At 42.6% G+C, this 121,896-nt stretch overlaps 1 protein-coding gene and 1 pseudogene across 5 annotated transcripts; one reads left to right on the top strand and one right to left on the bottom strand.

The window, feature by feature from the left end:
- The first annotated feature begins 10,954 nt into the window (after nucleotides 1-10,954).
- On the top strand, nucleotides 10,955-89,718 carry GNB5 (G protein subunit beta 5). Of its 5 annotated transcripts, none has more exons than XM_023539499.2 (11): nucleotides 10,955-11,157; nucleotides 47,041-47,177; nucleotides 51,213-51,254; nucleotides 54,410-54,486; nucleotides 56,642-56,774; nucleotides 57,953-58,096; nucleotides 60,337-60,428; nucleotides 64,311-64,359; nucleotides 82,075-82,171; nucleotides 85,765-85,931; nucleotides 86,075-87,334. In XM_023539499.2, exons 1-11 carry the CDS (start codon nucleotides 11,046-11,048, stop codon nucleotides 86,087-86,089), a joined length of 1,065 nt encoding a protein of 354 aa, XP_023395267.1. In that variant the 5' UTR covers nucleotides 10,955-11,045; the 3' UTR covers nucleotides 86,090-87,334. The 5 variants fall into 5 exon arrangements, with proteins under 5 accessions (XP_023395267.1, XP_010598385.1, XP_010598386.1 ...); XM_010600084.3 differs by lacking the exon at nucleotides 86,075-87,334 and adding an exon at nucleotides 87,341-89,718 and having other exon boundaries at nucleotides 10,956-11,157; XM_010600083.3 differs by having other exon boundaries at nucleotides 85,765-87,334.
- A 5,924-nt stretch (nucleotides 89,719-95,642) lies between these two features.
- On the bottom strand, nucleotides 95,643-97,180 carry LOC100674381 (transforming acidic coiled-coil-containing protein 3-like; annotated as a pseudogene).
- Between the last annotated feature and the right edge of the window lie 24,716 nt (nucleotides 97,181-121,896).

Genomic DNA, 121,896 nt, shown 5'->3' with positions numbered 1-121,896 from the left:
TGTCAAATCTACTCCCGAGATGGTCTCTAAATTCAGGTGGGATATACTCAATGTCACATTTTGGCTCTACTTCTATAACACTTGTTAAAAATGGAGCCTTTTTACCTTTTTCTTGTCAAACTGCTCTTTGAAGCATTTGCTCTAGTTGTGAAAAACTCTTTCATCATAAAAAGGATTATTGACAATAAATACAATAGAATGTATTAAATTTAGCTGATGATACAAATACTAAATAAAAAGCATCAGGATATGAAAATATAAATAGTATCACCCCAATGTTCTTTAAAATCTATTCTTTTGTACACCAAAGTGTGAAAAGGAGTCTCACTGGGTGGTGAGATTATAGATGCCTTCTATTCCTTCTCCACTTGGTCTTTTGGATCTTCTTACCTTCCATTTCTGAGCTCCTACTCTGGTCCAGAGCTCATTTCCTCTTTCCCAGAATATATTTCTTAACCTAGTTGATTTTCCTGCTGTCCATTCTCTCTCTGACCTACTTCTGGAAGCACAAATGCTGGAATAATCCACTTGAATGACGTTACTCCCTTGCTTAAAAACCCATGGCTCACCGACCTAATGGTATTACTCCGAGTGCTCAGCCTGACCTTGTTACTGGCTGCCTTTGCAGGGTGTGTGGGGGAAGGAAGCCAACGTTTACAGAGCTCTCTCTGGTGGCAGGCAGGCCATTTCACGGTCTTTAACTCTGACAAAGCAGAGCAGCTTGACTGAGTTAGCACCATGGTAAGGTATGGAGATCCACTAATGAATATTCAGGCCCCACCACTGGCCTTGAACTCCTTTAATCACTCTAGGTTTCCTCACTTGTCACATGGATGTCCTGCCTTCCCCATAGGGTTTATGAGAAGACAGGGCCCAGTGCTCTGTGGCGGTCAGTAGCTGACTACCTTCCAGTCCCACTCCTAGGGACTGCCCTCTGTGTGAACATTGGAACACATCTCTCTACTTCTTTGTTACGTAGAGTTCAGCCAAACTCTCTCTAGCCCCGTGGGGACTTCTACATGGCCAACATTCTCCCTCAGAAGTATCCCCATTGCCACCTTCCCCACAAACACATCCCTCTCAAATTCAGCTCTGTTGAAAGACCAGCATCCCAAAATATCTTTTAGACTCAGGGAGTCATTTCTTTGACTCAAAGTGGCTCAGTCTTTGGTGCACCTATTAAATTGACATGCAGAATTGACATGGCTAAGATGGCTGTTTAACCTCCTTGTCCTCTATCTCCAAAAATGGTACCACGACCCCCTCAGTTTCCCAAACCAGAAACCTGGGAGACATCTCCCTCTCTTTGTTGTCACACATCACCAAGTCCAACTCCTTCTTCCTGAGCATGGCCTGAATCAACCCACTGCATTGCTTTAATTCAGGCCTCCCTCGTGTCTTACCTAAGTGTTGCCATAGGCTCCTTTCTACATATCCAGACTTATTCCCACCCCATCCTTCCTTCCTGCTGCTGCTGCTGCCACTCATCAGAGCAACAGAGCATCCACTGAGCGCTTACTATACACCTGACCATGTGCTAAGTGCTTTATGTATTGCCTTATAAATTCCCCCCAGTGACCCCATGAGGGTGGATTTTAAGATCCTCATTTGATAGGTCATGAGACAAAGGCTCAGAGAGGTCAGGTACTTGCCTAAGTAGAGGGGCTGGGACCTGGTCAACCAGAGCTTGCACCCTTATCTACCAGGTATTTTTGCTATGAGAATGCTCTTCCTAATATGACAATCTGACCATGTCACTCCTCCCAACCCTTCAGTGCCACACAAGGCAATAGGCTAACACGTGCAGTGCTTAGAACAGTGTCTGGCACATAATAAACTCAACCTAAGGGTTAGTGGCAGTGGTGTTATTATTCCATGCCTGTCTTTCTAGTCACATCTACCCCTTCCTCAGAAGCACTTCAGGTTCTAGCCATGCTTGGTAAAAGAAAAAAAAATTGCCATTGAATTGACTCCAACTCGTGGCAACCCCATGTGTGTCATAGTAGAACTGTGCTCCATAGGGTTTTTAATGGCTGATTTTTTTCAGAAGTAGATCACCAGGCCTTTCTTCCAAGGTGCTTCTTGGTGGGTGAACCTGCCACCTTTCAGTTAGCTGCTGAGCGCATTACCTATTGGCATCACCAAGGGATTCCAGCCAGCTGGTGGGGCCCCCAAATGTTGCAGCACCCCCCCATCCCCATCCCTCTACAGAGGATGCATACTTTTCCCCTCACCCCACTTCCCTTCACCACTTACCTGCTGAAGTCCCCCTCAGGGCTCTGCTCCAGGTCATCTCCTCCCATAAGCCCTCTCTTGACCTGCTGGCCCAGTCAGGATTGGCCTCTCCCCAGGGCTGCCCTGCCTCAGTGTCCTGGCCCCATCCATCCACTTATGGGTGAACCTGTTGCACTGGGCCTGATCAGGGACCCTGGGTCTTTGGCTGTTGCATGCTTAATGAGAGGGTGCAGGCGTTGCAGGGTACCAGCAACACACTGTGCTTCATGGCTTTGGTGGGTCAGGATCCACCAACTGGTGACGCTTGTCTGCACTCCAAAAGTTTACACACTGGGAGGAGAATGTTTTTTAAATGTTTTAAATTGTCACTGAACAATTTGTGTCGAAATTGTTGAATGGGAACCTAAATTGCTGTGTAAACCTTCACTGAAAACACAATATTATTAAATAAGCAAACAAACAAGTGTTTTAAATTACAGTACCCATTACACTACAGTTGCCATTGTGGGAGCCCAGGACTGACCCTGGACTTCAGCAGGCTGAGTTAAAAAAATAAAATTTTTTTTTTTTTTAATTTAGAGGTGATAAATTCAGAAAACCTCTTGTCTGGTATTTCCTCACTGATTAAGTAAATGAGTTGGTGTTGACCCAGCATGTTGTAATAAACAGATGGTAACAAATGAACTGCCTATACTATGTGTCCCACACGTGGAGGTCTGAGCGTGATCACAATGAAAGAAAATGAGGTTTTAGAAAGCAGTTCCTGTTGGCTGTTCATGCCCCAGCTATTTTTCCTTTTCAGCTTCATCTTGGGTAGAAGATGTGTGACCAGACCTTTCTAGTTAACGTATTTGGCTCCTGTGACAAGTGTTTAAAACAAAGGGCTCTGAGGCCAGTTTTCAAGAAATCTCAACAACTCAGCTACTGTTCAATATGTGCAGAAATAGTAAGTGCCACTTTTTAAAAATTTAAGTAGTTACCTATCTTAAAATGATGTCTAATGTGAGGGTTTTAGGACAAAGGAGTTGCCAAGAATCAGCTGACACAACATAAACTTTGTCAGCACCCCAAAGCTTTGTGAGGCAGTACAGCCCTAGGGTTCAGTGTAGACTCTGGTGTCTGACTGCCTGAGTTCAAATCCAAATTGTGTTTCTTGAAGGTGGTGTGCTTTCACTTCTCTCAAGTCTGTAAAATAGGGAAAATGAGAGCATCTATCTCACAGGTGCTTGTGAGAAATGAGTAAATTTGATAAAGTGTTTAAAACAGTACCCAGCACAGGAAGTGCTCGATGAATGTTTTAGCTATCATTATTTCTCAGGGTTAATTTTTTTTAAACTTCTGTCTTCTATCAATCTGTCTGGCAAGCAACCAAGCTAAAGAGGACTATTTGGTAAATAAACAGGCTGGGAGCACCTTTCCAAGGGCCCTGCCACTGCAGTACCCAGGAACAGCTGTATGGTTGAAGACTGAACCAGATGGGACCGCAGTAGTGAGCAAAATTAAGCTGAAGAAAAAGTGCTCTTTGGGCTGGAGAAAAAAGTAGAACAAAATTCTAACTCACAAAAAAAAAAAAAAAAAAAGACTGGTCTGACAGAGACTGGAGAAGCCCCAAGAGTATGGCCCCCAGACATCATTTCAGCTCAGTAATGAAGTCACTCCTGAGGTTCACCTTTCAGCCAAAGATTAGACAGGCCCATAAAACAAAATGAGACTAAATGGGCACATCAGTTCAGAGGCAAGGACAAGGAGGCAGGAGGGAACAGGAAACCTGGTAATAGAGAACCCAAGGTCAAGAAGGGGAGAGTGTTGACATATCATGGGGTTGGTAACCAATGTTATAAAACAACATGTGTACTAATTGTTTAAAAGAAGTTTGTTTTTTCGGTAAACCTTCATCTAAAGAACAATAAAAAAATTACTTATTAAAAAAGTGTTCTTGTAACTACTTTAAGTGAAGGGAAAGACAGGACACAGTATAGGGGAGGTCAGTACAATTGGACTAAACCAAAAGCGAAGTTTCCTGAATAAACTGAATGCTTTGAAGGCCAGCGTAGCAGGGGCAGGGGCCTGGGGACCATGGTTTCAGGGGACATCTAAGTCAATTGGCATAATAAAATCTATGAACAAAACATTCTGCATCCCACTTTGAAGAGTGGCATCTGGGGTCTTAAACACTATCAAGTGGCCATCTAAGATGCATCAATTGGTCTCAACCCACCTGGATCAAAGGAGAATGAAGAACAACGAAGACACAAGGTGATTGCAAGCCCAAGAGACAGAAAGGGCCACATGAACCAGAGACTACATCATCCTGAGACCAGAAGAACTAGACAGTGCCCGGCTACAACAATGACAGCCCTGACAGGGAACACGACAGAGAACCCCTGAGGGAGCAGGAGAGCAGTGGGATGCAGACCTCAAATTCTCATAAGACCAGGCTGAATGGTCTGACTGAGACTAGAAGGACCCTGGTGGTCATGGCCCCCAGATCTTCTGTTGCCACAGGACAGGAACCATTCCTGAAGCGAACTCTTCAGACATGGATTGGACTGGACAATGGGTTGGAGAGGGATGCTGGTGAGGAGTGAGCTATTTAGATCAGGTGGACACTTGAGACTATGTTGGCATCTCCTGCCTGGAGGGGAGACAAGAGGGTGGAGAGGGTTAGAAGCTGACGAAAAGGACACGAAAAGAGAGAGTGGAGGGAGAGAGCAGGCTGTCTCATTAGGGGGAGAGTAATTGGGAGTGTGCAGCAAGGTGTATATGGGTTTTTGGGTGAGAGACTGACTTGATTCGTAAACTTTCACTTAAAGCAAAATAAAAATTATTTTTAAAAACAAGTGTTCTTGTAAGAGAATATTTAGTGGCATGAAAAGATATTCATGACATTAAGTAAAAAGTCACATTACTAAATGTATGTATAGTATGATTCTATTTTTAGTTTTGCATATGTACACATATGCAAATATTGATGTATGTGTGGCGCACTGTCTCTCTGGAAAAATATACCCAAAATGTTAATAATAATTATTTCTGGGAAGGATGATACTTTCCCTTTCTGTATTTTCCAACTTTTATACAGTATATATATATTTCATATTAAAAAATCTATATAAGATAACTTTAAGATTTACTCAAAGGAATCATACTATCAGTGTGTATGAATTCAATTATAATAGTTTCCAGAAGCTCTCCACTATACATTACTGAAAAAGAATTTTGTAGAAGTCTTTTAAATACAGCAGCTTTGAGGCAAGGATTTGGTGAAAAGGGGGAGCTTTAAAAATAAGAAACAGGAAGCACCCTAAGGAGAAGGTTTGCATTGCTTCCTGGTGGAGACTGACTTATTGGTGTCACACCCAGGAGACAGCACCCCCCCACCAAAAAGCAGGGCTTTCTGAGGATAGATAAATAGTCCCTGTCATCACACAGAGTTCAAAATTCAAAGACAGAAGGAACTAAAGCAGACAACACAGAGAGAGCTGCCAGGTGTGTGCTATAGAACAAGGAGAGAGAGCAAGTTGGCAGGGAGCCTACATCCTATATACATACATACATTCATTTGTTCCTTCATTCAACAAACATTAACTGAGCACCTATAGTATGCCTGTCACTGTTTAGGAGCTTGGAGACACAGAGTGTCTTAGTACTCTAGTGCTGCTGTAACAGAAATATCACAAGTAGGTGGCTTTAACAAACAGAAATTTATCCTCTCACAGTCTAGTAGGTGAGCTGTCCAAATTCAGGGCATCAGCTCCAGGGGAAGGCTTTCTTTGTCAGCTCTGGAGGAAGATCCTTCTCATCAATCTTCCCCTGGACTAGTAGCTTCTCCACGCAGGAACCCCGGGTCCAAAGGACGCGCTCTGCTCCCAGTGCTGCTTCTTGGTGGTATGAGGTCCCCCTGTCTCTCTGCTCACTTCTCTCTTTTACATATTAAAAGAGATGGCCTCAAGACACAATCCAATCTTGTAGATTGAGTCCTGCATCATTAATGTAACTGCCGCCAGTTCCACCTCATTAACCTCGCAGAGGTAGGATTTACAACACATAGGAAAATCACATCAGATGACAAAATGGTGGACAATCACACAATACTGGGAATCATAGCCTAGCCAAATTGATACACATATTTTTTGGGGACACGATTCAATCCATGACACAGAGGTATACAGGGCAGATAGGTTTCTGCTCTTGTACTGTTGTATTCAAGAAGGCAGAATCAGAAAACAATAAAGCACATGAATGAGTAGGGCCATTTGACACAGGGATACCTGTATTCAAAGAATTAAAGAAGAAGGGTGGGGCAGATTGCTGCTTTAGACTTGGCGTTGGAGAAGACTACTCTGAAGAGGAACCTGAATTGGGCCCTGGATGATAGGAAGAGGCCAGTCACGTCAAGGTCCAGGGCACAGCATCCCAGGTGGAAGAAATGACAAGTGCAAAGGCACTAGCATGGGAGCAGCCCGCTTGGCCTGGCTGAGGAACTCCAAAGAGGCCATTCTGGCTGAATGAAGTAGAGGAAATAGACCCAGACATGCTCCAGGCAAAAGCATCCTTAAAACCAGTTGCCATTGAGTTGAGCCTGACTCATGGCGATCCCATGTGTGTCAGAGTAGAACTATGTGCCATCAGATTTTCAATGCCGATTTTTTGGAAGTAGATCGCCAGACTTTTCTTCCAAGGCACCCCTGGGTGGACAAGAATGTCTCACCTTTCGGTTAGTAGCCAAGAGTGTTAACCATTTGCACCACCCAGGGATCCCCATGAGCATCCTTACCAGGCTCTAAATAAGAAGGGATCTGTAGTTAAAAATGCAAATCACACTTGCATTGTTCACTCACAGGAAAAATAGCTGTATCTGTTTAACTATGAAGTAAATCTGGTTATAACTATCAAAAGAAAAAGTGCTCCTTGGGACTAGCAGGGACTAGCGACTGAACACAAATCCTGGCATTTTTCAAACTACACAAAATCAAGTGCTCACCAGAGGTAGCTATGAGTTGGCAGCAAAAATGCCCACAGCATCTCAGAAGCCCTAGGATTGAGTCCTATCTCAGATGATTCACAAAGCTGCGCTCAGCAGTGTGGCTGAGCAGAGCCCCCACCTGGTGAAGAGTGGTAAAGCACTCTTTCCTGAAAATCCCGCATTACCAACACATTTTTAAAAATTGATTAAAGAGAGGAAAAATAAAGTTTATATTTTATCCAGCTGAAGATAAAAAGTCAGTATTTATCCTCCAGGTGCCATTGCAACCCAGCATGGCCATTACATTAAAAAAAAAAAATTCCCATAAAGCCAGTGGTGAATAAACAGCCTGGGGTGGCATAAAACGTATGGGCGCACCATAGTAATCCTGATGTCACTTCAGGCTTAGTGTTACAGGCTGCTACCAGCAGCACATTTTGTTCTGAACTTGGCTCTACAAATTATAAAACTGAGGAAATTTCAGTTCATAAACCAAGCCTGCTTTCTAGTGGCCCTACCCTTCTCGAGCAGTGCTATCTACTCATCTAGCTGTTCTGTTTTTAAACAACTCCCTGTTTGTGGAATCCTAGATGTGGGATTCTCTGTAGCATTGTAGATTCCCCCAGGTGACAGGTCCTGCCTGAAGATGCTGTCCCAGGGAACCGTCAAAGGCTGTCTCCACCACAAGCACTTGTTGTAGTTAGTTGCCATTGAGTCAATTACAACTCATGATGACCCCTCATGTGCAGAGCAGAACTGCTCCATTGGGTTTTCAAGGCTGTGACCTTTCAGAAGCACTTGGGGGTTTCCAAATATTCAGACAGCAGCCTTGGCTGAGGAGCGATGTAAATGACCTGGAGCTGGGCATTTGGGTTGTGTACATGTAGCCCTCAGTGGATTATTTTAATGAACAGGGGTGATCCTGTGCAGCGTAATGGGTTGCTTTTTATGTGGCCTTTTTTGCCATGGTCCTGTAACGCCCACCCAGGTGACTGGGAGGGACTGTGTGATAGGGTAATTGTGGCCCATCAAGGGGATTGGTCAGTTTTGCCATCCCACTGGGCTTGAAATGAGCCACCCCAGAGGCAGGAAAGAGAAGAGCCCACCACCACCAAGGAAGGACAGACCAGCAGGAAAAGACCAGCAAAAGACAGGGGAATGGGCTTCCCTGCCCACGGAGCAAGAAAGCTGAGCGCTTTTGGGCAGGGAGAAGCCTACGCCTGACCCACGAATTTGGGACTTGCCAGCCTCCACAACTGCATAAGCCATTTCATGAGTTCTGTGAGAAGTTACATTGAATTAGGGAACCCAGAGACGGGAGAGGGAGCAGTTGATGTCAGAGATTATGGAGTGGTACAGCAGCTTGGAAAAGTTGGCATTTGGGACATCTTTAACCTCTGCTTCATGTGAGCCAGATATGTGTGATCTTTATAAAAGAAATTATTTGTTTACCCTTTAACTCGACCGCTGACCACTGCTGAAATGTGGCACACCTCAACTCTTTCGATGTCCAGCTTCCTCACTTATTGAAAAGAGGTAATACCAAAGTATAGGAAGGCACTTTGCAAACTTTGCCCTGCCATTAAAAAGTTATGTGGCCTTGTCATCTCTAGACAGGAGACCCTCCAGACTGGAGGAGGTTTGGGGTTTATTTTATACAGAGAGCCCTCAGAGGAGGGCACACATCAGTGTGAAGCATCACCCACCCCATGTCTTCACAGATGGGCAGACCCTGAGCCAAGCATACACAGCCAGGCTACTATGGTCCAGGAGATGCCAGCCCCGAGGATGTGATGAGAGGGTGTTGCCTTGACTTAGCCTCCTGAGACGTCCTTGTGAGGAGTGTCCCCATGACTTAATGCCTCATTAAATAACTTCCTGTGAATTCTTGGGTGTGTCAGGCAGCCTTAATAATGACAGCATGAATGCTTGGCATAGTCACTCTTCATAAGGACCTTTGAGGAAGATGTTATAAAGAACCTGGGACTCAGAGAACTTAAGTAAATTGCCCAAGGCCCCATAGCAGAGCCAGGATTTTCCCCTGGGCAGTCTGATCTAGAATCTGTGTCTTAATTTTTTTGCTCCATGAACTCTGAAACAGATGTACTGTACTACTTTTTATTTTATTTTTATACGTACATAAATGTGTCTGTTTATATAAAAGATATATTTTATCTTATTTTATTTGTATAGTATATACATATTTATATATACATATTTTATATATCCTGTTTTATATATTCATTTGATAAACTAACATTAATTGAGCACTTACCATATGCCAGTTAAAACAAATGCTGAGAATACATTACGAATAAACCTGTATATGCAGGGAAGGGAGAAGAGAGCTGACAGTTAATAAGCACCTGCTCTGTATGGAGCGTTTCACTCAGACTGTCTTACATAATTCTCCTAACAGCCCCATGAGGTAGATACTAGGCCCATTTTCCAGATAAGGAAAATGAGGAGCTCAAAATCTAATCTCCAAACCATATGTGGATTAAAAAAAAAAAAAATTAATTCTAACTTTTCTCAAATGGAGAGTGCCCAGGACAGCAAGTTCCCCAGAGATGGGGGACAGAGAAGGAGGGACGGCACTAAAATTCCATTTGCCCATGTTCATTCTAGAATCTGTAACCTTGATCTGCCTTCGCATTCCATACAGTGACACACACTCAGGCAAGGTCAGAAAGAAGATGTGGACTCTTGAAGTCTGTAGGGTGTTGCCAAAGGAGGCCAGACTGCCTGGGTCCAAACCCTGCCTCTGCCTCTTTCTGGCAGTGTGACCCTGGACAAGTCGCTTAACCTCAGTTTCCTCATCGTAAAATAGGGGTGCTAATAGTACACATTCAGGGTGATTGCTGTGAGGACTGAATGGGCTACTAGTGTAAAATACTTAGAACAGTACCTGGCACTAAAGGGGACAGGGGAGGGAGGATGCTTGAGTACACTATAATGTCCCTAGATGTGCACCCTTGAGAGAACTGTAGCCACCCTTCATCCTAAGGGGTGGAAGCTGCCTCAGAAACGACACGTCCAAGATCACTGGATGTGGATGTAGAAGCCTCGAATCTGGGCCCCTGGGTCTCCTTCATGGCCTCCACCCCTTGCCGCCTCCCATTACTGCCCAAAACCAGGAACCTGATTCCTGGGGAGGAAAGGAAAAGCAAAGCCAAAGGCGGGTCTCCTGATGCCTAGGGTTCCCAGGGCTGCTCAGAAACTAGAAAATAGTTTCATTTTTGTATATTTAAGTCAACAGCAGAGCTGGCCGGGCGACTACCAGGGTGAGGCCGAGTATCAGCTGCCTCCGCGGGGTCTCCTTGCCCCCTCCTCTCCAATCTGCTCTCTGCAGGCAGAAGCCACTAGGCCCTGCATCTAGTCCCAATGAGGGGTTTGGGGACGGAAGGCGCCTGGGTCACTGGGACTTCACCAGGCTCCATAGAAGCGGGTCAGTTCTGTGGGCCTTCACTAAGTGCGTGTCCTCGGGCACGTTATGTGTCATTGAGGAGCCTCAGTTTCCTCATCTGTAAAATGGGCAAGACACTCCCCGCTTCCCCAGGGTGATGGGCGCAGTTGCGCTCACACGGGCATCACGCGGGGCACTGCACCTGGGCGGGTACCGGGGGCAGGGGGGTACGGGTGTGGAGGGGCACTCCCGCCCGCAGGCGCGGCGGAGGGTGGGTGCGGGGGAACAGCCTCTAGCAGAGGCCGCGTCATCACCGGGAGGGCGGGGCGGCGGGACCACGCTCTGGGGAGGCGGCGGCTGGAGCTGCTGCCCCGGCTTGCGCCGCCCGCTCACCGCGTCCGTGCTCTTTGCTTTCCTCCCCGCCGCACTCTCGCGAAGATGGCCACCGACGGACTGCACGAGAACGAGACGCTGGCGGCGCTGAAGAGCGAGGCCGAGAGCCTCAAGGGCAAACTGGAGGAGGAGCGGGCCAAGCTGCACGACGTGGAGTGTGAGTGCGGGCCGGTCCGGAGGCCTCTGGGCGCGGGGAGGGGTCGCCGCCGGCGCAGCAGCCAGGCCAAGTAAACAAGACAGACCCCCGGCGTGGGGGCGACCTGGGCCTGGTGCAGGAGCAAAGTCCGCACCACTGCCGGGGAGAGGGGACCCTGGGTGCCTAGCTGCGGGCAGGTGAAGAGTGTAGCGGCCGCCAGAACCCCGGGCGCGCGGATCCTGACCCTAGCCTGGGCAGCCTTCGGAGGCTGCAGGCACTTTGCAGGGCCCCAACCCGCCAGCTAGCGAAGGACGGCCCGCCTCTGGGCGGGGCGCCTGGTTGCGGAAGGTCCTGGCCTCTGTCCTCACGACAGAGGGTCCTGGGGCCAGTTACCGTCATCACCTGCCCAGAAGATGCTAACTGATGGCAGTCCTGTCCTTGTGAGCCAGAAGGGGTGGGGTGGCTCTCAATGGTGCCAAGAGCAGCGAGCCCGAGTGGGGCGAGGCCTACGGTAAACTCCTGTTTTGCTTTTTAATCATCATCTGTCTCTCTCCATCATTGTTGTGCCTTTCTCAGTTTTGCTTTTACAAGGAAACGGGCTCTGATTTAAAAGCTTATTTTTCCACGTACTTCCCCTCCTTGTGCTGGGGTGGGGGGACGAGTGGGGGAAGGGAAACAGAGGAGCTTATCAAATCCAACCATTTAGGTCATTTCAGGCTATTTAAGAAGCTCTGGAGAGATGCAGTGTGATTGGTGTAAAAGGGCAATAGCAATCCTAAACAGCTTCCGTTCCTGACTAGCACCGTAGTTCAGAACCTGCTCTGTCATTTTTGAGTGGGCAATTAAATAGCCAGTTTAAATGACTGTTGGGTGGGTCAGCTGCCCGTTACCCTGTCAGGTGTTTCCTCCTCAACAAAGCTTGGGCTGAGGGCCAGGCTTGGGGAAGTGGTCTTACCCGCTCACTCTTTAGCTCTGAGGGTGACTGCTCCCCTTTGCCCAGCAAGGCCTCCCCACTGTGCTGTTACACACATATACATTGTGCTTCTATCATCCCTGTTTGGTAGACCAAACCCCTTATTAAGTCGATTTTGTCTCTGAGCAACCCTGTTTGTGTGATTGCAGAACTGTGTTCCTTGAGGTTTTCAGTGGCTGATTTTTCAGAAGTAGATTGCCAGGCCTTTCTTTTGAGGGGTCTCTGGGTAGACTCAAACCTCCAACCTTTTGGTTAGCAGCCAAGTGCATTAACCATTTGCACCACCAAGGGACTCCTATTTGGTATCACCCTTTAAATTCCATTTGGAAAAGCAAAATGGGGTTCATGCTAGGCTTTTTAGCACTTGACTCCTTTTTTGAAAATTATTTGATGGAAGCAGGTGACCTGAATCTAGAGTGTGCTGTGCTTTCAGAGGGGCCTCCTTTACATTTAGAAATGTGTCCAGCTATAATAACAGAAACCACAAATAAAGTAGTTAAGCAAATTGAGAATTATTTTCCTTATCTAACAAGAGCAGAGTAGCCAATTGCCATCTTTGGCTTAGCTGCCCAGTGTTGCCATCAGGGAGGGGCTCAGGCTGTTCTTCTCACCACCCTCCCAGCACTGGCATTTGCCTCCATGGTTATAATACAATGGCCCCAGCTGCAAACATCACTCCTGTATTCAAGGCTGGAAGAAGAGGGAATGTGGGCAGAGCCTCTGTTTGTTCCTTCTTATTAGGTAAGCAGAAGTTTTCCCAGAATCCCCTGCAGATTTCTGCTTGCACTTCACTGGCCAAGACTAGGTTACATGGTGAGTGCTAGAGTGTGGGAAAGGGAGAGCTGAGCGGGGTGCATTGCCATTCCCAAACAAGTTAGGTTTCTGATACCAGGGCAGAAGTGAGGGATGGACATTGGAGGGCATGGGTCAGGGTTGGTCCCCTCCCCTTTGCAAATTCCTGCACTGCACAGATGATAATGAGGGATGCAGCATTCATGCCTCAGGCTGGTCATCTTATTTCCCTGCAGATGAGGAAACTGAGGCACAGAGAGATTAGAGGACTTGCTAAAGAACCCCTGCTTGGCAGTGGTGGGGCCAGGATTCCAGCCCAAGCAGTTAGAGCTCTAGCCCAGGCTCCCTTCAGCTTTTTTGCCAAACCCCTTTGTGCTTTATGCAGAAGAGAATTCTCTAGAAATTCACTCAGCAGTTCAGGTTGCATGGGTGGCAGTGTTCCCGCAGGGGTATTTTTCCACCTGGTCTGTGGATTTGTAAATTGCCATAAGGCAGAGAGATGGTCACAATGCAGCTTTTCAGCAGAGAATCTCTGGGATGGGGGGGAGGGTGGTCAATTCAGAAAAGGAAACCTGCTGCCCTTCCCAAGGTGTAGTGTCCTCAGAAGCTAGGGCCAAACTTTGGACCCACAGTGGACATATGTGTGTATAAGTAAGGATTTTTGAGTTGAAAAGACCAGAAGTCATATGAATTTCTACTGAAATATCAATAGAGCCTAAACCAAAATCCAGGTCTCCTGATTTCAGAATCCAGAGTCACCCACATGACATGCCATCCCTCTGTCCCTTGACTTCTCTAGAGGTGTCCAGTTGGTATTTGTAGCAAGGACAATAACTGATTACAATTGTGGGACTCTGGAAAGATTTCATGGAAAAGATGACATCTTAGCCAAACTTCTAAATGTGGATTGGGTTTGATAGGCGAAGATAAGAGGGAAAAATCAATCCATGCAGGTAAAACAGCTTAGAAGTCTGGAAGGTGGGGGCAGGGTGTATCTAGGTCAAGGTGGCTGGAGGTAGGGAAATTAAGTGTGAAATAGAAGTGGCCTCGGGTATGGGGATTCTTGATAAATGGGTCTCACCCTCAGATAGTGTTAAAGTACCTTTGTTCCTTGCTCATTCATGCTGGAAGTTCAAACTACAGGTGGAGGAGTGGGAGGCTTGTCTTGGTTCCATATTAACCTTTAACTTAACTATTCTTGCCTCACCCCACCCCAGACTCCCCCAGCTCACAAATGAGACACTTATAGGTGGGAAATTTAGAGGAGGAGGTGCTGATGATCTTGTAGTTTTAAAAACAAAATGCAGCAGCACCTGCTGTGTCAAACAATTGTGCTCTCATTTTTCCCTTTGTGAAGGAAGATCATAATATTCCCATACAGTGGGTGAAGAAACAGGCTTGAAGAAGTCAAATAATTTGCCCCTGGGTCATGCTCCTAGTTAGTGGTTGGGCCTGGACTTAGTTTGGCAATAATGCTGCGTTCTTTGCTGGGCTCTCATTTGAGCAATTGACCAAGCTCCTGGGGATAGTGTAGGAAGGGTCTGGTGAATGTGGAAAGGATCAGAACTGAATCTGGTTCATTCCCCAAAGCAGTTGTTGTTGTTGTGTGCCATCAGTGTTGTTAGGTGCCTTAGAGTCAGTTCCATCCCATAATGATGGAACAACAGAACAAAACACTTCCAGGCCCTGCACCATCCTTACAAAAGTTGCTATACTTAAACCCATTGTTGCAGCCATTGTGTGGATCCATCTCTTTGAGGGTCTTCCTCTTTTTCACTGACCCTCCACTTTACCAAGCATGATGGCCTTCTCCAGTGACTGTTCCTTCCAGAAAATATGTCCAAAGTACACGAGATGAAGTCTTGCCATCCTCGTTTCTAAGCAGCATTCTGGTTGTACTTCTTCCAAGACAGATTAAATCCTTCTTCTGGCAGTTGATGGTATATTCAATATTCTTCTCTCACACCATACTTCAAAGGTGTCAGTTCTTCAGTCTTCCTTATTCATTGCCCAGCTTTCACATGCATATGAGGTCACTGAAAACACCATAGCATGGGTCAGGCTGACCTTAGCCCTTAAAGTGGTATCTTTGATTTTTAACACTTTTATAGAAGTCTTTTGCAGCAGGTTTGCCCAATGAAATATATTATTTGATTTCTGTCCTTTTTTTTCTTTTTCCATGACTTGATTTCTTGACAGCTGCTTCCGTAGGCATTGATAGTGGACCCAAGTAAATGAAATCCTTTACAACTTCAGTCGTTTCTCTGCTTATTATGATGTTATTTATTGGTCCAGTTGTGAGGATTTTTGTTTTCTTTATGTTGGGGGGTAATCCATACTGAAGGCCACGGTCCTTGATCTTCATCAGTAAGTGCTTCAAGTCCTCTTCACTTTCAGCAAGCAAGGCTGTGTTATCCACATAACACAGGTTGTTAATGAGTCTTCCTTCACTTCTGATACCCTGTTCTTCTTTATATAGTCCACCTTCTCGGATTATTTGCTCAGCAAACAGATTGAATAAGTATGGTGAAAGGATACAACCCTGACACATACCCTTCTTGACTTTAAACCACGCAGTATACCCTTGTTCTGTTCGAACATCTGCCTCTTGGTCTATGTACAGATTCCTCATGAGCACAGTTGAGTGTTCTGGAATTCTCATTCGTCACATTGTTATCCATAATTTGTTATGATCCACACAGTCACATGCCTTTGCATAGTCAATAAAACTCAGGTAAACATATTTCTGGCATTCTCTTCTTTCAGCAAATATTCATGTCGTATCAACAGTGACATCCCTCTTTCCACATCCTCTTCAATCTGGCTTGCATTTCTGGCGGTTTCCTCTTGATGTACTGCTGCAACCTCTTCAGCAAAATTTTACTTGCATGTGATGTTAATGACATTGTTCGATAATTTCCACATTCTGTTGGATCACTTTTCTTTTTTTTTTTTATTGTGCTTTAAGTGAAAGTTTACAATTCAAGTCAGTTTCTCATACAAAAACTTATACACGTTGTTATGTGACCCTAGCTGCTTTCCTACAATGTGACAGCACACTCCCTCTCTCTACCCTGTATTTCCTGTGTCCATTGAACCAGCTCCTGTCCCCCTCTGCCTTTTCATCTCACCTCCAGACAGGAGCTGCCCACATAGTTTTATGTGTTTACTTGAGCTAAGAAGCACATTCCTCACCAGTATCATTTTATGTCTTACAGTCCAGTCTAATCTTGGTCTGAAGAGTTGGCTTCAGGAATGGTTTTAGTTTTCGGCTAACAGATAGTATGGGGGCTGTGACCTCTGGGATCCCTCCAGTCTCAGTCAGACCATTAAGTCTGGTCTTTTTACTAGAATTTGAGGTCTTCATCCCACTTTTCTCCTGCTCCATCAGGGATTCTCTGTTGTGTTCCCTGTCAGCGCAGACATTGGTGGTACCTGGGCACCATCGAGTTCTTTTAGTCTCAGGCTGATAGAGCCTCTGGTTTCTGCAGCCCTTTCTGTCTCTTGGGCTCATATTTTCTTGTGTCTTTGGTGTTCTTCACTCTCCTTTGCTCCGGGTAGGTTGAGACAAATTGATGGATCTTAGATGGCCACTTGCTAGCTTTTAAGACCACAGATGCCATTCATCAAAGTGGGATGCAGAACGTTTTTCTTAGTATACCTTGTTGTGCCAATTGACCTATATGTCCCCTGAAACCATGGCCCCCAGACCCCCACCCCAGCTACTCTGTCCCTCGAAGTGTTTGGTTGTATCAGAAAACTTCTCAGCTTTTGATTTAGTCCAGTTGTGCTGTCTTCCCCTGTGTTGTGTGTTGTCCTTCCCTTCACCTAAAATAATTCTTCTCTACTACCTAACCAGTGAATACCCCTCTCCTACTCTCCCTCCCCACCCTCTTAACCATCAAAGAATGTTTTCTTCTGTGTTTAAACCTTTTCTTGAGTTCTTATAATAGTGGTCTTATACTATGTTTGCCCTTTTCTAACTGACTAATTTCACTCAGCATAACGCCTTCCAGATTCATCCATGTTACGAGATGTTTCACGGATTCATCGTTATTTATCGTGGCATAGTATTCTATTGTGTGAATATACCAAAATTTGTTTATCCATTCATCCCATTGTTGGACACCTTGGTTGTTTCCATCTTTTTGTGATTGTAAACAGTGCTGCAATGAACATGGCTATGCATATATCTATTTGTGTGAGGGCTCTTATTTCTCTAGGATATATTCCAAGGAGTGGGATTGCTGGATTGTATGGTACTTCCATTTCTAGCTTTTTAAGGAAGCGTCAAATCAGTTTCCAAAGTGGTTGTACCATTTGACATTCCCATCAGCAGTGTATAAGTGTTCCAGTCTCTGCACAACCTCTCCAACGTTTATTATTTTGTGTGTTTCAGATTAATGCCAGCCTTGTTGGGGTGAGATGATATGTCATTGTAGTTTTGATTTGCATTTCTCTAATGGCTGATAATTATGAGCATTTCCTCATGTATCTGTTAGCCAGCTGAATGTCTTCTTTGGTGAAATGCCTGTTAGTATCCTTTGCCCATTTTTTAGTTGGGTTATTTGTCTTTTTGTTGTTGAGGTTTTGCAGTATCTTGTAGATTTTAGAGATTAGACTGCGATCAGATTTGTCGTAGCCAAAATTTTTTTCCCAGTCTGTGGATTGTCTTTTTACTTTTCTGATGAAGTCTTTTGATGAACATAGGTGTTTGATTTTTAGGAGCTCCCAGTTATCTAGTTTCTTTTCTGGTGTTTGTATATTGTTAGTAATGTTTTGTATTCTGCTTATGCCATGTATTAGGACTCCTAGCATTGTCCCTATTTTTTCTTCCATGATCTTTATCATTTTAGATTTTATAGTTAGGTCTTCGATCCATTTTGAATTAGCTTTTGTGCATGGTGTGAGGTATGGTGTGATGGATATCCAGTTATGACAGCACCATTTGTTAAGGAGACTGTCTTTTCCCCATTTAAGGGACTTTGAGGCATTGTCAAGTATCAGCTGCTCACAGGCGGATAAATTTACGTCTGCGTTCTCAATTCTGTTCCATTGGTCTATGTATCTGTTGTTGTACCAGTACCAGGCTGTTTTGACTATCATGGTGGTATAATAGCTTCTAAAATCAGGTAGTATGAGGCCTCCCACTTTCTTCTTCTTCTTCAGTAATGCTTTACTTATCTAGGGCCTCTTCCCTTTCCAAATGAAGTTGGTGATTTGTTCCTCCATCAAATCGACTCAACGGCACTGGGTTTTTGGTTTTTTTTGTTCTTGTTAAAAAATGTCGTTGAAATTTGGATCGGGATTGCATTGTATCTGTAGATTGCTTTCGGTAGAATAGACATTTTCACTACGTTGAGTCTTCCTATCCATGAGCAAGGTATGTTTTTCCACTTATGTAGATATCCTTTGGTTTCTTGCAGTAGTGTCTTTTAGTTTCCTTTGTATAGGTCTTTTATGTCTGTAGTTAGATTTATTCCTAAGTATTTTATCTTCTTGAGGGCTATTGTAAATGGTATTGATTTGGTGATTTCCTCTTCAACATTCCCTTTGTTGGTGTAGAGGAATCCAACTAATTTTTATATGTTTACTGTATATCCTGATACTTTGCTGATATTTTCTATTTGTTCCCGTAGCTTTTTTGTGGATTCTTTGGGGTTTTCTGTGTTTAAGATCATATCTTCTGCAAACAGAGATGCTTTTACTTCACCCTTAGCAGTTTGGAAGCCCTTTATTTCTTTTTCTAGCCTGATTTCTCTGGCTGGGACCTCCAGCACAATGTTAAATAAGAGTGATGATAAAGGGCATCTTTGTCTGGTTCCCGTTCTCAAGGGGAATGTTTTCAGACTGTCTCTATTTAGGATAATTTTGGCTGTTGGCTTTGTATAAATGCCCTGTATTATGTTGAGGAATTTCCCTTCTATTCCTATTTTGCTGAGAGTTTTTATCATGAATGGGTGTTGTCAAATGCCTTTTCTGCATCAATTGATAAGATCATGTGGTTCTTGTGTTTTGTTTTATTTATTTATTTTTGCTTTCATCTTTTTATTGACATTATAGCCAGAGCTAGAGAAAGGGTTTACTGGATTCTATCAAATTAAATAAATACAATAATTTAATTGTTAAAGGAAAAAGTCAACTCAGGACAGAAACTTCTAGAGACAACGGACTCTTGGCACACAATCTGCTTGTATAAGAGAAAACAGCACGAGAGGAAAACTGAACAGTCCAGGTTGGATGGTTGAGATTAGGGAGTCTGTAGAAAGAAAAGCAGATGTTCTGATTGCTCTTCTGAAGTAAGAACTCTAAAGAGGAGGACACTGAAATGAAGCAGTTGAACTGGGTAAACAACCTTAGGCAAAGGAAATATGTATTTGGCAACGTCGTGATTTTAGTTACCAATCTGAGACTGGCTACCCTAGAAATTTAGAAGTTGCAGAAACTTCTAAAGATGAAAGACAAGTTGGGTGCCTAGGTAGGTAAAGGTAGGAATGCTGCTGTACTGTGGGATTTCTGCACCAGCACCAACCACTAGCCCTTGACAGGAGAAATGGGAGAGTGTAAGGAAGGGCCTTCCTTAGCATGAAAAGGGAAAGGGATTCATAGGCAGAGGATGAAAAGAATGGAGCTACATGGAGAAGAAACCTAATAGCATGAATAAGAATAAGAAGGAAACATGAAGAATAAACACTTATTTTTCAGCCTTGCTCCGGTTCTGTGTGTCTGAAGAGGCAAAATAACTGGCTAGGGACTTCCAAGCCATTATGGTAGAGTGACATGATACTTCGACTGTAGAGTGGCTAGTGAACCACGATGATCACAATAGTGTCATCAGTGTCACTGAGGATTTTGTTTCTGCCTCAGTATAACACACTTCCATGTACTTTATCAGGGCAGGGAGACAGCAACAGTGACAATTACAACAATAGTTTCAGGAAAGAACCTGAGTAGTAATCTACTGACATTCTCTGTGTGAGAACCACATAATGTGAAAAAGGAGTCCCCCCTAAAGACAAGGGATGCAGGCAAATTCGAGTCCATAAAAACAATAACCAAAAAGATAAAAGATTTAAAAAAAAAATTGAGGACAGTGAGGCTGGCACATTCTCTCCTTTTGCTAAACTACGGCGTGAGGCATTTAGGCTAAATGTGGTTTAAATGGTGTTGGATAAGCTTTATAAAACATGAAGGTGGCAAAGTTGCAGCTTAAGTCTCTTTTACGGTTTTAATTTGCTTAAGAGCTCAAATGCTTGTGCTTGCGGTAACTTCCTAAAAGAAGTAGTGTTCCCTTTTATTACCTTAATAAAGCATTCACCCTTCGATCCAAATGATTTTAGCGTGCTATCTAACAGCTGAAGCAGTGGCACAAAACTAAGATGGTATTTACTGCAGCAAGGTCCCTGTACATCAAAATCTGAGTTTTACATAAGAATCTTATTTATAAAAAATACACTACCAAGTACAGTGAGAGTGGAGCATGGAGCAGTGGTGCTCCTCCCAGGGCCATGTGGAAGTGGCTTTTGCTACAGCACTTGGTTAATGGCACAAGTAAAAAGCTGAATAAGGCAAACAAATTTTCTGTAAACTTCTTAGGGTGTGGGGGGTGGGGGTGGAGGAATCTTCCTCTGATGGGACAGATGCTGATTTGGGATGGGCAAGATCAGAAGGTATGACACTTGGCTGCACCTGACACATCACAACACAGGATAAGACAGCGCCTGCTGGCTGAGACCAGATCACTTATTTCTGGAGAGAAGTTATCACTGTAGCCTTCTGCCTTTACTGTTCCAATGTGCATCATCTAGCTAATAACCCCTATAGAGAAAATCACCTCCAAAATCGTCCTTAATGAAAAGGTACAAAATAAGCTGAGTCATTAGAAACATTTCCTTAGCTTAAAGCTCCTTAAGAGCCCTACACTGATTACTAAGCAACTTTGTTAGGGGTGTGCAGCTTGACACAAATGCTTTAACTAGACTATGTATTCCCACCCACTTGGTACCTAGTAGTAATACACTGTAATGACGCTTGGAAAACAAACATCTTACACTGTAATGACGCTTGGAAAACAAACAGATCTTGAAGAATTTTGGCCTCTTCTCATGTCCTCACTTGGAACTTTCCAGCTTTTGTGACATATTTGACTCCTTTAACTGGCTTATATTTTTCCCCATACATATCCAAGCGGTTTACTTTTAAGCCTGAAATAGCAAGCTGCTGGATCTTGAACTGTATCTTGAGGCTTGGATTCTCTTCTGGCTTGAATACTCCAGACTGTAAATTCACTAGTCTTTTAAGACTTGGGAGCTTTCGTGGAGTAATTTTCCCCACATCCCATGTTAGTATCTTGGTGCCTGGATCAAATGTATAGCAGCCTTGTGTTGGTGTCAGATTCATGTTCAGTACAACTTTCGGCATGTGAACTGTCACTGTGATTCCTTCAATAGTTTTTCCCATATTCTGCTTCATCTCCTGTTTTTCTTTTGCCAGTTTGGCCAGTGGTTTAGCGATGTTGTTGATGTTTTCAGAGAAACAGGTTTTGGTCTTAACTCCTTAAATAGTTTTTCTGTTCCCTATTTCATTTAATTCTGCTCTAATATTTATTATCTCCTTTCTTCTGGTGCCTAAGGGCTTCTTTTGCTGCTCTCTTTCTGTTTGTTTGAGTTGTAGGGATAATTCTTTGATTTTGGCCCTTTCTTCATTTTTGATATGTCCATTTATTGCTATAAATTGACCTCTGAGAACTCCTTTTGCTATTTCCCCCAAGTTCTGGTAGGAAGTGTTTTCATTCTCATTTGATCCTATGAATTTCTTTATTCTGTCCTTAATTTCTCCTATAACCCAGTAGTTTCCATGTGTTTGATTTTTTTTCCTTGATTTTTCTGTTATTGATTTCTACTTTTATGGCTTTATGGTCAGAAAAGATGCTTTGTAATATGTCCATGCTTTGGATTCTGTTAAGGCTTGCTTTATGACCTAATATGTGGTCTATCCTGGAGAATGTTTGATGTGCGTTGGAAAAGAAAGTATACTTGGCTGCTGTTGGGTCGAGTGTTCTGTATATGTCTATGAGGTCAAGTCGGTTAATTGTGACATTTAGATCTTCCATGTCTTTATTGAGTTTCTTTCTGGACGTTCTGGCCTTCACCAAAAGTGGTATGTTGAAGACTTCTACTATTATTGTGGAGCTGTCTGTCTCTCTTTTAAATGCTGTTAGAGTTTATGTATTTTGGAGCCATGTTGTGGGGTATGTAAATGTTTATTATGGTTATAGCCTCCTGGTATAAAAAAAAAAATTATACTGACCCTTTAATGCTTATGTAGTGTCCTACCTTATCTTTTGTGGTGGATTTTACTTTAAAGCCTATTTTGTCAGAGATTAATATTGCCCCTCCTGCCCTTTTTTCATTGTTGTTTGCTTGATGTATTTTTTTTCCCATTCTTTGAGTTTTAGTTTGTGTCATTAAGTCTAAGGTGTGTCTCTTGTAGGCAGCATATAGACAGACCTATTTTTTATCCATTCTGCTACTCTCTGTCTCTTTATTGGTGCATTTAGTCCATTTACATTCAGTGTAGTTATTGATATGTATGAGTTTAGTGCTGTCATTTTGATGTCTTTTTCTATGTGTTGTTGACAGGTTCTTTTTTCCACTTAATTTTCTGTGCTGAATAGTTTTTCTTTATATGTTGTCTTTACCTCTTTTTCATTGTTGTTGCTTTTGTATTTGCTGAATCTTTATGTTTTTCTTGTTTTTTATTTTGACGTGTAGGATTGTTAGTTTCTTTTGTGGTTACCTTAATATTTACCCCTATTTTTCTAAGTTTAAACCAAAATTTATATCTTTATATTGCCTTGACTGCCTCTCCGTATGAAAGATCTGTGACTACATTTTTTAGTCCCTCTTTTTTTATTTAATATTATCATCTTTTACATAATGATGTTTCTGTTTCCCTGTTTTGAGCGTTTTAGCTTTATTTTTGTGATTTCCTCATCTGGTTGCTCTGTCCTGAGTTCTAGTCTTGGCTTGTTATCTGATGTTATTGATTTTCTAACCAGAGGACTCCCTTTAGTATTTCTTGTAATTTCGGTTTGGTTTTTGCAAATTTCCTAAACTTCTGTTTATCTGGAAATGTCCTAATTTCACCTTCATATTTGAGAGACAGTTTTGCTAGATATATAATTCTTGGTGGGCAATTTTTTTCCGTCAAATCTTTAGATAATGTCATCCCATTGCCTTCCTGCCTGCATGGTTTCTGCTGAGTAATCCAAGCTTAGTCTTACTGACTCCCCTTTGTAGGTGCCTTTTCATTTGTCCCTAGCTGCTCTTAACATTCTTTTTACCTGGTTTTGTCAAGTTTGGTTATAATATGTCCTGGTGATTTTCTTTTGGGATCTACCTTGTATGGGGTTTGATGAGCATCTTGGATAGATATCTTCTCATCTTTCACGATATCAGGGAAGTTTCCTGCCAACAGATCTTCAACATTTTCTCTGTGTTTTCTGTTACTCCTCCCCCGCCACCCCATTCTCATACTCCAATCACTCGTAGGTTATTTCTCTTGATAGAGTCCCACATAATTGTTAGGGTTTCTTCATTTTTTTTAATTCTTTTATCTGATTCTTCTCCAAATATCTTGGTGTCAAGTGCTTTGTCTTCAGTCTCACTAATTCTGACTTCCATTACCTCAATTCTACTCCTATGACTTTCTATTGAGTTGTCTAATTCTGAAATTTTATTGTTAATCTTCTGAATTTCTGATTGCTGTCTCTCTTTATGGGTTCTTGTGGCCTATTAAATTTGTCATGATGCTCTTGTCTAATCTCCTTAGTTTCCACTAATGCTATGTCTGTTTCATTCCTTGACTTGTTCTGCATTTTGCCTGATCACCTTCCTGATCTCTTGAAGAGTTATATATATTAATCTTTTGTATTCTACCTCTTGTAGTTCCAGGAAGTTCTCTTTATCCAGAAGATTTCTTGATTCTTCATTTTGGGGGCTTCCTGAGGCCATCATAATCTGCCTCTTTTTGTGATTTGAGATTGAATCTTGTCTCCAAGCCATCAATAAGTTATTGTATTTTTTAATTTTATGTTTGCTTGCTGTGTCCTAGCTTCTTGTTTTGTATTGATATGCCCAAATAGGCTGCTCAAGTGGTGCCTTTGAAGCTCTAACATCCTGTCATCAGGTGGTCAGAGCTGTCACTAGGTATATGAGACCAGGAGTCCATTTACTTTTCTTGTATGGATTCAGCTCAGATGTCCACATAGGCGGTCACCAAGTGTGTGGTGCAGGCTCTCACCTACAGTCTTAGAGAAGCAGGGTGATTGGTGTAGGCACAGGTATCTGGCTGCATTTGGGGGTCACGCACTGAGCAAGGCAGGGGACTGACAACTGCCCGAGTGTCTGTGAGGAAAGTGTGTCCATGTTCCCTAGGGTGACTGTATGGGTGGGTTTTGCAGCCGGATTATGGACACCCAGTGCTGTTGGCTGTAATGCCTGGGAGGCACCACTGATCCTTGAACCCCTGTTAAGGGTAACCAGGTGGCGTGGGCAAAGCCACCAGTCCTTAGACCCCTGAGGTGGATAGGTAAGAACCCTGCTTAATAGGCAGAGCGGTGTCAAACGTCACAAACCTGCCTCTCCACCATATAGCTGAAACAGTTGAAGTTAGCCTTCAGGTATATACCCTGTTGTACCGTGCTAATGAGGGCCTATGCTGTTGAAATGGGCCCACACAGGTCCGTGCAGGGGTGAAAGGGATTCAAAGTCCATGGACTGCTTATGCCTGTGCTTAGGCAAAGGAGCTGTTTCTGCCCTGATTTACCAGCTTAGGGGAGCTGGCAGATTATTTTCTCCCTGTTTTTTAATTTGTTCCTTCTCCAAGGCTGGGCTGATGGCTCAGGGCATGCGACAGGTCCTATTACCAACCCAGGGAAAGCAGCTATCACTGAAGCCAGCCCAAGATCCAGTGCAGAGTGGGGAGGGTTCAGTTAAATGGAAGAGAGTTTTTTTCCAAATGGTGTTTTGTGGTCTGCCCAGTAGATTAGACGCAAGTACTTACCTTTTGCCGATTGAGGGCCGCAACTTGCTGATCCTGGAGGTATGAGTGGAATCTCCACCATTCAGTCTCTCCCAATGTAAAAACGAGTCCCGAACACCACTGCTTGTTTCACTGCTTTCGTGCCAGTGGATACAGCCTGAGGGGTGCCGGTTCCTGTCTGGTCAGGTCTGGCAACTCCTCGCTGATTCTGAACAATCTCTCCCTCCTGCTGCCATTCAACTCAATTCCTCAACTTTGCCTTTGATGTCCAGGGCTCCTAGATTGTCATATATAATCGATTCACTTGTTTTTTTGGGTCTTTGTTATAAGAGGGACCACCAGAAGCATCTTGACTACTCTGCCATGTTGGCCCCACCTCCAGATCACCTTTGGAATCAGTACAAATGTGGATCTCTTTTAGTCAGTTGGCGTGGTAGCTGTCTTCCAAATTTCTTGGCATAGGCAAGTGAGCGCCTCCAGAGCTGCATCCATTTGTTGAAACATCTCAGTTGGTATTCCGTGAATTCTTGGAGCCTTGTTTTGCAACTACGCCTGGTGTCATAGTAGTTAAGAGCTACGGCTGCTAACCAAAAGGTCAGCAGTTTGAATCCACCAGGCGCTCCTTGGAAACTCTGCGGGGCAGTTCTACTCTGTCCTATAGAGTTGCTGTGAGTGAGAATCAACTCAATGGCAGTGGCTGGTTTTGGTTGGCTGTTTTTCACCAATGCCTTCAGTGCAGCTTGGACCTCATCCTTTAGTACAATTGGTTCTTGATCATATGCTACGTCCTGAAATAGCTGAACACTGACCAATTCTTTTTGGTACAGTGACTCTATGTATTCCTTCCATCTTCTTTTAATGCTTCCTGTATCATTTAGTATTTTCCTTGTAGAATCCTCTGGTATTGTGACTTGAGGCTTGAAATTTTTCTTCAATTCTTTCAACTTGAGAAATGCCAAGTGTGTTCTTTCCTTTTGGTTTTCTAACTCCAAGTGTTTGCACATTTCATTATAATACTGTACTTTGTCTTCTCAAGCCACCCTTTGAAATTTTCTATTCAGCTCTTTTACTTCATCATTTCTCTCTTTCACTGTAGCTACTGTACATTCAAGAGCAAGTTTTAGAGTCTCTTCCGACATCCATTTTGGTCTTTTCTTTCTTTCCTGTCTTTTTAATGACCTCTTGCCTTCTTCATGTATGATGTTCTTGATGTCATTCTACAACTCATGTGGTCTTTGGTCATTAGTGTTCAAGGTGTCAAATCTGTTCTTAAGATGGTCTCTAAATTCAGGTGGGATATACTCAAGGTCATACTCTGGCTTTTGTGGAATTGTTCTAATTTTCATCAACTTCAGCTTAAACTTGCATGTGAGAAATTGATTGTCTGTTCTACCATCAGCCCCTGGCCTTGTTCTAATTGATGATACTGAGCTTTTCCTTTGTCTCTTTCCACAGATGTAGTCAATTTGATTCCTGTGTATTTCATCTGGCAAGGTCCATGTGTATAGTCATCATTTATGTTGTTGAAGAAAGGTGTTTGCAATGAAGAAGTCATTGGTCTTGCAAAATTCTTTTGTGCAATCTCCAGCATCATTCTATCAGCAAGGCCATATTTTCCAACTACTAATCCTTCTTGTTCCAACTTTCGCATTCCAATCATAGTGACCCTATAGGACAGATTAGAACTGCCCCATAGGATTTTCTGGGCTATATTCTTTACAGGAAGGAGCCCTGGTTGTACAGTGGTTAAGCACTCAGCTGTTAACTGAAAGGTTGGCAGTTGGAACCCACCATCTGCTCCTCGGGGGAATGATGTAGCAGTCTGGTTCTGTAAAGATTACAGCCTTGGAAACCCTATTTGGCAGTTCTGCTCTGTTCTATAGGGTGAGTGTGAATTGGAATTGACTTGACTGTAATGGGTTTTTTCAGGTAATCTTTACAGAAGCAGATCACCAGGTCTTTTCTCCTGAGGTACCACTAACGGGTTTGAACCATGACCTTTCAGTTAACAGCCTAGTGCTTAACCACTGTGCCACAGGGCTCCTTCCCCAAAGCAGTCTCTGTCTTGTACTTTTCTGTATCTCCCATATCAACCAGCATATGGTGACCTCTTAGTTGATAGAACACACACGGGCTTTATTTTTGGCCCAGTTGGGATTACAAGCCCCAGTCTACTCCATGATGTCACAAGCAGATTTTCCCATCGTGGAGTCCCAGGACAGTTTTCTGGGAACTGAGAATGAGAGCCCATGCATGTGAGATTTATAGTGCCCAATTAGGGTACATGGCCAGACACCATGGTTTATTCCCCAGAGCAACATGTATTAGATGCAGATACATTTTTGCATGTTGGCCTTACAGCTCTTTCTTTACTTGGGGAGACCACTTCAGGCTACAAGCTAGGGATGACCAACCCACCTGGTTTGCCTGGGACCTTTCTTGGTTTTAAAATGGAAAGTCCTGAGTCCTGGGAAAGCCTTCACTCCTGGACAAACCAGGATAATTGATCTCCCCGCTATTACCTCTGACTTGCCCAAATTCTTGCCTTAAATAAGTTAACACAACAAGATTGCAGCACATAAACTTTGAGCAAAGAGTGAATTTTTCCTGACTCCGAACCCTTGGCCCTTCAACGCCCATCCCTTTGACCCTCAGACCAAGTCTAGTCTGTGGGCCCTCATCCCCAAGTTGGCTCTTGACCAACAGTAAATACAGGGAGTGGCTTATGTGGGTTGCCTAATGGGAAGCCAGCCTAGGTCAAACTCCACAGACCCAAGGCCTTTTCTGCCCTTGAGTTGATTCTGACTTATAATGACCCTGTAGGATGGACTCAAATTACCCCTCAGGGTTTCCATTGAAGCAGACTGCTACATCTTTCTCCTGTGAAGTGGCCATTGGGTTTAAACCACGGACCTTTGAATTAGCAGCCAAGCACTTAACCACTGTGCCACTGAGGCTTCTCTTTTTTCCCAGCGGCCCTATTTTCCCCATACTCTTCCCAAATTTCCTACCACTCCCCAGATATTTTTCTCTATCACTTCCACTTATCTTCTACCGTAGATGCATGCTCCCTAGCCTGACCCTAAGGCATTTTAGAATCATGAGATTACAGATTGTATTTGTTTCTTTTGTTATTGTACAAATTACCATAACTTTAGTGTCTTAAAGCATCACAAAGTTATTCTCTTACATGTCTGGAGATCAGATGTCTAAAATGGGTTGGCGGGGCCACGTTCCTTCTGGAGGCTTAAAGGGAGAATCCATTTCCTTGACTTTTACAGATTCTAGAGGTACCTGCATTCCTTGGCTTGAGACCCCTCATCACACTGACTTCTGCTTCCGTAATTACGCCTCCTCTAACTTGTGATTACATTGAATAGTTCAGGATGCTCTCCCCATCTCAAAATCCGTAATTTACTTCAGCAGAGTCCCTTTTGCTGGGAAGGACTACATATTCACAGGTTTTGGGGATTAGGACATGTTCATCTTTTGTTGTTGTCAGTTGCTGTTGGTTTGGTTGTGACTCATAGTCGCCTGTGCGTAACAGAAGAAAATGTCTGCCTAGTCCTGTGCCATCTTCATGATCATTGGTATGTTTGAGTCCATTGTTGTGACTATTGTGTCAACCCATCTCATTGAGGGTTTCCTTCATTTTCGCTGACTGTCTACTACTTTACGACCTTTGGGGGGGCCATTATTCATCTGTCATGGATTGAACCATGTCCGCCCAAAAATATGTGTCAACTTGGTTAGGCCATGATTCCCAGTATTGTGTGGTTGTCCTCCATTTTGTGATTGTAATTTTATGTTGAGAGGATTAGGGTGGGATTATAACACCATCCTTACTCAGGCCACCCCCCTGATCCAAGATAAAGGGAGTTTCTCTGGGGTGTGGCCTGCGCCACTTTTTATCCCTCAAGAGATAGAAGGAAAGGGAAGCAAGCTGAGAATTGAGGACCTCATACCACCAAGAAAGCAGCACCAGGAGTAGAGCGTGTCCTTTGGACCCAGGGTCCCTGCGCCTGAAAGGCTCCTCGACCAAGGGAAGATTGAGGACAAGGACCTTCCTCCAGAGCCAACAGAGAGAGAAAGCCTTTCCCTGGAGCCGATGCCCTGAATTTGGACTCGTACCCTACTAGACTGAGAGAATAAATTTCTCTTTGTAAAAGCCATCCACTTGTGATATTTCTGTTATAGTGGTACTAGATAACTAAGACATCATCCTAACACAAAGCTCTTAGAACTGGAGAGGTCACCTGCTTTAGCCTCAGTCTTCAAGCATACAAGGTTTTCTCCTCCACCCACCCCACCCCCTTTTTTTCATGGATGATGAGGTAGCAGAGACTGGGGGGAGTGTCAAGGGGTTTCCCTAAGGTTATGCAGCTACTATAGGGTAGGATAAGGAGGCCTGGCAGTGCAGTGGTTAAGCACTTGACTGCTAACCAAAAGGTCAGCGGTTTGAACCCACTAGTTCCTCCTCGGGAGAAAGATGTGGCAGTCTGCTCCCATAAAAATTACAGACTTGGAAAAATCAAGTTTGGAGGTGGGCCAAGATAGTGGAGTAGTCAGATGCTTCCAGTGATCCCTCTTACAACAAAGACTCGAAACAATGAGTGAAACGATTATATATATGTCAAGCTAGGAGCCCTGAACATTGAAGGCAAAGTTAGGAAATCAAACTGAGTGGCAGGGGGAGCGAGAGGCAGTTCAGAAGCAGTGAGGAATTGCCAGACCTGAATCAGCAGGAACCAGCACCCCTCAGGTATGATCTCCTGGAGCAACCACGGCAGTGCTGGTGGTAGCATTCAGGAAGTAGTTTCTTCAAGGACAAACAGCGAGCCACACAGTCCACTCACACCTCCAGAACCAGAGAACAGCACTCTCAGCAAAAGCAAAGTAATTGTGTTTTTTTCACTAGGCCCCCAGCCCTCAAGCTGGCTTCAGTGGCTCTTGATTTCCCTGGGCCTAAGATAGGTCTTGCTGTGCATTCTGAGCCATTTTCCTGACCTTGGAGAAGGAATAAATTAATATTGGGGGAAAAGATACTCTACCAGCTCCACTAAGCTGGGGAGCTCAGGAAAGAAGTGGCTCCTGTCCAGGCACAAAAAGTCTGTGGACTTTGAATACCTTTCATCCCTGCATGGACCTTTGTGGGCCCATTTCAGGAGATTAGGCCCTTGTTCCTGCAACAGTGTATGTGCTTGAGATCTAATTTCAACTGTTTCAGCTGTGTGGTGGAGAGGTGGGTTTTTGATGTTTGAAACTGCTTTGCCTATTAAACAGGGTCCTCACCAACCCACAGGAGGGGCCTGAGGACTGGAGGCTCCACCCACATCACCTAACCACCCACAACAGGGGACCAAGGATAAGGGGTGCCTCACAGTCCTTACAACCAAAAGCATTGGGTGCCCATGCTCTGGCTGCAGAACCCACCCACCTGTGCACGGTAGGGAACAGGTATGCGATTTCCTCACAGACATTCGTGGAATGGTTCTCAGCCCCCTGCCTTGTTTCGAGCGTGGTCCCCTGCTGCAACCAGATACCTGTGCCTACACCAATCACCCATGCCCCTCTAAGACTGTAGGACAGAGCCTGTACCCACACACTTGATGACCAATTACCTGGACACCTGAGCTGAGTCCATATAAGAAAAGTGAATGGACTTCTAGGCTCATATACCTGGTAACAGCTCTAGCGATCTGGCGACAAGATGTTAGAGCTTCCAAGATGCAAATAATCAAGTTAGCTCACATGGCCAGCCTATTTGGGCATATCAAATTAAAACAAAGCAAAAAACTAGGATAGAGTAAGCAAACAAAATAAATTAATACAATAACTTATAGATGGCTCAGAGACAACAGTCAATATCAAATCCCATAAAGAAGCAGGCCACGATCCCTTCAACAAGCTCTCAAGACAAAGAATCAAGGAGTCTTCCGGATGAAGATGTCTTCCTGGAATTACCAGCTGTAGAATACAAAAGATTAATATTCACAACTCTTGAAGAGATCAGGAAGGAGATCAGGCAAAACGCAGAACATGCCAAGCAACACACAGATAAAGCAGCTGAAGAAATTAAAAAGCTTATTCAAGAACATAATGAAAAATTTAATAGGCTGCAAGAATCCACAGAGACAGCAATCTCAAATTCAGAGGATTAACAGTAAAATTACAGAATTAGACAACTCAACAGAAAGTCAGAGGAGCAGAATTGAGGGAATGGAAGGCAGAATTAGTGACATTGAAGATAAAACACTTGGCACCAATATATTCAAAGAAAAATCAGAAGAATTTAAAAAGTGAAGAAACCCTAACAATCACGTGAGACTCTGTCAAGAGAAATAACCTACGAGTGATTGGAGTACCAGAACAGTGAGGGATATCAGAAAATACAGAGAGAATTGTTGAAGATTTGTTGGTAGAAAACTTCCCTGATATCGTGAAAGATGAGAAGATATCTATCCAAGATGCTCATTGAACTCCACATGAGGTAGACTTTAAAAGAAAATCACCAAAACATATTATAATTAAACTTGCCAAAACCAAAGATAAAGAGAGAATTTTAAGAGCAGCTAGGGTTAAACAAAAAGTCACCTACAAAGGAGAGTCAATAAGAATAAGCTCAGACTACTCAACAGAAACCAGGCAGGCAAGAAGGCAATGGGGTGACTTATATAAGGCATTGAAGGAAAAAAAATTGCCAGCCAAGAATCATATATTCAGCAAAACTGTCTCTCAAATATACAGGTAAAATTAGAACATTTCCAGATAAACCGAGGCTTAAGGCATTTGTAAAAACCAAACCAAAACTACAAGAAATACTAAAAGAGTTCTCTGGCTAGAAAATCAATACTATCAAATATCAACCCAAGACTACAACACAGGACAGAGCAACCAGATATCAACCCAGATAGGGAAATCACAAAAACAAATCAAGGGAAAAAAAGCTCTCAAAAAAAGGAAAATAGCAATGCCGTTACATAAAAGATGACAACATTAAGACAACAAAGAAGGACTAAAAAATGTAGTCAGATCTCTCATATGAAGAGGAAGTCATGGTGATATACAGAAATAAGAGTTAGGTTCAAACTTAGAAAAATACGGGTAAGTATTAAGGTAACCACAAAGCAGACTAACAATCCTACACAAAATAAAATACACGGAAAATATAAAGACTCAGCAAAAACAAAATCAACAATGAATAAGAGGAAAAGACAATATAAAAAGATAAACTACTCAGCACAAAAAATTAAGTGGGAAAATGAAACTGTCAAAAACACAAAAAAAAGACATCAAAATGACAGCACTAAACTCATACCTATCCATAGTTACACTGAATGTAAATAGACTAAATGTACCAATAAAGAGACAGAGAGTGGCAGAATGGATAAAAATACACGAACTGTCTATATGCTGCCTACAAGAGAGACACCTTAGACTTAAAGATAGAAACAAACTAAAACTCAAAGAATGGAAAAAAATATACCAAGCAACAATAATAATAAAAAAAAAACGGAATGGCAATAATTTCTGAAAAAATAGACTTTAAAGTAAAATCCAGCACAAAGGATATGGAAGGACACTATATAATGATTAAAAGGACAATATACCAGGAGGATATAATCATATTAAATATTTACACACCTAATGACAAATCTTCAAGATACATAAAATGAACTAATGGCATTGAAAAGTGAGATAGACAGCTCTACAATAATAGTAGGATATTTCAACACATTACTTTCCGTGAATGACAGAACATCCAGAAAGAAGCTCGATAAAGACATAGAAGATCTAAAAGCCACAGTCAGCCAACTTGACCTCATAGACATATACACAATACTCCACCCAACAGCATCTAAATAAACTTTCTTTTCCAATGCACATGGAACATTCTCTAGAATAGACCACATATTAGGTCATAAAGCAAGCTTAACTGAATCCAAAACATTGAAATATTACAAAGCATCTTCTCTGACTATAAAGCCATAGAAGTAGAAATCAATAACAGGAAAAGCAGGGAAAAGGAATCAAACACTTGGAAACTGAACAACACCCTGGTCAAAAATGACTGGGTTATAGAAGAAATTAAGGATGGAATAAGGAAATTCATAGAATCCAATGAGAATGAACACACTTCCTGTCAGACCCTTTGTGACACAGCTAAAAAGGTGCTCAAAGTTCAATTTATAGCAATAAATGCACACATCTAAAAAGAAGAAAGGGCTAAAATCAAAGAATTATCCCTACAACTTGAACAAATAGAAAGAGAGTAACAAAAGAAGCCCTCAGGCACCAGAAGAAAGCAAATAATAAAAATTAGAGCAGATTTAAATGACATAGAGAACACAAGAACAACTGAAAGAGTTAACAAGACCAAAAACTGGTTCTTTGAAAAAATTAACAAAAGTGATAAAACATTGGCCAAACTGACAAAAGAAAAACAGGAGAGGAAGCAAATAACACAAATAGGAAACGAGATGGGTGATATCACAGCAGACCCAACTGAAATTAAAAGAATCATACCAGATTTCTATGAAAAATTGTACTCCAACAAATTTGAAAACCTAGATGACACTACCTAGCTAAACTAACACAAACAGGTAGAACAATAAAGTAAACCCATAACAAAAGAAGAGATTGAAAAAGTAATTTAAAAACTCCCAACAAAAAAAAAAAGCCCTGGCCCTGACGGCTTCACTGCAGAGTTCTACCAAACTGTCAGAGAAGAGTTAACACCACTACTGCTAAAGGTATTTCAGAGCATAGAAAAGGATGGAATACTACCTAACTCATTCTATGAAGCCAGCATATCCCTGATACAAAAACCAGGGAAAGACACCACAAAAAAAGAAAATACAGACTTATATCCGTCATGAACTTAGATTCAAAAATCCTCAACAAAATTCTAGCCAATAGAATTCAACAGTATGTAAAAAAAATAATTCACCATGACCAAATGTCATTCATACCAAGTATGCAGGGATGGTTCAACATTAGAAAAACAATTAATGTAATCCACCACATAAATAAAACAAAAGACAAGAGTCACATGATTTTATCAATTGATGCAGAAAAGGCATTTGACAAAGTCCAACACCAATTCGTGATAAAAGCTCAGCAAAATAGGAATAGAAGGAAAGTTCCTCAACATAATAAAGGACATTTATACAAAGCCAACAGCCAGCATCATCCTAAATGGAGAGAGTCTGAAAGCATTCCCCTTGAGAACGGGAACCAGAGAAGGATGCCCTTTTTCACCACTCTTATTCAACTTTGTGCTGGAGGACCTAGCCAGAGCAGTTAGGCTAGATAAAGAACTAAAGGGCATCCAAATTGGCAAAGGAAAGGTAAAAGTATCTCTATTTGCAGATGATATAATCTTATATACAAAAAACCCTAAAGAATTCTCAAGAAAACTACTGAAACTAATAGAAGAGTTCAGGAGAGGGTCAGGATACAAGATAAGCATACAAAAATCAGTTGGATTCCTTTACATCAACAAAGAGAATGTTGAAGAGGAAATCACAAACTCAATACCATTTACAGTAGCCCCCAAGAAGATAAAATACTTAGGAGTATATCTTAGCGGAGATGTAAAACACCTGTACAAAGAAAACTACAGGACACTACTGCAAGAAACCAAAAGAGAACTACGTAAGTGGAAAAACATGCCTTGCTCATGGATAGGAAGACTCAGTATTGTAAAAAACGTCTGTTCTACTGAAAGCGGCCTATAGATACAATGCAATTCTGATTCAAATTCCAACATTTTTTAATGAGAGGGAGAAACAAATCACCAACTTCATGTGAAAGGGAAAGAGGTCCCAGATAAGTAAAGCACTACTGAAGAAGAACAAAGTGGGAAGCCTCACACTACCTGATTTTAGAACGTATTATACCACCACAGTAGTCAAAACAGCCTGGTATTAGTGCAACAACAGATACATAGACCAATGGAACAGAATTGAGAATCCAGACATAAATTCATCCACATATGAGCAGCTGATATTTGACGAAGTTCCCAAGTCAGTTAAATGGGGAAAAGACAGTCTCTTTAACAAATAGTGCTGGCATAACTGGATATCCATCTGCAAAAAAAAATAAAAGAAGACCCATACTTCACACCATGTACCAAAGCTAACTCAAAATGGATCAAAGACCTAAACATAAAATCTAAAATGATAAAGATCATGGAAGAAAAAATAGGGACAATGCTAGGAGCCCTAATACATGGCATGAACAGTATACAAAACATTACTAACAATGCACAAACACCAGAAGAGAAACTAGATAACTGGGAGCTCCTAAAAATTAAACACCTATGCTCATCCAAAGACTTAACCAAATGAGTAAAAAGATTACCTATAGACTGGGAAAAATTTTTTAGCTATGACATTTCTGATCAGCGTCTGATCTCTAAAATCTATATGATACTGCAAAAACTCAACAACAAAAAGATAAATAACCCAATTAAAAAATGGGCAAAGGATATGAACAGGCACTACACCAAAGAAGACATTCAGGCAGCTAACAGATACATAAGGAAATGTTTACGATCATTAGCCATTAGAGAAATGCAAATCAAAACTACATTGAGATACCATGTCACTCCAAAAAGACTGGCATTAATTCAAAGCACACAAAATAATAAATGTTGGAGAGGTTGTGGAGAGACTAGAATACTTTATATACTGCTGGTGGGAATGTCAAATGGCACAACCACTTTGGAAATCAATTTGGTGCTTCCTAAAAAAGCTGGAAATAGATCTCCCATACAATCCAGCAATCGCACTCCTTGGAATATATCCTGGAGAAATAAGAGCCTTTACACAAAGAGATATATGCACACCCCTGTTCATTGCAGTACTGTTTACAATAGCAAAAAGATGGAAGCAACCAAGGAGCCTGTTGATGGATGAATGGATAAATTATGGTATATTCACACAGTACAGTACAACGCATTGATGAAGAACCATGATGAATCTGTGGAACATTTCATAACACGGAGGCATCTGGAAGGCATTATGCTGAGTGAAATTAGTCAGTTGCAAAAGGACAAATATTCTATGAGACCACTATTACCAAACTCAAGAAATAATTTAAACACAGAAGAAAATATTCTTTGATGATTATGAGGGTGGGGAGGGAGGGAGGGAGGAAGAGGGGTAGTCACTAGTTAGATAGTAGGCAAGAGCTATTTTAGGTGAAGGGAAAAACAACACACAATACAGGAGAGGTCAGCACAACTGGACTAAACTAAAAGCTAAGAAGTTTCCTAAATAAACGGAACACTTTAAAGGCCAGAGTAGCTGGGGCGGGGGTCTGGGGACCATGGTTTCAGGGTACGTCTAGGTCAATGGGCATAAGAAAATCTATTAATTAACATGCTTCATCCCACTTTGGTGAGTGGTATCTGTGGTCTTAAATGCTAGCAAGCGGCCATCTAAGATGCATCAATTGGTCTCAACCCACCTGGAGCAAAGGAGAATGAAGAACACCAAAGAAACAAGGTAATTATGAGCCCACAAGACAGAAAGGGCCACATAAATCAGAGACTACTACAGCCTGAGACCAGAATAACAAGATGGTATCTGGCTACAACCGATGACTGTCCTGACGGTGAACACAACAGAGAATCCCTAATGCAGCAGGAGAGCAGTGGAATGCAGACCTCAAATTCTCCTAAAAAGACTAGACTTAATGGTCTGACTGAGACTAGAAGGACCTCAGAGGTCATGGTCCCTAGACCTTCTGTTAATCCAAGACTGGAACCATTCCCAAAGCCCTTCAGACAGGGATTGGACTGGACTATAAGATGGAAAATGATACTGGAAAATAATACAAGTGGGCTTCTTGGCTCAAGTAGACACATGACAGTATGTGGGTACCTCCTGTCTAGACGGGAGATACGAAGGCAGAGGGGGACAGAAGCTGGCTGAATGGACATACGGAATACAGGGTGGAGAGAAGGAGTGTGCTGTTTCACTAGGGGGAGAGCAACTAGGAGTACATAGCAAGATGTATATAAATTTTTGTATGAGAGACTGACTTGATTTGTAAAGTTTCACTTAAAGCACAATTTTAAAAAAATTACAGCCTTGGAAACCCTATGGGGCAGTTCTACTCTGTCCTACAGGGTCACTATGGATCAGAAACAGCTTGACAACAGTGGGTTTTAAAGGTAGAATAGGAGTAGAACCAGTTCAGGCTCCTAGGACAGCTCTCCTTCTCACCTTGCCAGTCCTCCTCTCAGAAAGTTGATATTTACATAAAGAAAAAAACTAAATCCATGTGTGCGTGTATGAAAAGGTGTCAATATTTACTAAGTAAAAAAAACAAAGTGCTAAACATATATATAAGATGATCTCATTAGCTTTAAAAAGAGATGTTCATGTATGTATTCAGTTTCTGGAAAGATAACACAGGAAACTTGTGATCTCTAGAGAGCAGTACGGGGCAGTAGAGAGGGAAGCAGAGGTACTTTTCATGTTATACCATCTATGCATCTGTTGTTGTGTGCCATCAAGTCAATTTCAACTCATAATGACCCTATAGGACAGAATAGAATTGCCCCATAGGGTTTGCAAGGCTGTCATCTCTATGGGAGCAGAGTACCACATATTTTCTCCTGCAGAGTAGCTGGTGGGTTTGAACCGCTAACCTTTTATTTAGCAGCTGAGTGCTCAACAGTTGTGCTACCAGGGCTATTTGTTGCTTTAATAATACAATAAAAAATGAGAACTGGAATTGGAGTCAAGATCAAGGAAAAAAAGGAGAGGAGGGTAACAGCCAACCTCTGAAGAGTTCTTAACCTGAAATTAAACTGAAGGATTATCTGGAAGACAGGCTGAAAGCACAGTCAGAAGAACACTGTGTTTGTTTCAGCTGACATATATGACAGCTTCCTGGGGCTGTGTGGGAGCTTCAGCCAGATTCCCATCTCCTTTGAGGCAGATTCTGATGCTTTCTAGGAACAAAGCAACTCAGAGCAAGTATATATAACTTCTCTAGGTACAAATCCAGACTACATTAGGGCAAATCACAGGATTTATCATCAACATTTTGTCACCAATTGTGATTTTCCTATGTGTCGTAAATCCTACCTCTATGATGTTAACGAGGACGGATAGGCAGCAGTTATGTTGATGAGGCAGGACTCAAATCTACAAGATTGGATTGTGCCTTGAGCCAATCTCTTGAGATATGAAAGAGAGAAGTGAGCAGAGAGACGTTGGGGGACCTCATACCACCAAGAAAGCAGTGCCGGGAGCAGAGCCCATCCTTTGGACCCGGGGTTCTTGCACGGAGAAGCTCCTAGTCTAGGGGAAGATTGATGACAAGGACTGTCCTCCAGAACCAAGAGAGAGAGAAAGCCTACCCATGGAGCTGATGCCCTGAATTTGGACTCCTACCCTACTAGACTGTGAGAGAATAAATTTCTCTTTGTTAAAGCCATCAACTTGTATTTCTGTTATAACAGCAGTGGATAATGAAGACAGAATTTGGTACCGAGAGTGGGGTCCTGCTTTAACCAATACCTAAAATGTGGAAGCAGTTTTGAAACTGTGAATGGGTAGAGGACTCAGGAGGAAGTGAGGAGTATAGTTCACACAGGAGAAGGTGCAGATGGTGAGAAACAGCAGCAGAGGACTGGCAGCAGCAAAACCAGGAGACTCACATAACACGGTGCTGAAGCCGGCCCATGGAGCAAGAGAGCTGAGTGTCTTCCAGCCAAAGTTTACTGATGGAGTGGGGTGCCTCCACGCACTTGTCGGTGGGCCTACAGAGCTTTGGAACAGTTGCCCCAGCAGGACAGATGTGGGTGTGAGGCACGAGGGCCAAGAGGCCAAGGAACCAGGAAGCAGAAGCTGAAGAGACAAGGAGTACAGGAAGCCAAGCTGCCCCAGTCTAAAAAGGTATGGCCTTGACCTCTGGGATTTCAAGGGGTGGAGCCATGGCCTCTCATGTTTCTAAGGGTGGAGTCACCACTCAGCTGGCCTAGGAGAATGGTATGCCTAACGTCAAAGGAGCAGAGTTGCTGTCCCAGTGAGCCTGGAAGGCAGAACTGAAGCCCAGGGCTGAGGGGCTTCCACTCAGAATCCGGAGACCGTGGCCAATACCTAGGGTCTGGAGGGCAGGGCCATTGTGTAAATGGTCTCAGAGAACAGAAGATTATTTTCAAGCCTTGAGGGCTAATGTAATGTGTTCTGCTGACTTGCTTGGTACCTGTTATCCCTTCTTTCCCTCCAGTTTCTTTCATTTGTAATGGAAATGTCTAGTTTGTGCCGGTTCCACCATTGTAATTTGGAAGCAGATAACTTGTATTCTAGATTTAACAGATGAAGAGGAATTTTTGCATTTTGGACTTGGAGTTGATTTAAGACTTTCGCTATGATATGATGGGGTGCATCACAGCAACACGCAAGAAAAGATTGAAGTTGTCAAGGATTTCATTTTACCTAGATCCGCAATCAACAGCCATGGAAGCAGCAGTCAAGAAATCAAAAGACGTGCTGCATTGATTGGGTAAATCTGCTGCAAAGGACCTCTTTAAAGTGTTGAAAAGCAAAGATGTCACCTTGAAGATAAGGTGTGCCTGACCCAAGCCATGGTATTTTCAATCGCGTCATATGCATGTGAAAGCTGGACAATGAATAAGGAAGACCGAAGAATTGACGCCTTTGAATTGTGGTGTTGGCAAAGAATATTGAATATACCATGGACTGCCAAAAGAACGCACAAATCTGTCTTGGAAGAAGGGCAACCAGAATGCTCCTTAGAAGCAAGGATGGCAAGACTGCATCTAACATACTTTGAACTTGTTGTCAGGAGGGTTCAGTCCCTGGAGAAGGACATCATGCTTGGCAAAATACAGGGTCAGTGGAAAAGAGGAAGACCCTCAATGAGGTGGATTGACACAGTGGCTGCAACAATGAGCTCAAGCATAACAACAATTGAAAGGATGGTGCACAACCGGGCAGTGTTTTGTTCTGTTGTGCATAAGGTTGCTATGATTCAGAGCTGACTCGACAGCACCTAACAACAACAATGATGGGGTGAGTATGTTTTACATGTGGCAAGGATGTGAATTTTTGGAGGCCAAAGGGTAGAGTGTCATGGATTGAATTGTGTCCCCCAAAAATATGTGTATCAATTTGGCTAGGCCATGATTCCCAGTATTGTGTGATTGTCCACCATTTTGTCATCAGATGTGATTTTCCTATGTGTTGTAAATCCTACCTCTATGATGCTAATGAGGTGGGATAGGCAGCAGTTGTGTTAATGAGGCAGGACTCAATCTACAAGATTGGATTGTCTTGAGCCAATCTCTTTTGAGATATGAAAGAGAGAAGTGAGCAGAGAGACAGGGAGACCTCATACCACCAAGAAAGCAGTGCTGGGAGCAGAGCCCATCCTTTGGACCTGGGGTTCCTGCATGGTGAAGCTCCTAGTGTAGGGAAAGATTGATGACAAGGACCTTTCTCCAGAGGTGACAGAAAGAAAGCCTTCTCCTGGAGCTGACACCCTGAATTTGGACTCCCTACCTACTAAAACCCACTGCCGTCGAGTCGATTCCGACTCATAGTGACCCTACAGGACAGAGTAGAACTGCACCATAGAGTTTCCAAGGAGCGCCTGGTGGATTTGAACTGCCAACCTCTTGGTTAGCAGCTGTAGCACTTAACCACTATGCCACCAGGGTTTCTCCCTGCCTGTGAAAAAATAAATTTCTCTTTATTTAAACCATCATCTTGTGGTATTTCTGTTATACCAGCTCAAGATAACCAAGACAGATTTTTAATTACAATTACAAAAGGTAAAATGGTAACCCTAAAGTGGAAAAACCTGGCTGATGCCACTTTAATCAGACCATCAAAGTTGATATCACCAATAATGTGATGTGCGCACAGCAGATGCCTCCTCATGTGATGAGCTGACAATGACTCAGCATCATTTCTCTCAAAATCCTGCCAAAAGTACGTTATCTGAATCTAAACTTCAGGAGTTGTTGTTGAGTGCCTTTGAGTCAACTCCAAATGATAGCAACCCCATGACACAGAATAGAACTGCCTCATAGAGTATTCTTTCTTTCTTTCTTTCTTTTTAATTTTATTGCACTTTAAGTGAAAGTTTGGAGCCGCGGTGGTACAGTGGTTAAGCATTTGGCTGCTAATCAAAAGGTCAGCAGCTCAAATTTACCAGCTGCTTCTTGGAAAACCTATGGGGCAGTTCTACTGTGTCCTATAGGGTCATTATGAGTCAGAATCTACTCAGTGGCAATGGGTTTTTTTGGTTTTAGGTGAAAGTTCACAGCACAAGTTAATTTCTCATTCAAAGATTGATACACAAATTATTTTGTGACACTGATTGCACTCCCTGCAATGTGTCAGCACTCTCCCCCTTTTCCTTTCTACCCTGTGTTCTCAGTGTCTGTTCATCTAGTTTTCCTGTCCCTTCCCTTCCTTGTCTTTGCTTTTAGGCAGGTATTGCCCATTTGGTTTTGTATACTTGATTGAATTAAGAAGCATGTTTCTCACATGTGTTATTGTTTGTTTTATATGCCTGTCTAATCTTTGGCTGAAAGGTGGACTTTGGGAGTGGCTTCAGTTCTGAGTTAGCAGGGTGTCTGGGGGCCATACTCTCAGGGTTCTTCTAGTCTCTGTCAGACCAGTAGATCTGTTTTGTGTGCGTGTTTGTGCACGCACGCATGCATGTGTGAATTTGAATTTTGTTCTACGTTTTTCTCCTTCTCTGGGACCCTCTATTGTGCTTCCTGTCAGCGATCAGCAATGGTAGCTGGGCACCATCTAGTTCAGGGCTCAAGGTGGTGGAGGCTGTGGTTCATGTTGTCCATTAGGCCTTTGGACTAGTATTTTCCTGTGTCTTTGATTTTCTTTATTCTCCTTTGGTCCAAGTGTGCTGGGAGCAATAGATGTATCTTAGATAGGTTGCTCACAAGCTTTTAAGACCCTAGACACTACTCACCAAAATAGGTAGGATGTGGAACATTTTCTTTATGAACTGTGTTATGCCAGTTGACCTAGATGTCCCTTGAGACTACTCTCTAGTTAGTGATCTCCCCTTCCTACCTCCTCTTTCGTAACCATCAAAGATTGTTTTTTTGTGTGTGAAACCTTTTCTTCATTTTTGTAATAGTGGTCTCATACAATATTTGTCCTTTTGTGATTGACTTATTTCACTCAGAATAATGCCCTCCAGGTTCATCCATGTTGTGAGATGTTCTATGGATTCATTATCATTTGATAGTATCCCATCATGTATATGTACCATAATTTGCTTATTCATTCATCTGTTTATGGGTATTTAGGTTGTTTCCATCTCTTTGCTATTGTGAATAATGCTGCACTGAACATGAGTGTGCATTATGTCTGTTCGTGTGATGGCTCTTATTTCTCTAGGACATGTTCCTAGGCATAGGATTACTGGATCATATGATACTTCCATTGCTAGCTTTTTAAAGAGGCACCATAATGTTTTCCACAGGAGTTGTACCATTTTACACATCCATCAGCAGTGTATAAGAGTTTCAATCTCCCTGCAAACTCTCCAAGATTTGTTGTCTTTTTTTTTTTAATTAGTGCCAGTAATGTTGGAGTGAGATGGTGTCTCACTGTAGTTTTGATATGCATTTCTCTAATGGTGTTGGCGAAGAATGTTGAATATACCATGGTCTGCCAAAAGAATGAACAAATCTATCTTGGAGGAAGTACAGCTAAAACGCTCCTTAGAAGCAAGGATGGCAATACTTTGTCTCACATACTTCGGACATGTTATCAGGAGGTACCAGTCCCGGGAGAAGGCCATCATGCTTGGTAAAGTAGAGGGTCAGCAAAAAGGGGAAGACACTCAACAAGATGGATTGACACAGTGGCTGCCAACAATAGGCTGAAGCATAACAACAATCGTAAGGATGGCACAGGACCAGGCAGTGTTTCGTTCTGTTGTGCATAGGGTCTCTATGAGTTGGAACCAACTCGATGGCACCTAACAACAACAATGGCTAATGATCGTGAGCATTTCCTCATGTGTCTTTTAGCTTCCTGAATGTCTTCTTTGATGAAGTGTCTGTTCATATCCTTTGCCCATTTTTTAATTGGATTATTTGTCTTTTTGTTGTTAGGGTGTTGCCATATCTTAACTGACTTTAGAAATTAGACCTTTGTCAGATATGTCATAGCCAAAAACTTTTCCCCAGTCTCTAGGTTCTCTTTTTACTCTTTTGGTGAAGTCTCTTGTGAGCATAAGTGCTTAATTTTTAGGAGCTCCTCGTTAACTAGCTTATCTTCTGGTGTTTGTGCGTTGTTACTTATGGTTCGTAGTCTATTTCTACCATCTATTAGGGCCCCTAGCATTATCCCTATTTTTCTTCCATGATCTTTATCATTTTTGGTTTTATTTTTATGTCTTTCATGCATTTTGAGTTTCTGTGTATGCTGTAAGGTATGTGTCCTGTGTCATTTTTTTACAGATGAACATCCAGTTTTGCCAACACCATTTGTTAAAAAGACTGTCATTTCCCCATTTAACCGACTTTGGTCCTTTGTCAAATATCTGTTGACCATAGGTGGATGGATTTACATCTGGGTTCTCAATTCTGTTCCGTTGGTCTATGTGTCTGTTGTATTAGTACCAGGCTATTTTGACTTCTCTGGCTGTATAGTAGGTTCTAACATAAGGTAGTGTGAGGCATCTTACTTTGTTCTTTTTTTCCGTAATGTTTTGCTTATCTGGGAACTCCTTCTTTTCCATATAAAGTTGATGATTAGTTTTTCCATCACATTAAAGAATGCTGCTGGTATTTGGATTAGGATTGCCTCGCATCTGTAGATCGCTTTGGGCCATAGGGTCTTCTTGACTGTAACTTTTATGGAAACAGATCACCAGGTCTTTCTCCTGCAGAGCCACTAGGTGGGGTTGAACCACCAGCCTTTCAGTTAGGAGGTAAGCACTTAACCATTTGTGCCACCAGGGCTCCTTATCCTTGAGGAGACATCAGACAAACCCAGATTTCATCAGACAAACTCAAGTTGGGGAACAAAATAGCTGGTGACTAAAGAAACATGAAGCTCTTGTGGCATGGTGGTTAAGAGCTCAGCTGCTAACCTACCAGCCACTACAAGGGAGAAATATATGGCAGTCTGCTTCCATAAAGATTACAGTCTTGGTGCCATCTTAAAAACTAGAAATAAAAATTCCATATTATTTAGCAATCCCACTCCTAGGAACATATGGTAGAGAGACAAGCCATCACACAAATAGACATATGCACACCCATGTTCATTGCAGCATTATTCGCAATAGCAAAAAGATGGAAACAACCTAATGGCCTATCAACAGATGAATGGTAAACAAATTCTATCAGTAGATGAATGGATAAACAAATTATGATATATATACACAATGGAATACCACAGTGATGAATCCATGAAACATCTCACACCATGGATGAAACTGGAGGGCATTATGCTGAGTGAAGTAAGTCAATCACAAAAGAACAAATATGTTACCACTATTTTTAAAACTCAGTAAAAGGTTTATATACAGAAAAAAAAATAATCTTTGATGGTTATGAGGGAGGGGAGTGGCTGAGAGGGGAAATCACTAAGCAGAGAGAGGACAAGTGTTAACTTTGGCGAATGGAAAGACAACACACAATACAGGGGACGTCAGCGCAGCTTGACCAAGGCAAAGTCATAGAAATTTCCTGGATACATCCAAATACCTTGAGGGACTGAGTTACTGGGGCTGAGGGCTGGGGACCATTTTCTCAGGGGACATCTAGGTCAGTTGGCATAACATAGTTCATAAAGAAAGTGTTCTACATCCTACCTACTTTGGTGAGTAGTTCCTGGCGTCTTAAAAGCTTATGATTGGCCATCTAAGATACATCTACTAGTCCCAGCACATTTGGGGCAAAGGAGAATGAAGAAAACCAAAGACACAGGAAATTATTAGTCCAAAGAACTAATGGACCACATGAACCACAGCCTCTACCACCCTGAGCCCAGAAGACCTAGATGGTGCCCAGCTACCACCGCTGATCGCTGACAGGAATCACAATAGAGGGTCCCAGACAGAAGGAGAGAAAAAACTGGAACAAAATTCAAATTCACAATAAAAAAAAAAAAGACCAGACTTACTGATCTGACAGAGTCTCTGGAGGAACCCCCGAGAGTATGTTCTCCAGATACCTTGCTAACTCCCAAAGTCCACCTTTCAGCCAAAGATTAGACAGGCGTATAAAACAAACAATAACACACGTGAGGAACGTGCTTCTTACTTAGTTCAGTGAAGTATACTGGACCAAATGGGCAACTCCTGCCCAAAAGCAAAGACAAGAAGACGGGAAGGGGCAGGAAAACAGAATGAATAGACACTGAGAACCAGGGAAAGGGGAGAGCGCTGACACACTGCGGGGATTGCAACCAATGTCACAAAACAATTTGTGTATACAATTTTTGAATGAAAAACTAATTTGGGCTGTAAACTTTCACCTAAAACACACACATATACAAAAAAAGGTTAAAGCCTTGGAAACCCTGTGGGGAAGTTCTACTGTGTCCTCTATGGTCGCTATGAGGTTTTAAAGAAACTTGACAACTGACTGCTGCACGTGATTTTGGATTTTTTTTTTTTTTTTTGCTATAAGCGATATTACTGGGACAGTTGACACTATCTCAGTAAAGTTCGTAGATGAAACAATAGTATTGTTTCAACATTAATTTCCTGATTTCGATCATTGTCCCGTGATTAATTAAGAGCGTTTCTTTGTTTTTTGAGAGTACACGCTAAAGTATTTAGGAGGAAGGAAAGAATGAAGAGAGGGAGGAAGGGAGGAAAAAAAGGGAAAGAAGGCAGGATTTCCTGAAAAGGAGCATTATATCATACACCTTGAACCACAGGGTTCCAGTTGATGGGAGGTGAGCCAGCTCCGAGAAGGATTGTGGGTCAGCGGCCTTGATCCTCATACGTCTGTCTACGAAGACAGCACACCCTTCCTCAGTCTGTTCCCCTTGCTGTAATGCCTTTTCCTTTCCTCTCCATCTGTCTGGAGAAAGGCTCACCTGAGAGGCTTATAGGACAGAGAAGTGGATGGGAGTTGAAAGCCTAGGCTTCTCCTGCTGGCTCATCCACTAACTAGAGAGCCCACAGGGGAGAATCCATGTGATCCCTCCAAACCTTAGCTTCCTCATATACACAGTAGGGAATTGAATGGGATGGTCTCTAAGGCCTTTCCAGCTACTTCCTGTAAACTCTTCTCTCTTAGACTTATCAGTGACAGCCTCTCTGTAAGCTCCTTCCTTAACCTCAGAAATGAGCTTGTGGTCCCTGCCACTGAGAGACTGATATTTGGAAACTCCTTCCTGGGCAGGACAGTTCCTCATAAAGTCACTTTTCCTTGTGACTAGAAAGTAGTAGGTGAAAGAGCTCAAGGCCCCAGTTAGTTATATGAAGTCGTATCAGTTTCCTCACCTGTTAATGAAGACAGTGATCTCGCACTCCTGCCTGCCCTGGCCACCTGACAGAGCTGTGGCCTTCAAACAGAAAAATTCTTTAGAGTGCTTTATAAATATGAAGTAGTATTGTTGGTAGGAGTTCCTCGGTGGTACAAACGGTTAACATGCTGAGCTGCTAACTGAAAGGTTAGGGGTTTAAGTCTACCCAGAGGCACCTTGGAAGAAAGGCATGGCAATCTGCTTCCAAAAAAAACCCAACCAGTGAAAACCCTAAGGAACACAGTTCTACTCTGACACACCTTGGATCATCACAAGTCTGAGTCAACTCAATGGCAACTGGTTGGTGTTTGTGTTAATCACTTACCAGGTATATATGGAAGAGCTTTGAAAATATGGGCCTTAAACACAGAGAGAAAATGACTGTGTTGTCTCTGCCCTGTGCGAATCTTCAAAGAAAGAGTGCTATGAGGACATAATAGTAAAGAACAGGAGCATCAGGCTGCGGCCACAGAAAGCATATGGAGTTGCCTCCGTATAAGTGTCTACGGTGCCAGCGGGTGGCTCAGCACCTGGGCCTGGCAGCAAGACTGATTGTCACCATTGTCCTTCCAGTGCACCAGGTGGCAGAGCGGGTGGAGGCCCTGGGGCAGTTTGTCATGAAGACCAGAAGGACCCTCAAAGGCCACGGGAACAAAGTCCTGTGCATGGACTGGTGCAAAGATAAGAGGAGGATGGTGAGCTCATCCCAGGTATGCCACACCTGTTGTGAAACGGGAAGCAGGTTTCTGATATTGTAGCTAAGGGGAAAGAGTCCTTTTTAAAAAGTCCTTTTCTGATCTTTATGTCCTTGCTTATTCTCTGAAGTGCATGATTTAAAGAATTCTCTTGAATACTGTAGAACTTCACTAAATTGGGTAGATTTGGAATTGGTAATAGTTGAAACATGGTAGACGGTGTGTGACTTCTTTGATGAACCTTCAAATTAATTTCTTCCTAAGCATATTTTCAAGACCTTATTTGTGAGTGAAACCATTTTGAAAATAGTAGTACTTTTGTCTCGTTTTGTTTTTCTCCCCCAAATTAAGGGCATAAGTGATTGAGATTCCATCAGTGGCTTTTAATTTAAGAATTTAACAATTTTATATCTTAAAGAACAACAAATTTAAAATACATTTTTTGTGAAGTATAATTTTTTTATTCATTTTATATAGTTTACATAATTTATTTTATATCTTACGTATTAGTTCCACCACTCCTCTGTCAGTTTGTTCAACTGTAGTAGCTTGTGTCTTGCTGTGATACTGGAAGCTATGCCACTGGTATTTCAAATACCAGCAGGGTCACTCAAGGTAGACAGGTTTCAGGAGTGCTTCCACACTAAGACAGACTAAGAAAAAGGACCTGGTGGTCTACTTCTGAAAAAATTGGCCAGTGAAAACCTTATGAATAACAGCAGAACACTGTCTGATATAGTGCTGGGAGATGAGCCACTCAGGTTGGAAGGCACTCAAAATATGACTGGGAAAGAGCTGCCTCCTCAAAAAGAGTCGACTTTAATGACATGGATGGAGTAAAGCTTTCAGGACCTTTGTTTGCTGTTGTGGCACGACTCAAAACGAGAAGAAACAGCTGCAAACATCCATTAATGACCAGAACATGGAATGTATGAAGTATTAATCTAGGAAAATTGGAAATCATCAAAAATGAAATGGAATTCATGAAGATTGAAGAATGGGAGTTCCAGAACACTTAATTGTGCTCGTGAGGAACCTGTACATAGACCAAGAGGTAGTTGTTTGAACAGAACAAGGGGATACTGCATGGTTTAAAGTCAGGAAAGGTGTGTGTCAAGGGTTGTATCCTTTCACCATATTCATTCAGTCTGTATGCTGAGCAAATAATCCGAGAAGCTGGACTATATGAAGAAGAACCTGACGTCAGCATTGGAGAAAGTCTCATTATGAACCTGCGATATGCAGATGACACAACCTTGCTTGCTGAAAGTGAAGAAGACTTGAAGCACTTACTGCTGAAGATCAGTATGGATTGCACCTCAACATAAAGAAAACAAAAATCCTCACAGCTGGTCCAATAAGCAACATCATGACAAACAGAGAAAAGATGGAAGTTGTCAACGATTTCATTTTACTTGGATCCCCAATCAGTGCCCGTGGAAGCAGCAGTCAGGAAATCAAACAACGCATTACCTTGAGCAGATCTGCTGCAAAAGACCTCTTTTAAGTGTTAAAAAGCAAAGATGTCACTTTGAGGACTAGGGTGCACCTGACCCAAGCCATGGTCTTTTCAGTCACCTCATATGCATGCAAAAGCTGGACAATGAATAAGGAAGACCGAAGAAGAATTGCATTTGGATTATGATGTTGGCAAAGAATATTGAGTATACAATGGACTGCCAGAAGAATAAACAAATCTGTCTTGGGAAAAGTATAGCCAGAATGCTCCTTAGAAGCCAGTATGACAAGACTTTATCTCACGTACTTTGGACATGTTATTAGAAGGGACCAGTCCCTGAAGAAGGACATCATGTTTGGTAAAGTAGAGGATCAGCGAAAAAGAGGAAGACCCTCAATAAGATGGACTGACACGATGGCTGCAACAGTGGGCTCAAACATAACCAAGTGTGAGAATGGCACAGAGCTGGGCAGTGTTTTGTTGTGTTGTACGTAGGGTCACTATGAGTCAGAACCGACTTGATGGCACCTAACAAAAAAATGTATTATCTATTGCTGTGTAACAAATTACCCCAAAACTTAGCTTAAATTAGCAAATGTTTACTACCTCACTATTTCTGTTGGTCAGGATTCCAGGAGTGGCTTAGCTGGGTGGTTCTAGCTCAAGGTCTCTCATGAAAGCGCAGTCAAGATGTTGGTCAGGGCTGCAGTCGCTGAAGGCTTAACTGGCACTGAAGGGTCCACTTACAAGATGGTGCACTCACATGGCTATTGGCCGTGGGCCTCAATTCCTTACAGGCCTCAATTCCTTGCCATGTGGGGCCTTTCCATAGGGTTGTTCATGACATGGTAGCTGACCTCCCCCAAGACAGATCGAGGAGAAGGTGGCAGAAGCACATGGTCTTTTATGACCTAAACCTTGGAAGTGACATTTCATCACTTCTGCCATGTTCTGTCACACAGACTAACCCAGACATAATGAGGGAGGGGACTATACAAGAGTATATCAGGAGGCAGGGATCACTGGGGACCCTCGTGGAGGCTGGCTACCACAGTTTAGTACTTTTTATGTTTATTTGTAACGTGTTGAACATAAAACTATAAACTGAAGTCACATGAGATATTCTATAATTCCTATTTTCATGGTCAGTTTCAGCTTCCCTCTACCCCTGCCTTCATCCAGCTTTTTTCAAGTAGGGATTTTTATATAACCCTTATAAAAATAAAAATTAAACTCTGGAAAAGAGAAGAAAGAAAAATATTAATAACCGTTACTATTATTTTAGAGGATTTCTTTCTAGTGTTTTTTTTTTTTTTTCAATTTGTCAGATGCACATTTTTACAAAGTAGTTAGCAAGGTGTGCATGTTACTCCCTAGCCCTTTTGATCTTTTTAATCTTACAAAGTATAAGCTATTCCTCAGGTACTACTCTTACTGGCCAAGGGGAGGGAAGAAGGCTTCAGTACTTACAGATACTCTCCATCCCCCAATCTCTGTTTCTCTCCTGTGGGATGCCAGAGACAGTAGGAAGACGTGGAGTGGCGGGGGCGGGGGGTGGGGAGGAGGTGGAAAACAGCAGGAAGGGTCTGGAACAGACTTTGAGTGACTCATCAGCGTTCTTCTTCCTAAAAAGCAACCTGACCAAGTGGGATTAGGGTTTAGAGGTGGAGGTACATTCCCTTCAGGTATATAGGTCTCTGATGTATACATCTGTGGTCATGGAAGGAACTACATTTAGTTGTATATGACTGATTTTAGCCTCTGGTTCCCTTTCCCATACCAAAAAAAAAAACCAAACCCATTGCCATTTAGTCGATTCATAGTGGCCTTATTGGACAGAGTAGAACTGCCCCAGAGGGTTTCCAAGGCTGTAAATCTTTATGGAATCCTAACCCTCAGTACTTGTCAATGTGCCCTTGTTTGGAAATAAGGTCTTTGAAGATGTTATCAGTTCAGTTAACATGAGGTCATTAGGGTGGGTCCTAATGCAATCCCACAGAGAGATGGGGAAAACAGCCTTGTGATGATGGAGTGATCCTGCGGCTGCAAGCCAAGGAATGCCTGGGGCTCTGGAGGCTGGGAGAGACAAGAAAGAATCTTCCCCTAGAGCCTTCAGGGGGAACACAGCCCTGCTAACACCCTGAATTTGGACTTCTGGCCCCCAGAACTGTGAGACAATAAATTTCTGCTGTTTTAAGCCCCCTAGTTGGTGGTATCTTATTATGGCAGCTCTGGGAAATAATACAGCCCTGCATAACTTTTTGACTTTTAGGATATTGTGGCAGTTTATCAATAATTTGTGCTTAGTTTATAATAGTGTGAAAGAAGTCCCTGAACATCGCTTTCTGTAGCTGTATCTATACAAGGAATGTATGGTTGGGAACTGAGCCTTTAGCTACACTAGAAAATTCAGTCCCCACTCAACTGCCCTTGTTTACAAGGATAGGTTAGAGGACCTTACCTATCCAGATACTTAATCTGGCTTTCTACTTCAGATTGCTCAGGTGAACACAGCTTTTATGAGTAATTCTTAGCAGTTATCTGTAGGAAATTATTGGCAGCTCCTAACTTTCTGCTTTTTTTCCTTCCAGGATGGGAAGGTGATCGTGTGGGATTCCTTCACTACTAACAAAGTAAGGCATTTTTCCTGACCACATCAGAGCATCTCAGAATCTCAGCCTAATTTAAAGGAGCCTGGGTGGCACAGGAAACCCTGGTGGCGTAGTGGTTAAGTGCTACGGCTGCTAACCAAAGGGTCGGCAGTTCAAATCTGCCAGGCGCTCCTTGGAAACTCCATGGGGCAGTTCTACCCTGTCCTGTAGGGTCGCTATGAGTCGGAATCGACTCGAGGGCACCAGGTTTGGTTTTTTGGTTTTGGGTGGCACAAGTGGTTTGCGATCGGCTGCGAACCTAAAGGTTGGTGGTTCGAACCCACCCAGGACTTCCACGGAAGAAAGTCATGACAAACTGCTTCCATAAAGATTATAGCCAAGACAACCCTATGGAGCAGTTCTACTGTGTAACACATGGGGTCGCTGTGAGTCAGAGGCCAACTCAACGGCAACTAATAACAACAACTAGTCTAGCTAGCCAGCCTCCTCTTGCTCCCCTTCCCAGTGGCCCTGTCAGTGGTCACCCTGCCTCTAGGGAACTGCTAATAATGGGAAAGCCCATCCTTGTGTGGACAGCTCAGCCAATTGTAACGTGTTCGTCTTTGGCGCTGAGATCTCTTGCCCTGAGAAGACCATGTAGAACCACCATCCCGTTGCTGTCAAGTTGATTCCAAGTCATAGTGACCCTGTAGGACAGAGTAGAACTGCCCCATAGGGTTTTCAAGGCTGTAATCTTTATGGAAGCAGACTGCCACATCTTTCTTCCATGGAGAACCATGATAAATGGTGCTAACAGTAACACAAGAATGAGCATGGCATGGAAAGGATGTAAGATTTACATGTGCAACCAGGTTTATTGTTTTTCCTTTGAGTGATGAGAAAGTGGTACCAAAATTCCCGGTTTCCTCTCCCCTATCTTTGGCCAGACTCCATAGCAGTGTAGAGGCGAGCAGATGGTGAGCGGGGAAGATGAGGGTGCAGTGGGATTGAACTGAACTGTCCTGCAATGAGGTGGGGTCTGATTCCCTTGCACACTGAGCCAGGGCATACATGGCTCCCAATTAGATCTAAATCTAGACCCTCAACTAAAGAGAAGAGCCAAAATCCATGTGTAGTTGTGCTTACATGCCTGCATCATATTGGCATTTGCGATAAAGAATGTTGTGTATTAAATATTTATTTAGAAAGTATTCCTTTGTCTATACGAAAAAGGAGACCTATATCTGACCCAATTCTGCATTACTGAAAGTGTTTAGTGAATGTTGTGGTAGGCAGCTGTTCCATGACATGACCAAGTGGAGACCCAGCACCATTTTGTAGAGTCGAGTCCCTGATGATCTGGGGAATAATAAAAGTAACAGCAATTTCTAAGGGTTTTCCTTTGTGTCATCTCCTTGGAAGCCTCTTCCTTTCCCAGCATTTTTCAGCATCCTCTGGAGCATGTGGGGTTCTGCACTTCCACTTAGCCCAGGCATTCACAGGGCACAGAGGGGTTCTGCCACTTCCACTTAAGCCCTGGCGTGCACAGGGCACAGAGGGATTCTGTACTTCCATTTAAGCCCTGGCGTGCGTGGAGCACAAAGGGGTTCTGCACTTCCACTTAGCCCTGGTGTGCACAGAGTACGGGCTGCCTGACTTGTGGAGAGCTGTGGGAGCTGGCACTTGTGGCTCCTAGCAGGAAATGTAGCCACTGTTTATAAGGAAAGGGAACCTGGTATGGCCATCTAGAGCTCATTCCCCGGAGGGAAGAAATGATTTCTTGATGTCTGAAAGGCTGTAAGACTGTGAATGACAACAGAATTTTGGTAGGTAGCACTGGGGGCTGTGTTTCCCCACAAAAACAGAAAGGATTGTAACAGGCAAGAAGATGAGCATCTGACTGGACTTTAGAACTTTTCTAGTCCAGTCCCCTAACTTCACAAGTGGAGGAGAGCTGGCCTACATGGGGTGAGACATCTTGTTGATATTGGAACCAGGAACAGGGCCCAGTCTCTAACCAAAAGATTGTCCACAGATTCACCAGTTTTTGAAACATAACTTTTGTTGTTTATTTATCTGCATGCAGGAGGGTATGGGGGACTTGACACCAGCCAGAAGCCAGGGACTGATAAACATCTCAGTTCTTAGTACTTCCATTTTATGAGTTCTCTTTTATCTATGAGCTTGGCTCAAAACCACCCTCCCCAGCCCATCCCATCCCATCTCATTCCTTCCAGAAATTGGTTTGGGATCCACAGGGGAGAAAGGCTCTTGTTTACAAGTAAATAAGCTTGTCATATACATGTAAAAAGTCACTCAAGAGTATATTATGACCAGCACAACTAGATGATGCCTGGCTACCAACATTGACTGCTCTGACAGGGATCACAATAGAGGGTCCCCGACAGAGCTGGAGAAAAATGTAGAACAAAATTGTAACTCACACAAAAAAAAGACCAGACTTACTAGCCTGACAGAGACTGGAGAAACCCTGAGAGTATGGTACCTAGGCACCTTTTTAGCTCAGTAATGAGGTCACTCCTGAGGTTCACCCTTCAGCCAAAGATAAGACAGGCCCATAAAACAAAATGAGACTAAATGGGCACACCAGCCCAGGGGCAAGACTTGAAGGCAGGAGGAAACAGGGAAGCTGGTAAAAGGGAGCCCAGGGTCCAGAAGGAAGAGTGTTGATGTCATGGGGTTGGTAACCAATGTCACAAAACAATATGTGTACTGTTTAATGAGACACTGGTGTATTCTGTAAACCTTCATCTAAAGTACAATAATTAAACAAAAAAAAAAGTATACTGTGAAAACAGGGGAATCAGTAAACAAGGTAAAATCTGTTTACTTTGGAGATTCAGACACACCTCTCAAAAGGAAAGGAGCCCTGGCATTCATGCAGAAGAAGAAAGGGAGTACAGCATTAAAGAGGAACTCCACACTAAGGAGAGTCTTTTGCCAATAGGGATTTTTAACTTTTAGAATACTTGACAAAGAGTTTAGTTGATGATGGGGAGGCTGGGCCCTCTCCTCAGTCTCAGGCTAGTGTTTTCTACCCTGCACCACCTTCTTCTGAACATGTCATAAAATTTGGTAGGAATTCCAGTGATTTTATTTTGGAAAAGTTAAATGTTAAGACTCTTGTGTAGAAGTGTCTCTCATTCACTCTAAGAACAGTGACTGTTGTGTTTCAGGAGCATGCGGTCACCATGCCCTGCACGTGGGTGATGGCATGTGCTTACGCCCCGTCAGGATGCGCCATTGCGTGTGGGTAAGTAGGGGCTGCAGCAGCCTTTCAGATTCACTGAAAACCAAACCCATTGCTGTTGAGTCAATTCAGACTCATAGCGACCCTGAAGGACAGAGTAGAATTGCCCCATAGGGTTTCCAAGGAGCACATGGTGGATTTGAACTTCTGACTTTTTGGTTAGCAGCTGCTGCATTTAACCACTATACCACCAGGGTTTCTGGAAAAAAATAAATAAATACAATATTATTTAAAAAAAAAAAAGGGAAGACATAGTTTCTGCCTCCAAGCAGGAAGAGATACAAAAATAATGATAATGACCACATATTGAGCACCTCCTATGTGTCAAGTGCCATTCTAAACTCTACATAATCTTCACAACAGCCCCTTGGGGTAGCTGCATGGGATTTGCTCCATTTCACAGTTGAGGAAACTGAGACTCAGAGAAACTTAAGACATGACTGAGATCACAAAGTTAGTTGGTTCCTGAAGCAGAGACTCAATGCCAGAAGCATCACACTGTGAAGGTTCTCCCTCTTACAACAATACAAATCACCCTATGTAATATGTATCAAACAGAGCTACAGGGAAGTTACTCTGCAGCTTCAGAATGGGGAGGACACATCTTGCCTTGAGAGTTCAAGGAATACTGTCTTCTGCTGCACGCTTGTTCATTGCCACAGCCTAAGTACAAATCATTATCATCCATACAATCCATAAACAAGCTTGCCAAAGCTAATTACTGAAAACAAAACCTAAGCCTACACCTATACTCCCAAGCAGTTGAGAAGGCAAAAAAGCTTACCCTCAAAAAACGAGAACGCCATTCTATGTCTTATTCACCACTAAGAGGAAGCTGGGCTCCTTGGAGTAAGAAAGAGGATAAAGTAAGCCTGGGCTTTTTGTTGTTGTTGCAAAAGCAAGGAGATGCCCAAGGACCATTGGGACCATATCAAAAGGAAACAGCTGGCTTGGAGAAGTTCCACTGTCCAAATCTGGAACGATTTGAGCATCAGATAGAATCGTTACAGTAACAGATGATAACACAATTGAGGGGAAAAAAAGAACCCAAGTGTTCAGTGATAACTGGGAGAAGGCAGGAATTCTTCCTTACAGAAAAGGACCAGCTAATTAAATGCAGAAGGGATTATTGAATTAGAAAATCACCATTTTATACCCCTGAAGTGATATTTGATCCAAACAAGGACAATCATGCTAAAATCATGATATGAAAGGTTCTTGGAGACCAGGATAGTCTCATGATCTCAAAGTATCAGACCACAGATTATTACTGATTACAAAGGGAGAAATGTACTTTTACGGTGGAGAGATCTGCCTGTCCCCATCACCAAATAATCAACATTAACATCACCAATAGTGGTACCCCTGCAGTGAAGTACACAATACTTTTGTGTACAAATCCTTTGCAGTATTATTGCCAGAAGTGTTAAACTTTAACCACTAACAACATGATGAACATAATTAATGTCACTAAACTGTACATGTGAAGATTGTTGAAATGGCAGATGTTTTGTTACATATGTATTTACCACAATTAAAAGAAAAAAGGAACAATGTGACAGATCCAGAGTGAGTGACGTCTGTAAGACAGCTGACCTAAGGTCTAACAAAAGTCACTGTCATGAACAATAAAATAGGTGGAAGGTCTGCTCTAGATTAAAAGAGCTTAAACAGACAGAACAACAGAATCCAACGCATGAGCCTTGATTGGGCTCTGGATCCTGGTGATAGTTGGGGAAGAATGAATATGGATGGCTCGTTAGAAGGTATTATGGAATTATTGTTCATTTCCTCAGCTATGATAATGAGATATATGAGAATATACTTATTTTTAGGAAATGTAAATTTGCACGTCGAAGCACTGAGGAGTAAAATGTCTTGTCTGCAACTTGCGTCCATGTGGTTCAGAGAGAGCTTGTGCAAACACGACAAAATGTTAAGTTAGTGATCTGTGTTCATTGTACTGTTAATTTTCTCAATTTTCCTGTAGGTTTGAAAATCTTCAAAATAAAAGCTGGGGAACATGTTGCAATATATGATACCACTCAAAGAAAAATATTTTGAAGAGTTTATGCAAAAGTACCCTGTAAATGAGAAAGTATACAACATATTTGACCGCCATATGTTAACATTTGACATTTCTTTCTTTCCGTGCTAGTGGTTTGGATAATAAGTGCTCTGTGTACCCACTGACTTTTGACAAAAATGAAAACATGGCCGCCAAAAAGAAGTCTGTTGCTATGCATACCAACTACCTATCTGCTTGCAGCTTCACCAACTCTGACATGCAGGTAGATAAGCAGCCACGGTTTGGGTCCATCTACTATTAGAGAACTAGTATTAGAGAACTAAAGAACAGCAGAGGACGCAAGCAGCTAGGTTATTTTTCCTTGCTTCCAGAAGCATTTTTCAGAGGAACAGGGAATTAGTGTGTTCGTTTCAGTTCATACTGCCAACCTTGTTAAACTGAGCTCAGGAGAGCAGAGATCAAAAGACACGATCTTCTGGAGACCTTAGTGCCTAGCAGAGTGCCTGGACATTGTCAGTACCAGCAAACGCTTGCTAAATCTGTGCATGCAAGATTGCCCAGGACCTATCAACTGCCCTGGGAGCCCCCGGGGCACAGTCTGCTATGGGGGAAAGCTGCGACAGGAGAATGTCTAACAAAGTGCTGCCTGGACCCTTACTAGTCCAGGTGTGGTCCAGAGACCAGCACGAGCATCACCTGGGAGCTGTGAGAAATAGAGATGCTCAGGCCTCACCCCAGAATCTTCTTTTAGCAAGAAGCCCTGGGTGACTTGAATGCACATTAAAGTCTGACAAGCCCTAGGCTGGACAACAGTGGGCTTGGCTGCATGTTGGAGCCAGTCATGAGCACTTCCTGTGAGCCAGGCAGCTACAGAGCCCTGTAGGTGCAGCAGTGAGGCCTCCAGGACTTCACAATCTGGAGGAAGACAAGCTCACAGAGAAACTCAAATGGTGTCAAAATGTACTTTTCCTTTTTCAGTAAGGGAGAAATGTTTCTGTGCTTTGAAACCAGACTTAGTGAGGTGTGGCTGTAATATATTTTCCCCGTCATGTATTCCCTGTAATGATAACAATGGAGCAGTGGTCGTTCAGTGGTAGAATTCATCTCTTCCATACATGAGACCCAGGTTCAATTCGCAGCCAATGCACCTTATGCACAGTTACTGCCCATCTGTCAGCAGAGGCTTGTGCATTGCTAGGATACCGAACAGGTTTCAGCAGAGCTTCCAGACTAAGATGAACTAGGAAGAAAGGCCTGGCAATCTACTTCTGAAAATCAGCCAGTGAAAACCTTATGGATCAAATGGTTCAATCCACAACTGATCATGGGGATGGTGCAGGATCAGGCAGTGTTTTGTTCCATTGTGCATGGCGTCGCAATGAGTCAGGGTGACGGCAAGTAATAAAAACATTGATTACAACACTCTTTCTGTCCTTTCAGATCCTGACAGCAAGTGGTGACGGGACATGTGCCTTGTGGGACGTGGAGAGTGGACAGCTACTGCAGAGCTTCCATGGGCACACAGCTGACGTCCTCTGCTTAGACCTCGCCCCTTCAGAAACTGGAAACACTTTTGTGTCTGGGGTAAAGGCCTAAGGAAAAGCCCTAAGGGTCCTGTGTCCACTAGGGAGACTTAGGCTGGCCGTTCTTGTCCGTGCATGGGACTAGATGGGACACTTCCCTAGAAGGGAGTGCAGTGCAGGAGCTGTCCTCAGCACCCCTCCGCTCCCCAACCTCCTGCTGCAGGGGCGCACTGGCTGGAGACCCTTGTGGGTGCTTGGTAGGAAGTTACAGCACGAGGCTGTGAGGGTCTCCCCTCCTCTGCCGCTGGAAGTCAGCAGTCCACACAGGAATCTGGAGTGCTCTCCTGCTGTTAACACTGCAACTCGGTACATGGTGGCCTCCTGGTAAAATGTCATTCCTCAAATGACTAACAGAGAACATCTGAAAGCCTTACAGAAACACCCAAAAGCACAGAGAGGGGCAGTTAGTTGCTGAGGTGAGGCAGGCTGCCATGCGATGAGCGTTCTGGGGCTTGTGGAACATACCCCTCCCAGCCTCTGGCCTCCACCCCAGGCACAGGAACAGTATTTGTAGCTCAGAGTCAGAAAGAGAAGTCTTGGTGGCCCAGAGGAGCACTAGACTAGGAATCAGGGCACACAGGGCCCAGTTTTGCCACCTGACTCTAAACTTCATCATCTGTAAATTGGGCATAATGCACAATAGTACTCCCCATCCAAAACCAACCCGCAACCCAAAGATATTATGAGCATTAGATGGGAGAGTTTACGTGTTATACCAGTGGTAAACCAGGTGCCATTGAGGCAATTCTGACTCATGACAACCCCATGTGTGTCAGAGTAGGACTATGCTCTGTAAGGTTTTCAGTGGCAGATTTTTCAGAAGTAGATCACCAGGCCTTTCTTCTGAGGTACCTCTGGGTGGACTCAAACCTCCAACCTTTTGGTTAGCGGCCAAGCACATTTAACTGTTTGCATCACCCGGGGGCTTTGAACAAATGGGAGGGGTGAATATTTCTGCGGGCAGCCAAGAAACAAAAAGGGAGGACTGAGCTGGCTGACCCTCCTCCAAGGTCTTGTCTTACCTCTGTCAGAAGACAGGACAAATTACCTACTGAAATGACTTTTGCAGCTGGAAAAAAATGTTAGGGTGCTTTATTCCAAGCTGCTCACATCTCAGCGCTGGCTGTCAAGCAAAGGGTGCACAGCCTCTAATTGGCAGGACCCTGACTTGATGGGCTTTGGCCCCATCTGTCTGTGTTCATTCCTGTACCTCTGTAAAACTTTGTCTTTAATCTATCTCAGCTACATTGTGTTTTAAAATTATCAATATCTTATAGATTATATTGTGTCTTTCAGAGCACTAAACTTTATACAATTTAGTGTCCTCTAAAGACCTGAAAACACCTCTGATTCCTTTGTCCACGTTCTCAGTAAGGGTACTTAGTGTGCTGACCTCTCAGTGAGTCTTTCTGAAATACCAATTACTCTACTTCTTCCACCTTTTGCTTTGAGTTGAAACCAACAATGTGGACACACCTTTAAGCCATTACTTCTTCTGTGTGACTACTGAAGTTCTAAATTATACCACCCAACCTTGATGGCAGGACTGACCTGCAGGAATCTATGAAAACATTCCTCAACTATGATGATATAGTGGGGAAACTTCATGCTTATGATTCTGCGGGTCCTGTTACCAGCCCAGAGAGAAAGGAAGGGCAGGTATTGTCTGTTCTTACTTTACAGGTATTGAGGCAGAGGCCTAGGGAGGGGACTTGCCTAAATCTCCCAGCTAATAGGGGGGTAGAGCCAAAGCTAGGCCCCTGGTTTACCCATTTCCAGCCTGACATGCTGCTGGTGCAGATGTCTGGGAACATTGGCTCTTCACCTTTGCTGAGGGCTGTCCCATACACCTCAGACAAACCTGGGACAATCAATCGATTAGTGTCACAAGCAGAGAGGTCCTAGCATATACCCACTGTTTGCCTGCCTTCCCCTCTGGGTTTAGGAAGGCAGCTATAGAAGAGGGGCAAAGGACAAGAAAAATGAAAGGAAGGGAAATGCCCAGGAAGAAGGTGAGAAGGGTGCTCTTGAGGGTTTGCATCCACTCAAAACTGTGCAAAGAAAGCATGTTAAAGGGGGAAACCAGGCACCTTCCTTTGCTCCCTCCCACCCCAAGACTGAGTTCTGTCTTCTATGAGCTGTCAGTTAAAGAAAGTGGCCTTGTTTCATAACTGGAAGTTGTGCCTTATCTATAGATGCTCCTTGTTGTAACCATAACTCTGGATAACTTTGTATTTACAGGGATGTGACAAGAAAGCCATGGTGTGGGACATGCGCTCTGGCCAGCGTGTGCAGGCCTTTGAAACACATGAGTCTGATATCAACAGTGTCCGGTCAGTAAGTAGAATCTTCAGGTTACTTCTCTGTTCTGTAGACTTTACCATGCTTTGGGTAATCCTTAGCCCAGGAACCACCCCCAGGCTCAGTTTACTTGCTTGAGAGAGGCCTCTCCAGCAAGGGAGGCTGATTTGTGCTGGAGCTGAGGAGTACTCCAATCTCCTGGAGAATTTTAATTTAATTGTACGAGGGGCAATTGATATTATCCTCTCTAAACCACATTGTTATCTCAATAAATGCTAGAAATGCCAACAAAATATAACACCTGCTCCTGGAATACTTGTTCTTAACATGATAAATAGTATATATTTAAATCAAAAATCAGTATTTCTCATTCATTTGTTCAGCAAATATTTATTGAGTACTTATATGTTAGTCACTATTCTAGGAATACATTTGTGAACGAGATGGACATGGTCTCTACTCTCCTAGAGGAGACAAACACAAGATGACAGACAAATAAACAAATGTGCAATTTATTGATGAGTGCTGTGAAAAAGGTAAAACAAAAAGATGTTATGGGGTGAGTTGTTTGTTGGGTAGAGTTGTCAAGGAAGGCCTCTCTGAGAAGATGACATTTAAGCTGAGGTCAGAATGATGAAGAGCTAGGCTTGCAAAGAGTTGGGGGAAGAGTACAGAGATCTAACAACAGTCTGGGTGGCCATTGGAGGTTTTTGAGTTGGCAGTGGGTGGTGGTAATATGATCTCTGTTTTGTTGCTGAAAGATCACTCTGGCTGCTGTATGGAGAATCGATTGTAGGAGAATGGAAGTGCAAAGGCTAGTTTGAAGGTTGTTGTGTAAGTTCTTGTTTCTGTTCAAGAAAGAATGGTGGCTAGAAATAAGTCATGGTGGAGACAGAACTGTCAAGAATTGTGAAGGGTCTGATACTGTACTATACTTGGAAGCTAAAAACTTAGATTAGCCACAGTTGCATGGATGCTAGTAGAAGACATGAGACTCCCGGGTCAGAGATGTAGGACAGTTTATTATAGTAATGGCAGTAGCCAGAGTATCCGCATTTTTTTTTTTGCTAGTTACCTGAGCCCCAATTCCACAGGGTAATGCGAAGAGGGCCAAACAACACCTGCAGACACAAGGGGTTATGATATAGGAAAAGAACCCTAAGCTTAGATAACCCAAGTCTTTTATAATGGGCAGGAAGCAGTGATCCATTTCTAAGACAGGTAAGACTGGAGGGAATGTAGGTAGGAGGTGGTTGTGGTGCAGGGATTTAGGAGCTCTGTTTCTGTTTGAGATGCGTATTATACATCCAAGTGGAGGTTTCAAGTAGGCAGCAGGACCTATGAACTGGATCCCAAAAGGGAATTCAGAACTTGACATGTCATTTGGAAGATGGCACTGTCTAGACAGTAAATAAAGTATAATTGCCCAAGAATCTTCATTATGCTTAGTGGAGAAACACTAGACTTGCTCCCCATACCATCAAGAGCAAAATAAGGATACTTACTTAGCTTAGTACTAGAAATGTTAGAATTTTTCTCCTCTTCCCTTAAATGCAGGGTAAGGAAAAAGAACTATCACTTTTTGCAAATGTACAGTAATTACCTAGAAAGTCAAAATCAGTCAATCCAGAAATTGCTACAGGTAGTAAATGAAGTTAGTAAGATGCAGGATAGAAGATAAATCCACAAAAATAAATTAAGTCCCTATTTATTAGTGAAATATAGCTTAAAAGTGCATATTCTCTCACCCGTGGTATTCTCTCTGTTCTGAACCCTCTTTCTTTAATATCTGTTAGACCATCAGGTCTCAACTTAGGCTTCCCTGTCTCCAGGAATCCCTCCCTGAGTCTCCAAGGCTGAGTTAGGTGCCCTTCTGAGTGAGAGACTAATCATCTTCTGTGGCCAGTTTAGTTGTCCATCTCTTCCTGTTAGACTGCATGCTCAGTAATTATTTGAGGAAGTCAGGGAAATAAAAATGTATGGTAGTAACAAACCTTTAATTTATGAACCCTTAATGGAAGAAATAAAAGAAGATATTAATAAACACAGAGAATATACCCTGTTCTGTTAGGAAAGACCAAATATTTTTTAAATGACCGCACTTTCTACATAGAGTGAATGCAGTACCAATTAATTTATTTTATAGAATGGTATAAATCGATGCTTAGATTTATCTGGAAGATTCTACAGAGGCTGACTCAGCGAGCCATGTTCAGATATCTTTTTATTTCCTCCTGGGGCAAACATTAGCCAAAATGTTCACCCAAGGCTAAGGTCATACTGGATATTGTTGCTGGTCTCGTTATATACTGGCTTAGTTAGGACGTGGATTTGTGTGTCAGAGGCCCAATTAACAGTGGCTTGAATGAGATAGAAGTGTATTCTCATATAAAATCTGAGCTGCTATGATGGCTCATTCTATCTTTTTGCTACCCTATTCCTAAGATGGTGTTTTCAACCCCACAATTCAACTGACCTACCACCATGTCTTCCTTCAGCCAGTGGGAAGAGGAGAGTTAAGCTCATCACTTCTGCTTATATCCCATTAACCTGAACTTGATTACGTGGCCAACCTAACTGCAGGAAAACTGGGAACGTTTTCATTCTTTCATGCGCCCAGCAAAAAAAAAAAATCAGTGTGTCTCAACAGGGCACTATTGATACTTTGGGTAGGACATTTCTTCAGTGTAAGAGACTGCCCTATGTAAGACATTTAGCATCTCTGGCTGCCTCAGGGATAGTGCTAAATGCCAATAATACCCCCTGGCCTTGGTGACAACCGGAAACATCTGCTTATATTTAACTGCAGTCATAGGAGAGAGGGAAGGGCGGATACTGGGAGCATCAAAAGTCTCTTCCAGATAAACCACGTACCCTGCACTTGGTCCCAGAATTTCCTGCCAGAGGAGGGAAATCATGGCCCATATGACCCTGAATGGAGAATAATATAGAAATCGTTTTTACTTGGCATTAGAAAATGGGAATATTCATAGTGCTTTTAGAAACTGTGTGCCCATACCATGATGGACTGATCCGGGCAGAGCTGAAATTTTCAGCATGTCCCATCCAGACCTCCTGTTCTCCACTCCCTTCTTTCAGACCACTGTTATTCACACAAAATCTTGCTTCCCTATCCCTTGCCAAGCTTTTTGTCTCCTACCTCCTGAGGTAGGAGACGTAATTCCACACACTGTTTTAAAGGCCTCCCCTCCCAACTTTGGTGGAGCGATGGAGTGTAGGTCATTTGTACAAGAAAGAGAAATGGTAGCAGGTGTGGAGGCCCCAGCTGGGCAGCAGAAGCTGAGTGGAAAGGTTGAAAGACCTTTGTTGTAATCCTGCCTTTGGTTTATAATCTAGTACTAATATTTCCCACTGATCATTGAGAAGAGAATGATTATGGCAATAGTAACCGTTGCTTATTGAATGCTTTTTATTTGACACCAGGCCTGATTCTTTGCATGTACTGTCTAATTAATCTTCACAACAGGAATGTGCGCTATTATCCTCAGTTTTGAAATGAGGAAACCGGAGCTGGGGAAGGTTAAGTCACTTGCCGAAGTATGACATGTAGTAAGTGGTAGATACAGAGTCCTGAATGTGGCTGTACACATCTATGTCCAGTGTCTGTTTTTATAGCCACGTCCTAACCCCTGAGCTCTGGTAGATCACACTTACCCTCACGGCCAGGCCACTGTCACTGCCCCCGGGTAAGAAAACTGGAGGCCAATGGGCCTGGCATGGGAGCCCCACTTTCTAGCCTCTGAAAGGAGTAGGCCTTATGTTCCTAAATGTGGAGATTCTGATTATGAGAGCCTGACATGGGCTAAGCCTTCCCAGATGGTTCTGATGGGCATCCAGCTTTGAGAATCACTGCTCTAAATAAAGTGTTTTCTACCCTGTCTTTATCTTTGCAGATACTATCCAAGTGGAGATGCCTTTGCTTCAGGATCAGATGACGCTACGGTATGCTTCTAAGTTATGGAGAGCTTTTCATTTCTAAAGAAAAATATGTAGTCTAACAATTTTATTTTTTAAAAATAACTTTTCTGATTACAAAAGTAGTATGTATTCAATGCAGAAAACTTCAGGAAAAAATTAAGTCACCTTAACACCCCTACCTAAGAAAAATCACAGTTGGTTGAATTCCTTTCTGTCTTTTTCTTTTTAAACAGAAATATTTCACAGTTTGCTTTTGATTGTGACTATTTTCCCATGCAGATAATATTTTCCTAGTCTGTGACTGTTAATGGTTGTCATGATGGTACTCCGTGTTATGGACATGCCACCATTTACTTAATAGTATTCAGTGTTTGAATCTGTTTAGATTTTTTTTCAAGGTTTCTTTTTTTTTTTTCTGTTAAAAACACTGCTATAAATTTTTTAGATAAATATTTTCGGTACTTCTCTTATTATTTCCTTAGAATTAATTCTTATACATGGATTTACCGAATCAAAAATAGGCCCAGTTTTAAGGCTTCTGATACTATCAAATTATATTGGCCTATTTTTCAAGGGAAAAAATATCTATTTTTATGCCCTCAAATATCAACTATATTATTAAATAGTGGGTTTCACTCTGACCTGCTGCTGTGGAAGGAATTACAGAGCCATGGATTGAGAGTTTGATAATAATGAAAATTGAAAACCGTATGTCAAAAAGCATATAACAAGGTGCAAGGGTATACATTTTGGAAAAGTCCTTGCCTCATATTTTTTTTTTTCATATATGACAGACCAAGTTGAAATTCTCTAGATGTGAATGGGGTTGTAAAATCAATAAAATGAACACCCTGGTAGAAAAGGGGATAAAACACACTGTTGACAAAACAATAAACCCAAAATGGCAAATAAAAATCTGAAAATGTTTTAATAGTCACCTGTAATCAAAGAAAAGCAAATTTAAGCAATCAGATGCCTTTTTGCGTCTTGCATTAGCAAAGAATGGTCTAGTGATGGAAGCGAAGCCTCAGACATGCCCAGGGTCATTGGTGCCAGTGGTAACACCCTTCTAAAAGGCAGTTTTGCAATAAGAATTGATTACGATTATGAATCAAGGGCTTTTACAACATCCTCATCTTTTGATCTGATCATGCTATTTCTTGGAAACAATTCAACTCTATTTTTTTTTATTCTAAGGAAACAATCAGAAATAAGTACAGGAGGCAGGGCCAACATGGCAGAGTAGTCAGATGCTTCTAGTTATCCCTCTTACCCCAAAGACCTGAAACATGAGGGAAATGATTATATAGATGACAAGCTAGGAGCCCTGAACATCAAAGGCAAAGTTAGGAAATGGGACTGAGTGACAGGGGGAGGGAGAAATGGTTCAGAAGCTGTGAGGAGTTGCCAGGCCACCCCTCAGGCACAATCCCCTGGAGCTACCACAGCAGGGCTGATGGTAGCATTTGGGTTGAGGTTTCCTCAGGGAGAGACAGTGGCCCACACAGCCTACTCACAACTCCAGAACCAGAAAAGAATGGCGCTCTCAGCAAAAGCTATGTACTTGCGTTTATTTTACTGCTCCCCAGCCCCCAAGCTGGCTTCAGTGGCTGTTGATTTCCCTGAGACTGAGATAGGTCCTACTGCATGTCCTGAGCCATTCTTCTGGCCTTGGAGAAGGAATAAATTAACAATTGGGGGAAAAGATAATCTGCCAGCTCCACTAAGCTGGGGAGGTCATGACAGAAGCGGCTCCTCTCCAGGCTCAAATGGTCCATGGTCTTTGAATAAATTTCACCCCTGCATGGACCTGTGTGGGCTCATTTCAGGAGATTAGGCCCTAGTTGGCAGACCGTGTATGTGCTTCAGATCTGACTTCAGCTGTTTCAGTTACGTGGTAGAGAGGTGGGTTTTTGTTGTTTTACACTGCTCTGCCTATTAAACAGGGCCCTCACCTACCCACATCAAGGGCCTGAGGACTGGTGGCTCCACCCATGTCACCAGCTACCTGCAACAGGGGTCCAAGGATAAGTGGTGCCTCCCAGTCCTTACAGCCAAAAGCATTGGGTCCCCACAGTCTGGCTGCAGAACCCACCCACCTGTGCACTCCAGGAACAGGGACGCACTTTTGTTACAAACAATCGGGGGATGGTTGTCAGCCACTGCCTTGCTCAGAGCATGACCCACCCTGCTGCAACCAGATACCTGTACCTACACCAATCACCCCTACCTCACTAAGACTGTAGGACAGAGCCTATACCACACACTTGATGCCCGACCCCCTGGACACCTGAGCTGAATCCATACAAGAAAAGTAAATGGACTGCTAGGCTCATATCTGGTAACAACTCTAGCCATCTGGTGACAGGATGTTAGAGCTTCAAAGGCGAAAATACTCATGGTAGCTCACTCAAGCAGCATAATTGGCCATATCAAACAAAACAAAGCAAGAAACATAAAATAAAATAATACAGTAGCTTATAGAAGGCTTGGAGACAACAGTCCATATCAAATCACATAAACAAGCAGACCATGATTGATTGCTTCAACAAGTTCTGAAAACAAGGAATCTTCCAGATGAAGATGTCTTCCAAAATTACCAGATGTAGAATACAAAAGATTAATATACAGAATGCTTCAACGAATCAGGAAGGAGATCAGGCAAAACACAGAAAAAGCCGAGAAACACACAGAAAAAGCAGTTGAAGACGTTAAAAAGGTTATTGAAGAAAATAATGAAAAATTTAATAGGCTGCAAGAATCCATAGATAGACAGCAATCAGAAATTCAGAGGATTAACAAAATTACAGAGTTAGACAACTCAATAGAAAGTCAGCAGAGCAGAAATGAGGGACTGGAAGGCAGAATTAGTGAGACTGAAGATACAACAGTAGGCACCAATATATTCAAAGAAAAATCAGATAAAAGAATTTTTAAAAATGAAGAAACCCTAAGAATTACATGGGACTCCATCAAGATAAATAATCTACGTATGATTGGAGTACTAGAACAGGGAGGGCTACAGAAAATACAGAGAGAACTGTGGAAGATTTGTTGGCAGAAAACTTCCCTGATATTGTGAAAGATGAGAAGATATCCATCCAAGATGCTCATCGAACCCCACATAAGGTAGATCTCGAAAGAAAGTCACCAAGACATAATCAAACTTAACAAAACCAAAGAAAAAGACAAAATTTTAAGAGTGGCTACAGATAAAAAAAAAAGTCACCTACAAAGGAGAGTCAATAAGGATAAGCTCAGACTACTCAGCAGACACCATGCAGGCAAGAAGGCAATGGGAGGACTTATATAAAGCATTGAAGGAAAAAATTGCTAGCAAAGAATCATATATCCATCAAAACTATCTCTCAAATAAGAAGGCAAAATTAGGACATTTCCAGATAAACAGAAGTTTAGGGAATTTGTAAAACCAAAAACTACAAGAAATACTAAAGGGAGTTCTCTGGTTAGAAAGTCAATACTATCAGATATCAACCCAAGACTAGAACACAAGACAGAGCAACCAGATGCCAACCCAGATAGGGAAATCACAAAAATAAATCAAGATAAAAAAATGCTCAAGACAGGGAAACAGCAATGTCATTATGTAAAAGATAACAACATTGAAACAATAAAGAGGGACTAAAAAATGTAGTCATGGATCTTTCATACGGAGAGGAAGTCAAAGTGATATAAAGAAATAAAAGTTAGGTTTAAACTTAGAAAAGTAAGGGTAAATATTAAGGTAACCCCAAAGGAGACTAACATTCTAAACATCAAAATAAATACAGGAAAAACATAAAGACTCAGCGAAAACAAAATCAACAATAACGAATAAGAGGAAAAGACAATATATAAACTACTCAGCACATAAAATTAAGTGGGAAAAAGAAAATAGAGAATGGCAGAATATAAAAACACAATCCATCTATATGCTGCCTACAAGAGACACGCTGCAGACTTAAAGACACAAACAAATTAAAACTCAAAGGATGGAAAAAAATATATCAAGCAAAAAACAATAAAAAAAGAACAGGAGTGGGAATATTAATTTCTGACAAAATAGACTTTAAAGTAAAATCCAACACAAAGGATAAGGAAGGACATTATATAATGATTAAAGGGACAATATACCAGGAAGATAAAACCATATTAAATATTTACACACCCAGTGACAGGGCTTCAAGATACATAAAACAAACTAACAGTACTGAAAAGTGAGATAGCCCCAAAATAATAGCAGGAGACTTCAACACATTACTTTTGGTGCAGGACAGAACATCCAGAAAGAAGCTCAATAAAGACCCAGAAGATCGAAATGCCACAGTCAATCAACTTGACCTCATAGACGTATACAGAACACTGCACCCAACAGCAGCCAAGTGTACTTTCTTTTCCAATGCACATGGAACATTCTCTAAAAAAGACCACATACTCGGTCATAAAGCAAGCCTTAACAGAATCCAAAACATTGAAATATTACAAAGCATCTTCTCTGACCATAAAGCCGTAAAAGTAGAAATCAATAACAGAAAAAGCAGGGAAAAGAAATCAAACACTTGGAAACTGAACAATACCCTGCTCAAAAACGACTGGGTTATAAAAGACATTACGAATGGAATAAAGAAATTCATAGTATCCAATGAGAATGAAAACACTTCCTACCAGAACCTTTGGGACACAGCTAAAGCAGTGCTCAGAGGTGAATTTATAGCAATAAATGTACATATCCAAAAAAAAGGAACAATATCAAAGAATAATCCCTACAACTTGAACAAATAGAGCAACAAAAGAAACCCTGAGGCACCAGAAGAAAGTAAATAAAAATTAGAGCAGAATTAAAGGAAATAGAGAACAGAAAAACAATTGAAAGACTTAAAAAGACCAAAAGCTGGTTCTTTGATAAAATTAACAAAATTGATAAACCCTTGGCCAAACTGACAAAAGAAAAACAGGAGAGGAAGCAAATAACCTGAATAAGAAATGAGATGGGCGCTATCATAACAGACCCAATTGAAAGAATCATATCAGATTACTATGAAAAATTGTACTCCAACAAATTTGAAAGCCTAGCAGAAATGGATGAATTATTAGAAACACACTACCTACCTAAACTAACACAAACAGAGGTAGAACACTAAATAAATCCATAACAAAAGAAGAGACTGAAAAGGTAATTAAAAACCTCCCAGCAACAACAAAATACAGCCCTGGTCCTGATGGCTTCACTGGGGAATTCTACCAAACTTTCAGAGAAGAGTTAACACCACTACTACTAAAGGTATTTCAGAACATAGAAAAGGATGGACTACTCCCAAACTCATTCTACGAAGCCAGCATATCCCTGATACCAAAACCAGAGAAAGACAACACAAAAAATGAAAATTACAGACCTATATCTCTCATGAACATAGATGCAAAAATCCTCAACAAAATTCTAGCCAATAGAATTCAACAACATATCAAAATTAGTTCACCATGACCAAGTGGGATTCATACCCGGTATACAGGGATGGTTCAGCATTAGAAAAATAATCAATGTAATCCATCATATAAATAAAAGACAAGAAACACATGATCTTATCAGTTGATGCAGAAAAGGCATTTAACAAAGTCTAACACCAATTCATGATAAAAACTCTCAGCAAAATAGGAATAGAAGGAAAATTCTTCAACATGATGAAGGGCATTTATACAAAGCCAACAGCCAATATCATCCTAAATGGAGAGAGACTGAAAGCATTCCCCTTGAGAACGGGAACCAGACAAGGATGCCCTTTATCACTGCTCTTATTCAACGTTGTGCTGGAGGCCCTAGCTAGAGCAATTAGGCTAGATAAAGAAATAAAGGGCATCCAGATTGGTAAGGAAGAAGTAAAAGTATCTCTATTTGCAGATAACATGATCTTATACATAAAAAACCCTAAAGAATCTTCAAAAAAACTACTGACACTAATAGAAGAGTTCAGCAGAGTATCAGGATATGAGATAAATGTACAAAAATTAGTTGGATTCCTTTACACCAACAAAGAGAACATCAAAGAGGAAATTACCAAATGAATACCATTTGCAGTAACCCTCAAGAAGATAAAATACTTAGGAATAAATCTTACTATAGATGTAAAAGACCTAACTACAAGACACTACTGCAGGAATCTAAAAGAGACCTACATAAGTGGAAACATACCTTGCTCGTGGATAGAAAGACTCAACATTTTAAAAACCCTGGTGGCATGGTGGTTAAGTGCTACGGCTGCTAACCAAAGTGTTGGCAGTTTGAATCCACCAGGTACTCCTTGAAAACTCCATGGGGCAGTTCTACTCTGTCCTGTAAGGTCGCTATGAGTCAGAATCAACTTGAAAGCACTGGGTTTGGTTTGGTTTTTTGGTATTCTACTGAAAGCGATCTATGGATACAATGGAATTCCAATCCAAATTCCAAAGACATGTTTTAATGAGATGGAGAAACATCACCAAATTCATATGGAAGGGAAAGAGGCCCTGGATAAGTAAAGCATTACTAAAAAAGAAGAACAGAGTAGGAGGCCTCACACTACCTGATTTTAGAACATATTATACCACCACAGTAGTCAAAACAGCCTGGTATTAGTGCAACAACAGATATATAGACCAATGGAACAGAATTGAGAATCCAGACATAAATTCATCCACATATGAGCAGCTGATATTTGACGAAGTTCCCAAGTCAGTTAAATGGGGAAAAGACAGTCTCTTTAACAAATGGTGCTGGCATAACTGGATATCCATCTGCAAAAAAATGAAACAAGACCCATACCTCGCACCATGTACAAAAACGAACTCAAAATGGATCAAAGACCTAAATATAAAATCTAAAATGATAAAGATCATGGAAGAAAAAATAGGGACAATGCTAGGAGCCCCAATACATGCCATAAACTGTATATAAAACATTACTAACAATGCACAAACACCAGAAGAGAAACTAGATAGATAACTGGGAGGTCCTAAAAATCAAACACCTATGCACATCCAAAGACTTCACCAGAAGAGTAAAAAGATTACCTACCGATTGGGAAGACGTTTTCAGCTATGATATTTCTGATCAGTGCCTGATCTCTAAAATCTACATGATACTGCAAAAACTCAACAACAAAAAGACAAACAACCCAATTAAAAAATTGACAAAGGATATGAACAGGCACTTCACCAAAGAAGACATTCAGTCAGCCAACAAATACATGAGGAAATGCTCACAATCATTAGCCATTAGAGAAAAGCAAATCAAAACTACAATGAGATACCATCTCTCTCCAACAAGGCTGGCATTAATCCAAAAAACACAAAATAGTAAATGTTGGACAGGTTGTGGAGAGACTGGAACACTTAGACACTGCTGGTGGGAATGTAAAATGGAGCAACCAGGTTGGAAATCATTTGGTGCTTCCTAAAAAAGCTAGAAATAGAACTACCATATGATCCAGCAATCCCACTCCTTGGAATATATCCTAGAGAAACAAGAGCCTTTACACGAACAGACATATGCACACCCATGTTCATTGCAGCACTGTTTACAATAGCAAAAAGATGGAAGCAACCAAGGTGCCCATCAATGGGTGAATGGATAAATAAATTATGGTATATTTATGCAATGGAATACTACACATTGATAAAGGACAATGATGAATCCGTGAAACATTTCATAATGTGGAGGCATCTGGAAGGCATTATGCTGAGTGATATTAGTCAGTTGCAAAAGGACAAATACTGTATGAGACCACTATTATAAGAACTCAAGAAGTAGTTTAGGGGCGGAGCCAAGATGGCAGAGTAGACAAGACACTTCCGTCGAGCCCTCTTTACGACAAAGACCCGAAAAAACAAGTGAAATGTGTATATTTGTGACGAGCTGGGAGCCCTGAGCATCAAAGGCAAGCTTAGACAATGAACTGAGGGGCAGGGGGTGGAAAAGGCCGTTCAGAAGCGGAGAGGAGTTACCGGACCTGAATCGCGGGGAGCCGTCAGGCACTATTCCCGGAGCGGTGGCGGCTGTAGCGGGCTGGTTCTAGCATTCGGCCACAGTTTCCTCAGGGAGAAGCACCAGCCACACAGCCTACTCACACCTCCGGAACCTGAGGAGAATGGCACTCTCTGCAAAAGCGAAGTACTTGGGTATATTTTACTGCGCCCCCCAACCCCCACCCCCAGGGCAGCTTCAGCCGCTGAATCTCTGGGCCTGAGATAGATCCTGGTGAGCACCTAGAGCCATCCTTCTGGCCTTGGGGAAGGAAATAATTTGCAATTGGGGGGAAAAGATAATTTGCTAGCTCCATTAACCGGGGGAGCTCAGGACAGAAGCAGCTCCTGTCCAGGCATACTGTCTGTGGACCTTGAGCACCTCTCCCTTCTGCATGGACCTGTGTGGGCATATTTTGGGAAAATAGGCCCTTGTTGGCAAACTCCAGTCATTTCAGCTGTGCAGTAGAGAGGTGGGTGTTTGACGTTTGACATTGCTTTGCCTGTTAAACAAGGTCCTCACCTACCCACATCAGAAACCTAAGGACTGGTAGCTCCACTCAGGTCATCCAGCCACCCGTGACGGGTCCAAAGATAACTGGTACCTCCCAGTCCTTACAACCAAAAACTTTGGATACCCATGATCCCTCTGCAGAACCCACCCACCAGCACACTCTAGGGAACAGGGACGCATTTTCCTCAGAGACACTCGGGGGTTGGTTCTCAGCCCGCTACCTTGTTCACAGCATGACCCCCTGCTGCAATCAGATACCAGTATATACGCCAATCACCCCTGCCCCTTTAAGACTGTAGGACAGAGCCTGTACCACACGCTTGATCAGCTACCTGGAAACCTGAGCTGAATTCATACAAGAAAACTGAATGGACTCCTAGACTGATACACCTGATAAGAGCTCTAGCCATCTGGGGACAGGACAGCAGAACTCGAAAGATGAAAATAATCAAGCTAGCTCACTCAAGCAACCCATAGGGGTATACTAAAACAAAACAAAGCAAGCAGCTACGACACAGTAAGCAAGCATAAACTAATACAATAACTTATAGATGACTTGGAGACAGCAGTCAATATCGAGTCACATAAAGAAACAGACCATGATCACCTCAACAGGCTCTCAAAACAAAGAATCCAGGGATCTTCTAGATGAAAGTGCATTCCTGGAATTACCAGATGCAGAATACAAAAGTTTAATATGCAGAACCCTTCAAGACATCAGGAAGGAAATGAGGCAATACACAGAACAAGCCAAGGAACACACAGATAAAGCAACTGAAGAAATTAGAAAGATTATTCACAAACATAATGAAAAGTTTCATAAGTTGGAACAATCCATAGATAGACAGCAATCAGAAATTCAGGAGATTAACAATAAAATACAGAATTAGATAACTCAATAGAAGGTCAGAGGAGCAGAATTGAGCAAGTAGAAGCTAGAATTTCTGAACTCGAAGATAAATCACTTGGCACTAATATATTTGAACAAAAATCAGATAAAATAATTTTTAAAAAAATGAAGAAACCTTAAGAATCATGTGGGACTCTTATCAAGAGACATAACCTACAAATGATTGGAGTACCAGGACGGGGGAGATAACAGAAAATACAGAGAAAATTGTTGAAGATTTGTTGGCAGAAAACTTCCCTGATATCATGAAAGATGGGAAGATATCTACCCAAGATGCTCATCCAACTCCACATAAGGTAGATCTTAAAAGAAAGTCACCAAGACACATTATAATCAAGCTTGCCAAAACCAAAGATAAAGAGGATTATAAGAGCAGTGAGGGATAAACAAAAAGTCACCTACAAAGGAGAGCCCATAAGAATAAGCTTGGGCTACTCAGCAGAAACCATGCAGGCAAGAAGGCGATGGAATGACATATTTTAAAAACTGAAGGAAAAAAATTGCCTGCCAAGAATCATATATCCATCAAAACTGTCTCTTAAATATGAAGGTGAAATTAAGACAGTTCCAGATAAATACAAGTTGAGGGAATTCATAAAAACCAAGCCAAAACTACAAGAAATACTGAAGGGAGTTCTTTGGTTAGAAAATCAATAATATCAGGTATCAACCCAAGACTAGAACACTGAGCAGAGCAACCAGAAGTCAACCCAGACAGGGAAATCCAAAAAACCAAAGCAAGATTATTAAAAAAAAAAAAAAAAGCCCCAAACAGGGTAACAGTGATATTATTATATAAAAGAAGACAACATTAAAATAATAAAGAGGGACCAAGAAATATAATCATACACCTTCCATATGGAGAGGAAGATATGGCGATACAAAGAAATAAAAGTTAGGTTTAAATTTAGAAAAATGGGTAAATAATAAGGTAACCATAAAGGAGACAAAGTATCCTACTCATGAAAATAAAATATGAGAAAAAAATAGAGACTCAGCAGAAACAAAATCAACAACAAATATGAGGAAAGGACAATATATAAAGAAAGTCTACTCAGCACATAAAATCAAGTGGGAAAAAGAAACTGTCAACCACACACAAAAGAAGACATCAAAATGATAGCACTAAATTCATACCTATCCATAATTACCCTGAATGTAAATGGACTAAATGCACCAATAAAGAGACAGAGAGTGGCAGAATGGATTAAAAAACAAGATCCGTCTATATGCTGCCTACAAAAGACACACCTTAGACTTGTGACACACAAACAAACTAAAATCAAAGGATGGAAAAAAATATATCAAGCAAACAACAATCAAAAAAGAGCAGGAGTGGCAATATTAATTTCTGACAAAATAGACTTTAAAGTGAAATCCATCATAAAGGATAAGGAAGGACACTATATAATGATTAAAGGGACCACACACCAAGAAGATATAACCATATTAAATATTTATGCACCCAATGACAGTGCTGCAAGATACATAAAACAACCTCTATCAGCATTGGAAAGTGAGATAGACAGCTCTACAATAAGAGTAGGAGACTTCAACACACCACTTTCAGTAAAGGACAGGACATCCAGAAAGAAGCTCAATAAAGACACGAAAGATCTGTAAATGTCACAGTCAACCAATTTGACCTTGTAGACATATACAGAACACTCCACCCAACAGCAGCCAAGTATACTTTTCTAGTGCACATGGAACATTCTCTAGAATAGACCACATATTAGGTCATAAAGCAAGCCTTAGCAGAATCCAAAACATTGAAATATTCCAAAGCACCTTCTCTGACCATAAGGCCATAAAAGTGAAAATCAATAACAGGAAAAGCAGGGAAAAGAAATCAAACACTTGGAAACTGAACAATACCCTGCTCAAAAAAAGACTGGATTATAGCAGATATTAAGGATGGAATAAAGAAATTCAGAGAATCCAACGAGAATGAAAACACTTCCTATCAGAAGCTTTGGGACATAGCAAAAGCGGTGCTCAGAGGCCAATTTATATCAATAAATGCACATATCCAAAAAGAAGAAAGGGCCAAAATCAAAGAATTATCCCTACAACTTGAACAAATAGAAAGAGAGCAACAAAAGCAACCCACAGGCACCAGGAGAAAACAAATCATAAAAATTATAGCTGAACTAAATGAAATAAAAAAAAAAAAATGAAATAGAAAACAGAAAAACAACTGAAAGAATTAACAAGAGCAAAATCTGGTTTTTTGAAAAAATCAGCAAAATTGATAAACCACTGGCCAAACTGACAAAAGAAAAACAGGAGAGGAAGCAAATAACCTGAATAAGAAATGAGATGGGCGATATTACAACAGACCCAACTGAAATTAAAAGTATCGTATCAGGTTACTATGAAAAACTATACTCAAACAAATTTGAAAACCTAGAAGAAATGGATGAATCCCTAGAAACACACTACCTACCTAAACTAACACAAACAGAGGTAGAACAACTAAATAGACCCATAACAAAAGAAGAGATTGAAAAGGTAATCAAAAAACTCCCAACAAAAAAAAAATCCCTGATCCGGATAGCTTCACTGCAGAGTTCTACCAAACTTTCAGAGAAGAGTTAACACCACTACTAGTAAAGGTAGTTCAGAGCATAGGAAAGGACGGCTTCTATGAAGCCACCATATCCCTGATACCAAACCAGGTAAAGACACCACAAGAAAAGAAAATTATAGACCTATATTCCTCATGAATGTAGGTGCAAAAATTCTCAACAAAATTCTAGCCAATAGAATTCAACAACATATCAAAAAAATAATTCACCAAGACCAAGTGGGATTCATACCAGGTATGCAGGGATGGTTCAGCATTAGAAAAACAATTAATGTAATCCACCACATAAATAAAACAAAAGACAAGAGTCACATGATTTTATCAATTGTTGCAGAAAAGGAATTTGACAAAGTTCAACACTCATTCATGATAAAAACTCTCAGCAAAATAGGAATAGAAGGAAAATTTCCTCAGCATAATAAAGGGCATTTATACAAAGCCAACAGCCAACATCACCCTAAATGGAGAGAGCCTGAAAACATTCCCATTGAGATCGGGAACCAGACAAGGATGCCCTTTATCACCACTCTTATTCAATATTGTGCTGGAAGTCCTAGCCAGAGCAATTAGGCTAGATAAAGAAATAAAGGGCATCCAGATTGGCAAGGAAGAAGTAAAAGTATTGGTTGGTTTTTTTTATTTGCAGATGACATGATCTTATATATAGAAAACCCTAAAGAATCTCCAAAAAAAACTACTGACACTAATAGAAGAGTTCAGCAGAGTATCAGGATATGAGATAATCATACAAAAATCAGTTGGACTCCTCTACACCAACAAAGAGAACATCAAAGAGGAAATTACCAAATGAATACCATTTACAGTAGCCCCCAAGAAAATAAACTACTTAGGAATAAATCTTACCAGAGATGTAAAAGACTTATACAAAGAAAACTACAGTATGCTTCTGCAAGAAACCAAGAGACTTACATAAGTGGAAGAACATACCTTGCTCGTGGATAGGAAGACCTAACATTATAAAAGTGTCTATTCTACCAAAAGCAATCTATACATTTAATGCAATTACAATCCAAATCCCAATGACATTCTTTAACGAGATGGAGAAACAAATCACCAACTTCATATGGAAGGGAAAGAGGCCCTGGATAAATAAGGCATTACTGAAAAAGAAGAAGTGGGAGGCCTACTTCACCTGACTTTAGAACCTATTATATCGCCACAGTAGTCAAAACATCCTGGTACTGGTACAACAACAGACACATGGACCAATGGAACAGAATTTAGAATCCAGACATAAATCCTTCCACATATGAGCAGTCGATATTTGACAAAGGCCCCAAAACAGTTAAATGGGGAAAAGAAGTCTTTTTCACAAATAGTGCTGGCATAACTGGATATCCATCTGCAAAAAAAATGAAACAAGACCCATACCTCACTCCATGCACAAAAACTAACTCAAAATGGATCCAAGACCTAAATATAAAATCTAAAACGATAAAGATCATGGAAGAAAAAATAGGGACAACATTAGGAGCCCTAATACATGGCGTAAACAGTATACAAAACATTATTAAGAATGTAGAAGAAAAACTAGATAACTGGGAGCTCCTAAAAATCAGACACCTATGCTCATCCAAAGACTTCATCAAAAGAGTAAAAAGACTATCTACGGATTGGGAAAAAGTTTCTAGCTATGACATTTCCGATCAGCGCCTGATCTCTAAAATCTACATGATACTGCAAAAACTCAACTGCAAAAAGACAAATAATCCAATTAAAAAATGGGCAAAAGATATAAATAGACACTTTACTAAAGAAGACGTTCAGGTAGCTAACAGATATATGAGGAAATGTTCACTATCATTAGCCATTAGAGAAATGCAGATCAAAACTACAATGAGATTTCGTCTCACTCTAACAAGGGCTGGCATTAATCCAAAAAACACAAAATAATAAATGTTGGAGAGGTTGTGGAGAGACTAGAACATGTTAGACACTGCTGGTGGGAATGTAAAATGGTACAACCACTTTGGAAATCGATTTGACGCTTTCTTAAAAAGCTAGAAATAGAACTACCATACGATCCTGCAATCCCACTCCTTGGAATATATCCTAGAGAAATAAGAGCCTTTCCACGGACAGATATATGCACACCCATGTTTATTGCAGCACTGTTTACAATAGCAAAAAGATGGAAGCAACCAAGGTGCCCATCAACAGATGAATGGATAAATAAATTATGATATATTCACGCAATGAAATACTATGCACTGATAAAGAACAGTGAGGAATCTATGAAACATTTCGTAACATGGAGGAACGTGGAAAGCATTATGCTGAGTGAAATTAGTCAGTTGCAAAAGGACAAATATTGTATAAGACCACTATTATAAGAACTTGAGAAATAGTTTAAACTGAGAAGAAAACATCCTTTTATTGTTACGAGAGGGGGTAGGGAGGGAGGGTGGAAGAGGGGCATTCACTAATTAGATAGTAGATAAGGACTACTTTAGGTGAAGGGAAAGACAGCACACAATACAGGGGAGGTCAGCACAATTGGACTAAACCAAAAGCAAAGAAGTTTCCTGAATAAACTGAATGCCTTGAAGGCCAGCGTAGCAGGGGCAGGGTTCTGAGGACCATGGTTTCAGGGGACATCTAAGTGAACTGGCATGATAAAATCTATTAAGGAAACATTCTGCATCCCACTTTGAAGAGTGGCGTCTGGGGTCTTAAACGCTAGCAAGCAGCCATCTAAGATGCATCAGTTGGTCTCAACCCACCTGGATCAAAGTAGAATGAAGAACACCAAGGACACAAGGCGATTACGAGTCCAAGAGACAGAAAGGGCCACATGAACCAAAAACTACATCATCCTGAGACCAGAAGAAGTACATGGTGCCTGGCTACAACAATGACAGCCCTGACAGGGAACACAACAGAGAACCCCGGAGGGAGCAGGAAAGCAGTGGGATGCAGACCCCAAATTCTCATAACACCAGGCTGAATGGTCTGACTGAGACTAGAAGGACCCCAGTGGTCATGACCCCCAGATCTTCTGTTGGCCCATGACAGGAATCATTCCCGAAGCCAACTCTTCAGGCATGGATTGGACTGGACAATGGGTTAGAGAGAGATGCTGGTGAGGAGTGAGCTTCTTGGATCACGTGGACACTGGAGGCTATGTTGGCATAGATGAGAGGGTGGAGGGGGTTAGAAGGTGGCGAAATGGACACAAAAAGAGAGACTGGATGGAAAGAGCAGGCTGTCTCATTAGGGGGAGAGTAATTGGGAGTGTGTAGCAAGGTGTATATGGGTTTTTATGTGAGACTGACTTGATTTGTAAACTTTCACTTAAAGCACAAAAAAAATTATAAAAAAAATAGTTTAAACAGAGAAGAAAATATTCTTGGATGGTTACGAGGGTGGGGAGGGAAAGAGGAAGGGGTTATTCACTAGATAGTAGACAAGAACTCTTTTAGGTGAAGGGAAAGGCAACACACAATACAGGAGAGGTCAGCACAACTGGAGTAAACCAAAAGTTAAGTAGTTTCCTGAATAAACTGAACACTTTGAAGGCCAGAGTAGTGGGGAGTGGGGGGGGGGTAATCTGGGGACCATGGTTTCAGAGGACATCTAAGTCAATTGCCATAATAAAATCTATTAAGAAAACATTCCGCATCCCACTTTGGGATCTGGGGTCTTAAACACTATCAAGCGGCCATCTAAGATGCATCAATTGGTCTCAACCCACCTGGAGCAAATGAGAATGAAGAACACCAAAGATACAAGGTAAGTGTGAGCCCAAGAGTCAGAAAGGGCCACATAAATCAGAGACTACATCAGCCTGAGACCAGAAGAAATAGATAGTGCCCGGCTACAACCGATGACTATGCTGACAGGTAACACAACAGAGAATCCCTGATGGAGGAGGAGAGCAGTGGGATGCAGACCTCAAATTCTCAGAAAAAGACCAGACTTAATGGTCTCGCTGGAACTAGAAGGATCCCAGAGGTCATAGTCCCCAGACCTTCTGTTAGCCCAAGACTGGAACCATTCCCAAAGCCAAGTCTTCAGACAGGGATTGGACTGAACTATGAGACAGAAAATGATACAGTGAGGAGTGGGCTTCTTGGCTCAAGGAGACACATGAGACTGTGTGGGCAGCTCCTGTCTGGAGGGAAGATGAGAAGTCAGAGGGGGACGGAAGCTGGCTGAATGGACACAGGGAATACAGGGTGGAGAGAAGGAACGTGCTGACTCATTAAGGGGAGAGCAACTAGGAGTATGTAGCAAGGTGTATATAAATTTTTGTATGAGAAACTGACTTGTAAACTTTCACTTAAAGCACAATTAAAAAAAATAAGTACAAAGATTTTTATGTAAGAATTAAAACCCACTTTGAAATACGGCATCTGGGGTCTTAAATGCTAACAAGCGGCAATCTAAGATGCATCAATTGGTCTCAGCCCATCTGGATCAAAGGAGAATGAAGAACACCAAGGTCACACGATAACTAAGAGCCCAAGAGACAGAGAGGGCCACGTGAACTAGAGACTCACATCATCCTGAGACCAGAAGAACTAGATGGTGCCCGGCCACAACCGATGACTGCCCTGACAGGGAACACAACAGAGAACTCCTGAGGGAGCAGGAGAACAGTGGGATGCAGACCCCAAATTCTCATAAAAAGACCAGACTTAATGGTCTGACTGAGACTAGAAGAATCCCGGCGGTCATGGTCCCCAAACCTTCTGTTGGCCCAGGACAGGAACCATTCCCGAAGACTACTCATCAGACATGGAAGGAACTGGACAGTGGGCTGGAGAGAGATGCTGATGAAGAGTGAGCTACTTGTATCAGGTGGACACTTGAGACTGTGTTGGCATCTCCTGTCTGGAGGGGAGATGGGAGGGTACAGAGCGTTAGAAACTGACAAAACGGTCACGAAAGGAGAGACTGGAGGAAGGGAGCGGGCTGACTCATTAGGGGGAGAGTGAATGGGAGTGTGTAGTAAGGTGTATATAAGCTTATATGTGACAGATGGACTTGATTTGTAAATTTTCACTTAAAACACAATAAAAATTATTTTAAAATAAAGAAAAAAAAAAAAGAAAACAACAACAGCCAAATCCATTGCCATTGAGTTAATTCCAACTCATAGCAGCTCTATAGGACAGAGTAGAACTGCCCCCATAAGGTTTCCAAGGAGCAGCTGGTAGATCCAAACTGCTGACCTTTTGGTTAGCAGCCAAGCTCTTAACTACTGTGCCACCAGGGCTCCAATGTAAGAATAGTCAGTACTCAATGACCATGTAAATCATGTTTTCTGAAGACTGTTTAATGATGTGGGAAAACAGTCATGACATTATGTTAGTAGAAACAATAATGAAACGACCACATTGAAATACACATATAAAATAGAAATGAAAGTGAAGGAAATAATCCATATGTTAGTAATTTCGTCTAGAATTTGAGGTGACTTATTTCCTTCCTTATGCATTTCTAAATTTTTCTGAATTTTCTGCAATGAACATGTATCATGAAAAAAAAGGCGTGTTTTTGTACCTGAAAGGATCTTCTGTGTTTTCTGTTTGACTCTGCCTGAATTCATAGGGAGGGCCCCACAGGAGTTATGGTTGAGGGATGGAATCCTAGGAGAGGTTTTTCCTCTCCAAGCCACAGGAGCCTGTCTGTAGCTTTGTAGTCACTGCCTCACCAAACGGGAGCCAGAGGTGAATGCTTCTTTGCCTGTGTCTTTGCCTCCAGTGTCGCCTCTATGACCTCCGGGCAGACAGGGAGGTCGCCATCTATTCCAAAGAGAGTATCCTGTTTGGAGCATCCAGCGTGGACTTCTCACTCAGTGGTAAGTTTTATATTTCAGAAACTTTCCTAGGATTGTAAAACTGGACCTGAATGAAAGCAAGCTTGCTAACAAGCTTCCCATCAACTAAACTTCCTGTGCACAGATATGCTAATATCTGTGCTAGCGCCAGGACCTCTGGTGGCCCAGTGGCACAGCTAACTGAAAGGTCAGCAGTTGGAACCTACCATCAGTTGTGTCTGGAAAAAGATGTGGCAGTCTGCTTCCTCAAAGATTTGCCACCTTGGAAACCCTACGGGGCAGTTCTACTCTGTCCTATAGGGTTACTGTGAGTAGGAATTTACTCAACGGCACAGTTTCTTAGGTTTTTTTGGTTTGTTTTTGGTGCTTGTGCCAGTTTTCCTCCACTGTGTTTCTTGTCCCACACTTGGCCCATCGCTGCTTTGAGACAGTAAGCACCCTGCCTGCAGCATATCTGCCCAGCCTGATTCATTGTGCCCCACCTAATGCTGCTCTTCAAGGCCGTGATGTATCCGAACCTCACATCTGCAACACCCTTGCACATTTCCTCCCCACATGGGAAAGGGGACTTTTATCGGTGGTGAGGGGGTAAACAAGAGTCCATTTTCAATGTCCTGAAGCTCAAGGCACCTCTGCCCCCACAGCTGGGGAGGCTGCTAGTGAAGGTAAAGGCAGTGCTGATAGGCTCGGTCTCTGAACCATTCATTTTCCCCAAACACACCCCCTTAGACTGTCTCTGTGCTTTTGTGCACACATGCTGCATTCTGCCTGGACATCTTTCTCCCATCTCTGCATGACAAACTCCTACTCCAAAATTTTGTCTCTGCAGTGCCTTTCTTGATCCCTCTTCCTCTAGGATCCTATAGCACTTTACGCATACATAAGCACTTAGATTATGGCTCTTACACGTGGTGCTACGACAGCTTGTGTCTGTTCCCCACCACCTCCACAGTGGGCAGGGACTATGCTTTCTCCTCTTTGAATCTCTAGGGCAAAGCACAGTGCCTGGCACACAACATTACCATTGCTACCATTGAGTCGATTTCAATTCATGGTGACCCCAGTCATATCAGAGTAGAACTATGCTCCACAGAGTTTCAAAGGCTGCTTTTTCAGAAGTGGATTGACAGGCATTTCTTCCAAGGCACCTGTGGGTGGACTCAAATCTCCAGCCTTTCAGTTAGGAGCCAAGCATGTTAACCATGTGCAGCACTCAGGGATGCCTGGCACACATCGTTGTTGTTAGGTGCCATCGAGTCGGTTCCGACACAAAGAAGCCCGATGTACAACAGAACAAAACACTGTGTGGTCCTGCGTCATCCTCAGAATTGTTAGGCCCATTGTTGCAGCCACTGTGTCAATCCATCTCATTTCGGGTCTTCCTCTTTTTAACTGACCAAGCATCATGTCCTTCTCCAGGGACTAGTCCTTCCTGATAACACGTCCAAAGCATGTGAGACAAAGTCTCGCCATCCTTGCTCCTAATGAGCATTCTGGCTATACTTCTTCCAAGACAGATTGTTCCTTCTTTTGGCAGTCCATGATATTTTCTATATTCTTCACCAACACCATAATTCAAAGGCATCAATTCTTTTTCAGTCTTCCTGATTCATTGTCCAGCTGTCACACGCCTATGAGGTGACTGAAAACACCATAGCTTGGGTCAGGTGCACCTTAGTCCTTAAAGTGACATCTTTGCGTTTTAACACATTAAAGAGATCTTTTGCAGCAGATTTGCCCAGTGCAATGTTTCGATTAATTTTTTGACTGCTGCTTCCATGGCTGTTGATTGTGGATCCAAGTAACATGAAATTCTTAACAACTTCAGTCTTTTCTCTGTTTATCATGATGTTGCTTATTGGACCAGCTGTGAGGATTTTTGTTTTCTTTATGCTGAGTTGTAATCCATACTGAAGGCTGTGGTCTTTTATCTTCATTAGTAAGTGCTTCAAGTCTTCAGCAAGGAAGGTTGTGTCATCTGCATATCACAGGTTGTTTATGAGTCTTTTTCCAATCCTGATGCAGCATTCTTCTTCATATAGTCCAGCTTCTCAGATTATTTTCTTAGCATACAGATTGAATAAGTATGGTGAAAGGATACAACCTTGATGCACACCTTTCCTGACTTGAAAACACGCAGTATCCCCTTGTTCTGTTCAAACGACTGCCTCTTGGCCTAAGCACAGGTTCCTCATGAGCACAATTAAGTGTTCTGGAATTTCCATTCTTCCCAATGTTATCCATAATTTGTTATGATCCACACAGTCGAATGCCTTTGCATAGTCAATAAGACACAGGTAAACATCTTTCTTGTATTCCCTGCTTTCAGCCAGGATCCATCTGACGTCAGCAATATCCCTTGTTCCATGTCTTCTTCTGAATCCAGCTTGAATTTCTGGCAATTTCCTGTCAATGTACTACTGCAACAGCTTATGAATGATCTTCAGCAAAATTTTACTTGCATGTGATATTAATGATATTGTTCAATAATTTCTGCATTCTGTTGGATCACCTTTCTTTGGAATGTGCTCAAATACGGATCTCTTCAAGTCGGTTGGCCAGGTAGCTGTCTTCCAAATTTCTTGGCATAGATGAGTGAGCATTTGCAGCACTGCATCCATTTGTCGAAACATCTCAGTTGGTATTCCGTCAATTACTGGAGCCTCGTTTTTCATTAATGCCTTTAGGGCAGCTTGGACCTCTTCCTTCAGTCCCATCGGCTCTTGACCATTTGTTACCTCCTGAAATGGTTGAACATCAACCAATTCTTCTTGGTACAGTTACTCTGTGTATACCTTCCATTTTCTTTTGATGCTTCCTATGTCTTTAATATTTTCCCCTGAGGCTTGAATTTTTTCTTGAGTTCTTTCAGCTTGAGAAATGCCGAGCATCTTCTTCCCTTTTGGTTTTCTAACTTCCCTTTTGGTTTTCTTTGCACCATTTCATTATAATATTTTACTTTGTCTTCTCTAGCCACCCTTTAAAATCTTCTGTTCAGCTCTTTTACTTTATCATTTCTGTAACTACTATACGTTGAAGAGCAAGTTTCAGAGTCTCTTCTGATGTCCATTTTGGTATTTTCTTTCTTTTCTGTCTTTTTAGTGACCTCTTACTTTCTTCATGTGTGATGTCCTTGATGTCATTCCACAGCTTGTCTGGTCTTGGTTCGTTAGTGTTCAATACGTTAAGTCTTTTCTTGAGATGGTCTCTAAATTCAGGTGGGATGGGTCTGGGTTATACTCAAGGTCGTACTTTGGCTCTCGTGGACTTGTTCTAATTTTCTTCACTTCAACTTGAACTTGCGTATGAGCAATTTATTGTTCCACAGTTGGTCCCTGGCCATATTCCAGCTGATGATATTGAGCTTTTCCATTGTCTCTTTCCACAGATGTAGTCGATTATATAGTAAACTCTGTGCCTGTACTGCACCTTGCCTGGCACATAAAAAAAAAAAAAAAGCTAAATCACTTAAGTTTATTAATTGAATGAATTGTTGATTGAATGAATGAATGTGTTGTGAAATGGAAGACAGGAAGGAAGACACTGGTGTAAAAACATCATGCTGCAAACGCAATTTCATTACAGCGGCACTACGTATATCTTTCCTCTTCTAGGTCGCCTGCTGTTTGCCGGTTACAATGACTATACTATCAATGTCTGGGATGTTCTCAAGGGGTCCCGAGTTTCCATCCTGTTCGGACATGAAAACCGTGTTAGTACTCTACGAGTTTCCCCTGATGGGACTGCTTTCTGCTCAGGATCATGGGATCATACCCTAAGAGTAAGAGACATGTTTTTCACTTTCATTCTGTACGTGAGAGGAGAGAAGAGAGTTGACTGGTCTTCCTTAAAGCAGAAGGGTTAGAGTGAGCTAAGATGCGCCTGGTCAGCCAAGGAGAGCTCTGATTTTAGCTCTGCCTGTAGACAAAGAAGAAATGAGTTGCCTAGGAAGGTTCTGAGGCCCCCGCGAATATGAGTGTTCAAGTGAGACTAGACAACCATGCACAGTGAAACCTGTGAAAGCTGGAGCTGGACCGGACTGCCTTGCTTTTCTGGGTCTTGTAAGTTTTTTGCCTTTCCCAGGGTGCTGTCTTACCACTATTCTATCTCTCCTTTTAGTGGAAAAATTTGAGTTTTCCTTCTCTGACAGCTTTCCGCCTTACACAAGTTCTGGCTTTTATAGATTTTACTCTATCAGCATGTAGCTGAGGGAGTAGTTAGGCTAGATGACCCAAATAGTTCCTTTTGACCCTAAAAATTGGATTCCTGTGATTCTAGCCTTTGGCAAACACCAGATTACCTATCCTGCCTCCCTGTAGTGCAGGTTCTTATTCTGTGGTCCCAGACCCCTGTGTGCATATATGCATTTTTCTGGGAAAAGCATCCTTGTGGTTTTTATCAGATTCTCAAAGAGCTCCATGACCTTGTCAAATGTTGGCTCCCTGAAAATACTACCAAAATAGGCCATTCATAATGCAAAGCTAAGTTTATTGCTTACTACAGCGTAGAAGATCAGAAACTTGACAGTCTTAGTAGCATTTCAGAAGGGGAAAACAAAGGCAGATATTTGTAAGACTTTGGGAGTCTGGTTTAAGACAGGTCTTTTGATTGGGGAACTTAATTAGGATTGGACAGATTTGTGGCATAATAGTTTAAGGTTGTTAGACACAGGGGAAGGGTAGGGGGAGGATTTGGAAGGAAGTCTTAAAGAGTAACAGTCATTTGTTGCTTATTTTCCCAAGAAGTAGATGTCTTTTCTAAAGAGGGTAAGCTGAGTATCTAATCTAATGGGTAAATAGGTAAATGGATATTCAGGAAGTTCCTGAAACAAATAATAATGTTATTTGCAACTCCATCTTCCTGGGCAGGAGTTTCCTGAATTAGTGAAGCTAATGTACAGAGTAAGCTGTGTAGGTACAGATGGTTTCCGTTCTCAACCTAAAATAGTTAACGACTGCTAGAAAGGACTCCACAAATGTCCTTCAGATGATCTCCACAGCTAAAGGAAAGGGAAAATCGGTCCATGAAACACCTTGGAGTTAGTAGTAGTAAAGTTGATCCTTTTAAAACTGCCCAACTTTGCATGGAGTGCGTGTGTACATCTGTGTCTGTCTGTCTAAAAGACTTTGTCTCTTTAAGCTCAGGTTTTAAAAGTTGTTTACTATTAATGATCTGTTTGTGTCTTTGCAGGTTTGGGCTTAACTGTCTTCTCACAGTATGCACAGAGGGACCTGAGGGTAGAATATGAAATCTTCACATGTAGATAAATATTATGACCTGAGGCTTCATTGTAACTTAGCTTCAGGGAGCAGCTCCATAGCTGGCAGTTCTCTGAGTGTCTGTGTGTGCATCTATAGCACTATTGAAATCACCACCCCTGGGAAGGTGCTAGTGTGAGCCTTCTGCACAACAGGACACCTTCAAGTCAGTGTTTTCCATTTTAAAATTTATCTCTTTTTAAGGTTATTCGAAATTATACTTGTCTCAATTCATTCGATTACCAGTATAATTCAGCCATTTAATATATTCCATGTTATTTTCTTGAATCAAATTCATTTTAAGAGTACTTTAAACGCTTCAGAGCCCTGGTGGCACAGTGATTAAGAGCTCGGCTGCTAACCTAAAGGTCGGCAGTTTGAATCCACCAGCCACTCCTTGGAAACCCTATGGGGCAGTTCTACTCTGTCCTACAGGGTCATTGTGACTCAGAATTGACTCCAAGGCAACAAGTTTTTAAACTCTTCTGGTTTATCTTGGTGTGCACTGTGACTTCTGGAGCCTTGTTCTGAAAATACTGATCTTAAAGGACTTTATGAGGACTGTATTAATTGGTTTATGATAGAAGAAAATTCCAAATCCAATTAGAAAAATCGTTTTTAAAAATTGTATTTTAATGTAAAAGTATTTTTTTTTTCTGTCTCACTTCCTATTGTCTCTTTTCAGATAGAACATTTTCATTTGTGTGAACGGATTATAGACAAAGCAGAGATATACATAAAGGAGCAGGACTGTTCCATCTATGAATTGTGTGATGGTGTGATGTGTCATTGTAACACTGGAACAGAGCATTTTCTTTCATTTGCGGAAAGACCAAATGCTACTTGTGATACAAATTGTTTTCAGAGCAGTCGAAACCTTTCTGTGTGGGAACACAAGGAAGGAAATTTATTTAAAAACCTGTTTGTAGTATTAGTAGAAACACTTAGGTTAAAGTTGATCTTGTTCCTATAAATTATATTTATTGCATTGCAAGTGTAATTTAATATACAGTTTAATTGATTAGTCTTGAATGATAATGTCTTTGTTCCTCCTACATAGAAAACAAAAACATAAAAGTATATCTTGTCTTTATTTGAAGTTCAGCAATTCCTCTTGAAGATACAGAGCGTTTTTATTACAGGATTTTTTCTTTCCCTTTTTTTTAAGGCATAGAGGCTCATTCTTTGTTTTAGAAACTCCTCTTTCATAAAGATGGCATGCATTACTTAGGTAAATAAAAGGTTACCTCAGACACCAAAAATCATTCCTAGGCAAGACTTGCCTTGCAAGTGGCCTGCCCGTCTGGATCCTTGCCTGAGCGCAGTGCGCTCTGAGTCCCTGAGTTGCCGGGCCTCTTCCTGTGACCCAGCTCCAGCCAGCCCTTCTCCTAGTGGTGGTTCTGGCTTTGTAGGCTGTCCCAGGCTCTGCTCCTCAGAGACCCTCTTCCAGAGCCAGGGACAGGCCCAGACCTAGTGCTCCTAAAACACTGGTGGGCAGATAGGGTGCCAGGCCTACCATCAAAACTGCTTCTTCAGGTGTCATGATGGCCAGTCCATCAAAAATCAGTCAGGCCAACTTTTGAGTTAACTCTTTTTAAGTAAACTTAATGGTTATATTCAGTCATTTGCCCAGCAAACATTTACCGAGGGTTTTACTGCCCACTAGGCACTGGTGTAGAGAAAGAAAGATAAAAGGCCTCTGCCTACCTCCAAAGAGCACTGTCAAGGGAGGGGGCATAGCTCGGAGGGGCCATTTTTCAGCTGCCCCAGCCCGCTGGACTCTAGTCTGGGCAGAGGCTCAGGGAAATGGACACAGTGTCCACCCAGTTCCTGCCAGCTGAAGGAACCAGGCACCAAAGTGTGTTCCATGGAATTTCTGAGCCCTGCTCCCAGAAAGCTGCAGAGTTTGCCCCTGGTCCAGCCCCTCCTAGCTATGGTATCCCCTGCTGTCTCTGGCACAGACCGTTTTGTGTCTCCCTACACTCTGACCTGGGCTTTCTGGCTCCCAGAAGTAAGGGAGGGATGGAGCAAAGGAGGGGCCAAGTAGACTGAGGGGAAGAGGCATAGAGCATCTTCAATACATGTGCAAAATAGCCATAATTTCCCAGTCAAAAAAGCAAATTTAAGGGCACTATGAAAGCATTCCATAGAACACATGGACAGTAAGCACCTCCCATATATGTTTAATCTCATGATGGATTTTGTTTAGTATTTACTGATAAAATATTGATTTGGCATTGTTTTTTTATACCATCTAGAGACTCAAGATAAACTCCATGTAATAAATTGTGTTTTGCATATTGAAAATAATGCTGAGTGTATTTTTTTAACCAGTTTTTCTTTTTTTCTCAAGGACTTGGAGTCAAACCTACCAAACCAATTGTGGGGAGCCAAGAGGATGTGCCCCAGGGGCGCATGGCCTTAGGCATGTCAACACCTTCCCCCCACCCACCGGCCCCCGCCAGAGAAAAGGTTTAGGCAGGAAGGGGGCTTAGATGAGGAGGTATGGAGTGTTTATGGGAAATATTTGTGAAATGAAGCCAAGTCAGCTGCAGTCAGCCTTACAGAAGTGAGGGCCCCGGCTGCCTCCCTGTTCTCCTGGAATAAGCCAGAGGCCAGAGGCCAGCGGCAGGCCCTTCATCAGTCATGCCTCTTGTTACCCCAGGTCTCCTCCGTGCCCTTCCCTAAATTATTGGTGGCTTAAAGGCAGCACAAGGTTGTAAAGGCCTCTGTAAAGGTTGCTTGGTCTGTGGGTGATACAAACTGCTAAGCACTGGGCCCCTGATTGGAAGGCTGGTGATCAACCCTGCCCAGAGAAGTCTCAGAAGAAAGGCCTGGGGATCTACTTCAAAAAAAAATCAGCCATTGAAAACCTGTGGAGCCCAATTCTATTCTGACCCTCCACAGCAACTCATTTGGTTTTTTTGTTGCTTAGCCAGTGGCTTTGCTGACAGTAAGGACTCATCTGTAAGTTTAAGGGGCAACATGGTGACAAGTGAAGGATGTAGGGCTAAGCTCAGACCCACCTCTATTACTTTTTCAGGATATATAATTTCTAAATTTCTCTCAGCCTCAGTTACCTCATCTATGAAATGGGACAGTACTAAAGTATGGCATGTACCTACCTCAGCCTTTGGAACAGGTTCAACAAGGTTAATTCCCTGCTTCCTCCGTCTGTCCACCCATCTTCCCTCCCTCCTTCCTTTTCTGTTCCCCTTCCTTCTCCTCCTACCCCTTCCCCCTGTTCCTTCCCTCTCATGCCCTCCCTCTGCCCCTCATTACCCTCTCCTTCGCTCACCCCTCCCCTCCCCACCTTCCTTCTCTGTCTTCCTCCTCCTACCTTTCTCCCTCCCCCTCCACCTACTCCCTTTCTAACCCTTTTCTTCCTCTCCCTCCTCTTCCTTCCCATCTTCCTCCCCCCCTTCTTTCTGTCTCACATCTCTCCTTGTCTCCTTTCTTCCCAGCCTTCCATTTCCCTCCCCCTTTCCTCTTTCTTCTCCCTCCTTTTTCCCCATTTCCTCCTCCATAAGGGCACTTCCTACACATGTATCAAGTCAGTAATTATCAATTAAAGATTCACCTGGGCAGTGGTTCTCAAACATTTTGGTCTTGGGACCCTTCTATATCTCTCTCTCCAGACATAGTAGACAAATACACGGCTCAAATTCTGCCTGCTGGGAGGATTTTTCCTCACCACTGTGCCTCAGGGTCATCTGAGCAGGCTGTAATGCACAGCTGTCCACTTCCATGTGGTTACTGGCATATAGTATAGACCCATCTGTAAAAATTATTGAAATCCCCCCAAAGAGCTTTTGTTTATGTAGATTATATCTATCAACATTTGTCATATTAGAAATTAAAACAGAAATTTTAAGACACAAGAATACAGACACATACCTTCCATTAGCCATCAGGGTGATAAATCCATCTCATGTCACATAGCCACTGAAAAACGAACAAAAAAAAAGTGTTATTAGGAAAACAGTTTTGACAAAAGGACCCCCTGAAAGGAGGTGCAGGACTACCATTTGAGAACAGCTGATCCGGACTGATGAGCCTTTTCGAAAGGCCTCTATGTGAGGCCTGCCAAGGCTATTTATTATACCTGGGGGTGTGGGGAATGGGGCTTGGAAAAGAAGGAAGAGACAAGGGCAACTAAGGAGCTGAGGAGAAAGAAACAAGGGCAATTGAGAGCGGGGCTCTCAGAGGTGATTTAGAGCAGCCTCAGGCAGCATAGGAGGCCCAGGAGGGGTACGGAGAGGCAGTAGAAAAAGCTAGAAACCAACTGGGGCCAGTGAACCACTGGAAATCTTCAAAAGACAAAAGCTGGATCCTGGGCTAAACCCAGCCAATAGGTTAGAATAACAGGTTGGGGTTAGGGCTACATTGTTGTCAGCTGGCTTCCCCCAAGCCTGGGAGAGCTGACTGAGCAGGATTTGTAGATCCACATTCTCCAAATGTGTTTGCTGGTAAAAATCATCTAGGGCAGCAGCAGGTTACAGACACAGATCCTTAAGGGCCCTCTCCTGGAGAAATGGACTGGGTGGGACTGAAGTGGACCAGGAATTCTGAGGAGGCAAGCAGGTTGGAGAAATACCTGGGCAAACCCTGTCTCTGTGGATCTTGTACACATTCCTTTGGGAGAATATCACGGTAAACCATGTACCCTCTCATCTGTTATAGGAAATAATCAGGTCACTCTTCAGGGCATCCCACAGACTCCTCATTTTCCAGACAGGACTTGGCCAGAACCAGGCTGGCTTGCATGACTGATCAATCTGCCTAGGGACTGTGGCCCCCAGTGGGCTGACTCAGGGACCATTCTGGTGAAAGAAATGAAATTATTAATATGTTTGTGTCGTGGTAAGAAGGACTCAGGTCGTCTACTGAGGAGATGGAACCAGGAACAATGCTCTGGTTAATTTAATCCACATAAATGGGAACAAAGTATGGCATATGTTGCCTCCAAAATCCAAAGTGGCCCACCAAGTGTTGTGCCTCTTTTTTCTTAGTATGTGGTACAGGATGCAGCAGCTCGTCTTTCCCCTTGAACAGGATATTTGAACGTGCTTCAGACCATTGAGCCTCCAGAAACTTCACTCCTCAGACAATTCTGTACCAGCAGAGGTCCAATCAGGAGAGAGAAGTCACACAGTAATTTGAACAGGGAAGTTTGATATGAAAGAGTATTTACTATAATGGGGTTAGAATAATGAGGAATCATCTAGTAATGAAGAGAATCCTAAAGAATACAGGAGTGGTAGTAGGTACAATGCACAGCTAGCTACTACCTTAAAGCTGAATGCTCCTTCAATGTCTCTAGTTCAGCAATAACTAAACCCTACCGTGACCGCTGTTTGTCTCTACCCAGCACTAGACCGTAGGGTCCCTGAGGGCAGTGACCACATGTCTTGTCCTCCTTATATGCCCAGTGGGGGTGGGGGGGAGGCAGGGACTAGCACCCCAGAGGCACTGAGTAAATATTAGTGAATGAATGAATGAACACCCACAGGAGGACTAAACTTCCGTGCCACGTGTGCGGGATCTCCGCCGCACACAGGATGCCATTCTCCATTCTAGAGATGCTTACAAGGGGGCGTGGTGCAGGTCTGTGTGAGCCCGTGGCAAGTTGGCAACCTCTCCTTAGCAGACGGGGAAAGCCCAGCCCAGCTTCACAGATGTGACTGACTTCTTTCCCCACTACTGTACCTTCTTGGGGTTCTTAGTACCCAGGCCGGGAGCTAAACAATAATCCCCAAAGAGTCTCCCTCTGCCCCGATTGCTATATGAGCCCGTGCACACCGCTCAGCCTCTCTGGGCCTCGACTTTAGGACTGTAACAGTAACAGCCGAAGGTAGGCTTCTCAAAGCCTCGCCCTCTCTGAACTTAAGAAAATCACCGGCCATGGCGGGACGGGACAGGGCATCCCCTCCCAGGAGGGAGAGGCGCCTGACCTAGATAGCAGGCCCAAGTCTGGACCCTCAGGAGAGACCGTGCCACAGCACGCGCATTGTGGGAGCTCACGGCGTTGCTGCTGGACGCCTACCTGAAGCACTGCGCCCCGGAGCCCTGCACCCCAACGTAGGAGCTACCCACGCCCAAGGGCGCCGTGCTGCGCCCCACTGTTGACCACCTGAAGCAGCACCACTGGTCCTTCTTCCAGCTACTGCCGCTACAGGGGAGACCATGCAGAGCTGGTGATGCAGGTTGCGCAGGCGACGTTTGCAGATCGATGGCTGCAGCCTCAGCTGGAATCGCGTGGTGTCGCTCGTGGCCTTCGTGGGAACGTTTCTAGAAAGACTGCTGCCGGAGGTGGACCTGGGCCGCGGGCGGTGGCCTAAGAAGAACGACGTTGACTGCAACTGCCTGCGACTGGTGGCCGTGCTGTCCCCTCAGCTGGCAGAGGAGCACAGCGCCTGGCTGGTGGCGCACGGGGCGGTTGGATAAGCCGGCACCTGGAGGAATCCAGCGGCGCCAGTCTCTTGAAAAGGAGAAAGCTTTCTTCAGAAGGACTGGGATGTTTAGAGTTAAAAGTCCAGGTCTCTCCTCTCGTGGCTGAGTCAGACTGGCAGAAATCAGTCTTGCTAGACGGTTCTCTTATTAACTCATTCTGGAAGAGTTGCGCACGACTTGGGTCTGTACCCTTGGCCTTACCTATCCTTAGCCGGTTTCGGGAGCTTTTAGAAAGCGCCCACGTTAGGTTTGGATACTTTGCTCATATAGAGACTCACAACTAGTAGCAGTCAGAAGTGGCCGGGTAGACCCCTTCTCCTCGACCCACTATGAGACTATTAAATGCACCTTTGGAGAGACATACCCATTGACCCCGTCGCTCTAAAGGTCGCAGGGCATTAACGTGGAAGGTCGTCCGCTTGTCCAACCCCCACACCTCTCAGGAGGAAAGGCCACAAGGTACGTAGGGGTCCAGCTGGCTCTATCTGGCTTTCAGTTTAGCTCCTTAATTGCCTGCCTATCGTGGCCCTTCGGGCTAGAGGGGCAGGTGGTTTGGCCTGCAGCTCCTAAACTCAGCTAATGACCAAGGAAAGCCCCACAGCCGGTTGGTAAACCCACAAATGCCTCCAGAGTTCTCAGCTAGACCCCCTGTTTTGTTTTTCTTAACGGAATTGAGTCAAGGACTGAAGTGACCCACATTATAGGCTAAATGCAGCCAAACTATGAAAACCAGCAATTTAAAAAAATCTGAGGAACTTGGGGAAGACACCACAGGAAATTTAGGCATCTCCTGTGACAGTTTCGTCTTAGACTTCTTGCGATGAATTGGGTTCCTTTTGAGGAGAAGGGGGTAGTGTCTGAGTCAGAGCCTTGACATAACAGGTTAGCATTAACTCCTGCATTTTTGTGGTGTTCTTGTTGGTCCTCAACCATCAGGGTCTGTGAACTTCAGTTTCTAAGAACCCCATCTGAGCCATTTTTTTTTAATTCATTTTTTTTAAATCTAAGGGAAACTTCAGTCTACATTTTAAAGTGCTCTAGTTTAAAAATGAGTGTAAGAGAAGAAAAGTACACAAGACCTGTTTAGAGACAGAAATGGATGGGCAGAGAGACACACACACGGACAGAAGGAGGGAGCAAAGGCTACTAGCCAGTGATTCCACATCAGATCTTTTCCTCCTTTGAAATCAGGTCATCACAGATTCTGGTCAGTTCATCGTTTTCTTTAGTCTTCTGCTTTGATGGTCTTCTCTAGCTAGTTGGTGCACCTCTGCTCCTTCCTCAGGCTTGCCTGGAAGGCCAGTGCCTTTGCCTGGGCCTTGTTGTGCACCTGGGTGGTTTCCTCGTTTGCTAGACTGAGCTTCTCTTCGGCGTGGGCCTTCAGCATTTGGCATCTCTGGCTTTCCTTCTCAATTCTCAGTATGCAATTCTCAAGGCACTTCTTCAGTGACTCTTCATTCTTGTGGTAGCCTTCAATCACCTCCTTCTGCTTCTCAAGCTGCTTGAAGAGGTCAGAGAAAGATTTTTCCATGGAGTCCAGGTCTGTGGTAAGCTGGTCTCGTTCTTTCAAAATCTTTTGGATCAGACACAAGGAAAATATGAGCCCTAGAGACTGGTCCACATAAGCTAGAGACTCCATCAGCCTGAGACCAAAAGAACTAGATGTGCCCAGCTACCACCAATGACCTCCCTGACAGGGAACACAACAGAGTCCCCGATGGAGGAGAAAAGTGGGGTGTAAAACTCAAATTCTAGTAAAAAGACCAGACTGCGATTGGAGGGACCCCAGAAGACATGGCCCCCGGACTCTGTTAGCCCAAAACTAAAACCATTCCTGAAGCCTGCTCTTCAGACAAAGATTAGACTGGACTATAAGACATAAAATGATACTTGTGAAGAGTGTGCTTCTTAGCTCAAGTAGATACATGAAACTAAATGGGCACCTCCTGTCCGGAGACGAGAGGAGAAGGCAGGAAGGGACAGGAGCTGGGTGAATGGACATGGGAAATACGGGGTGGAAAGGGGGAGTGTACTGTCACGTTATAGGGAGAGCAGATAGGGTCACATAACAACGTGTGTATAAATTTTTGTATGAGAAACTAACTTGAACTGTAAACATTCACTTAAAGCACAATTAAAAAAAAAAAAAAAACCTTTTGGATCTTGGCTTTGGCAAGCTCCTTCTCTTTCTTAGCCTCCTCTGTCACCTGGCACGCAGTCGCTTCAAACTCATCCATGATCTTCCCCATCTCCTGGTTCTTGGCATAGAGCTCCTCACACCTGCTCTTCAGCTCCAGGTTCTCCATCTGCAGGGCTCTCACTGAGGCGTCCAGGTCCTCTGGCTGTACTGCAGTACGTCCACGATGAGGTCCACTTGTAGGGGTGGACCCCCGGGCCCAAGGACACACGGGGGAGGGCTCAGAACAGGAACATCCAGAGATCCCAAGAAGTCAAATTCCACCAGCCTTGCTTCTGGCAGACTTCCTAAGGAAGAGTTGCCCACAGCCTGAGTGCTGCTGGTCGTCGTGGCCACAGGAACCAGTCTACTGGGGCTGTCTTTCAGGAGTGGGTCAAATTTGAGGTATAAGGACTGTTTCCTTAAGGCAGACTCCTTAAACGAGGAGGCTGCAAACTGCTCCAGATAGTCCACCTCGGCCCCTGTACCTAGAACTTCAGCTGGGTCTCTGAAGCATTCCTTGGTGAGGCCCGGGGAGGGTGCCAGCTCGGCAGGTGTGGCCGTTGGCACACAGCCTGGACTGCTCGTGGGGACCCACACATCTGAAGAATGCTCTCCACCACCACACTTGGAGCTATTTGCAAGTGGATTGCAGGTTGTACAACCCCTGGGTTGTCGGGGCAGGGTGCTTGTCTCTCTCCGTGGGAGCCTGTTGTGCCTCCTGGCCCATGGAGGGGGCCTTGATGCCAGGCCTCTTTCCCAGTTTCCTGGGGGGAGGTGCCCTTTTGCTGGCAACGTTGTCAGAGAAGTCAAACTCGAGCTTGATAGGCTCGCTCTTTGCAGAGTCAACCGTCTGCCTGGGGCCCTCTTCTTCCTGAAGACTTGGGGTCAGGGCCCTTCCTGTTCTCGAAGGGCTGTGTCCACAAGACCCGAGGCATGTTGAGGGGGCAGGGGTCCCGGAAGCCTCTATGTCATCCATGGTGCTGGCCAGCAGCTTCTTCTTTTCCTCTCTGCACTTTAAAAGAAAATTGATTGGGAGGGGGCAGTGTTTTTGATGAACAAAAGCTGAGTAAACCTGATACGCCTGCAGGTCTCCCAGCTGAAGTTAAAATGCCATACGTGGAGTTCAGTTCCCATCTCCATTTTTCTGAAGGGAGTAGCTGAAGTTCTGCTTGCTTTATTAGGTGATAACTTTTTTTTTTAATTGTGCTTTAGATGAAAGTTTACAGCTCAAGTTAATTTCTCATACAAAAGTTTATGCACCTATTGTTATGTGACGTTAGTTACAATCCCTATAATATGACAGCACACTCCCCCTTTCCATCCTGGGTTTCTTGTGTCCATTCAGCCATTTCCTGTCCCTTCCTGCCTTCTCATCCTGTCTCTGGACAGGAGCCGCCTGTTTGGTCTCATGTATCTGATTGAACTAAGAAGCACACTCCTCAAAAGTATTATTTTTGTTTTATAGTCCAGTCTAATCCTTTTTTTTTTTTTTCCTAATATTTGAAGAGTGGGCTTTGGGAATGATTTTAGTTGTGGGCTAATAAAGAGTCCAGGGGCTGTAGTTTCAGGACTTCCTCCAGTCTCTGTCAGACCATTAAGTCTGGTCTTTTTATATGAATTTGAGTTCTGCTCTGCACTTTTCTCCCACTCCGTCCAGGACTCTCTGTTGTGTTCCCTGTAAGGGCAGTCATTGGTGGTAGCCTGCACCATCTAGTTCTTCTGGTCTCAGGCTGGTGGAATCTCTGGTTTATGTGGAGCTTTTTTCTTTTGGGCTAATATTTTCCTCATGCATTTGGTGTTCTTCATTCTCCTTTGCTCCAAGTGGTTTGGGAACAATAATTGATGCATTTCAGATGGCCATTCGCAAGCTTTTGAGACCCCAGACACCACTTCATTATCTTAGGTGATATCTTTTAATCTTTTTTTAGTGATTTGACAACTTCCCAAAAGGCATCTGTCCTTTGCTCAGAAAAGAGCATGTTATAGTAGGCCATGTTCCTCTTGGTTTCTGAAAGAAATGAGTCACAGTATGAGTATTTCTGCTCTGAGTGACAAGGTCAAGTGGCAGCTTCTACCCACTATGTTGAACTGCTTATTACAAATCCTAATTCATCAAGGGTTTCTAATTGCAGGCTGCCTATTGGTCAACATTTCCTTTTTTTCTCCCACTTTTAAATCACGGAGTTCTTACTGTTTAATCTGGAACCTCCTGTGCATTTGATTGAGTTCAGGTTTGGGGCATCATGTAGCAATCTAATTCCTTTCTTCCTCTCCCTTGTAGGATGGTGTCTGTTTCTCCTTCACATCACTCTCATTAGTGCCATCTTTTTGGAAAATACTGCTGGTTGTTCTGTTATCCAACAGAACAGTCTTCTGTTACTGGACCCAATGATACTGAATTCTGAGAACTGTAACCCATTTCTACCAGCCAAGTGAAGAGAACAAGAATAGAAGCAAATCCCTTTCTCTAAGACCTTTTTACCTGCATGCATAAATGAAGTCCTGTGGTGATAATTCAGCCAGTGTTGTAACTCTTGAGGTATTACAGCAAAAGCACAAATGGCCATCTGCATATTGCCATCCCCCTGAGTGCTCTCCTTTGAGTGGGGAAACTGGAGCATCTAAAGGCTCACTGCCTCCAAAGACTGAAGAAGAAACAGTGTTCCATTAAATGAGAAACATGGTATAATTTACTACATTTGGATAAGAGTGAATGTGAGCCTTTCTTCTAGCCACCATTCCATGTGCTGATTGCTGGCTGATTTACCACAGCAATGGTTCAGGGGCAGAATGATACCAAAAGCAGACCAAGTCCCAGTTTGTTAACAAAGAATGTAATATTAAAACCTCTATTTAGGTTTTAATATTTTTAAATTCTTTGATCTAATTCCTGGAGTTAGGTTTCTAGAGTTACTGTATTAAGAATTTATCTACTTCTGACTTCAATAAATTCTTAAATATTGCCAAAGTTTTAATAAATTTATGTCTTTTTTTTCCAAAAAACTTAGCTGGTTTTCCTTGGGATTCAGTAGTCTTTATTCTTAGGAGTAACAGCAATTTCCTTTTTTATTGTCTCAAGATACGCAGTGCATAACAATGCTTTATTTTTTAAACATTTAATCAATATGCAAGAGCCTATCCTCTCTTCCAACTCCCATTCTGCAGTCAACCAATCCATCACCTGCAAGGTCAAGTTACAGTGCTTAATCCTCTATACTCTTGCCAACATTGGATCTTACATTGTCGACTTTATGGTGTTTGCATCGTCTTTAGGAAGGTTGTCCTTGTCTCAAGATTATAAAGAAAGTATTCTGTATTCTCAGCCATTGATTTATTCTAGAGTTCATTTAATTTAGTATGGTGCAAGCGGTTAATGCGCTCAGCTGTAACTGAAAACTTGTGGAAGTTTGAGTTCATCCAGAGGTGCCTTGGAAGAAAGGCCTGGTGATCTGCTTCTGAAAAATCAGCCATTGAAAACCTATGGAGCACAGTTCTACTCTGACACACATGAGGTTTCCCTGAGTTGGAGCTGAACTCTACAGCAACTGGTTACTGGTTAGTATGTGAAGTAGGGCTCATTTCTAACACAAGAAGAGCTGGGGTAGATATGTCAGCATTGTTCATTGACAGTTCATTTTTTGCCCACTGAAATAAATACATATACTCTATTGATTTATCTATTTATCTACTAATATAATGCTTTCTCAATTACTGTATTTTTAAATATCTGATGGGATTAATCTAGGTCCCTCCCACCCGTCACCATTGTTCTTTTTCCAAAGAGAATCCTTGGCTATTTTTGTGAATTGCTTGAGATGAATTTTTAAAATCAGCTTATAAAGAGCCCATTAAGACATTGCTTTTGAATTTTGATTAGAACTGGATTGAATTATAGATCAATTTGGGAGTAAATAGTATCTTTACAATATTGTATCTTCCAAGAATATGAACTCTTGCTCCATTTACTCAGGTCTCTCATAGTTTTCTTCATATAGAGTCTGTGTTCTTGTCAGGTATCTTCCTAAGAACTCTGAGTTCTGTTGCTATTGGGAAGAGAACCTCCCTAGAAGCCATTCCTGCTTGTGATAACACCTCAATTTTCTAATGGGAAACCATCCCTCCTCCATTCTTAGACCATATGTCTCTGGTGATGTTGACGCCTCCTCACTCTATCCCACCCCAAGACCTGGAACTTGACCCAGATCTGGCCTAACAGAGCCCCTTCCTAAGCAAACCTAACAGTATTCAATTCTGTCTTCTATGGGCCCTATCAGGTGAGAATCTTTCTCTGTCAAGAACTTATCCCCACTGCATGGAGAAAGCCACCTAGAAGAAAAGACCACACAGAGCATCCAGAGATTGGGGGCCAGGTGGGGTATGGAGAAACAGCTCCATTGGCATTGCTTAAGTCTCAGGATCTGGCTGTGCCCAATGCTACCAGGGACTCCAACAAGTTTTATTTTCTGTTGAAATCAATTTTTTTAATTTATTTTGTTGTTTTTGAGAATATACACATCAAAACATATACCAATACAACAGTTTCTACAATTCAGTTACCTTGATTACATTCTTCAAGTTGTGCAACCATTCTCATGCTCCTTTTCTGAGTTGTTCCTCCCCATTAACATAAACTCACCGCCCCCTAATTTTCCTATCTAATATTTCAAGTTGCTATTGTCAGTTTGATCCCGTATAGTTCATAAAAGAGCATAATGCTCAAGGCAGATATTTTTTTTTACCAGTTAAGCTAAACTATTCCTTGGTTTTAAGAAGACTTCAAGGGATATTTTTGGTTTAAGGTTTAAAGATTATCTCAATGCAATAGTTTCAGGGGTTCATCCAGACTCCATGGCTCCAGGAAGTCTGGTGTCCATGAGAATTTAAAATTTTTGTTTCAAGTAAAACTCAACGGAGCCACAGAATTAATTTTTCCTTATTACATTTATTATTTGGTTATCATGGCTCCCATAAAACATTTTAACGTGGATTCTAAACGTGACTAATGTGAACTCTCACTAGTTTTAACTTTTAGGTGGAGTCGTAGTTTTAGGTAACCAGCAAATAATAATAATGACAACTGTTTCTTTTCCAACATTTATACTTAATTTTCCCTTTCTTGGGTAATTATATAGGTTAGTGGATGGTAGTGATGCCTGTTTTCTATCTACCAGGAATTCCCTTGATTTCTGGTCTGATGGGTTTTTTTCCCAACACTTTTTTTTTTTTTTTCACTTTACTGTTTTAGGAGAAGGAGATGTGGAGACATTTCTCAGACCATAAATCTAACTTAGAACGCCCTGAGCAATACTAACAGGACTCAATTCTAGGACTTCTGTGGTGTCAGAGAAGATGTAACATTGGTACTACTTATTTCCAAATTGATCTATAATCCAGTTTTAATCAAAATCCTAGAGCAAATTTTAGAGTTCTATAATGAAGTATGGGAAACCCTGGTGGCGTAGTGGTTAAAAGCCACAGCTGCTAACCAAAAGGTCGGCAGTTTTAATCCACCAGCCATTCCTTGGAAACCCTATGGGACAACTCTGCTCTGTCCTATAGGGTTGCTATGAGTCAGTAACGACTCGACAGCAGTGGGTTTAGCATAATGAGGTATTAGGCCCATGTGTGCTAATCCTCCCAAGTTAAGAAACAATACCCGAAAGGAGAGTAGCACCAAAAAAGTGAGAGGTGACGCATTCGGGTTTCAGGGAATGTTTTTGACTAGGATGTCTAGCAACAAGAAGGAAGAAATATTACCCATGTGGTAATCACCTCATTGTTTCCTAGCATGCAGATGCTTGTTCCACGAGCTAAGTATTCTGGGCTCTTAAAGGAAGCATTGATTAATGTGACAGCTCAAGCACCCCTAGAGTGCTAGGTTGATGGGCAGATTCTTGGTGGTATTATTATCCATCGCCTATAAATCCTGTTGCTATCCAGTTGATTCCGACTCATAGTGACCCAATAGGACAGAGTAGAACTGCCCCATAGGGTTTCCAGGGAGCACCTAGTGGATCCAAACTGCCGACCTTTTGGTTAGCATCTGTAGCTCTTAACCATTATGGCACAAGGTGTGTTATTGTGTGAATGGAGTCTATTCCAACTCCTGGCGTCCTTATGGGACAAAGTAGAGCTGCCCCATAGGGTTTCCTAGGCTATAATCTAGAGAAGATGGCTAGGTCCCTTCTCCCATGGAGCTGCTGGGTGGTTTCAAACTGCCAACCTTTTGGTTAGCAGCTGAGCACTCAGCCACTGCACCACCAGGGCTCCTTCTATAAAGGTATCAAACCAAAAGACCGAACCCATTGCCATGGAGTGCACTCTGACTCATAACACCCCATAGGACTGCCCCATAGCGTTTCCTAGGCTGTAAATCTTTACGGAAGCAGAGGGTCACACAGTGGTGTTACTAGGGGGATGCGGGACCATACTGCCTGACATTGTCAGAGTGAGTGACACCAAAATCACCGCAGTTTCCGAGGCCGCGGCCTCGGATGGACCGCCCGCTGGGGGAGGAACCGCCAGAGCTGTGGCGTTACTAGGGTTGGTGTTACTCTTCACTCCCGCCATCACCTGCCAGTCAGGGCGCAGGCAGCAGCGGCCATTGGGTGGACAGGAGGGTCTCCACCTTGGCCAATAGGAGAGGGGAGGAGCTGCAGGCTGGGAGACCAACAGGAGGGTCTCCACCTTGGCCAATAGGAGAGGGGAGGAGCTGCAGGCTGGGAGACCAGTGCTCCGCCCTGGCAGCTCCTTCGACAGGTGGCTGGGACAGAGGCGGCAGGTTCGGCGGCCGGCCCTGCTGGAGGGAGGGGTGACGCCATAACTTTCCGCACTGAGTGACACTAACCCAAGCGACACCACTGCTGTCACATCTTTCTCATGCAGAGTTGCTGGTGAGTTTAGACTGCTGACCTTTTAGTTAGCAGCTGAGCAATTAACCACTGCACTACCAGAGCACCTCTATAAAGGAAAAAGAAAAGAAGAAAAAACTTGCCATGGAATGGATTCCGACTCATAGCGCCACTATAGGACAGAATAGAACTGCCCCATAGTGTTTCCAAGGAGCTGCTGGTGAATTTGAACTGCCAACCTTTTGGTTAGCAGGGAAACTCTTAACTGCTATGCTACCTGGGCTCCCTATAAAGGTACAGGTCCTTCCAATAGCACCTCTCAAAGGGGGACAGTTCTGAAGTCTTGGCAATCAAGGACTTTTTGCCTGATATCCTATACACTCCTTTACTTTGAAGGATTCCATTTTTATTGCCATCTCTTAAGTTTTTCCTGTGTTTCCACTTCTAGTTACATGCTGTTTGCCTCCAACTCATCAGTATTTCCAGTTATACTTTGCCTGTAACCTTGGAGTCCTTTTGGATCTCAATCCCCTTCATCCCCCTGTTGCCTTGCCCAATCAACAGCACATCACTCCTAGGACGTAGTCTTTCCCTCTGTTAATCAAAATGCTCTCCATTCTACTCTAGAAGCCCTTCCCAACCCCCACATTCTTCAGGACCTTCCAGCTCCTTTTCCTTGGCCATTTTTCAGCCTTCAATTCCCTATCCGACAATCAATCTGCAACTCTGCTATGTAGCATATACCAGTAAAATACTTCTGAGGGATGTATCTTAATCATCTAGTGCTGCTGTAACAGAAATATCACAAGTGGATGGCTTTAAGAAAGGGAAATTTATTCTCTCACTGTCTAGGTGGCTAGATAGAAGTCCAAATTCAGGATTCCAGCTCTAGGGGAAGGCTTTTTCTGTCAGTTCTGGGGAAAGGTCCTTGTCATCAATCTTTCCCTGGTCAAGGAGCTTCTCAGCACAGGGACCCCAGGCCCAAAGGACACATGCTCTTGGCTCTATTTTCTTGGTGGTATGAGGCCCCCCAAAATGAGCGTCACCTTTGCTAGGCCATGGCTGCCTGTATTGTGTGATTGTCCACCATGTTGTCATCAGATGTGATTTTCCTACGTATTGTAAATCCTACCTCTATGATGTTAATGAGGTGGGATTAGTGGCAGTTATGTTAATGAGGCAGGACTCAATCAAACATGATTAAGTAGTGTCTTAAGTCAATCTCTTTTGAGACGTAAAAGAGAGAAGTGAGCAGAGAGACATGGGGACCTCATATCACCAAGAAAGAAGCACCAGGAGCAAGTCACGTCCTTCGGACCCAGGGGCCCTGCATTGAGAAGCTCCTCAACCAGAGGAAGATTGATGATGAGGACCTTTCCCCCAGAGCCAACAGAGAGAGAAGGCCTTCCCCTGGAGCTGGTGTCCTGAATTTGGACTTATAGCCTCCTAGACTGTGAGAGAATAAATTTCTCTTTGCTGAAGTCGTCCACTTGTGGTATTTCTGTTATAGCAGCCCTAGATAACTAAGACAGGATGAATCCCTGTTCAAAAATCTGTATGGAAACCCGGTCAGTTGGCATAAAGTAAAGTTGATGTTCTGCATCCTAGTTTGGTGGGTAGTGTCTGGGGTCTTAAGAGCTTGCAAGCGGCAATCTAAGCTACAACTACTGGTCTCTATTCGTCTGTAGCCAAGGAGAAAGAAGGAAACCAAAGACTCAGGGAAGAAACTAGTGTACAGGACTAATAGTCTATATGAGCCACGTCCTGGTCTACCCTGACCCCAGAAGAGCGAGATGGTGTCTAGTCACCACTAATGACTGTTCTGATCACTATAGATGAATCCTGACAGAATGGGAGAAAAACGTGGAACAGAACTCAAATTCTGAATAAGTCCAGGCCTTACTGGACCAATTGAGACTAGAAGACTCCCTGAGACTATCACCCTGAGATACTCTTTAAACCTTGAACCAAAACTATCTCCTGAGGTCACCTTGTAGCTAAATAATAGATTGGCTCAAAAAACATAGAATATCACTAGTGAGCACTGAGCTTCTTTAAAAAAATCATCTATATGAGAGTGGCGAGTAGCATCTGGGGTCTTGAAAGCTTATGAGAAGCCATCTAAAATACTATTGGTGTCTACTCATGTGTAGGAAAAGAGAATGAAGGAAATCAAAGGCTCAAAGAAGAAACTAGTCCATGGGATTAATAACCCACACAAACTGTAGCCTCCTCTCACCTGAGACCAGAAGAACTAGATGGTGCCCGGCTACCACTACCAACCATTCTGACTAGGGACACAACAGAAAGTCCCAGATAGAGTAGGAGAAAAATGTAGAACAAAACTCAAATTCCTAAAAAAGCCCAGACCTACTGGACCAATAGAGACTAGAGGAATCCCCAAGACTATCGCCCTAAGATAACCTTTTAACTTGAATTTGAAGCTATTTCTGTAGGTCACCTTTCAGCAAATAATAGATTGGCTTATAAAATAAACAATATCACCTGTGAGTAATGTGCTCCCTTAAGCAATTAACTATATGAGACCAAAATTTCAACATTTACCAAACAGCAAAGGTGAGAAGACAAGGAGGGGAAGGGAAGCTAGATCAATGGAAACAGAGCAAACAGAGTGGAAGTAATAAGAATGCTGATGCATTGCAAAAATTGTAACCAAGGGCACTGAACAATTTTTTTTAATTGTACTGTAGTGAAAGTTTACAGAGCAAACAAGTTTCTCACTAAACAATAAGTACACATATTGTTTTGTGACATTGGTTGCCAACCCCACAACATGTCAGTACCCTCCCTTTCTCGGCCTTGGGTTCCCCATTACCAGCTTTCCTGTGTCCTCCTGCCTTCTTGTCCTTGCCCCTAGACTAGTGTGCCCATTTAGTCTTGTTTTGTTTTATGGGCCTGTCTAATCCTTGGCTGAAGGGTGAACCTCAGGAGTGACTTCAGTACTGAGTTAATAGGGTGTCCAGAGGCCATGCTCTCAGGGTTTCTCCAGTCTCTTTCAGACCAGTAAGTCTGGTCTTTTTTGTGTGTGTGTGAGTAGAATTTTTCTCTAGCTCTGTCTGGGACTCTCTATTGTGACCCCTGTCAGGGCAGTCAGTGGTGGTAACCAGGCACCATCTAGTTGTGCTGGACTCAGTCTGGTGGACACTGTGGTAGTTGTGGTCCATTAGTCCTTTGAACTAATCTTTCCCTTGTGTCTTTGTTTTCTCCTTTCAACATGGAAAAATTTTTATAAAAATTGTTAAAGGGGAACTTAATATGCTGTGTAAACTTTTACCTAAAGCACAATAAAATGTTATTTTTAAAAAATCATCTATGTGAGACTAAATAGTCAACAATTACTCCAAAGCAAAGATGAGAGGGTAAGGGAGCAGGGAAACTATATTTTTCTTTTTCGTTTACACCATTTCTCTAAGATGCTCTTCCCCACCCACCATCTCCACTTATTGGAATACTTCGAAGCCCACATTAAATTCTATCTCTTCGGTGACGTTTCAAGGTAGTGTTTCTTGTTTTAGTACTAAGCATGCTTTGTACTCATAAAAACAAAAAAAACAAACCTGTTACCATGGAGTCGCTCTTGACTCATGGCAACCTCATGTGTGTCATGGTAGAACTGCTCCATAGTGTTTTCTTGGCTGTAATCTTTACAGAAGCAGGTTGCCAGGCCTTTCCTCTATGGCACTGCTGGGTGGGTTCAAACTAAACTTTCGGTTAGTAGTCAAGTGCAAACCGTTTGCACCATCCAGGGACTCCTTGTACTCCATAAACCTGTTGCGATTGAGTCCATTCTGACTCATAGTGACCCTATAGGACGGAGTAGAACTGCCCCATAGGGGTTCCAAGGCTGTAATCTTCATGGAAGCAGACTGCCATGTCTTTCTCCTGTGGAGCAGATGGTGGGTTTTAACCGCCAACCTTTTGGTTAGCAGCTGAGTGCTTAACCACTTCACCACCAGAGCTCCTTTTATACTTCATAGTTGGCTTAAACTGCTGTTTCTTATTTTAGTTCTTACTGTCACCACTTCTCTTCTCTCGTCTCCCTCTAAGAGCTGTAAATTATTACAAGAAGCATAAACCCCTGCCTTCTACTGCCCCCTACTCATTATCAGTACAAAGCCAAGAACATAGGTGTTCAAATATTTGATACGTGGCCTTTCATTATCTGTTTAATGGCCCTCAGGTGCACAGAAACTTCTCAGTCATAACCACTAGTTCATGACATGCTCATCATTGACCCAGACATGCACAGTCCCCTAATTTATCCTTAATGGAATAAGAACCACAAACCTACCACTCACCCAGCATAAAAGCTGGGACCTTAACCAAAACATACAAAGCTCTGTGGTCTTTCCCTCTGCCAGCACTTAGAACTACAAAATGCAACGTGACACTATGAGAGTGTGACAGTCAGGGGCAAGTCCCCACAAAGGGTTTTAGGAAGGCCTCCCTGTGGGAGGGATGTTTGAGACCCAGGAGAAGATAGAGAGCCCTGAGGAGCAGAGGGAAGGAGGAAACCAGGAGTATGATAGGAACTAGGAGGAGGCAGTGCTTTAAGAAATCAGGACTCCTCAATATCACGCAACAAAGCCTGCAGGAGTGACTTAGTGCTGCGTTGCTTTCTGAGTGAACCACAGGGTTCCTGTGGAGTGGAGTGGAGGTCCTATTCTGCCTGCTGGACCCCAGCTGGCCTTCCCACCCCTACCCTCCTCCCACCAGAAGGGTAAAGACATGGTGAGGTCCAAGGCGTATCTCCACACCTAGCAACAGGAGTCACTGTGACAGTATGTCCTGAATGGGGTAGAGTGTCCTGTGGAATAATCAAGTTGTTGCAGGTGGCAACGTGTGCCTCCCAGGAGCAAACAAGGCGTGTTCCTTCCCTGATGCAGCTTTCCCCAAGCCTTTCTTCATCAGCATAGGCCAGGTCATCAAAAGTCCTCACCCAAGGACTTTTCTAGGAAAAATCCCTTTCAAATTAGCCAGAGGGTCTCTACTGCTTATAACTCAAAGAACTTTAACCAATATGTCTAGACCCCAGATGGGTGAGTGGGTGAGGAGGGCAAGAGAAAGAAGCCCTTAGTGGGTCTATCACAGAGTTCTCCAGAAACACACAACCAGGAGGAGAGTATATATCTGTTATGGTTGAATTATGTTCCCAAAAAGTGTGTATCAACTTGGCTAGTTCATGATTCCCAGCATTGTGTGCTTGTCCATTATTTTGTGATCTGATGTAATTATCCTATGTACTGTAAATCCTAAACTCTATGATGTTAGTGAGGCAGGATTACAGGCAGTTATGTTAATAAGGCAGGACACAATCTACAGGGTTAGGTTGTATCTTGAGTCAATCTCTTTTTAGATATAAAAGAGAGAATGCACCAGAGAGAAGAGGACCCTCATGCCATAAAGAAAGAATAGCCAAGAGTGGAGCACACCCTTTGGACCCTTGGTCTTTTTGCTGAGAAGCTCCTTGACAAGGGGAAGATTGACAAGGACTTTCCCCCAGAACTGACAGAGAAAAAGCCTTCCCCTGGAGCTGGAACCCTGAATTTGGACTTCTATCTAGCCTCCTAGACTGTGAGAGGATACATTTCTCTTTGTTAAAGCCATCCACTTGTGGTATTTCTGTTATAGCAGCACTAGATAACTCAGACAATATCCATCTATTACTACCTGTCTATCTATATCTACTTCAAGGAATTGACTCACAAGATTGTGGGGACTGACAAGCCAGAAATCCAAAGGGCAAGCCAGCAGGCTGGAAGCTCAGACAGAAAATGATGCTGCAGGCTTAAGGCAAATTTCTTGTTCCTCAAGGCCTTTCAACTGATTAGATGAGGCACAGCCTTTTCCATCGCCTCATATGCATGCAAAACCTGGACAATGAAAAAAGAAGACGGAAGATATGATGGGTTTGAATTGTGGCATTGCTGCAGAATATTGAATATGTCATGGACTGCCAGAAGAATGAAAAAAATCAGTCTAGAAGAAACATAATAGAAATGCTACTTAGAAGTGAGGATGGCCACTGTTTACAACTGCTAAAAATTTTAGAGTGAAAACGGCCAGTCCCTTGTTCCCTTTGAAGGGGTAAGTACCCAGGCCACTCTTGCCTTCCAACAGTCCTCTCTATCACAGCCAGAAAGTTTTCTTAAAAAGCCAGCCAATTGTTGTCAAACTTCCCAGCTTTAAGTCTTTTAACAGTGCCCCACAGCTTACAGATATAAATTCCTTACAGGTTTAAATTCCTTTAATCCACAAGGGTCTGTGTGATCAGCATCTTGCTCAACTCTTGCCTTACATCTTGCTATGCACAAACCACCCACCCTCCTTCTTCTCTGGCCCCTTCCTCCTGTGTTCCTTAAGGAAGAGATTATAGCTTCCCAACTTGAGGTTTTGTCCTCTGGGCTTTGTCTGCCATCCCATCTATTGTATTCTTTATGCAGCTAAATCAAAGCTCAGCTGAAGTATCTCTTCTCTGGAAGCCATCTTTGGAGGCTCTACTGCATATCATCCTATCCTGTGTGTGCATTCAGGGGGTCAGGCTGTGGCTCTTGACTTGTCTCACCCTGTCTTAGTCATTTAGTGCTGCTATAACAAGTGGATGGCTTTAACAAAGAGAAAATTATTTCTTCACAGTAGAGTAGGCTAAAAGTCCAAGTTCAGGGCGTCAGCTCCAGGGGAAGGCTTTCTTTGTTGGCTTTGGAGGAAGGTCCTTGTCATCAGTTTTCCTTGGTCTGGGAGCATCTCAGCATAGGAACCTCAGGTCCAAAAGATGCGCTCTGCTCCCAGGGCTGTTTTCTTGGTGGTATGAGATCCTCCTGTCTCTCTTCTCGCTTCTCTCTTTTATATCTCCAGAGATTGCCAAAAGATACAATTCAGTCTTGTAGACTGAGTCCTGCCTCACTAACACAACTGCCACCCATCCTCCCTCATTAACATCATAGAGGCAGGATTTATAACATACAGGAACACCACACAATACCAGGAATCATGGCCCAGCCAAATTGATACAAACATTTTTGGGGGGACATAATTCAATCCATGACACTCCATATGAAGCATAACCTCCTGAAGAGCAGGGACTGTGTCCTACTTACTCAAGTAGTTTTCCCAGCACCTAGCACAGGGCTAGTATAGCATAGAAGAAGGGGTCTGTGGGGTTCATCTCAACACTGATGCAAATCTGATACTCTCATTCCATCTCCTCAGCAAGTCACTGTATTTGGGAGCCGTGGTGGATCCCTGTTCGGATTATCACCAGAGCATCTTTTCTTACTGATGATGCTCACCTATCGTTAGCTGGCCCTGGTTTCTGAGCTATCTTGCTGATGGTCATGGGGTTTGTATGAACCAGACTCACTCTGTAGCCAACTGCCGACGTTTGCAGCCTGACTTGGAACACATTACCTCTTCGTGCAAAAGTAACACACTCTAGGGTGAGCATCAAATCTAGGGCCTGGGTTTCAGAAGAGAGGTTTACTCGATGGAGTTAATGAGGTAAGACTGTTACTGGATGAAAACCCCAGGCTCCTACTTGGCATGACTCATATTGGTCAATAAACAAGAGACCAAAGTGGGAGAACAGGAAAGGCACCTTTATTTCGTTGTACAAGGAAAAAGAGTCAATCGGAGCTGCTGCCGCCAAGCCTGCTCCCCAAGGGCAGGCAGGCAAGTTACTTTTAAGGGGTTTACAAGTAGGGAGTTCATACAAGTTACATCAGCAACATTCTTAATCATAATATGCAGGCGCAATGGGGTTTACATAAAAGCAGGGTTCAAATGCAAAGCTGGGGCGGGGGAGGGGAGGAAGCCAAGCAAAGAAAGCAGGATTTTTAATACAGCACTTTGGGGCTGTCTCAAGAATCATATCAGTAGTGATAACAACTGTTCCCCACCAGGCTGTAGGCCTTGTCTTCTCAACCGGGTGTTCCCAGGGTCTGGCATGATGGGCCAAGGAGTGAAATTGAGCTCTTTACTTTGCATATAAAAACAGTAATAGTATCACACCCTAACTGCTGTGATGGACTCTGTCCTTGGACCTGACATGACCCTGTCCTTTTGCCCAGCAAAGATTCAGATTTAAAGGACCCAGCTTGTCATGGAGACCACGTTTTCTTTTGTGGCTTCCTAAGGCAAGAGGCGTTTCAGGCTTTGGTTTCAGTTTGTTGTTGATCCAGCCTGGCTTCGGTAACAAACTGTCACAAAGAGGTGGCCTACAGCAACAGACATTCATTGTTCTGGAGGCTAGAAGTCTGAATGCAGGGTGTTAGCAGGGCTATGTTCTCTCTGAAGTCTCTAGGGGAAGATTCTTGTTCCTCCTAGCTTCCGGTGGCCCCTTGCATTCCTTGGCTTGCGGCTGCAACGTAACTCCATCTCTGTCTGGATCGTAACGTGGCTGCTTCTATTTCCCTCCATCACAGGGTCTCTTCTCTTTTATAAGGACACCACTCAGGTTAGATCAGGACCCACACTACTGTAGTATAACTTAGTGTTAAACGATAACATATCCCGATTTTCATACAAGGTCACATTCACAGGTACCTGTGGTTAGGACTTCAACAAATATTTTGGGGGGACAAAATTTAATATACAACACAATTCAATATGTAAGCCCCTAGCCTCTAAATGGTTAAATCACATCTCTGCCCCCAAATGGCCACGCCTTACTTGAAGGTAGAAGTTACTATTGAGACTTTGAAAGGTTGAGTAACTTGCCCAAAAACATAACTGGTAAGTGGCCAGTCCTTGAACCAAGGTCATCTGACTTCTGACATGTCCAGTTCAGCCACAACACTGTGTCCCTCTGGTTATCACCCAGAGGCTCTCCCATAGCCAGTAGCAAGATGACATGCCAAAAAGCAAACTAAAACTGAAGGTAGAGGACCTGGGCTGGACTCCTGAGGCTGCCTGCTCTAATCTCAGCTTGCCGCTTTTTAGTTGAATGACTTCCAGAAAGTCACATACCCTCCCCCCTTAACTTTTGTCAACTCATCAGGAAAAAAAAAAATACAGCAACTACTAATAACAGTATTTACAACATCAGGGTGTTTAAGGATTGAGTGCTGTAATACACATTAAGTACTCAGCCCAAAGCCTGGCACATAACTAGTACTAAATAAATATTATGTAAAACCATTGTTACTGTCCTTACCATTCATCAGCTGTGGGCAAGTGACTGCACATCTCTGAATGCCACTTGCCTCATCTATCAAATGAGGCTCTCAGACTCACCCTGGTTCGCTTTGACAGAGCTTTGAGGATCACCATGCAGCGTGAGGTACACCTCTGGAGACCACGCATCCTAGTTTTGCCGTGTTGGGCTGATACTTTATAAGAATACTCAAATTTCCCTTTCCTTGACCATGCTATGTGACTCTTTTCTTCTTTTCTTGTGCTGACTTCATTTGTTCTGGTGAGCTCTCACACTTGGCCTCCCTACTGTTTATTTAGAACTAGAGTACAGAGAAGGAGCCCTGTGGCTCAATGGTTAAGCACTTGGCTGCTAACTGAAAGGCTGGCAGTTTGAACCCACCAGTGGCAACAGAAGACTATATGATCTGTTCCTGCAAAGACTACAGCCTAGGAAAACTTTGGACAGTTCTACTCTGTCCTATAGAGTCACTATGCATGGGAATCACCTCTATAGCATATAACAATAACATATTACAGAGGCCTTTTACTTTTTGTCAATGCTACTTTCCCACAGAAAAAGATTAATTGTGGAAATAAACCACACAAACATAAAATGAAAGCCAAAAAAAATTAAGTACGCTTCTTGGGAGAGAGGTATATAATATCAATTCACCAGAGATTAAAAGCCTAACGGATGAGTTTATTAGCATTCAGTTCTGTACAGTGGTCAGATAAACCCAGATTGGGGAGAGGGGAAGGCTTTCCAGTTCCAAGAGGAGGGTGTGGCTCTTAATCCATAGCTTGGGCATTAGTGTGGATTGTTACTTGTCAACTTCGCCCTCTGTAATGTCCGTCTGACAATAAATGGTCTTTACAGGACCAGGAAACCACTGTTTTGCTTTCATCATCCAAGTTTGTTTCAGAATTAACTTTTACCCCCATGGAAGAATGACTCAGGCCATGATAGCTTACTTCAGAAAAGTGGTGGTGTCTGTCTCTCTCACACGGGCATTTTCGTATCTAAAAGTGGTTAGATTTCTGTACTTTGACAGGTAAGTCTACTTCATCTCAGCATATCCGAAAATTATATTTATCTTTAAATTAAAAGCATAAAGTTATTTGGTTCCTTTGGGGGAAGTGTATAAAGACAACTGCAGGTGTTCATTGCTGCTTCTGCCTCTACCCAGGTCTTTGATCTGTAACACCTAATTCTCTTGTTCTCAGCTGCCTCCTGGGCAGCTGTGAGGTTGGAACCAGCTGATATGAAAGGTACCAGCTGCCATTAGTATTGCAAAGTGGGGAGAAATTAGGATTAATTTTAAGGCATTTGAGGGGAAAATCTTGACCACTTCTACAGTTGTGCTCTAATAAAAACACCCAACATCCTAAGAAAACAATTCTCCCTTACTCCAGTATCATTCAAGTGTGAACCAATAATGTACTTGGTAACATGTTATTAGCAGTTAAAAAAGTAGTAAACTAGGAGGGAGGAAGCAGGCTGTTTCATTATGGGGGAGAGCAATTGGGAGTATGTAGCAAAGTGTATATAAGTTTTTGTGTGAGAGACTAACTTGATTTGTAAACTTTCACTTAAAGCACAATAAAAATTTTTTAAAAAGTAATAAACTAATTGTCCACTATTTCTTATGTATTATGTTTTGGCTACTTCAGTTAGATATCTAAATGTTGAGAGCAGAATGCTTAAAGGCATTGTCCTCCTAACTGGTATAGTTGTAAAGTACTTGGTTGAAAGCCCGATTTGTGCTCAGTTATACTCATCTAAAAATGTCTTTATTTGTCCAGTTTTCTGTAAGAGTTTCCATGGGCCAAATTTGGGACAATTTGAGCATCAAATAAATAATGGTAACACAAGATAACAACTTACTAAATAAAGTAAAAAATCTATGAATGCATGCTAATATAAATAAACAGGTGAAGGAGAGGGAAAGCCATTTCTCCAAGGAGGCCTGGTCTCTTTAGCAGCAGATGGTATTAATATGCTAAATTGCATTTAACTTTCAGTTTTGTTTAAATTAGTATTTTATTGTGCTTTCAGTGAAGGTTTATACAGCAAGGTAAGTTATCATTCAACAATTTCTACTCAAGTTGTTTAGCGACATGGGTTACATTCTTCACAATGTGTGAACAGCCTCATTATTTCCATTCTGGTTGTTTTGTTTCCATTAATCTAGTTTCCCTGACCCTTTACATTCTCATCTTTGTTTTAAAGGAATTATTGACAGCTTGATCTCATATAGGTGATTTTTTAAAGGAGCACAGTACTTACAGGTGATAGCCGTTATTTTTTCAGCCAATCTGTTATTTAGCTACAAGGTAACCTTGGGGGTTAGTTTTGGCTCAAAATTACTTTATGTATCTGTATTCATCTGACTTTAAAATTTTGAGTTTTTTTAGCAAAACTGGTTTTAATGATACGTGTCTTAGTTATCTAGTGCTATAACAGAAATACCACAAGTGGATGGTTTTAGCAAACAGAAATTTATTCTGTCATGTTTTAGGAGGCTAGACGTCTGAAATCAGAGTGTAGGTTCTAAGAGAAGGCTCTCTCTGTTGGCTCTGGGGGAAGTCCTTGCCTCTTTAGCTTATTACTTGATTCCTTGGAGATCTCCATGGGTTTGGCATCAATCTTCCCCCATTTCTGCTCTGCTCGCTTATTTAATCTCATTTATATCTCAAAAGAGACTGACTCCAAATACACCCTACACTAATCCTTCCTCATTAACATAACAAAGACAACCCATTCCCAAAAGGGATTATAACCACAGGCATAGAGGTTAGGATTTACAACACTATTTTGAGGGATATAACCTGTAATATTCTACACTTTGGCCCCCCCCCCAATTCACGTCCTTGCTACATGCAAAACACATTCACCCCATCACATCATCCCCAAAGTCTTAAATCAACTCTGAATCCAAAATCTCATCTTCTGAATCGTCTAAATCAAACATGGGCGAGACTTTTGGCATATTCCATTGTGGGGCAAAATTTTTCTTCATCTGCGAACCTGTGAAATCTAGAATACAAGTTATATCTGTTTCCAAAGTACAGTGGTGAAGAGGCACAAGGTAAACATTTCCATTACAAATGGGAGAGATTGGAGAGAAAAAAGGAATAACAGACACCAAGCAAGTCAAAAACCCAGCAGAACAATTTACATTAGCTTTCAAGGCCTGAAAATAACCCTCTCTTCTCTGAGACCATCTAGGCAGTGGCCCTGCCTTCCACACTCTGAGTATTGGCCATGATCCCTGGATGCTGGGAGGAGGCCCCTCAGCCTTGGGCTTCAGCTCCACCTTCTAAGCCCACTGATATGACAACTCTGTTCCCTCAGCTTTGGACAGCCCCATTCTCCTAATCCAACTGAGTAACAAACCCACCACATCTGCCCCAGTAGGACCCATTCTTCTGCCCCTTCGGTACAGCAGCCCTGCCCCCTCAGCTTTGGGCAAAGGGGCCCACCCCATCCCCCTGGCACTCTTCAATGGCAGCCTCACACTCTGGAACTCAGTTGGTGAAGATCTGACTCTTTGAAACCTAAGAGGCTGTGGCTCCACACTTTGAAACCCCAGAGGCCATGGCCACACCCTTTGAGACCCCAAGGGCCATGTCCCTACCCTTTGAGACTGAGGCAGCTCTGCTTCCCATGTTCCTTGACTCTTCAGCCTCTGCTTCCTTGTTCCTTGGGCTTTTGATCCCTCGGGCCCTCAGTCCTCTTGGGCTGGCCCAGACCTCTGCCCTGTACCTCTATTGATAAGTGCCTGGAGGCACCATACTCTGCCAGTAAGGTGCTCAGCTCTCTAACTCCATGGGTCAGCAAACCTAGCTCCATTGACAAAAGCCTTGAGGCACCCCACTCTGCCAGGAAGCCTCCTGCCCAAAAGCACTCAGCCCTCTCACTCTGTGGGTCAGCCCCTGCACCATCTTACACTGATCTCCTGCCACTGTTTCTCTGCCACTGCTTCTCACCATCTGCGCCATCTCCAGTGTTAAAGCTCTCCTTACTTTCTTCTGAACCCCTACCAAAACTGCCTTTAATGTCCATAATTCCACCAACATTCTCTTTAAGGCAATCTAGGCTTTTACTATTAGGCACCTTAAACTCTTCCAGCTTCTACCCTTTACCCAATTCTAAAACTGCTTCTACGTTTTAGGTATCTGTTAGAGCAGTACCCACTCTGGTGCCAAATTCTATCTTAGTTATCTAGTGCTGCTATAGCAGAAATATCACAAGTGGTTGGCTTTAACAAACAAATGTATTCTCTCACAGTTTAGGAGGCTAGAAGTCCAAATTCAACGTGCCAGCTCTAGGGAATGGCTTTCTGTCTCTGTTGGCTCTGGGGGAGGGTCTTTGTCTCCTTTCAACATCTGTGGGCTCGGCACCCCTAAGAGATCTACATGTGTCTTGGCATCAATCTTTTCTTGGGTCTAGATGGTCCTCAGCACAGGGACCCAAGGTCCAGAGGACACTCTCAGCTCCTGGCTCTTCTTTCTTGGTAGTAGTGAGGGCCCTCTCTCTCTGCTGGCTTCTCTCTTCTTTAATCTCTTGTAAGATAAAAGGTGATGCAGGCCACACCCCAGGGCTACGACCTGAGTAACAGTGTTGCCTTCCAACCTAATCCTGTCTCATTAACATAACAAATATAACCTAATCTTCTTTAACATGATCTAATCCTGCCCCATTAACATAAAGGGCAGGTCATTTCCAAATAGGACCATAACCACAGGCATAGAGGATAAGATTTACAACACATCACAAAATGGAGGACACTCACTAATGCCTAGGATATCGATGTTTATGCATTCCATTTCATTTTTGATGATTTCCAATTTCCCTAGATTCATACTTTGTACATTCCAGGTTCCAATTGTTAATGGATGTTTGCAGCTGTTTCTTCTCATTTTGAGTCATGCCACATCAGCAAATGAAGGTCCTGAAAGCTATAATCCATCCACGTCATTAAGGCCAACTCTACTTTGAGGAGGCAGCTCTTCCCCAGTCACCTTTTGTGTGCCTTCCAACCTGGGGTGCTCATCTTCCAGCACTATATCAGACAATGTTCCGCTGCTATTCATAAGGTTTTCACTGGCTAATGCTTTTCAGAAGTAGACTGCCAGGTCCTTCTTCCTAGTCTTTCTTAGTCTGGAAGTTCAGCTGAAACCTGTCCTCCATGGTTGACCCTGCTGGTATCTGAATACCAGTGGCATAGCTTCCAGCATCACAGCAACACGCCAGCCCCCACAGTACGACAAACTGACAGACACATGAATTTATTAGCATTAATTAAATATGAATTTTAAGGCTTAGTTTATATATAAATAGTGTTGGGATATTTGCTTCAACTGGATATTTATAAAACTTCCCTTCCTTTTCCTTTCGTTTGAAACCAGAATACAATTCAATAATCAATAGTAGCATTAGAAAACTGGGAGAGGTGCCAGAACAATGTGGAATTTTTAGATTCAACATCACTGGGGACAGATTGGTAGTAAAATGCAGCAGAGCTGAGGGATCCCTCGCCCACCTCAGTCAATAAAGAACATCTCCGAGAGAAGTGAAGTTTTCTCCCACAAACTCTGGAATAATGCCAAGATCAGAAGCAGCAAAGGCAGCAAAGGAGGGAGCAGTGCTTGCAAGTTGTCTGGGCATTAAATAAATAATGAAGCAGCTGAGCAAGTCTCCCACCCCCAGACATCAGGCTCCAGCTTGTGTCCCAATGGATTAAGGAGTAATTCCAGCTTCCTGAAATGAGTGTTCTGACAAGGGAGCCTCCCAGCGTAAGCCCTGGAGCCTGAGAAGCAGGGCAAGACAAAGGTAACACCACCCCCAGGAGGGCCGGGAAGCCCCACAGCTGCGGATAAGCTACCTGGACCACTCACCAGGATGCTCTTCTCCACACCCTCCAAAATCATCAAAGGTAATTTCTGCCAGGAAACGGGGGCTCAGAACTGGCCAGAGGAGTCACATCCAGTTAATCTAGATGAGTAGCTCTTAACGCCTACCACATTTAGGATAACCTGGGGGAGCTTTGTACCAACAGCTAGTTGGGCAGCCACCACCGTCAGTGGAGGCTTGAGTATTGCTATGATGCTGAACAGGTTTCAACAGAGCTTCCAGACTAAGAAAGACTAGGAAAAAAAGCCAGGCAATCTACTTCAGAAAATCAGCCAGTGAAAATCCTATGGATCATCTCAACAGCAAAATAAAATTAAAAAAGAAAAGAAAATTAGTGAATCAGAAAAAAAAAAACACAAAACTCTATGGATCACAACGATTTGATCCACACCAGTCATGGGACAGTGTAGGGGATGGCGCAGGACCAAGGTGCCTAGAGTTGCCATGATTCAGGGGCCACTTGAAGGCTGCTAACAACAGTTCCTGTCCCACTTCCCTGAAATTCAATGTAAGTAGTCTACATCCCAACTACAGGATTCCCATGTGATTCTAAAGGGCAGAATTAAGAACCAATAATCTAGACCCTTATCATAACTATTAACTAGCCCCCCAGAATCACAAAGCATTGAAAGAAAACCCTAACCACTGGAAGAAGTAACATACTCAGCATAAACAATGCCTTCCAAGGAAGCAGAATCAAAGAAGAAAACAGAATAAAATGTTCAAATGAATATTAATGCCCCAGATTCAGAAGGCTCTCCATTGTAAGATGCAAGTTCTTGGAACTGAAAATATTACTGAAAGAGATTTGCTGGGCATTACTTTTTTTTTATTTTTATAATTTTTATTGTGCTTTCAGTGAAAGTTTACAAATCAAGTCAGTCTCTCACACAAAAACGTATATACACCTTGCTACATACTCCCAATTACTCTCCCTCTAATGAGACAGCCTGCTCTCTCCCTCCACTCTCTCTTTTCGTGTCCATTTCACCAACTTCTAATCCCCTCTACCCTCTCATCTCCCCTCCAGGCAGGAGATGCCAACATAGCCTCAAGTGTCCACCTGATCCAAGAAGCTCACTCCCCACCAGCATCCCTCTCCAACCCATTGCCCAGTCCAATCTAGGTCTGAAGAGTTGGCTTTGGGAATGGTTCCTGTCCTGGGCCAACAAGAGGTATGGGGGCCACGACCACTGGGGTCCATCTCGTCTCAGACAGACCATTAAGTCTGGTCTTTTTATGAGAATTAAAGGTCTGCATCCCACTGCTCTCCTGCTCCTTCAGGGGTTCTCTGTTGTGTTCCCTGTCAGGGGAGTCATCGGTTGTAGCCAGGCACCATCTAGTTTTTCTGGTCCCAGGATGATATAGTCTCTGGTTCATGTGGCCCTTTCTGTCTGTTGGACTCATAATTACCTTGTCCTTGGTGTTCTTCATTCTTCTTTGATCCAGGTGGGTTGAGACCAATTGATGCATCTTAGATGGCTGCTTGCTAGCATTTAAGACCCCAGACACCACTCTTCAAAGTGGGATGCAGGATGTTTTCTTAATAGATTTTATTATGAGTATTGACTTAGATGTCCCCTGAAACGATGGTCCCCAAGCCCCTGCCCCTGCTACACTGACCTTCAAAGCATTGAGTTTATTCAGGAAACTTCTTTGCTTTTGGTTTAGTCCAGTTGTGCTGACCTTCCCTGTATTGCGTGCTGTCTTTCCCTTCACCTAAAATAGTTCTTATCTACTATCTAATTAGTGAATGCCCCCTCCCACCTTCCTTCCCTCCCCCCTCTCATAACCACAAAAGAATGTTTTCTTCTCAGTTTAAACTATTTCTCAAGTTCTTATAATAGTGGTTTTATACAATATTTGTCCTTTTGCAACTAATTTCACTCAGCATAATGCCTCCCAATTTCCTCCATGTTAGGAAATGTTTCACAGATTCTTCACTGTTCTTTATCAATGCCTAGTATTCCATTGTGTGAATATACCATAATTTATTTAACCATTCTTCTGTTGATGGACACCTTGGTTGCTTCCATCTTTTTGCTATTGTAAACAGTGCTGCAATAAACATGGGTGTGCATATATCTGTTTGTGTGAAGGCTCTTATTTCTCTAGGATATATTCCAAGGAGTGGGATTGCTGGATCATATGGTAGTTCTATTTCTAGCTTTTTAAGGAAGCACCAAATTGATTTCTAAAGTGGTTGTACCGTTTTACACTCCCACCAGCAGGGTATAAGTGTTCCAATCTCTCCACACCCTCTCCAACATTTATTATTTTGTGTTTTTTGGATTAATACCAGCTTTGTTGGAGTGAGATGAAATCTCATTGTAGTTTTGATCAGCATTTCTCTAATGGCTAATGATCATGAACATTTCTTCATGTATCTGTTAGCTACCTGAATGTCTTCTTTAGTAAAGTGTCTATTCATAACTTTTGCCCATTTTTTAATTGGGTTATTTGTCTTTTTGCAGTTGAGTTTTTGCACTATCATGTAGATTTTAGAGATCAGGCGCTGATCAGAAATGTCACAGCTAAAAACTTTTTCCCAGTCTGTAGGTAGTCTTTTTACTCTTCTGGTGAAGTCTTTGGATGAGCATAGGTGTTTGATTTTTAGGAGCTCCCAGTTATCTAGTTTTTCTTCTGCATTCTTCACAATGTTTTGTATACTATTTATGCCATGTATTAGGGCTTCTAATGTTGTCTCTATTTTTTCCTCCATGACCTTTATCGTTTTTTATTTTATATTTAGGTCTTTGATCCATTTTGAGCTCGTTTTTATGCATAAAGTGAGGTATGGGTCTTGTTTCATTTTTTTGCAGATGGATATCCAGTTATACCAGCACCGTTTGTTAAAGAGACTGTCTTTTCTTCATTTAACTGTTTTGGGGCCTTTGTCAAATATCGACTGCTCATATGTGGATGGATTTATGTCTGGATTCTCAATTCTGTTCCATTGGTCTATGTATCTGTTGTTGTACCAGTACCAGGCTATTTTGACTACTGTCAAAATCAGGTAAAGTAAGGCCTCCCATTTTGTTCTTCTTTTTCAGTAATGCCTCATTTTTCCGGGGCCCCTTTCCCTTCCATGTGAACTTGGTGATTTGTTTCTACATCTCATTAAAGAATGTCATTGGGATTTGGATCAGAATTGCATTAAATGTATAGATCGCTTTTGGTAGAATAGACTTTTTTATAATGTTAAGTCTTCCTATCCATGAGCAAGGTATGTTTTTCCACTTGCGTAAGTCTCTTTTGGTTTCATGTAGAAGTGTACTGTAGTTTTCTTTGTGTAAGTCTTTTACATCTTTGGTAAGATTTATTCCTAAGTATTTTCTATTCTCTGAAATACATTTAGTAGTAGTGGTGTTAACTCCTCTCTGAAAGTTTGGTAGAACTCTGCAGTGAAGCAGTCCGGACCAGAGCTTTTTTTTTTGTTGGGAGCTTTTTGATCACCTTTTCAATCTCTCCTTTTGTTATGGGTCTATTTACCTCTGTTCGTGTTAGTTTAGGTAGGTGGTGTGTTTCTAGGAATTCATCCATTTCTTCTAGGTATTCAAATTTGTTTGAGTACAATTTTTCATAGTAATCCGATATGATTCTTTTAATTTCAGTTGGGTCTGTTGTAATATCGCCCATCTCATTTCTTATTCAGGTTATTTGCTTCCTCTCCCGTTTTTCTTTTGTAGTTTGGCCAGTGGCTTATTAATTTTGTTGATTTTTTCAAAAAACCAGGTTTTGCTCTTGTTAATTATTTCAATTGTTTTTCTGTTTTCTATTTCATTTAGTTCTGCTCTAGTTTTTAGTATTTGTTGTCTTCTGGTGCCTGTGGTTTTCTTTTGTTGCTCTCTTTCTATTTGTTCAAGTTGTAGGGATAATTCTTTGATTTTGGCCCTTTCTTCTTTTTGGATGTGTGCATTGATTGATATAAATTG

Source organism: Loxodonta africana, chromosome 12 (assembly GCF_030014295.1).
Source record: "Loxodonta africana isolate mLoxAfr1 chromosome 12, mLoxAfr1.hap2, whole genome shotgun sequence".
In the NCBI taxonomy this organism is placed as follows: Eukaryota; Metazoa; Chordata; class Mammalia; order Proboscidea; family Elephantidae; genus Loxodonta; species Loxodonta africana.
The sequence above is the reverse complement of the archived record's forward strand: the minus strand, read 5'-3'. Positions and strand labels throughout refer to the sequence as shown.

What these genes read in the sequence shown, in the direction of transcription:
- GNB5 (XM_010600083.3), top strand. Translation starts at nt 11,046, where the DNA reads ATGGCCACCGACGGACTGCACGAGAACGAGACGCTGGCGGCGCTGAAG. An exon ending in ATTCCTTCACTACTAACAAA is followed by an intron (nt 51,255 to 54,409) that starts GTAAGGCATTTT and finishes GTTGTGTTTCAG; the next exon opens with GAGCATGCGGTCACCATGCC. An exon ending in GAAACACTTTTGTGTCTGGG is followed by an intron (nt 58,097 to 60,336) that starts GTAAAGGCCTAA and finishes TTGTATTTACAG; the next exon opens with GGATGTGACAAGAAAGCCAT.